Raw genomic sequence first — 124,933 nt, 5'->3', positions numbered from 1 at the left:
ATTTCTGTACAAATTAATGGCAAATCACTCCAAATCTCAATGTGCATTCACACATTTTCTCATAAGCACTTACTCGTAAAAAGCTTTCCTTAATAGGTTTGATCTTTCATCCAATTGATTCCTGTTAACAGTGACCCCGACTATTATTGTAATAATTTTTAAATATTTTTACTGTATGGTTTTGGAGAAAATTAAAGGCAAATTCACCACAACCATCTAATTGCATAAGCACTTTTACATCATGTCTCACTGTCAAACACTCATACAAATCTTTCCTTTATAGGTTTGCTTGTTTTACCAACTGATTCCTGTTCACAGTGACCCTGACTATTACTGTAATAATTGTCAAAGATTTTTACTGTATAGTTTTGGAGAAGATTAATGTCAAATTCACCACAACCATCTAAGTGTATCCTTGCACTTTTACATCACGTCCCATTTTCAAACACTCATAACAATCTTTTCCTTATAGGTTTGCTCGTTCTTCCAGTTGATTCCTGTTCACAGTCAGCATGACTATTACTGAAATAGTTTTCAAATATTTTTACTGTATAGTTTTGGAGAAAATTAAAGGCAAATTCACCCCAAGTATTTAAGTGCATAAGCACTTTTACACCATGTCCCATTTTCAAACACTCATAATTTTTTTTTTCCTTTATAGGTTTGCTCATTCTTCCAGTTGATTCCTGTTCACAGTCACCCTGACTATTACTGAAATAGTTTTCAAATATTTTTACTGTATAGTTTTGGAGAAAATGCAAGGCAAGTTCACCACAACCATCTAATTGCACACTTTTACACCATGTCTCATTTTCAAACTCTCATAAAAATCTTTCCTTTATAGGTTTGCTTGTTTTATCAACTGATTCCTGTTCACAGTGACCCCGACTATTACTGTAATAATTGTCAAATAATTTTTACTGTATAGTTTTGGAGAAAATTAAAGGCAAATGGGACATGGTGTAAAAGTGCTTATGCACTTAGATGCTTGGGGTGAATTTGCCTTTCATTTTCTCCAAATCTATACAGTAAAAATATTTGAAACTTCATACAGTAATAGACAGGATCACTGTGAACAGGAATCAATTGGAAGAACCAGCAAACCTATAAAATAAATATTTTTATGAGTGTTTAAAAATGGGACATGGTGTAAAAGTGCTTATGCAATTAGATGGTTGTGGTGAATTTGCCTTTAATTTTCTGCAACACCATACAGTAAAAATCTTTGCCAATTATTACAGTAATAGTCAGGGTCACTGTGAACAGGAATCAGTTGATAAAACAAGCAAACCTATAAAGCAAAGGTTTTTATGAGTGTTTGAAAATGGGACGTGATTGAAAAGTGCTAGGATACACAGATGCTTGGGGTGACTTTGCCATACATTTTCTCAATAACTATACAGTAAAAATCTTTGACAACTACTACAGTAATAGTCAGGGTCACTGTGAACAGGAATAAGTTGATAAAACATGCAAACCTATAAAGCAAAGATTTTTATGAGTGTTTGAAAATGGGACATGGTGTAAAAGTACTTATGCAATTAGATGGTTGTGGTGAATTTGCCTTGCATTTTCTCTAAAACTATACAGTAAAAATCTTTGACAATTATTACAGTAATAGTCAGAGTCACTTTGAACAGGAATCAGTTGATAAAATAAGCAAACCTATAAAAGAAAGACTTTTATAAGTGTTTGAAAATGGGAAATGGTGCATGTGCTTGAAAGCACTTGAATGCTTGGGGTGAATTTGCCATAAATGTTCTCAATAACTATACAGTAAAAATCTTTGACAACTATTACAGTAATAATCAGGGTCACCGTGAACAGGAATAAGTTGATAAAACAAGAAAACCTATAAAGCAAAGATTTTTCTGAGTGTTTGAAAATGGGACATGGTGTAAAAGTACTTATGCAATTAGATGGTTGTGGTGAATTTGCCTTGAATTTTCTCTAAAACTATACAGTAAAAATATTTGACAATTATTACAGTAATAGTCAGGGTCACTGTGAACAGGAATAAATTGATAAAACAAGCAAACCTATAAAGGAAAGGTGTTTATGAGTGTTTGAAAATAAGATGTGATTGAAAAGTGCCAGGATACACATTCTTGGGGTGACTTTGCCATTAATTTTCTCCAAAACTATACAGTAAAAATATTTGAAAATTATTACAGTAATAGTCAGGGTCACTGTTAACAGGAATCAATTGGAAGAAAGATCAAACCTATTAAGGAAAGCTTTTTACGAGTAAGTGCTTATGAGAAAATGTGTGAATGCACATTGAGATTTGGAGTGATTTGCCATTAATTTGTACAGAAATTTTACTGTAGACTTAACTTGAAAATTAATACAGTAATAGTCACTCTAAACAAGTATCAGTTGAAAGGCACACACACACACACACATATATATATATATATATATATATATATATATATATAGTAACATTGATAAATGATGTATATTAATAAATGTACAATACAAATGTTAATGTACAAAAAAAAAATATTTACAAACATTAATTCAGTTTTCAAGTCATTAAAAAATCCTGAAATTGTATTATTTATGTAATTATATAAAATTATAAAATAGCAATAAATACATATTCTGATGTCGCTTTATGGTCTTTTTAGGGTTAAATTATGGTTAATGTAGATATATTTTGGGTCACTGTGAACGGCAAGCTATTGAAAATATCAGCAAGGAAATGCCGTTATGACAGCTTCTTTACATCCATTATGATCGCTCCCAGCACCCATACCGTAAGTGCGCGATTAGACGCGCAAACCAAAAATAAAAGTGGCTGGCTTGACCGTGTATTTTCAAACCGCGGCTGGCTTGACCGCAGTGCCGTAGTCATTACAACTTGACAGCTTATGTAGTTAAATGTTGCGTTTTATGGTGTATATACCATTTAATTCCATCGGTATACGATTCTACCATTAGTCTTTCTTTTAATCTGTGTTGATTCTGTTTTAAACTTAAGCTAATTTTAACAATTGGTTTCGTTTAAGATATGTCTGCTGTTAGCAACAGCACCTCAAGTAGCACTGAGACTAAAGATATGTGAAGAGAACAATGTAATTATTGCCTAAACATCCTCCTCATAATCCATCATTTGTATTTAAATAAATGACTGAATGCCACGTTGCTTAATGATTTTTATGTTCTCGGCTACGGCGGTGTAAAAGCTTACTTCCGGTCAACGTAACCATTCGATTCGTAACTGTTGTTTACTATTGTGGTGCCTTACACAAAAAATAAAAACATTTGAAGAGTCAGGACTGATGTTTACTATTATTGTTAGGCCAGAGCTACTAAAATATCAGTTTCATCAATGCATCTTAGATTTTGTATTCTCCTGGGTGCACAAACTGCAGATTATATGAAAATGATAATATAAAAATGTGATCTTATCAGTTATCGGTATCGTATTTGGCCATAAGAAGGGCTTAATTATCGGTTATCGGTATCGGTTAAAATTTTTCATATCATGCATCCCTAGATCAAAGTCTTAAAACCTTTCAATCATATATGTCTTTGGGCAGTAATTATTATCAAATCAAAAATGTTATATAGCTGCTTTGCCTTTAACCCATATTACATGAACTGTGTTCACTCTTTTGTCTTCCCACCAGCCTTTCTTTATGTGAGGGTGCTCTCTGGATATTTTGGTTAGTGACTTAGCCAATGGGTCACTGTTTCTCTGCTGTCATGTCTAAAATATTTACCATACCATTTACCTTTACCATTCGAATAACAAAGTGTTAACTTGTTTAAATTTAGACCCTCAGTTGAATTTAGGCATGGATTTTTAACCCATTACAGACGGCAATCTTAAATTTCACAAATCCAAATCATAAACACTCTTAAACATATTAATCCAGAGAGTGATTCAAATCAACATTATTAAGGCCAAAAGAAGTCGTTATTACCAGTAGCAGACAGAGCTGGATAACCAATCCAGTTAAAGCTCGACCCGTTCTGTATCCTCTTTTCATCAGATTCTATAAGAATTATCAACTTCTGTAAAGTTTGCCATTTCACTTAACCCATCTGTAATGATAAAACACTCATTCCTCACACCAATCTTTAACTTAGACTATAATATCAAATTCATTACAACACATAATCCTTAATCATTCAAATAGGTTAAAAATGTAAAAGTTTCTATATCTCAAATCTCAATTTAGACTGTTTAAAATACATAATGCTAGGAGCATTTCTTAAAATTATTTTTATCTTAAATGCTTAATTCCCTTAACCTTTGTTATCCAAACCATCTCTTGAATCAGCAAAAGCAGTCTTCATTTTAGCCACCACCATGTCTTGTAATCATCTTATGCCATGCATGAGTAAAAACTATGATATAGACATATTAGTTCAATATCATCTCAGCCTCATAAAAATTTTTGTCTCAAAATAATGGCTGTCATCACATGGTCTCAGATGGTTCTTGAAAGCCCATTGCCGTTAACTCTTTATTAAATAAGCTCCTTTTCCTCAGGGTGTGATCCCCTGGCATAGTTGCATCAAGTTGTGGACGCTTGTCACAATTAAAAACAAGCCATGAAGGAATGCGGTTGTTGGTGATCAGGTCTGGAGGAGCTCACATTTTTGATGCAGATTGCTGTAACTTCTTACAGTTCCCCTCTTATCGATGCTCTAGGCCTATCAAGCATCCGCTCAACTCCACTACCATCTCACATATAACACCTCCCTTCTGGGCAGGTGCCCAGTGGCGGTGACCCCCTTCCTTAGGTTGTCCCCTATTGGCCAGAAGAGGATCTTACCCCTCATTGAGAAATCACCTCATGCACACTGGTAACCGCTCTTTCCCATTGCAACATCCTCGACAGTTTTCTTCCAGAATCCGGTATTTTCTGCAGCTTAGGAAAGGTGCACTCAAGAACCATGAGAGCCATTGACAGCACCTACTAGTATTAAAACATTGAGACAGGTTAATCATACTAATATTTAATCACTAAAATCAATTGAATATCTTCAACCCATCATGCTGAGATTACTCAGTGAATTTATTTTTCACACCCGTCCATTCAGTGTAATTTTCTGTTACTTCTATAACTGCAGCCATCGGGCCCTGTATGATGGTGGAGACTAAAAATAAGACAGATAAGTTACTGGTCATAGAACAAGCAGCAATGTAACTGTTTAATTATTCAAAATCATTACTTCTATAGCTCAGGGTATAATATGATTTTAGAGGCTTCATGTCTCTTCAACAATAGCCCCTAGATTGTTATTAAGTCTTTTTACAATCTTTTATTTCTTAAAATGCATTGGGCAGTTGAAACACTGCCCTCTTAATGCATAAAATCTGAATTTCTTGTAGCATGTCCTTTAACATCTCAGGGTCTATGATTTTCAACTGAAACACTGTGCTTTACTAGCTTGTTATCACTTATGACACATGCTCAGATAACAGCATTTAGCTGACTTTGAATGAGAGAGAGAAAACTGAGGGATTCAGGTCTGGTAGCAATGCATTTTCATTCACTTTTAACATAATTTCATTGTACTATCATTTTACTCTAGCCCAGCTTAAAACTTGTCAGAAATGACATGCATTTTCAAATAAACATCTTTCTTTTTACTTTATTTTTGCAACTCAAAGGTTTCTTCAAAGTTAGTTCTTTTGCAGGCCTTATCAGTACATTGTACATCAACATGTATTTATTCATTCACTTAATTCTGGCCATGGCTTTGGAATTTCAACAATGATTTAAAATCTATCAGCGGCTATCTGACCCATGTTACTTCGGGTCATGCTAGCATGCTTTCTTCAAAGTTAATTTGAAACCCCCGTTTGTGTTACTTGTTTACAACATTATCAGCTCATATATAAACAATCATTTTTTCACTGGAAATGGGCATTTGACTATGATGCTGAGTGGCTAAATTTTTACAATCTGAAAGTAAAATTACTCTTTCACCCAAACATCAGTAAATATAGAAATTACAAATTTTCCACTCAAAACATGTCTCTGTTACTTTTCTTGTTTATGATGAGAGAACTTGCAAAAATCTGCTGAAGCTGGTTGGCTTAAAAATTTTAAGTTGTCTCAACGATTTTTTTTTTGTTTTTACAGTGTAACAAGTCTGCCACGTTTGTTCCCAGCAAACACAGAATGTTCCCCTAATGTTAGTTTTTGGTTCCCGTTTGGTTATTTTTTGGGAACCAAATACTAACTTTAGGGAAACTTTCTTTTTTAGGTAATTTTTTTTTTGTAACCATAAAATAACGTTCCCAGAACGTTGCAGGGTGGTTATTTTTAAAATAACCTAAAAATAACATATAGAGAACATTCCCTAATGGTTAGTTTTAGGTTGTTTTTTTTTTTCAACCATAAAATAACATCCCCAGAACATTGCTGTCACATTTCTCAGGAACACGGAACGAGGAGATATGGAGATATTTAAATAACAGTTATTAATGACTCAATAGGCAAGGAACAAGTGTAGACTCACACAGAAGACATCTAAGAACCGACAAAGACTAACTGAAAGGACTAGGGCTTTTAAACTCAGGATAACGAGGGAACTAAGGAGACACACCTGGAATCAAATTAACAATCAGACTGGGAGACAGAACACATGGGGAGCAAAAACACAACAAATCAGTCCAGAGGCGTGACATTACTCCCCCCTCCCGGAAGGTACGTCCTCGCACCGTGGAACAAAAGCTGACAGAGACCAGGGAGGTGACGAAGGAGGGAGGAGCCAGGGGAGGTACAGGAGGGACCCGGAGCAGGAGGAGTCCAGCTGGACCCAGGCCACAACTATGATGATGGCCCACGGTGGAGCCGACGGAGGGAGGAGCCATGGAGGAGGGATAGCCGCCGACTCCAGGGGGCCGACCAATGGCGGCGGAGCAGGTGGTGGAGGAGCCCGAGGCGAAGACGGAGAGCCAATGAGGCAGGGGGATGCCGAGGATCCGGGGGGCAGGGTGGAGCCAAGGGCTCTGGCGACCAAGGCGGAGATCCAGCAATCCACGGTGGAGCCGGAGCGACTGAGGACCAAGGTGGAGCTGGCGGGAGGAAGGAGCCCAACGGAGCCAGTGGGACGGAACAACGAGGTGCAGCCAGAGGAGCAGAGTCCTGAGGCGATGGCGATGGCGATGGCGGGTTGACGCCTGACCAAGGTGGAGCCGGAGGGACGAGGGAGCCTGGTGGAGCTGATGGATAGACGGGTGACGGTGGAGGCGAAGGAGCTAGGAGCCGAGGTGGAGTCGTTGGGTCAACGGGCCGAGGCGGAGTCTGGGCTTCGGAGGCTGGAGGCGGAGGTGAGGGATACTCCAGCCCCGGCGACGCTGGAGGATGGCCGTCCAATGGGGCTCGCACCGCATAGATGGTGGGCTGAGGGCGAGCGGAGGGGCTGCCAGACGACAGCGGTGGAGGAGGCAGGAGCGAGTGGGTGAGCGGGCATTTGTGAGCCTCCGGGCTTCCAGGGCGGAACTCAGGAACGGAAGCCGACACTGGGGGGGCGCTCTAGAGGCGCGGGCACTAGAGGGCGCTCTGGAGGAGCGGAGCTGGACAGGACCGGTGGAGATGAAGGAGGTCTGGATGGGATCAGCCAGGACGAAGGAGAGAGGAGAGGGGGAATGTCGGCCTCCAGATCCATCTCCCAATCAATTAGATCCCCCTCCAAGTCCAGCAGACCCAGATGCACGATCAGCTCACCCTCAGCAGTGATGCAGGGGGCGGAGCTCCACTCCGCGCTCACACCCTCCACGGTATACTCTCTCGCGATGGGCACTGTCGCCGGCTCTCGCACCTGGTCTGACGTGTTGGGCTTTGATCGCAGCGGGAAATGGCTCTCCATCATCGGTGAGCTCGGGTTGATGCTCCGCACTGCATGGAGTTGGTGGGCTGGGCTCTGGGTCTGGAGTGGATCTGGTGAGATCATCCTCGGGGCAGATGGTGAGTGGCGATCCGTTTCTCGCCACTGTCCACTCCATGAAGGCGGCGAAATCGTCTCGAGGACCATCTTCGGACGACAGCGCTCTGCTCACGGTGTTCAGGCTTGCATCATAGAAAGAGCAGAACGTGTCGTCCGGGTAGCTGATGGCGTTAGCTAGCAAGAGGAACAGTCTAGTATGGTCCTCGAGATATTGGTCCCCCCTGCTCTAGCAAGAGGAGGAGGAGGAATTCGGGCCGGACGAGGGGATCCATAGGAACAACGGGGGAAAAAAATACAACGAGCAAAACACAGAAACAAAATCGGAGGGAACACACGGAGGTAACTGTTTTGGTCAGTTCTTCTGTCACTTTTCTCAGGAACACGGAACGAGGAGACTCGGAGATATTCAAATAACAGTTTTTAATGACTCAACAGGCAAGGAACAGGTGTAGACTCACACAGAAGACATCTAAGAGCCAACAAAGACTTACTGAAAGGACTGGGGCTTTTAAACTCAGGATAACGAGGGAACTAAGGATACACACCTGGAATCAAATTAACAATCAGACTGGGGGACAGAAACTGGGTCACACGGAACACATGGGGAGCAAAAACACAACAAAACAGTCCAGGGGCGTGACAGTTGCAGGGTGGTTATTTTTAAAACAACTTAAAAAAAAAAAAAAAACTATAGAGAACAATGGTTTTAGGTTATTTTTATAACCCTGTAAAACTACCTTTCCAATGTAAACGTTGCAGATGTTTTTTGTGTAATGACCTATACAGAGCCCTGAAATTCGTTTAATGCAGCATTTATTAAGTCAGTAATTAAGTAAAGTAATTTTTTATTCTTTTTTAATATCTGTGAATAAATGTCATATTTTATAAACCATACATTGTGTGAAGTAATTTTTATTTGGTGCTGAAGAAATAAAATCGTTACGCTGTAATGGATGGATTTAATCTTATTTAATTTTACATGTGATAGTTGATGCGCTCAGATTATTTTTATGAATTAAACAATAGATAAAAACAAGATATGGTTTTTATAATACTGATTAGGCATCCATACAGATCATTTCCATGCCACATTATACTATACTGGGTCGTGTGCTGGATGATTACTGACCTACAGTGGAGTGATCATACTGGAGTAAATAGGTTAGGGAAACGGTAGAATAACGTTCTACAAACCAAAAACTAACGTTCTATTTCCGTTAAGAAAACTTTCCTGGCTAACCAAAAACAAACCATAAACATAACGTTCTAGGAACCAAAAACTAGGAACCAAAAATATGTTCCCAGAACGTGGGAACCAAGAATTGTTAGTAGGGTTCTGCCCAACTGAGGAAAAAAGAATTACAATAAATCGCGCTACCAATGGTAATTAAATCTAACGATCGGTTAGCTCATATCACATCTAACCGTGCAAATTATTATTATTGTTATACTTTATTCTCAAATTATTAATGTTAACAACATCAGCATTGCGTGACAATGAGTAGCCTATAGTGTGTATTAGCGTGTAGATTTTAATTTCTGTACAATCTAATATCTAATTGTCTTACCATTCGAATTTCATGTTAAGAAATTCTTTTAACCCAAAAAGCAAACTATGCTCCCTTCGAACTGGTTCTCTTTAAAATACAAATCCTGCGTAATTCCAGGCTATCTGTAATCAGAAGCACATTTAAAACTGGAATATAATTTAATTTAATTCACATGTGTTTCATAAACACACAATCCTTTCTGGCTTACAATCCGCCATCAAAATGATACATTTAATTATTCTAGCTGCTGTGAAAAAAGGCTAAACGATCCGCCCCCCGGAAGGATCCTCACATGCCATAGCCTAGTAACCGGGACAACTTCTTTATGTTTACAGACATGACGTAATGACGCAGTGCCATGCATGCTCGAATTTCCCGCAAAAACCGACCCGTACACTCTTAAGAAAAATAGTTCTAAACAGTACCAGAAAAGGGTTCTTCAGCTTGTAACAATAACAGAACCCTTTTTGGTGCTAAATAGAACCCTTTTATAGGGTTCCATAAAGAACCATGCTTTGAAAATGCTATATAGGACCTTAATGGTCTTTTTAATGATAGTTTATTTTCACTAATATTAGTACATTAGTATATTTATATCTTTAATAGTATTATTAATATTATTTATATATATGATTTATTAATATTTTTTTTTTACCCCTCTATCTGCTTGGTCTTATATTACCTTGTAGCCTCTATTAGGGTTTTTACATAATGAAACAACAACAATAGCATGTCAATTAGGTACTTTTATTTATTTTTTTATTTTTAATGACATGCAAAATTGTAACATAAATGACAGTGCTCTAACAACAGTTATTAGCAGAATACATTAATAAATGACAATTGACATTGAACATAAATACTTAAAGTAAAACAAAATAGAAACAGAAAATGGTGTGATGAAGACCAAGTTCCAGTGAAATACTGTATTTTCATAATCCCCTATGATGCCTGAAAGTCCATCATTATGCATATTTTGGTGTGATTGAGTAGCAGTTTCCCTCTGTAGATGACAAGGTTGTAGGATGTGACAGCATCTGAAATGCACAATTGAGTTTATAGTTACAATGTGTCTCCTTCCATTTGTTTAAAACAATTGTTTATGAAGGTCAAAAGTAGCATGTTAAAAGGAAAAAGTGATACAAAGTCATGGGATAGCTGTGACTGGGTATGTTTATGCATAAACCCAAGTAATAATAATAGTAATAATAATCATCATCTCACATAAATTCTATCTTTGTTACTTGGTGTTGAAGAGGAGATAAGTATCTTTAACTGAACAGGGCTGGTCACACTTACATTCTATTAAACTAAAAAGAGACAAAAAGACATTGGTAGGAAACCAGTTACAATTTGAAAGTTAAATTATTGACATTTTAAGAAAGAAATGATTTACCTGTTGAATGTGTTGACGGTCTGTGCTGAGCTCCAGAAAAGCAGTATTGAGCCTTTTTATATACAGTGGGTACGGAAAGTATTCAGACCCCCTTAAATTTTTCACTCTTTGTTATATTGCAGCCATTTGCTAAAATCATTTAAGTTCATTTTTTTTCCTCATTAATGAACACACAGCACCCCATATTGACAGAAAAACACAGAATTGTTGACATTTTTGCAGATTTATTAAAAAAGAAAAACTGAAATATCACATGGTCCTAAGTATTCAGACCCTTTGCTGTGACACTCATATATTTAACTCAGATGCTGTCCATTTCTTCTGATTATCCTTGAGATGGTTCTACACCTTCATTTGAGTCCAGCTGTGTTTGATTATACTGATTGGACTTGATTAGGAAAGCCACACACCTGTCTATATAAGACCTTACAGCTCACAGTGCATGTCAGAGCAAATGAGAATCATGAGGTCAAAGGAACTGCCTGAAGAGCTCAGAGACAGAATTGTGGCAAGGCACAGATCTGGCCAAGGTTACAAAAAAATTTCTGCTGCACTTAAGGTTCCTAAGAGCACAGTGGCCTCCATAATCCTTAAATGGAAGACGTTTGGGACGACCAGAACCCTTCCTAGAGCTGGCCGTCCGGCCAAACTGAGCTATCGGGGGAGAAGAGCCTTGGTGAGAGAGGTAAAGAAGAACCCAAAGATCACTGTGGCTGAGCTCCAGAGATGCAGTCGGGAGATGGGAGAAAGTTGTAGAAAGTCAACCATCACTGCAGCCCTCCACCAGTCGGGGCTTTATGGCAGAGTGGCCCGAAGGAAGCCTCTCCTCAGTGCAAGACACATGAAAGCCCGCATGGAGTTTGCTAAAAAACACCTGAAGGAATCCAAGATGCTGATGAGACCAACATAGAACTTTTTGGCCTTAATTCTAAGCGGTATGTGTGGAGAAAACCAGGCACTGCTCACCGCCTGTCCAATACAGTCCCAACAGTGAAGCATGGTGGTGGCAGCATCATGCTGTGGGGGTGTTTTTCAGCTGCAGGGACAGGACGACTGGTTGCAATCGAGGGAAAGATGAATGCGGCCAAGTACAGGGATATCCTGGACGAAAACCTTCTCCAGAGTGCTCAGGACCTCAGACTGGGCCGAAGGTTTACCTTCCAACAAGACAATGACCCTAAGCACACAGCTAAAATAACGAAGGAGTGCTTTCACAACAACTCCGTGACTGTTCTTGAATGGCCCAGCCAGAGCCCTGACTTAAACCCAATTGAGCATCTCTGGAGAGACCTAAAAATGGCTGTCCACCAACGTTTACCATCCAACCTGACAGAACTGGAGAGGATCTGCAAGGAGGAATGGCAGAGGATCCCCAAATCCAGGTGTGAAAAACTTGTTGCATCTTTCTCAAAAAGACTCATGGCTGTATTAGATCAAAAGGGTGCTTCTACTAAATACTGAGCAAAGGGTCTGAATACTTAGGACCATGTGATATTTCAGTTTTTCTTTTTTAATAAATCTGCAAAAATGTCAACAATTCTGTGTTTTTCTGTCAATATGGGGTGCTGTGTGTACATTAATGAGGGAAAAATGAACTTAAATGATTTTAGTAAATGGCTGCAATATAACAAAGAGTGAAAAATTTAAGGGGGTCTGAATACTTTCCATACCCACTGTATAAGTGTAGACTATTAGGGTTTTACATTAAAACAACAAGAACAATGTTGTGTGGATTGGGTACTTTTTTATTGACATGTAATATTGTAGCAAAAATGTCAGTGCTCTTAACAAGTTATTAGCTGAATACATTAAAAAATGACAATTGACAATAAACATGAATAAATACACGAAGTAAAACAAAATAAAAACAAAAAAATAGATGTGATGAAGACCAAGTTCCAGTGAAATATCTTCATATGCCTTAAATTCCATCATTATGGTGTGACCGAGTGACAGTTTATCTGCAGATAATGAGGTTGTGGGATGTGATGCATCTGAAATACAGAGTTTAAAATTACAGTGTGTCCATTTGTTTATGTAAAAACAATTATGTTCACGAAGGCCAAAAGTAGCAAAAAATGGACAGTATGTGAGCCCTTCACAATCTTAAAAGAAAAAAAGTGATATAAAGTCATGGGATAGCTTTATAAAACCAAGTAATAATTAAAAAAATTCTAACGGTATGGATTATAAATTCAATATCTCTGTTACCTACTTAGTGGAGAAGAGGAGAGAAGTATCCTCAGTTTAAAAGAGCTGCTCATTTACATGTGACCAAAAAACTAAAAAGAGAAAAGAACGTTTGTTTGGAAACCAGTTAAAATTTTAAACTTAAATTTGTATTTAAATTTAAGAATGAAATCATTTACCTGTTGAGAGTGTGTTGATGTGTAGTTGTATCACTGAACTCCAGAAAATCAGTAATGAGGTGCTTTGACAGTTTGACAGAAAAAACAAAAGGGAGGGAATAAAGAACCCTAAACTCTAACACAAAGAACCATTTCAGCATAAAAGGGTTGTTCAGGATGCTATGGTTCTAAATATAACCGTTAATATATGCAGTGAGGGGCAGTAGCGTCGCTACAAGTAGTGACGCTACATTTCTCAATAGCGTGGTGGTAGCGTCGCTGTTTTCTGAATCAAATAGCTTTTCAGTAGCTAAGCTCTTTTTTTGATCAAGTAGCGTGGTAGCGTCAACAAAAGCTAACGTTACATTATCCAAAGAAAGCATTTTGAAACTCAAGCTCAAAACGGAAATATAACTGCTACGGATCACTGATCCTGGATCAGTAAGTGATGCCACACTAAGGGTGAATCCCATTTCACTGTCTTACCCCTTCCCCTACCCCTTCGTCTTACCCCTAGCCCTTGTCCCTCGAAACCGAGTGGTAAGCGCTAGGGGTGAACACATACCCCTATGAAATGAGACACCACTTGGTTACGGTTACGTCATCATACACCGTTGCTAGCTGGCTGCTACGTCACCAGAGCCGACAAGTGTTGACCACAAACTTTGGATCGTTTTACAAATTGTTAAAACTGTAGACATGCATGGAGTCCATTCAAGGCTAGTCTGCGGGACTGTTGTGCAACTCAGCAATGTAACGTTAGTGTAGCAAACTAGCGATTTTTTTAAACATTTCAATTAAGAACATGGTTGCAAATATATATGTACAGGACTGTCTAGAGCACAAAACAAGACTGTCGTAATTTTTAAATAAATTATTTAAGCCGAAAATACTTGAATACTTGATGATCTGGCCGCCATTGTTGCCGGTTGCGCAGTGTGTTCTGGGTACCCCTTGGTTTCAAGAACAGGTGCTGGTCATATAATTAGAATATCATCAAAAAGTTGATTTATTTCACTAATTCCATTCAAAAATTGAAACTTGTATATTATATTCATTCATTACACAGACTGATATATTTCAAATGTTTATTTCTTTTAATTTTGATGATTAGAGCTTACAGCTCATGAAAGTCAAAAATCAGTATCTCAAAATATTAGAATATTACTTAAGACCAATACAAAGAAAGGATTTTTAGAAATCTTGGCCAACTGAAAAGTATGAAAATGAAAAGTATGAGCATGTGCAGCACTCAATACTTAGTTGGGGCTCCTTTTGCCTGAATTACTGCAGCAATGCGGCGTGGCATGGAGTCGATCAGTCTGTGGCACTGCTCAGGTGTTATGAGAGCCCAGGTTGCTCTGATAGTGGCCTTCAGCTCATCTGCATTGTTGGGTCTGGTGTCTCTCATCTTCCTCTTGACAATACCCCACAGATTCTCTATTTGGTTCAGGTCAGGCGAGTTTGCTGGCCAATCAAGCACAGTAACACTATGGTCATTTAACCAGCTTTTGGTACCTTTGGCAGTGTGGGCAGGTGCCAAGTCCTGCTGGAAAATGAAATCAGCATCTCCATAAAGCTTGTCAACAGAAGGAAGCATGAAGTGCTCTAAAATTTCCTGGTAGATGGCTGCGTTGACTGTGGACTTCAGAAAACACAGTGGACCAACACCAGCAGATGGCATGGCAGCCCAAATCATCACTGACTGTGGAAACTTCACACTGGACTTCAAGCAACATGGATTCTGTGCCTCTCCACTCTTCCTTCAGACTCTGGGACCTTATTTCCAAATGAAATGTAAAATTTACTTTCATCTGAAAAGAGGACTTTGGACCACTGAGCAACAGTCCAGTTCTTTTTCTCCACAGCCCAGGTAAGATGCTTCTGACGTTGTCTCTGGTTCAGAAGTGGCTTGGTAGCCCTTTTCCTGAAGACGTCTGAGCGTGGTGACTCTTGATGCACTGACTCCAGCTTCAGTTCTCTCCTTGTGAAGCTCTCCCAAGTGTTTGAATCGGCTTTGCTTGACTGTATTCTCAAGCTTGCGGTCATCCTTGTTGCTTGTGCACCTTTTCCTACCCAAATTCTTCCTTCCAGTCAACTTTGCATTTAATATGCTTTGATACAGCACTTTGTATACAGCCACACCTTTCAGTAATGACCTTCTGTGACTTACCCTCTTTGTGGAGGGCATCAATGTTCGTCTTCTGGATCATTGCCAAGTCAGCAGTCTTCCCCATTATTGTGGTTTCAAAGAACAAGAGAGACCCAGAATTTATACTGTAGGGATGGTCATTTATTCAAACTCAAATGTAAATATTCTAATATTTTGAGATACTGATTTTTGACTTTCATGAGCTGTAAGCTCTAATCATCAAAATTAAAAGAAATAAACATTTGAAATATATCAGTCTGTGTGTAATTGTAACAGGGCTGACGAGACGAGAGGCGTGCGGATCCATGTGCAGGCTTTTATTTACAGGCATGGTCAAAGATACAGGCAGGGTCGAAACAATGGCAAACAGGTATGGCAGAGACAAGACAAAGAGTAAACTTAGGGCAAGCGTGGGTCGACGATCAGCGAACAGTATCCAAAGGGCAAGACAGGAGAGGGAAACCAAAACGTCAGCGATAGTCCATTTCATTTATTCATTTATAAAGCACTATTAAAACAACGGATTGTTGACCAAAGTGCTGTACAGTAATAAAGATAATTCCACAAAATAAAAAAACAACAGTAACAAAATATCAAAATAAAACATCAAGGTACAGTACCAGAAACCAATGCCTCAACACGCTGCCGACTCAAAAGCTACACATAAAAATGAGCCTTCAGACGTTTTTTAAAAATATTCAGAGTGGGAGCAACTCTAATATTGGAGGAAGACTGTTCCATCGTTTTGGAGCTGCCACCCCAAAAGCCCGATCACCCTTCGCTTGTACTTTGTCCTTGGAACAATTAAAATGGAATGGTCATAAGACCTCAAAACCTAACAGGTTTGTGTACCAGTAAAAGCTCCGACAGGTAGGAGGGAGCTAACCCATTTAAAGACTTATAAACAAAAACTAGTAGCTTAAAATCTATCCTATACTGGACTGGCAACCAGCCCAGAGAGGACAAAATGGGGAAATATGATCCCACTTACGAGTCCCTGTCAAAGCCTGGCGGCAGCATTAACTAATAGTTGCAACCGGTGTAAAGTAGTTTGACAAACACCTACATACAGTGAATTGCAGTAGTCAAGCCTCGAAAACACAAAGGCATGGATCACCTTCTCACAGTCTTTAAACGACAGAAATGGTTTAACCTTCGCCACCAGTCGTAAATGGAAAACCCGATTTAACGATCATGCTTATCTGTTTATCAAATTTGAGGGTATTATCAAATAATACCCCCAAATTTTTGACCATAGGTTTAAAGAAAGGGGTCAACTCACCTAAATTTGACAGTTCAGGTGAATTAGGACCTCCAAACCAAATGAGTTCTGTCTTACTCTCATTAAAATTCAAGAAGTTTGCTGACATCCAGGCTTTAACCTCCTTCAAACAATTCACAAGAGAGTCCAGAGCATTACCGTGATTTTTCCTCAATGGCAAATAAATTTGCGTATCATCTGCATAAAAATGATAGGAAATCCCATACTTTCGAAAAATTGCCCCTAAAGGTAAAATATATAGGGAAAATAAAATAGGGGCAAGAATGGATCCTTGCGGGACACCACACATCAATGGGGCAGAAGAAGAAAATGCCTGACCTAAATTGACAGAGAAACTTCTATTTGATAGGAATGATCTAAACCACTTGAGAGCAGTACCCTGAATACCTGCCACTTCCTCAAGACGTGAAGCAAGGATCCCATGATCAATCGTATCGAAAGCTGCAGTGAGGTCTAATAGCATAAGGACCACTGAATGGCCAGAATCACTTAATAATAGAATATCATTAAGTACTTTTAACAACGCAGACTCAGTACTGTGGTAAGCTTTAAAGCCAGACTGGAAAGACTCTAACACAGCATTTTGATCCAAAAAACTCTGTAATTGACCAAGAGCAATTTTCTCTAAAACCTTAGATAAAAACGGGAGTTTTGAGATCGGTCTAAAATTGGACAGAACAGAACGATCCAAATTTTGCTTTTTAAGAAGTGGTTGCACCACAGCATGTTTCAGTGACAACGGCATCAAACCAGTGAGGAGGCTACCATTAATAATAGACAAAGTGCTCGGGCCAATAATATCAAAAACTTTTTTAAACAGCCATGATGGAATACTATTCAGGGGACAGTTGGTGGGTTTCATCCGACCTACAATCTCAGTCAGTGTCACCAAAGATACCGGCTCAAAATGGGTAAAAGTAGCAGAGCATGGAGTAGGAACGGAAGGGTCCAAATTACAATTAACAATCTCCGATCTGATTGTCATAATCTTAGATACAAAAAAAATTTAAGAAATCTTCACACAACAAAGACTCATCAACTCTCTCACTTGGATTGATCACAGAATTTATAGTGCTAAAAAGAGCTCTAGGATTATGATAGTTATTGGCAATTAACTCTGAAAGGTATGTCTTTTTAGCTTCTTTTACAAAACTTTGATAAGTGGAAAGAGATTCACGAAAAATATCATAAGACACCTGGAGTTTATCCCTCTTCCACTTGCGCTCAGCTTTTCTACAAGCTTGTCTGAGAGCCCGAGTGGCCTCATCAAGCCAGGGCTCAGTTTTCGACTTAGCAGATTTAACAGTTAAAGGAGCAACAAAATTTAAAATAGAAGAGCAAGAAGAGTTAAACTCATTTAATAACATCTCCACATCCACATGGGAGGGGGGATTCTCTAAGGTTGTTGTTAGAGGAGCTCGAATAAACAGACTTTCAAAGTGTTCAACAGCTGTAGAGTCTAATTTCCGAACAAAACGAGTAGAGACAGCAGACCTACTTGTCTCATGACTGAAAGACATCTCAAAAGTGACAGCTTTATGATCTGAAAAGGCCACATCCTCTAGTACAATATTACAAATTGACAAACCATAAGATAGAACAAGATCTAAGGTATGTCCACGATCATGTGTAGGCCCCTGAACATGTTGCAGTAGATTAAAAGAATCCACCAAATTTAAAAAATCTTTCGCTAAAGTATCAGATGGGCAGTCTACATGAATGTTAAAATCACCCAAAATTAATAGTCTGTCATACATGGGTAAAAGACCACTCACAAAGACAGCAAATTGTTGAATAAAGTCCTTATTCAGTTTGGGTGGCCGATAGATTAGTGCACATACTACAGGACCAGAGTGTGTCATTATTTGAAACAACTGCAGTTCAAAGCTGGAAAAAACTTCAGCGCGCAGAGTCCTGCAGTTAAAACAGTTCTTATATATAGATGCAAGACCTCCTCCACGTCCCGACAGTCTAGGAGTGTTAAAATAATTACAGTTCAATGGGACAAGTTCGGAAAAAGGACTAAGATCTCCTATGGTAGCCCAAGTTTCAGTCATGAATAAAAAGTCCAAGTCCCTGGCGCTAAAAAAATCGTGCACAATGAGCGATTTATTCAAAAAGGATCTAGTGTTAATCAAGGTTAGCCTTTTCACCATATAATCATCATTTACCAGTGAAGCAAGGCGTAGATGGCTAAGATTGTGCAAATTCACACCATGTCTCCGAAACGATGAGTCCGATGCCGTAGACCCTCGACGCCAAAGCCCGGAACAGCAGGCGTAACGCATTGAAATCGAGGTGCGAAAGAGCAGCGTGAGATACCTCTGTGGTCGTCCGACAGTAAATCCGTAGGTAGGCAGCGAAGATAGACCAACTCGGGTGACACCAAGCGCGATCTCACCCCAACCCGCAGTCCACCTCGCCTTCCTCGCCTTCTGCGACGCCTCCTCCGGCGCAGGACACACGACAACCGGCACAGGTGAGCTGGACATAGCAACGAGCCAGGATGATGATTAACACCTGGCTCGCTAAGCTCAACATTTAGCCGGTCTTCCATATGATTTTTAATGTCCAAAAGCATTTGGCGGTCATAGATCAACGGAGCCGCAAAGTGTTGAATCAAAGATACTGATGCAAACATAGATAACAACAATATACAGACGGAGAGCAGACGGCTTGCCGCACACACTGGCGCCATCTTGGACTGGCAGGGGAAAACACAATCCAACAAAGGCAAGGCTAGGCTAGGCTAGGCAAGGCAAGGCAAGGCAAGGCTAGGAAAACTAACGGGCTCTGTAGGGCAGCGATAGTGCATACGATACTCGGCAACGAGGGAGAGAATGTCCAGGGTTGAAATAGTGTGTGATTAGTGATGCTGTGTGATCAGGTGTGCGTGTGATTAGTGCAATGAGTGATTGGTGACAGCTGTGTGCGTGTGATTGGTGAGATGGCTGATGGGAAATGCAGTCCATGTGATGTGTGGTGTGAAAGTCCATGTGGTGAGCGGGTGACCTCTAGTGGTGAATGAACGGGAGTGCAGACCAGATTCGTGACAGAGCCCCCCCCCCAAAGAGCAGCTTCCAGATGCTCCACACAGTCTATAATCAGGAGGGAGGTGGAGCGGAGGCGGAACAGGGGAGGGATGGAGGGCCAGGTCCTTGTGGCAGCGGAGTGATCTGGGACCGAGGTAGAGCCGGCAGAGCAGGAAGCCAGGGCAGAGTGGACGGGACTGGAGCCCACCAGGGTGGAGCGGACGGGACTGGAGCCCACCAGGGCGGAGCAAGAGCCCACCAGGGCGGGCCAGACGGGACTTGAGCCCACTAGGGCGGACCAGACGGGACAGAAGATCTCCACGGCGGAGCAGACGGGACAGAAGATCTCCACGGCGGTGCAGAAGACCACCAGAGCCAGACAGCAGACCACCACGGCAGCGCAGATAGAACAGGTGGAGCAGATAGAGCAGGAGCCCACCACGACGGGTCAGGAACCCACAGCAGAGCCTGGGACCTATGGAGAACAAAGACACAAGGAGGAGACAGAACATGCACAGACACAAGGACTGGGGTAGGGAACACAGGAAGTTCATAGTTTGTTTCCATAGCAGGGACAGGACAGAACGAGAGTTCATTAACGGCCTCCATAGCCGTGACAGGACAGAACGAGAGTTCATTGGCGGCCTCCATAGCCGTGACAGGACAGAACGAGAGTTCATTGGCTGATACCGCTGACACCTCTGGAGGTTCTGCGGCGGTTGCCGCCACCTCTGGAGGTTCTACAGTGGTAAACACAGGACACAGGGAGAGTTCAGTAATGGTTTCTTCGACCGTAACACAACAGGCTGAGAGTTCATTGCTGGGCGCCACCACCATACGAGGAGCTGAAGTGAGCACCGCCGCTTCGGGAGGTTCTGCAGCATGTACCGCCACCTCTGGAGAAACTGCAGCGGGCACCATCACTTCAGGGAACACGGCAGTGAGCGCCACTACCTCAGGAGGTTCTGCAGCGTCAACCGCCACCTCTAGAGACATCATAGTGGACGCCGCCACCTCTGGGAGTTCTGTGGTGGTGTATGCAGCCCAAACACACCAAAATGCGATCCCCATCAGGGGAAGCGTTTCAGACAGGGGAATCAGTTCAGGAACAGGAGGGTTAGAGTGAGTGAGTTTGGGGATACCAGCTGTGCGTGCAGACACCAGCGGTGAATCCTTCACACTGGATATCAGACTGGGATAATGAAAGACTGACCTTGATGATCTGGGTGTGTCAGCCCGGACGTGACCCAACTCTGGAAGGTCAGTGGAGACGTGCTGCGGTGACTCTGGACGGTCAGCGGAGACGTGCTGCGGTGACTCTGGACGGTCAGCGGAGACGGAACGTGACTCTGGACGGTCAGCGGAGGTCTGGCGAGACTCTGGACGAGCAACTGTGATGTGACTTGACTTTAGGAGATCAGCCGTGACGTGCTGCTGTGACTTTAGGAGATCAGCTGAGACGTGCTGCTGTGACTCTGGATGAGCAGCCGTGACGTGCTGCTGTGACTCTGGACGAGCAGCCGTGACGTGCTGCTGTGACTCTGGACGAGCAGCCGTGACGTGCTGCTGTGACTCTGGACGAGCAGCTGTGACGTGCTGCTGTGACTCTGGACGAGCAGCTGAGACAGGGCAAGATTCTGGGAGATCAGTTGAGACTCGGTTGATGACGACCAACTGTGACTTGACTGGGCTCTTTAACAGCAACTGTGACTTGACTTAGCTTGTGAAGATCAGCTGTGACTTGGCCTGATTCGTGACGATCAACGGTGACTTGACTTAGCTCATGAAGATCAACTCTGACTTGGCTTGATTCGTGAAGATCAGCTTTGACTTGGCTTGATTCGTGACGATCAACGGTGACTTGACTTAGCTTGTGAAGATCAGCTTTGACTTGTCTCGACTGGTGAAGATCAGCTTTGACTTGGCTTGATTCGTGAAGATCCGCTGTGTCCTGGCTTGATTCGTGGCGATCAACGGTGACTTGACTTAGCTTGGGAAGATCAGCTGTGACTTGGCCTGATTCGTGACGATCAACGGTGACTTGACTTAGCTCATGAAGATCAACTCTGACTTGGCTTGATTCGTGAAGATCAGCTTTGACTTGGCTTGATTCGTGACGATCAACGGTGACTTGACTTAGCTTGTGAAGATCAGCTGTGACTTGTCTCGACTGGTGAAGATCAGCTTTGACTTGATTTGATTCGTGAAGATCAGCTGTGTCTTGGCTTGATTCGTGGCGATCAACGGTTACTTGACTTAGCTTGGGAAGATCAGCTGTGTCTTGGCTTGATACATGAAGATCAGCTTTGACTTGGCTTGACTCTCTGACATCAACCGTGACTTGACTTAGTTTGTGAAGACCAGCTGTGACTTGTCCTGACTCATGAAAATCAGCTTTGACTTGACTTAATTCATGATGATCAACAGTGACTTGACTTAGTTTTTTAAGATCAACTGTGACTTGACTTGACTCGTGAAGAGAAGCTGTGACTTGATTTGGCTCATGAATGGCAGCAATGACATGACGGGGTGTTGTTGTGGCCGCCATTTTGTGAACGGGCTCTGGTGCGTCCGCCATTACTGTCATAGACTCGGTGTCGCGTTCCTCTTCCACGACACCCACAGTAAACAGAGAGTTAGAACACAGTAAAGCATAGTCCATACAGTCTCTCAATCGGACATTAACTTCCGCTCCGGGTAACCGTGATTTAATTGGTTCATTGAGTCCAAAACGGAATAAATCTATAAACAAAGTTTCATCATATAGAGGAACTTGGTATATTAACTCTCAGAATTGCTGAACATAATCCTCAATTGATTGATCTCCTTGCCGTAGACCTAGTAGCTGGTCAACAGGGTCCATACCTGGCCAGGGTTCCCTAAAAAAGCTGCTGGATCCTCGTGTGGCCGAGTATTCTGTAACGGGGCTGACGAGACGAGAGGCGTGCGGATCCATGTGCAGGCTTTTATTCACAGGCATGGTCAAAGATACAGGCAGGGTCGAAACAATGGCAAACAGGTATGGCAGAGACAAGACAAAGAGTAAACTTAGGGCAAGCGTGGGTCGACGATCAACGAACAGTATCCAAAGGGCAAGACAGGAGAGGGAAACCAAAACGTCAGCGATAGTCCAGGCAGGAGAAAACACAATCCAACAAAGGCAAGGCAAGGCAAGGCAAACTAACGGGCACTGTAGGGCAGCGATAGTGCATACGATACTCAGCAACGAGGGAGAGAATGTCCAGGGTTGAAATAGTGTGTGTGATTAGTGATGCTGTGTGATCAGGTGTGCGTGTGATTAGTGCAATGAGTGATTGGTGACAGCTATGTGCGTGTGATTGGTGAGATGGCTGATGGGAAATGCAGTCCATGTGATGTGTGGTGTGAAAGTCCATGTGGTGAGCGGGTGACCTCTAGTGGTGGATGAACGGGAGTGCAGACCAGATTCGTGACAGTAATGAATGAATATAATATACAAGTTTCACTTTTTGAATGGAATTAGTGAAATAAATTTTTGATGATATTCTAATTATATGACCAGCACCTGTAAGCTCGCGAAAATGCTTGGTTTTAAGGGGTATCTACCACTTCCCCTTAGCCCTACCCCTATGTAAATGAAAAACGAAGTCGAGATGGATATGAAGCTTGAGTCTTAGACCTTTTTAATGATGTACAGTTTGTGAAGTTAATTGCATTCTTTTACATTAAAACTAGCAGTAACTCTGAACTAATGTAAACAAAGAGCGCTGTGCACAGGTTAAGAGATTTTAAACAAGCACTATTAATGCACATTTAGTTAACCAGATGAAACAATACACATTTTAATGCTATAAAAGTGTGCACACATTGAGAGAAATAAACAGCAGATGTTCATATTAACAACTTCTTTAACTTGAGCAAACGCTGCTAATACACATATACATTTGTTAATAAAATGAAAACATGCATGTTTTAAAGCTAGTGAATAAAAGGAAACGATCCACCCGCATGCCTCTGCTCAATGACGGTGCCTGGATCAGCTGTGATCTGCGTCTCGGGCCGATGACGTCACTTCCAGGGAGGCATGCCCAGGCCTGTTAGACACGCCCCCGTCCCCTGACTCCACCCCCATGTCAAAACAGCGCCACAAAGTGAGACGCGCAGAAACGTGAAGCGCAAAGGGAAAACAGTATGGCAAGCTCAAACTTGACTGAAACGCAAAATAAAAGCTGCATTGCAAATAAATTAGTAGATATGGCCATGGAAAATATGTATTGCAAAATCATTGCTTTTGCTCTGTTTTATTTATCTATTTTGCAATTCTTTATTTTTATTTGCAAAACTTATTTTCTTTTTGCAATACTTCATTTTCTTTTGCAATTCTTTATTTTTCTTTGCAAAACTTATTTTCTTTTGCATATATATGCGGCATTAAATTGACTCCATACAATCGGTTTCCAATCTACTGTAAAGTTTTCGCTGCATTCACCACTCATCACACCACAGCTGTTTCCTTCAGCGAAAGCCCTTAACACATATGAACACATACTTCATAAAACGATCACGTTATTGCTATTTTCGTTTGAAAATTTAGCTTTCAATATAGAACATAATATTACAGTGCATGTGGCGTTAACTACCATACAGTTATGCATAGAAATGATTAAAGACAGTGACAGACAGCACTCAGTCAGTGTACTCATTTTAATTGCATATCAGAGTGATTGACAGAGATTGAAACATTGTGTGTGTGTGTGTGTGTTTTGTATTAATTTAAAAAATATATTTTTTATTGTTTGAATTGAATTTATGTAGAACGGTTCTACAGTTTTTTGTACAAATTTTCAGTCAATTTGTTTGTAAATATTTATTTATTTTTTATTATTATACCCTCATTGGTCCCTGATTATTATCTTGTATCCATTTACTAAAACACTACGGAACATCTTTTTTATGATTGTAAATTTGCCTGTGCCTTTTGGGAAGATCTGCATTACTGGTTATTTCCTAAATTTGAAGATTTACATGTTTTAACAAAGGAAAATGTATTATTCGGTTTATTTTTGAAAGATGCAACGCATGATTCAGCAGTTAGCAATTATCGTTCTTGGGAAGTTCTTTTTGCATAAGAACCGATTCTTGAAAATTCTTATGTATTTCACAAGGAACCGTCATTACTTTTTGTCACTGAAACGAATGAAGATAAAGAATGCCTTACATTTTAGTAATTTAATAGAAAATCTTAAGCTGGCTGAAAACCCCTAGTAGGCTTATTTATTTATTTATTTATTTTATTTTTTCTTTCTTCCTCTTCTCCCTATGTTATGATGCTTGTCGGTTATCTGATTAAGAAGTTTTGTATTTTGTACCAGGCCATTTATGGTTGTAAAGGTTACATTGTTCAATAAAGTAAAAAAAAAGAAAAAGTGATCTCTACTATAAAAAAAAAAAAAAGAAGAAAAAAAAGACTCCGGCTGCTCTCGCAACGCTATCGCGGTACTTTGATATGGAAGGCCGTATTGTTGATGCCACAAGTGACAGTGACGTGGTGTCGGCGCCGGTTCAAGTCGGACAAAGTTGCTACATGCACTGCTTCGAGTCAGCAGCCGATCGTCTGCGCAGCGCTGCTTCAAGTCTTAGAAACACCGCCCACGAATTTAAAAAAGCCCACTTTTGTTTTGCAGAAACTATATACTGTCATCAACCCAAAACCAACCGTCATTTTTGTTTCCTTACTGCGAATCGGTTTGAAATTTGAAGGATGGATATATTGTTGGTGCTGAAGACGAATGTAGTGTCTATTGTCATGGCTGTCTTGGCTCTGTTATTGCTGTGGAAGATTCGAGGAAAGCAGAGCAGTTTTGAGCGTCTGCCTCCAGGACCTGCGACCTATCCACTGCTGGGAAATTTATTTCAATTTAATATCAAGGAAGCCTACAAATATTATTTAGAGGTGAGTAGGTCTATTTAATACTATAATTCAATCATTTAAATCCGAGCATCGGCCGTTTGTGACTATTGCATGTGCATGTCAACCAGTTTATAATTATCCAATAGCCTAATGTTAAAGTAACATTAAAGTTAATGAGGAACGTTTATGTTTAAGAGTGTACCATAGGCTTTGAAAAATAAGCGGTCAAAGCATTTTCTCTGTTCTCACTTGGTTTGGACTGCATATGTTCTATTATGGGTTTTTTTTTAACACATGCGTTTTTTTATATTATATCACTGCCCCACCGTTACTAGGTGAGGGTCACCATTCTGGGATTTCTGAAATCTCTAGAGAAGTTTAAGGATGCAGTTACCCTCAAAGGGCTGACAGAAGTATCAAAGATGATTTGTTTTTACTACCGCAGTAAAGATAGTTTGCGGTTCGATATTCAGATTTCTTTTGGCTATTAATACGCAGTGCGCTGTCATAGACACGCAAATAATACTGAATGACATTCTCCATGATTTGTGAATTCAGTTTACAGTGTCCTCCGGGCCGAAATCGTTTTTTTTTTTTCGTAGGGATCCTTAATTTTATAATGGCTATAGCTCCAAAAATTGGACAATTGGAAGACTGAAAACGGTGTCATCTTCACCAGCTTGATCTGTGAATTTTTTCACAGAAAAGCTTTTGTCCACAGACCCCTTGGTAAGTCCGCTATAAGGAAAGTGAAAGATAGGCGTTCTTCATGTTTAAACGTCTACTGCCAAATAAACACGCAGATGGCTGGAATAAAAATTATTGTTTTAGCTCGAGTTCCATTTGTGAAAACTTTCACAATCGCATTTTATCGCGTGGCAGTGTTTCTCTTTGCTCTGGCCCTTTTCTTGTATAACAATGTTATATGGCGCTATTGAATAAAGGGTCATAAGTCTAAAAATATAGTCTAAATGTTTTTAGCCAAAAACATATATGAAATATATGTTGCAAACAAGGAAGCTGAATGAAAATATTTTGTTAATAAAATAAATATATTTAGTTTCAACTTTTACATACCAAAGCATATTTCTAAATGGGTTTTTCAGGGGCAAGAAAATGCATTTTGATGGACTGTCAAATGCTTTTAAACATATATATTTCTGTATTTAAAATACATTTTCAAAAATATATAAAAAAAAATAAAATAAATGGCCCAAGACGTATTGGTAGAAAATATATTTAAGTAAATATATTTTTTAATTAAAAAATATATTTTTAAATAATATATTATATATTTAATATATATTTATTATTGTATATTTGCTGTATGTATTTACCATATAGGTAAATATATGTTATTTAAGGCAATATAGCAATTTTTGTTTTTACATTTTTTTGTATGCTTTTTATTTAAATGTATTTAAAATGTAAAAATATATTTTCAAAGATATACAAATTTGGGTCAGCTGACCCTCCTCTGAGTCATGTACATCACTATTCTGATCAGTGAAAACTTTCTGAGGTAAGTACGGGTCAGCTGACCCTTCCCTGGGTCACTAACATCACTATTCTGATCTGTGAAAACTGTGAAAACTTTCTGAGATAAGTACGGGTCAGCTGACCCTTCTCTGGGTCACTAACATCACTATTCTGATCTGTGAAAACTGTGAAAACTTTCTGAGATCAGTACGGGTCAGCTGACCCTTCTCTGGGTCACTAACATCACTATTCTGATCTGTGAAAACTGTGAAAACTTTCTGAGATAAGTACGGGTCAGCTGACCCTTCTCTGGGTCACTAACATCACTATTCTGATCTGTGAAAACTTTCTGAGGTAAGTACATGTCAGCTGACCCTTCTCTGGGACACTAACATCACTATTCTGACCTGTGAAAACTTTCACAGTTCAGTATGGGTCAGCTGAGTTTCCCTGCGTCAGAAAGTTTTCACAGTTTTCACAGATCTGAATAGTGATGTTAGTGACCCAGGAAGGGTCAGCTGACCCATACTGAACTGTGAAAGTTTTCATAGATCAGAATAGTGATGTTAGTGACCCAGGAAGGGTCAGCTGACCCGTACTGAACTGTGAAAGTTTTCACAGGTCAGAATAGTGATGTTAGTGACCCAGGAAGGGTCAGCTGACCCGTGCTTACCTCAGAAAGTTTTCACAGATCAGAATAGTGATGTTAGTGACCCAGGAAGGGTCAGCTGACCCGCATTACCTCAGAAAGTTTTCACAGATCAGAATAGTGATGTTAGTGACCCAGGAAGGGTCAGCTGACCGTACTGAACTGTGAAAGTTTTCACAGGTCAGAATAGTGATGTTAGTGACCCAGGAAGGGTCAGCTGACCCGTACTTACCTCAGAAAGTTTTCACAGATCAGAATAGTGATGTTAGTGACCCAGGAAGGGTCAGTTGACCCGTACTGAACTGTGAAAGTTTTCACAGGTCAGAATAGTGATGTTAGTGACCCAGGAAGGGTCAGCTGACCCGTACTGAACTGTGAAAGTTTTCACAGATCAGAATAGTGATGTTAGTGACCCAGGAAGGGTCAGCTGACCCGTACTTACCTCAGAAAGTTTTCACAGATCAGAATAGTGATGTTAGTGACCCAGGAAGGGTCAGCTGACCCGTACTTACCTCAGAAAGTTTTCACAGATCAGAATAGTGATGGTAGTGACCCAGGGTAGGGTCAGCTGACCCGTACTTACCTCAGAAAGTTTTCACAGATCAGAATAGTGATGTTAGTGACCCAGGAAGGGTCAGTTGACCCGTACTGAACTGTGAAAGTTTTCACAGGTCAGAATAGTGATGTTAGTGACCCAGGAAGGGTCAGCTGACCCGTACTGAACTGTGAAAGTTTTCACAGATCAGAATAGTGATGTTAGTGACCCAGGGAAGGGTCAGCTGACCCGTACTTACCTCAGAAAGTTTTCACAGATCAGAATAGTGATGTTAGTGACCCAGGAAGGGTCAGCTGACCCGTACTTACCTCAGAAAGTTTTCACAGATCAGAATAGTGATGGTAGTGACCCAGGGTAGGGTCAGCTGACCCGTGCTTACCTCAGAAAGTTTTCACAGATCAGAATAGTGATGTTAGTGACCCAGGAAGGGTCAGCTGACCATTACTTACCTCAGAAAGTTTTCACAGATCAGAATAGTGATGTTAGTGACCCAGGGAAGGGTCAGCTGACCCGTACTGAACTGTGAAAGTTTTCACAGGTCAGAATAGTGATGTTAGTGACCCAGGGAAGGGTCAGCTGACCCGTACTGAACTGTGAAAGTTTTCACAGATCAGAATAGTGATGTTAGTGACCCAGGGAAGGGTCAGCTGACCCGTACTTACCTCAGAAAGTTTTCACAGGTCAGAATAGTGATGTTAGTGACCCAAGGAAGGGTCAGCTGACCCGTACTGAACTGTGAAAGTTTTCACAGATCAGAATAGTGATGTTAGTGACCCAGGAAGGGTCAGCTGACCCGTACTTACCTCAGAAGGTTTTCACAGATCAGAATAGTGATGTTAGTGACCCAGGTAGGGTCAGCTGACCCGTACTGAATTGTGAAAGTTTTCACAGATCAGAATAGTGATGTTAGTGACCCAGGGAAGGGTCAGCTGACCCGTACTTACCTCAGAAAGTTTTCACAGATCAGAATAGTGATGTTAGTGACCCAGGGTAGGGTCAGCTGACCCGTACTTACCTCAGAAAGTTTTCACAGATCAGAATAGTGATGTTAGTGACCCAGGGAAGGGTCAGCTGACCCGTACTGAACTGTGAAAGTTTTCACAGATCAGAATAGTTATGTTAGTGACCCAGGAAGGGTCAGCTGACCCGTACTTACCTCAGAAAGTTTTCACAGTTTTCACAGATCAGAATAGTGATGTTAGTGACCCAGGGTAGGGTCAGCTGACCCGTACTGAATTGTGAAAGTTTTCACAGATCAGAATAGTGATGTTAGTGACCCAGGGTAGGGTCAGCTGACCCGTACTTACCTCAGAAAGTTTTCACAGATCAGAATAGTGATGTTAGTGACCCAGGGAAGGGTCAGCTGACCCGTACTTACCTCAGAAAGTTTTCACAGATCAGAATAGTGATGTTAGTGACCCAAGGAAGGGTCAGCTGACCCGTACTGAACTGTGAAAGTTTTCACAGATCAGAATAGTGATGTTAGTGACCCAGGGTAGGGTCAGCTGACCCGTACTTACCTCAGAAAGTTTTCACAGATCAGAATAGTGATGTTAGTGACCCAGGAAGGGTCAGCTGACCCGCACTTACCTCAGAAGGTTTTCACAGATCAGAATAGTGATGTTAGTGACCCAGGGTAGGGTCAGCTGACCCGTACTGAATTGTGAAAGTTTTCACAGATCAGAATAGTGATGTTAGTGACCCAGGGTAGGGTCAGCTGACCCGTACTTACCTCAGAAAGTTTTCACAGATCAGAATAGTGATGTTAGTGACCCAGGGAAGGGTCAGCTGACCCGCACTTACCTCAGAATTTTTTCACAGGTCAGAATAGTGATGTTAGTGACCCAGGGAAGGGTCAGCTGACCCGTACTGAACTGTGAAAGTTGTCACAGATCACAATAGTGATGCACATGACTCAGAGCAGGGTCAGCTGACCCAAATTTGTTTATCTTTGAAAAAATATTTTTACATTTTAAATACATTTAAATAAAAAAACATACAAAAAATGTAAAAAGAAAAAATGCTATATTGCCTTAAATAACATATATTTACCTATATTTAGGTAAATAATACATACATCAAATATATAATAATAAATATATTAATATATAATATGTAATTAATATATTTTTTAAATTTAAAAAAAAATATTTACTTAAATATATTTTCTACCAATACGTCTTGGGCCATTTATTTTATTTTTTGTATATTTTTGAAAATGTATTTTAAATACAGAAATATATATTTTAAAAGCATTTGACAGTCCAACAAAATGCATTTTCTTGCCCTGAAAACCCAATTTAGAAATATGCTTTGGTATGTAAAGGTTGAAACTAAATATATGTATTTTATTAACAAAATATTTTTCATTCAGCTTCCTTGTTTGCAACATATATTTCATATATGTTTTTGGCTAAAAAACATTTAGACTATATTTTTAGAATTATGACCCGTTATTCAATAGCGCCATATAACATTGTTATACAAGAAAAGGGGCCAGAGCAAAGAGAAACACTGCCACGCGATAAAATGCGATTGTGAAAGTTTTCACAAATGGAACTCGAGCTAAAACAATATTTTTTTATTCCAGCCATCTGCGTGTTTATTTGGCAGTAGACGTTTAAACATGAAGAACGCCTATCTTTCACTTTCCTTATAGCGGACTTACCAAGGGGTCTGTGGACAAAAGCTTTTCTGTGAAAAAATTCACAGATCAAGCTGGTGAAGATGACACCGTTTTCAGTCTTCCAAGTGTCCAATTTTTGGAGCTATAGCCATTATAAAATTAAGGATCCCTACGAAAAAAAACCCCGATTTCGGCCCGGAGGACACTGTAAACTGAATTCACAAATCATGGAGAATGTCATTCAGTATTATTTGCGTGTCTATGACAGCGCACTGCGTATTAATAGCCAAAAGAAATCTGAATATCGAACCGCAAACTATCTTTACTGCGGTGTTTTACCTTTACTTTTTCACACGCTGAATCGCTGTCGTTAACGTTAAATAACTTTAAGCAATAGCCTTTTAAGTATACAGTGATATATTTGCATAAAGAGTGCTGTCCTATTCGAACATGCACTACAAAATAAAAACACCTTCAAACAACAATGCTCTAATTAGTCACCAATTTCTGAGATGATTTGAAGTACATGTAATTTTAATAGTACACATACAGTATAACATTGAAATGTCCCATATCAAACCCATAAAACTCTTCTTACTTTAGCTGAGTAATAGGTATGGCTCTGTTGTCACCATCTGGTTGGCAAACACTCCTGTGGTGATCATTTCTGGATATCAAGCCCTAAAGGATACTATGATTGGTCTTGGTGAAGAATTTAGTGGCAGGGCCATCTATCCCCTGTTGATGAAGTCCACTTATGGATATGGTGAGGTCGCTTGATGCCTGATGTTTTACATGCTTTATGCAGTTGTTTTTGTTTTTTTTAAATCTAAGAAGCTCTAAAGTGCATTGTATCTGTGTGTAGGGGTTTTGTCCACAAGTGGACACCGATGGAAGGAGATGCGCAGGTTCACACTTACGACACTGAAGAACTTTGGAATGGGCCGCAGGAGCATCGAAGAGCGAGTCAGGGAGGAGGCTGAGATTCTTGTTGAAATGTTTAAGAATTGTGAAGGTAAAATCACTTGTATATGATCTTTCATTTAGATTATCAGATGAAACAAACTGCATGCATAAACTACAAGAGGATCTGGTGCAGGATGCATCAGTAAAACACTAAAATCAAACACTCAGTGGTTGCATTGTTGAGAAAAACAAACATTTGGAACAAGTTCTTGCAATTTGTACAATAGGTTCACGAAGCAAAAGTGCCGTGTGTAATTTAATATACTGTACAGTACATTCAACTAAGTGAATGATTGATTAAAAGACCAGAACATGGTGTGAGTTTTTACAACAGTATAAATGTAGGAAACTTGAGCTCTTTGCTGTTCTTTTCTCCTCAAAGGCTCTGCATTCAGCCCTGCAAAAATGCTTATGATTGCTGTAAGCAATGTGATCTGCAGCATTGTCTTCGGGCATAGGTTTGAACTTGAGGATCCACAGTTTAAGTCTCTCCTTCAAACTGTAAATACTTACTTCAGTATTCTCAGTAGCCCTCTTGGACAGGTATTGTACTCTAAATATATATTTTTTAATCTATAGGCCTATATTCAAGCATTACCATTCAGAAGTATCTTATGCTTAGCAAGGCTGCATGTATTTAATTTAAAAATACAGAAAAAACAGTAATATTATTACAATTGTTTTAATGTGTTTTTAATTATATTTAATTATTTATGTGATGGTAACGCTGAATTTTCAGCGGCCATTACTCCAGTTTGCAGTGTCACACGATCCTTCAGAAATCATTCTAATATGCTGATTTGGTGCATTTCTTATTATAAATGAAACCATTTTCCACGAACAGAACAGGGTTTATTTAAAATAGAAATCTTTTGTAACATTCTAAATGTCTTTACTGTCACTTTTGATTGATTTAATGCATCCTTGCTAAATAAAAGTAGGCCTATTAGAAAATAGAAGACGACATCCATTGATGTTTCTTTTTTTTTTTTCTCAGATCTATAATATATTCCCTAGGCTAGTCGGTCTTTTTCCCGGTAAACACAAACAGCTGTTTAAAGGACTAGACGAGGCCAGAGAGTATTGCAAGCGTGAGGCACAGGCTCGGATGAATATGCAGGATTCCTCCTGCCCACAGGACTTCATTGAAGCCTTTGTGTTAAAAATGAAAGAGGTAAATAATTCAGAGAAATTACATTTAAAGGTGGGGTATGCATTTTTTCAAAAACGCTTTAGAAAACGATTCGGGGCCGAGTACCAAAACAACATGTGCATCAGTGCACATGATGGACATTAGCCGAGCCGAGCGACGACAGAAGGATAGAGATGGCGGATAAAAAAAAAACAAGGAAAACGTCTGCGGAACAAAAGAAGGCTTACACCGTGTCTACACCGATCATGGCAGTTGTCCTGTCTCGGTCTGTCTACACTGCGACAAAGCGACCGTTGAAAATCATTTGAAATTTGTGTCTATATGTTATAAATAGAAGGTGGCAGCAGTTTACTGTCGGGGATTGGCGCGGTATCCCGTGTAGACAGCATCACTGATTATAATGAGTTCTATAGTATTTGGTCGCGCCGTGCCGCTCTCGTCCGGTGTAGACACGGTGTTACGATAAGGCAAGAAGTAGGACCCGTGTAAATATCGGATCAGCTTTCCAGCGCTGGAGAGAACTCAAGGAGCGGGAAGGCCTGCGATCGGATGCCGAGGTTGCTTTGTTTCTTCTCGATAGGTGAGTAACATTGGTTTTGCTACCAGAAATTGCTTACCCCACCTTTAAAACAGTTCATATATAGCTATGGTCCTCAATACATTTACTTACACCCTCTGGTGGTGAAACTATGACATGATGTTAATTCCAGATAACTTCCTTCATTTACAAGTTTTAGAATTGGTACATTTAGAATTGGTCAGTTTTATTATGCATAATATTCATTTTCATATTCACCTTCATTTTCTTTTGCAGGAGAAAGACAAACCTAACACAGAATATCATTTGAGCAACTTGGTTTCTGTAATATGGAACATGTTCAGTGCCGGAACAGAAACCACTTCATCCACCCTCAGACACGCTCTGCTTCTGATGATGAAGAACCCAGACATTCAAGGTGAGATCTTCTCTTCTCAAGCATCAAACAGAATCCAGAGTGTTTTTACTTTGACTTGTTCTGTGCAGAGCGTGTTCAGAGGGAACTTGATGAGGTTATAGGACAGGACCGTTGGCCCTCAGTAGAGGACAGACAAAACCTGCCGTATACAGATGCTGTAATCCACGAGGTTCAACGCAGTATGGATCTCGCACCCATCAGTGTCCCGCACAAGATGATGTGTGACACTGAATACAATGGTTATGTCGTTCCTAAGGTATTCTTCTCATGTACAGCATTGATCTTTATTGATTAGCTATGTATTATTATTTATGTCTGTCTATTTGTTATATAAACTTTTTTTTTTTTCTAGGGGGTCATGGTTTTCCCACTGCTATCCTCTGTGCTTATAGACCCGAAACTGTGGAAGAACCCAAACTGCTTTGATCCAGAGAACTTCCTGGATGCAGATGGCCGATTTCAGAAAAACGATGCATTTGTTGTATTTGGCATAGGTGCGTTTAGAACTTCATTGTGCATATTAGACCATGAAAATGTTGTGCTTTATATGCAAACTAATCCTTAGGGGTGGGCGATATACCGATACACAATTAACCGGTAGAAATTTGTCAACCAGTAGAGATTTGACTATCATCTCTATCGCCGTTACATGCCCACGTGACTTTGCTGTACTATTTGGTCATGAAAACTTTTTAAGCTTTGCAGCTTAAAAACAAGTGAAATTAAGGAAATTAAAACGCAATCAGCTGCAAAAGGTAACTCATTTCACTATATGTGTGCACTGTCAGAGAGGTGCGTGCACGTGAGCGCGGGAGTATTAAACAGAGTTATTTTTGCCACTTAATAGGACTTTCTATGTGTCCAAATGCCAGTATTTGCAAGTATCCTCTTAAACATAGTAATGTAGATCTTAAGTGAAAGCAAACAGTATACTGGATATGGGCAGCTCTGAAAGGGACAGCAGTCTAATATTCCTACTGTCTGTCATTAATCAAACAACAAAAGACAGAAAATCTCACTGCTTTTGACTAAATCACTTTTTTAACTTTAAGAAATATATTTAATTTACACAGTGAAGAACATGCAGTGTTTTTATACATTAAATTACTTTATACAATATATGTAGCATTTCTTATTTTTACTGTAGTTTTTTTGTCCTATTGCTTGTAATTAGTTTCTTATTCTCATTTAATTGCTGACTACTTGTCTTCAGTGAGCTTGTTTTTTTTGTTGTTTTTGTTTTTTAAATTTAGGCTAGTATTAGTTTTTTGTGATTTTGACACTGGTGACAAGAATTATGAAATTTCTATGGTATCAAAAATTTTGATATAATAAAGACCTTATTTAAAGCAAAAAATATCTATATTGTGATATATATATATCATTACCTTGAAATAAGTATAAGATTATTGATATAAGATTTTGGCCATATTGCCCACCCCTAGAAGCCCATTTCAGCCATGGAATTAAAAAGGTAATTGCAACTTTTTTCTTGTAATTCTGAGATAAAATTCAGAATTGCAGAATATAAACACAGAATTTTGTTAATTCTGACTAATTCTTGCAATTCCAAGTTTACATCTCACAATTGTTTTTGTTTCCAACACAGAATGAAAAAAGCAAAGTAATTGCGACTTTTTGTCCCAGAATTTTAATTTTTAATTTTGTTATTCAGTGGCAGAATGGGTACTTCATAGAAAACTGAGGTCAACACATACTCACTATGTTAACACTAGGACAAAAATAACCATGTTAAATAAGTGATTCCTTTAAAGGGCAAAATCACAGACAATAAAATGGCTGATACAAGGAGAATAATTTCTTCAAAAGATTTTTAAACCGAATTCTTTCTGTTCTCTTGACAGGCAAGCGTGCGTGTCTTGGAGAGGCTTTGGCTCGTACAGAGCTCTTTATCTTCTTTACTTCCCTCCTTCAGCACTTCACCTTCAAAGCCACAGTGCCACCAGAGGAGCTCGACACAACACCAACAAATTGCAGTTTTGGCCGTATGCCACTCACCTATGAATGCTATGCCATTCCCAGGAAATAGAGGAACATGTCCACAAAATGAACAAAGAAAACATTAATCTTAGTCTCGTTTCAGTTTGATGCTTTAATGGAAATAAATATGTCCAAAATTAAATTATTGCACAAGTGTTTTTTTTTTTTTTTTGGCAAATACAACATTGATATTTAGCATACACATTCCTGTCCTCAAGGAGTCTAGCCGGTTAATCCACATTTAGCGGTGTGCATGGATCTGAAACACAATATTAGGTGTCCTAACATGAAAGCTTACCAAGTTTGTGGAATGTATTGAATGACATAAATGACTATTTTAAAAGCTAAACAATATTGGCACATTTAAGTCAGCACAGTGCTTTTATTTTTTCACACTTAGGTGCCATTCACACAGAATTCATATTTGCATTTAAAAACACAAGATGCAGGGTAGTACAATGAGAAAAAAGCCCACTAGTCTAGAGATGCACTTACATTTTAAAATAATGTATTTTTTTCCCATTTCACTGCCCTGCATCTCACGTTTTAAACTCTGTTCTATGTGAACAGTACCTTATTCTGTAATATGTAGATGATTACTGGACAAAACATAAGAGAAAGATGTGTGATAAATAACTATGTACTGTATGTTTTAACAACAGTGTCTTCATCAGAACTAGACAAACCTTACCACATTACAACAAAGACATCCTACTAGTATTTTTGACAAATTCATGCATGACCACAAACTCTTAGCACCCGGTTAATGCCATTCAGCACTACAAATGTGATAAAAGATTTCTTCAGGAGACTTCAGGAGTACAACACGTCTGTGCAGTTCTCACTACATCCACTAGATGGCTTTAGTTGGCAACGGAGCCGTGGAATAACCTCAACACTTTGTGAAACCACCTCCACTTGATGAATACAATTTAGATACAATATAATATATCGTCTAAATCACAGTGAAAGCTCAGGTACAATATAAATATCACTATTATCACTGCACTCTTTCATCCATGTTGACAGAAAAAGAATGTCCAGGTGAAGTAACGAATAAAGAAGGCGTACAGTGTAAGAATTGATCTCAGTCCTTAGTGAGTGGTTCAAAAATGAGGGTATACTCTGAATTAAACCTTCATAAATTTTGGAAACAAACAGTTTCTATGTTTAATAGTGTTGTTACTGTTAATTAAAATACCTAGTAATCCTCTTTAAACTCTATTGTCGACATACAGTTCACAGTTGGGTTCTGTCATGGCACTAAATGAAAGGGGATTAGGCCATCGAGTGGAATGCAGAAGCATAAAAAAGGAATTATATTTCCTGCTGTTTAAGAGATCACCCAGAGCATGCCGTCCTGGTTGAGCGGGTTACATAAGAGCCATATAAACCTTCATATTAGATATTTAACACCTCCAGAGGCACAATATCAAATCAGGGTGAGGATGTGACATAATGTCAGGGGAACTTAAGTCGAGCACTGATTTGCTGTTCGTGGACCAAAAAATAAATAAAATAAAAAGTTAATTATTGGTGCTTATACTGCGTGTACATACAGTCTCCCCAAAAAGTATCTGGGCTCTTAAACTGCACACAAAAAAAATGAAACACTTTACATTAAATAACTAAATATAATGCAAAATATAATATGATATACTACCATTATATTAGGCTCACAGAGGCTGAATTTTTTTATTCATAAAAACAGTAAAAGCATTCAATTTGTAAAATATTATCACAATTAAAATACCTGTTTCATATTTGAATATATTCTAAAAAAGTTATTTATTCCTGTGATGGCAAAGCTGAATATTCAGCATCATTCAGTGTCACATTATCCTTCAGAAATCATTCTAATATCCTAAATTTGGTGCTCATTTCTTATCTATGTTGAAAACTGTAGTTCTGCGTAATATTAGAAACTGTTCATGCTATGATGAACAGAAACTTCAAAAGATAAGTATTTAGTTGAAACAGCAATCTTTTGTAACTATGTAAAAGTCTTTACTGTCACTTTTGATCAATTTAATATATTCTTGCTGAATAAAAGTAGTAATTTCTTACAAATCTTACTGACCTCAAATTCTTAAATGGAAGTGGATATGTGGCTTAAGGGTCCAAAAACTTTTGTGGCGTTAACATACTGATGGCTATATTTGGTGATTTTTCAGGCTAGGTGATGTTTGTGTGTCTTACCTGTAGACTTTATACAAATAATCCTCATGCAATCAAAAATATAAATGACTTTGTGGTAAAGTAGGCAGTCTTTGAGTTGATCCACAATGTTGGCACATAACAGAATGAATCTAGTGTCCAAAATGAGGTATAGTGGTAAACACGAAAAACACAAATTGCCAGGCGTAATGTGAGAAACGTGATGTAGTAATATCCTTTTGATAGTTAAAAACAATGAGAGACTCCATGATATCTGGCTTTGTTTGTCCAGTCCACATGGTTCAACAGTAGCTCTCAGAAAACATCACTGCTCCCTCTCCGGTGCACTGGGGTAACGCTGGCACATCCAGCCCGTTCAGAACCTGCTTTCGGGCGGAGATGTAGCAGTACGCCTTGCCTTTCTTTGCTCCGGGATGGTAATGATGCTGAACAGCCGGTTGGGTGGCTGTTGGCGTTGGGTCTGAGGACAGTTGGCTGCCACTGTCCAGAGGGCAGTCTGGAGAGCAGGCTGGGTCGTGGTGACACCGAGGACCTGCACCTCCCTGCTGTGTGTTGCTACCTGTATTACGTTGGTCCTCCAAAATGCTTATTCCCAATTTCCATCGCTGCCATTTCTTTTTGATTTCTGACTGTACCTAGAATCAAAGACAGGATATATACAACAGGGTTATTATAAACTAAAATCATAAAAAAAAAAAAAAAAAACACATTCAATGCTTAAAATAAACATTAACTAAAATAAAATATTCAAACATTTTTCATTTAGTTTGTTGAAGTACTAAAATAACTAAAGCTAAAAACTACAGACAGATAGATTATTGCAATTTAAAATAACAGTTTTCTATATTTAATATACTTTAAAATATAATTTATTTCTGTGATTCAAATTTGACTTTTCATCAGTCATCGCTACAGCCATTTTTCTCCAGTCTTCAGTGTCACATGATCCTTCAGAAATTATTTATTATTGAAAACGCTTAATATTTTTTGGAACCTATCATACTTTTTCAGGATACTTTGATGGGTAAAAAGTATACAGCATTCATTTCAAAGTAGAAATATTTTCTAACAATAAAAGTCTTCGCTATTACTTTTCATCAATTCAACACATCCTTGCTGAAGAAAAGTATTAATATATTTCTATCATCGATAATAAATCAGCATATTAGAATGACTTCTGAAGGATCATGTGACACTGAAGACTGGAGTAATGGCAGTGTGTATATGCATAATTTTATATATATAAAATTTAAATTATGTTTAAAATTATATATTTGAAAATAATTTAAATATACAAATATATACAATAGATTCCGCTTACCTCTTTATTGACAAAGCAGTATAATATGGCCACCAGAAAACCCTGTGGGGCAACATGAACTGTTGTGTCAAAATGCACTAATTGTAAGGACATTCACTACATTCTAATAGTGCACGGTAAACAAAAAAGTAAGTACACTGTATGAACTAGGCCATGTTGTGACATGGTCTGTCTCTCTTGATTCCCTTAGTTGTACCTGAAAAGAATTGAAGAAGAGTTCAAAGAACAGGTTGACATTGCGAAGCACGCCCTCAGTCTGTTCCTCTGTCATCACAGCAAACACCACCTCATGAATCCCTAACAGCGGGATGAGGGTCAGCGTGGACTTGGCTAACCTGAGGGACCAAGAATATTAAAGACTCAGATTATTCAAAACACAATCCAGCCCATTTCACCTCAAAATGCCATCAGCTTTTCTTTAAATACCAATTTAATGTCAGGTGAAGGGTTCATTTCTTTTTTTAGAAAGAATGTATTTTTTATATTAATTCATTCTTTCAGCAAAAAAAAAAAAACAATCTAAATCTTTTAGGGTTTTTAAAAGTTTTAAGGGAGATTTCACAGGCAGATTAAATGACAACAGTGAGGCACTGTGGTGAAATCAAGAATCTAACTGGCCTCTATCATTGTTACCAACGTATTGTCAGATTTCAATCCACATTTTATGCCATTACGCATAAACAGGATATAAGCTTGAAGGCTAGAAATATAGTCTCTGGTGAGAAAAAAAAATTGCTTCTTAAAATGCATGCTACCCTCAAGGCTGACATTTGAAGAAAAGGATGAAAGATTTCCTTTAAAAATGGTTGAAACATCAAAAGCTTGTTAGGGCACTTTATGTGATACATTTCCATTTTATGTAACATGGATGAATTCAGACAGACATTTTGCAAACACCAACAGATTAAGTAAATCTGAAAAATAAACAGACTGATGATACTGATGAAAGTAATATAAATTCATTTGTTGAAAACAGTCAAATTCTTACCTAAATTTATAATCTGTATATCTCATCTGATGTGCTCTTAATTTGGAGACGAGGATCTGAATAATCCTTATAAATATGAAAAAGTTCACCTGCAAAACATGATCATAATTCTTTTTAAATATAGTTACACATAGAAAGTTCAGTGTAAAGACACACAAGACTTCTCATCCTGTGTAATGAAGGAAAATGCATAAATCATTCCAACTGAGTGTGACGGATCGGCGGCCACAATCATTTCAGAGTGCACTAAAACAGTTCCTCAACACAATCCTCAAGAATGCTCCAGACTAATGATTCATCCATGTATAATACATGAACGAGGGTATATTTAACTGGTTATTCATACGCTTCGTTCCAGACGACTCAGAACTTGGAATTCTCCAATCTCTCACTCAAAAACATCCACTGGAACAAAGTCGGGGCAGATCCACATTTTCGTTCAATTGGTTGCTTTCAAGTGGAAGTGGGAGAATTCCACGTTCTGAGTTATCTGTAAGCATATGTGAGTGACTATCAATACAATCAGAGAACAAATTCAAATTTAAGACAAATTGAGGTAATAACTCACTAAAATCGCCAAAAGGATTGGCGTTCGGATGATCCACCAATATGCCATATTTTCGTTGATCTCCCAGCACCTTGAGAAATGTGTAGGCACATTTGTAATGCTTAAGCAAAGCTGCTCTTAATCTTTAACCAAATGAAAGAAAGCTGTTGCATCAAGACTTTTGACACGTCTTACCTTGTGTTCTCATATAGGTAACGAACAACTATCCAAGGCACCACAAACAGCACAGGTGTTCCTGTTAGAAAAAAAAATAATAGATGAAATACAAAACAGCACAGCTAGATGAAAATATCTGTATGTATGTAAATATTTTACATGCTAGTATTTTAAATTTTAATATTTTAATTAAGTCATTTTCATGACAATTTTTCCAAAAAAAAAGGGAGTATGCAAATTACACACCCCAGCCAATGAAGAGGTATACACAGAAGTAGCTGTTCTCTGAGAAGACCATCAGCACCAGCAGGTTGTGAAGATATAGACCTTCTACCAGTAGCCAATAGTAGTTTGCCCCAACACAGTACTGCATCAGGACCTGAGCCACACGGCAGCCTGACATCACCTGTGGGAGTTTAATGGAGGTTTACTCATATCTGGGGAGTAACTGATTACATGTAATCTTGATTGTGTAATCAGCTTCCAAAAATCAAGTACTTGAAATTAGAGTACATTACATTTTATAATGCTCATAATCAGATTAGTTACTTTTTATGGATTACATGATTACATATTATTCACACAAAGAAAGCACCTCTCAAGCAATTAGATCATTTATGAAACAAAGGGATTCCCAAATGTTTTTTGACATGTAATATTTACTTGAAATATATCTAATATTAAAATAATTTAAAAAGTGTATTTTACATTTTTATGATTGAATTGATTATTAGCTTTTTATTAGCACAACCCCCATGCATTTCTTACATTAAGCCCAGTTTGGGAAACCCTGGTATAATGTAATGTTTATTCAATTCATTATGCATTTTAGTGGGTATGACATTTTTTTTTTTTTTTTACTGTATATCAATATGGTATGTTTAATGGTAAGTTTAAAACAAGTTAGATAAAAAGTAATATAAAAGTAACTCCTTTTTTTTACTAACTTAATTTTCATCACGTAATCTGTAATCAGTAACAGACTACAATTTGGACGTAATCTACCCAGCTCTGGGTTTACTGTACCAAACCATGTAGTTTAATAGTTTTGTAGCAAGAGCGTTTCCTCCGAGGAGGCAAAATTGGAAAATAATCCACAGTACAAAGATAAAACAACACAAATATTATGATATGACATTAAAAAGTGTATAAATCACTTGTTTTTTAAAATGACACTGTCCAACAATGATACCAGTGTAAAAAGGTAAGACAAGGGGCAGTGTCTCTCTTGCCTCCCCTGAGCCCCATTTATTAAAACTGCAAAATGTTTTCAACATTAAGTGTAACTGCACTGTAAAACCTGATAAGTTAACAATACTCAAAACATTTGAGGAAATGTATTGCTTCAAAACATTTGAGTAAACAAAAGTTAGCAGAGCTTAAAATTTTTATGACAAGTGGGGCGGGGCTAAGAGCAATGGGAGCCGGGCCAAGCCTCATTTCCACGATCCCACCCCACTTATCACAATGATAACTATATACAACTTGCTTCCATAAAAAACACATTCATTCAGATCTTTATAGTTGGGTGCTAATTAGCAACAGCACACTAGCACATGCTAATGTAGTTATCTAAAAGACTCACAACATTTGCATGTTAAAAGTCAAACAATATGCAGTATATATAGTCTTTAAGTTTTACTGTCCATCCTCAACCTAACCACAGGCTCCACTCTTCACCACAATGGTAACACTACAAAACCAACATAACAGAAACCTATGTAAATCCTAACATAACACAACATTTAAGTACTAACTTATGTCTCTATGTTAATCTTGTGCAAAAATTCACAAAATAACACTTAATTCCTACATTTATTTTCCTTGTTGTCTGATGCAAAGCATGCTGGGAACTAGAAAACGCAATCATTTTAAGTTTGCCTTACTACAATGACATTTTGAGTTTACAGAACTTATTTTAATTAAGTCCAATGAACTTTCATTATTATTTGAGTGAAATTCATTTCACTGTTCGTTTTTACAGTGTGGAACATGAATTTACATTTGATTAAAAAAATACTTTTGACTTTGCCTCACTTCAGAAAATCACGCCATTGTGTTTTTTGAGAAGTTTTGCAGAATACGCTCAAGTAAGTGTGTGGAGGAGTCGTCACTGTATTTCTGCTTACCTGGTCACTCAGAACGATCGAAACATCTTTGTTGTCCCTGAACTCAGGAGCGTCTTTCATGAGAAGCGCATCTCTCGTGAGGATGGACACAGCTCGCAGGATGAAAGAGGCAAACAGATTGGTGTGGATGTAATTACGTGTGCAGCGGAGCTTCCTGCAATATTACAAAGACCACATTGAAACTATAATTTTATTCATGGAGAGTTGAAACTGCAATTCACCTGCTAAACTAAATGATTTCATGTTAAAGTGTTAAAGCACAAAATTGTATACATCCTTAAGGAAATCATACATTCATTACTGCATGCTGCATACTTAGGGCTGCACAATTAATTGAGATGAAATCTTAATTATGATATGGACTTGTGTGATCTTCATACCTTAAGGTTCAGTGAACTAATTAGGCTTGGTATATTATGATATAATATGATTTTTGGCCAAATCATTTAGATCTACTGTGAGGGCTGTTTCATTTTCCCTTCTGCATGCCATTTTCTACTAATCTTTATGAAGAAAAGCTGCCACTCACCTGAATATGAGAAGTATAACAAGGGCTAAAGACAGGCTGGCCAGGGATAGAGAGTAACCAACTGTGTACATCACCCTGAAATAGGCCAAGATCATCATCTGATTCTCCTGTGAAGACAGAGAGCAAAAGAATAGCACTATACAGACATGAGTCATTTTAATTCATGTGACTGCGCTGAAAGAAGAACCTTCTCTGACATCTTGCGTGGGACATGTAGGCAAAGCTTCAGAGCCCCGAGTAATTCATTCTTAGAGACTTTCAGACATTTTTTTAACTCTGCCATACTGACAGCCATTGAAAGACTCAGGCCAAGAGTAATGACAGCTTTAAATTCATGGATCACACTATCGAGTAATAGCCTATAACTCTGGAAAATAACTCTGCGAGCAGGAGATAAAGTCTGCTGTGCCAAAAATAAATGAGTGCAGAGCTCTGCAAACGGCACTAGTGTGACTGCTTTCCAAGTGCTTTGGTTCATGAAATTACAGAACTGCATAAAATTCATGCAGCTCGTTCCATATTATACATAAATTCTCTATACATCACAATCTAAATTGTTAACGTCATTTCTTGGTTTCTTTCAGTGAACATTTTTTTTGTCATTTTGAACAATGGCATGAACTTGTGCCTGACAGGGCGCTGAAGAATTCAGATTTTAAGAAATGAGAATTTACTTTATTTAATAATCTAGAAGGGCAGGAAGTTAAAACTGGAATTTTAATTTGAACTTAAACAACAGGAAGTGGAAATTACTGAATTGCAACTTGAATTCAACAAAGCCAAACAACTAATTTCAATGTTTTGAAATGTACAGCTTGTATAACAGTGTAAATTTGCTGTCCCCTCAAAATAACTCAACACACTTAATGCCATTAATGTCTAAACCTCTGGCCACAAAATGAGTATACCCCTAAGGCTGGCCGCACACTAGAGGATTTTAAGGCCGATTTTAAGCACGATTTGCACCCTGAACGATTGGAGGGTGTGGCCTGATTTGCGGCTTGTCGCAAGTGATTTTTTTGTCCAAAAATCCTCTATTGTGTGATGTCATTACGATTATTTATCTGTTCCCGACTGAGACGGAGCGGCGCAGAACTCAAATTGTAAATATCAAACATGTTTGATATTTACAACTCTTCATCGGGCTGCCTCTGACGTGATACCCACGATAGCCAATGAGAGCGAGCATGTGTCACCTACCGGATGTTGCATGGTTCTATAGCTGAAACTTGGCAGCCACAAACATGTCATGAAAGCAGAGAATATCACCCATATTCTTTTCTATACTTTGTTTTTCACTGTGAAACAGAACGCGCGCCAGGAGAGCCAGCTGACAATGTTGATTGTCCTCTATTTGTTTTTCTTCTCTAGTCACGTTTGATCTCACGAGTGTCAGTGAGATTTCGTGTGACTGTGAAATCGTTCCTACAATCTTCAAGTGTGTGGTCTCGCGGTCTGGTTGAATTGTCTGGTGTGTGCGTTCAGAGGATTATAAGGCTAAAAATCAGTTGAACTGTCTTCATGTCTGTGGTCTCCCATGGTTTTAAAATCGTTTAAGATTTGAAAAACGTCTAGTGTGCAGCCAGCTTAAGTGAAAATGTCCAAATTGGGCCCAATTAGCCATTTTCTCTCCCAGGTGTCATGTGACTCGTTAGTGTTACATGGTCTCAGGTGTGAATGGGGAGCAGGTGTGTTAAATTTGGTGTTATTGCTCTCACTCTCTCATACTGGTCACTGGAAGTTCAACATGGCACCTCATGGCAAAGAACTCTGAGGATCTGAAAAAAAGAATTGTTGCTCTACATAAAGATGGCGTAGGCCAGCGTTTCCTAATCCCAGTCCTCGCGCCCCCCCCCGCTCTGCATATTTCGTATGCATCTCTTATCACGTACAACGTTTGTTCTATCCGACCATAAGTGCCCTGCGAAGTGGACATCATCGGATACTCCGCCATGATTCCAGTTTAAAACGAGTGTATACGTTCCATTCAAAGGGCATTAAAGTGTGCGAGACGTGAATTTAAATTGTATTTATTTACAGAGGTATATGATGTCCACTCCTCTGTGTGCGCTGCACAGCGCAAATCCATGAATGAATGTTCCGAAGTGAAGTAAACTTCAACGGATTTCCCCTGCTCAGGGAGTAGGAAGCAATGAACACGGTGTAGGGATCATATCAATCGGTACACAGTTCATGCACGTAGCTCTATACAAAGATTGCCAAGACCCTGAAACTGAGCTGCAGCACGGTGGCCAAGACCATACAGCGGTTTAACAGGACAGGTTCCACTCAGAACAGGCCTCGCCATGGTCGACCAAAGAAGTTGAGTGCACGTGCTCAGCGTCATATCCAGAGGTTGTTTTCGAAATAGACGTATGAGTGCTGCCAGCATTGCTGCAGAGGTTGAAGGGGTGGGGGGTCAGCCTGTCAGTGCTCAGACCATACGCCGCACGCTGCATCAAATTGGTCTGCATGGCTGTCGTCCCAGAAGGAAGCCTCTTCTAAAGATGATGCACAAGAAAGCCCGCAAGCAGTTTGCTGAAGACAAGCAGACTAAGGATATGGATTACTGAAACCATGTCCTGTGGTCTGATGAGACCAAGATAAACTTATTTGGTTCAGATGTTGTCAAGCTGGTGTGGCGGCAACCAGGTGAGGAGTACAAAGACAAGTGTGTCTTGCCTACAGTCAAGCATGGTGGTGGGAGTGTCATGGTCTGGGGCTGCATGAGTGCTGCCGGCACTGGGGAGCTACAGTTCATTGAGGGAACCATGAATGCCAACGTGTACTGTGACATACTGAAGCAGAGCATGATCCCCTCCCTTCGGAGACTGGGCTGCAGGGCAGTATTCCAACATGATAACGACCCCAAACACACCTCCAAGACGACCACTGCCTTGCTAAAGAAGCTGAGGGTAAAGGTGATGAACTGGCCAAGCATGTCTCCAGACCTAAACCCTATTGAGAATCTGTGGGTCATCCTCAAACAGAAGGTGGAGGAGCGCAAGGTCTCTAACATCCACCAGCTCTGTGATGTCCTCATGGAGGAGTGGAAGAGGACTCCAGTGGCAACCTGTGAAGCTCTGGTGAACTCCATGCCCAAGAGGGTTAAGGCAGTGCTGGAAAATAATGGTGGCCACACAAAATATTGACACTTTGGGCCCAATTTGGACATTTTCACTTAGGGGTGTACTCACTTTTGTGGCCAGCGGTTTAGACATTAATGGCTGTGTGTTGAGTTATTTTGAGGGGACAACAAATTTACACTGTTATACAAGCTGTACACTGACTACTTTACATTGTAGCAAAGTGTCATTTCTTCAGTGTTGTCACATGAAAATAAATAAAATATTTACAAAAATGTGAGGGGTGTACTCACTTCTGTGAGATACTGTATATTTCACAATATTACTGTTTTTGGTAAACAGAAAAAAAATGTTTTGAAAACACAAACCATATACACTCTCATTTTAGGTTTATTTCTCATTTTACACACCATATAACGCTCTGTTTGGGGTCTCTTTACCTGATTCTCATGGTTTTCATCTGCATTGCATTGTGAGTGGTCTCTCCATGTGCGGCTGTCGTTGACGGTGAGCCACTGTCCATCTGGACCACATTCCCGTGACACAAACCCATTGCGCACTACAGAGGACAGTAACAGACAAGACATCTTTGAGTTACTGCTTTCAAACATGTCTAATATTTGAGAGTCCACTATGAACCTTTTTATTAATTCATTGCTGACTGAACACAGTCACATAAATTATAACCAACAGCATAATTCATAATGTGCTAACAAAAACACCATTATTGCTCATTCTTATGGTTAGCATATTCTAAAAGAATGCAACACTCTCTGAAAAAAGGTTCAAAACTGTCACTGAAGCAGTACCCTTTCAAAATACTAATACTAAAAGTACTGTATTTAGTACTACTAATGCTAATACCAAAATACTACTACGTATGGCTTTTACCTGGCAGAAAATAAAATGCCAATAAGTCAGAACAGCTTAGAAACTGTATATAAATGTCCTGAGATCCACTTACAACACACTAGGATTATACCTACAGGTTTTTTAATGACTCATACAGAAAATCCCATAATTGGAATTAGCATAAACATTATTTTAAGATAAACAAAGGTTTGAAAATTCTGTCATCATTTATTCACCTTCAAGTTCGGCTCCCATTGACTTCCACTGCATTTTTTGTCATACAATGAAAGTAAAGGGAAACCAAAACTGTTTAGTTACAACATTCTTCAAAATATCATCTTTTACGTTTCACATAAGTAAATCTAAGTTTGGAATGGCACAAGAGTGATTGATGCCAAAGTTTTTGGGTAGACTATTTCTTTAAGCTTTAAGATGAAATTGGTGAACTGCATGAAATTTGTAAAACATATTTATATTTTCCCATGCCAATAGGCACTATTATTGGCAGCCATACCTTGATCATACCAAGGCAAATACCAGGGACACGGCACTTTCACAGTTGTGTTGGGAACTCCATCTGTCCAACAAGCGTACATATCAAACATGCTTTTGCAAAACAAACCTAATGGAGAAAATAGACTTAATGTGAATATGACACTGATCCACACAGGTTCAATACTTCTATATACTCCTGTCAGTGCTTACATTATAAATGAAATTGTATATCTAATTGTCAAATTCCATGTTAGAAGTGTAACATTATCATTATTGACACTCTTTAGGCAAGTAAGATTTATATTGCGAGAAAGATTCATGACAAACATTTAGAGTCGGTAGCGAAACATTCCTCTCTGTGTGTTTACGTCTCTTTATAGACATAGTAAATCTCAACTAGCTGTTTTCCGATGTTGATATAGACACACACACACACACACACACACACACACACACACAGATGGGATGAACTAAAGCCTACCCGAGGGGGTGGGTTGTGAGCTTATCTTCATGATGCACTCGTTCCGATACCTGTTCCATTCCTGCACTGTGTCCTTCACCGTCTTCCCACTCACACTCTGAAAGACACATATTTACTGCTTTGATACATGTTTCTGGTCTTATTGTCCAAAATTCATCACCCTACATGCAAAAAATTCTTACTAAGAAAAAATGTTTTTTTTTAAAGAACTGTTCACTGAAAGTTTCTTTGATGAACCCAAAAACGGTTGTTAAGGCATCGCTGCAAAAACACTCTTCTGCAACCTTTTTTGTTTATTACAATGAAAGACTGAAACCTTCAAGTTCAAAAATTAACTTTGAAAAAAAAAGCACACACACAGAGACTTGTTGTCTTTTGCTGTAAAATGTATATGTTGATCAATACCTCAGCTCTGCACAGGACAGCTAGAGTGAGGAAGAAGATGGTGGAGGTGCTCTTCATCACTGAGACAGGTACCAGGAGTCATACATCTTAAAGCTGGGCCATCGTCCAACCAGAACCAGGGTAGGCCATTCTTTCAAACCTACGTGCCACCAGCTGCACCCTTCAGGATCAAAACACAGCAGAGAATACTAAGGGAAACACAGATCTGACCGCTCGAAAAGAATTAACAACCAGATGACTCCAAGCTCTTGAACCTCCAGTCTCTGTCTGCCTATACGTTATGTGGCCTTATTAAAACTTCTGCAATAAAACATTACCATGAAAGTTGCTGTCCATCTGACCCACACCTGCATTAACTTGACATAAAGGTTTGTCACTTTTTCCTTAGACATGTACATATGTAGTTCATTCGTTCATTACATAATCCAAACAAGCATTATGTCAGCCACTTCAGAAACACCAGACCTGCCAGTAAAGAGTCAAGGTCCTTGCACACTGAGTCTGAAATTTTCATAAGTGTCTTTTCGGGGTTTTTCGGGGTTTTTCGTATTCGTCATCCTTTCCCATCAAAATGCTTGCTAAGGATGCGAAAACACAGGAAATCTAAGCTGATACGATTTTTTTAATGACGGACGAAAGTTTTGGAGGCATTATGTAAACGTGATTGTTTCAATGCAAGGTCGTATTTATTTTTTAATGTGCGAAAATTTCAGACGAGCAAAGACCTTAATTCAACTCAATATTTAAAAACATTAGTTATTTAATAACACTGATAAATGCAATCTTGAACAATATCGTTTTCATACGTTTTTTTGTTATTTTTGCATTTTAAGCTTATATAATTAATGTAGAATTAAAAAATATCATAGAATATCAGACATTTATGGGCAATAACATGTTTTAATAATATTAATTATCAGACCATGCCTAAAATCAGTGAAACGTGACAGAAAGACTTGAAATTCACAAAATACAGTGGATTAGAACATGAATTATGGATGAGAAAACCACATAAAAGATTAGAAGTTACTCTAAAAATAAACTTTGCCTTCGTCAAAATTGGGTGACTGAGCCCTTCAGCAGACGACAAAATCCAGACACTGCCGCTAAATCTCAGCTCAATCGATCATGGTTCAAGGAGGAAGGTCATTTGAAATCCTTTCCTGAGAAACAGTTGACTGAAGTCTCTTCAAGCGTGCTCAAAAGGAGGAAACAGTATGCTTAATCGAGATGATGTAAATAAAGGAGTGTCCTGCTAAATCATGTATGATCAGGTTGGTGTTGAATAATTTAGTTGGTTTTGTGTTAAACAGGCTGGAAAGTGCTGAGGGTATAAACAAACCCACAATGTGGACTTAAAGAATGAAATTCAGGAAGAGGACACCCATGTAATCACTGTAATCACATTGTTAAGGGAATATAAACAGAGTTTACGTCTTCTTCCTTTTAAAATTCACCTGTAATTTCAATAATTCAATAAAAAGGGAAAAACTTTGACCTTGAGCACAGTCTGTAAAGTCTTAACGCTAGAGTTGATAATTATGATTATATATTTACTTATGTAGCTGGTTATATAAACATGAAAACTGGTAATATTTCCTTCAAATGTTTCCCTAAATAGTGGTACAATGAAGTAGTTTTGAACTGGCTTTGTTTCAGTTCCCAAATGTTTAGATGCTGACCCAATTTAGTACTAAAATTATTAAAAAGCAAAATCAAATACTGAAATTTATTACGTCTTTATACAAAACTATTTGCATCACATTAACAGAATAGATCAAAACAGACAATTTTAGTATTTAAATGTCTCTAAAATTTCAATAGTGTGATGCTTTTTGCATAATGCGTTTGGCACAATTCATGATTAACCATGGTTTTGATTTGATGATGATGATTAGGGCCAAGTGAGAGATGCATTTGTGCCAAAATACAGTAATATCAACAACAAAACTTAAGGGAAGTGTTTTCTCCACCCTACTAAATTTGTCATATTTTGCTTTATTGTTGCATTTTTATTTAATTTAATTGCACTTAGCATTATTTCCCCCAGTCATCCCTAGGACTAGATGTTTGAGACAGCATTCTGAGCATATGTCATCAGCCTTTATTTATGATTGTGTTGTCATGCCATCATTAAAGTTCTGGGCACATTTTTAAACAAATAATTTTGGGGAGTGCTGCATGACTCTTAGAGTTACACAACAAATTAGCCATGAAGGCCAGAAACCAATTCTACAATGTTTATATTGCATCACCTTAAAAGTTCTTTTGATTAATTCATCGAGTATACTTAACCCAGGATATCCATTTGTGCCCCAGCCAAAAATATAATTACACCAAACCCTGGACACAGTCAAATTACTTTAAATCACATCGGTTTGCCAACCCTTATGGCACACCAACCGACATTTCACAAGCAACCATTTAAGGATAAGAAGAGCATTCGCCTGCCAGTTAAGCTGGCAAGTATGTTTTATTCCAGGCATATCAGTTTCCATACAATCAATAGAGCAACACTGCTTAGGCACAACATCACAGAGCTGCAGGAAAACAGTCATCATTTTGGTCAGACAAATCAACTAGGCCCACTGATTAACTGCACATCACAATATGAAAAGAATAACAGAGAATGTAAGTAGACAGAGTAGTCATTTAGCACATAAAAAGTCTTTTAGTTCATTATTAATTTACTTACAGTGCACTTAATACAGGCACAATCCTCCTGGAGTAACCTGGAGTAAAGTTTCTTAGTCAAAGTCTCAATAACCGTCTTTCGGATGAGACGTTAAACCGAGGTCCTGACTCTCTGTGGTCATTAAAAATCCCATGGCACTTCTCTTAAAGAGTAGGGGTATAACCCCGGTGTCCTGGCCAGATTCCCTCCACTGGCCTTTATCAGTCATGGCCTCCTAATAATCCCCATCCACTTGATTGGCTCTATGACACTCTCTCCTCTCCACCTGTAGCTGGTGTGTGGTGAGCGCACTGGCGCCGTTGTCCTGTGGCTGCCGTCGCATCATCCTAGTGGATGCTGCACACTGGTGGTGGTTGAGGAGAGACCCCGCCCCACATGATTGTAAAGTGCTTTGGGTGTACAGCAATACACAATAAAGCGCTATATAAATGCATCATTCAATAATGATATCTCATGACTCCTTGTGGGATTTAAATCAGCAACCATCAGGTTACCAGCCCTGAATCATATTCCACCACACTTACATTACCGTTCAAAAGTTTGATTGTCTGTTTTTTGCTTTTGAAAATCTCTTACGCTCACCACGGATGCATTTATTTGATCAATATAAATAAAAAAGGTGATATTGTGAAATATTATTACAGTTTAAAATAACCGTTTTCTATTTGAGCATATTTTAAAAAGTTTATTTCTGTAATGGAAAAACTGAATTTTCAGCAGTCATTACTTCAGTCTTACATGTGTTACATGATCCTTCAGAAATCATTCAATATGAACAGTTCAGATGCAAAAGCCTCTAAGTACCATTTGAAATTTTCTTCTAAAATGAGCATTTTTCTCAGGCTCCTATGTTTATGTTCAGCTATTTCACTTTAACAGCAATGAAAATAACCTATTCACTGCCATTAATGTGAAAGTGACTTAATTTTGTCTGTAAAATGACTTTTGGACAGACAAAAATTCCACCATGAAGTTGTGACATCACGTATTTCATATCAAGTAAAAAATAATCTGCAATAAGGACCAGACTTTGTCTAATTATGCAAAAGTATCATTAATGTAACCATAGGAAAAAAACTTTTTTTAAAACTCAATTCTCGTGTGTTTCTGCAAACAATCAATGCAAGTTAGGGAAAGCATCTTGATTTTTCACATTCCTTGAAATTCAACCCAAACTGAATTTGGGATTGGCGATTTATAAGAGTGCCCTTCACTTAAAGCTCTGGCATAAATAGAAAGTGAAAAGAGAGTAATAGCGTATGTCTTAGGCGGTCCTGCACTCAGAGGCCTTCACAGTGTGTCTGATAAGTGCAACACCAACTAAACCTTAAAAGCAGCAACAACATTAGTGAACCAGATTAGCTACGGCTATATACTTGTTTACACAGCTCACAGGCTGCCTGCAGTCTGACCTCAAATGCACCATCATTTATTACCCATGTAAGTAGACAACGTATCCTACAGTCGTGTGGCATCTATGCACTTTTTAAAGGAGCAGTTCACCCAAAAAAAATAATTTGCTGAAAATATACTCACCCTTAGGCCCTCCGAGATGTAGATAAGTTTGTTTCTTCATCAGAACAGATTTGAAAAAATTTAGCATTACATCACTTGCTCACCAATGGATCATCTGCAGTGAATGGGTGCCGTCAGAATGAGAGATACATTTCTTCAAATCTGTTCTGATGAAGAAACAAACTGATCTACATCTTGGATGGCCTGAGAGTGAGTTCAGCAAATTTTATTTTTGGGTGAACTATTACTTTAATGAATTTTAAAAAGGTTACATCAGGCTTGCACCATCAATTGTCCAGCATCATATTCCTGTCTTTTTCTAATGTGAATAAATACAGAATACGTCAAAGTTCACAGGGGTTTGAAAAAAGTCATTTTTGCCAGAACTGTAGCTCACCTGGCACAGAATAGACAGCCATTGCTTTAAACCCCTGGATAGTTTGATTTAGATGTTGCTTTGTTAGGTTGACAAGCCAAATATAATTCATATAAATCATCAAAGGTCTGTATTGTGTTTGATGGGTGAGTGTTGTTCTCCGCTCAGAGAACTGGAATGCAGAATGGGCATGTTTGGAGATCTATTAAAGCACTGAAACCCAGGACCTCCTTGTACTAAATTTAATGGCATACACTCTCTGTTCAAAGCAGCTTGTTTAACATTCCTCTACTACATCTTTCATAGTGATCTATGAACATTAAAAATGATTTCCCAAAAGCAGTCCCAAAGTTCAAAGGATCAAAAAGTAAAAACGTGGATATTCCATTAGCCGTATCTGATTATTTATATTTAGAGGACTGTAATGCATTCTCTGTGAGCTTATATGCAGTCCAGCCTTTGTTTGGAGAGTGATTCAGAAATATTCAAAATCAAATCAGTTATTTTTAAAGCTGGTACTGACAGTAAGTTCCACAAGAATATAATAGTTTGGTGACAGTTCTGTAGGGACCAGTTCTCACTATTAACTTTGCTTATTAGCATGCCGATTAATAACATATTGGCTGTTTATTAGCACTTATAAAGCACATATTCTCCATGACCATATTCTACATCCCTAAATTTAATAACTACCTTACTGACTATTAATAAGCGGAAAATTAGGAGTTTATTAAGTCTTATGCCATGGTCCGTCTGAATACTCGATTCTGATTGGCTGGCAGGTGTTGATTAAATTCATTTAACTGCACAGGTAGTTCCAGGTCAGTTTAATCACGTTCTATATTAATGCGCTTCCTATAAACATTGGTAACCATAGTAACATACAGTTACAGTTGAATAGTAATACAGATTAAAATAACCGTCATTTTTATCATTCCGGTCAAATATTGCAGCACAAATATTATTAACATCTTTAATATGTGAATGCTGGGAAATGACCATGGCATAAACGGGATAATCCACGGCTAGCTGTGCATTAAACGATTTGAATGCATGACGTGGAGGCGAAGAACCGCCCAACGCACAGCGGAGGCCATTGATTATCCCTTACATAATGGTTTGTTAATAGCAAAAACTGGGCCTTAGAATAAAGTGTGACCAGTTTAGAATATCAACTGTTTTTAGGAAGCCAAAAACATGTAGAAGAATTCTGTGAGGTCAAAATAAGCATATAATGAAACCATATTTTGCCAGAAAACAGAGTACGTACCTGTTCTAATCTCATGGGAAAACATAACCCATTTTACATTTCATATGAATGCGTACAATTTTAGAATAAAGGTACATTCTCAAACCTAACTTTTAGTGGAGAGTATGAATATTGCATGAAAACGTATGACTGCAATTATACAAATTCATAAGAAGTAGTCACCATCAATTTGCCAAAAATGTAAAATAGTTACGAACGGCCATGAGAGTGTGTTGGTAAGAACATAACAGTACCTCCCAAATGTCCAAGTCCTCTATCTAAGATCTTACGTGCCTCCTTTTATTAATTTGATTCATGCTCCTAAAATTTGTAAACAATAGATTTTCTATTCCAATTCAGACAGTAACACTGCCTTACAAAGTCAAAACACTGACACCGAGAAATTTTTTTGTTTTTTTTGTTTTTTTAAATGTGCACTCTGAATCTGCATTTTGCCTTAGTTGAGCAGAAAACTCCATCTCACAAAATGTCAATGTCACTTTTAACTAGAAAAACTACACCTTTATTTTCAAGACTCTCATTTTTAATGAGAAAATCATGAGTTGAATTCCTTTCTGGTACATTTCTCCAAATCTAGTATTTGGTGGACATTCAGTGAACCGTGAAACCCTGCTATATTCACCCAACATTCAACCCACCACACTGCACATCCACTCTCTGACAACATGTGTTTCAAAACAATCATTAACACATCATCTGAAAATAGACAGTCTAGTTAGTTTCTATTTCTGGTAAAAGCAATTGCAAGATACTCCTGAGACCCACAGCTGTAGGAACATTATAGTTGTTGTGGTCAGAATCAGCCTGGCATATCCCAAAGTGGTGAAATACAAAACAAGATGATCAAAATAGCACCATTGTACAATCCAGGAATAAATCAAACACTGATGCCGGTATACAACGAGAAGGCCGTGAACATAAATATTTAAAGACAACCAAAAAAAGTAAGGGGTGTAAAATCCTTTGGCACTTGAAAACAGGGTGCATAATCAAATAGGACAGTGCTTTCTTCAGGTCTTATGGCATATTTCTGTCTTTCCGGGAACTGCAACAGACAATTCTGCAAGCCAAATCACGGCTACAGTTTCTTTCATAGCGTCTGTAAGCGTTTCAAATCAAGCATGTAAAGCAGGCAGACAAAACTACTGTATGCACACCCAACAACCAGTGATGATTTGAGAGACTAAACTCATAAAAGGACTCAAGGATTTTATTAGCTGCTTTCACTTTACAGCAGAAAGCGTTCACATAAACACACACACACAGTCCTATTAACTATAATGATTATGATGAAGCGATGAAGTGTATTTTTCTGCCCCTGCTGTGATGCCAAGGTCATCTCTTTTTAACACTCAGCTCATATAAATGAGTTCATTTTTGAATTACTTCAGTAGGAGAGGGGAATATATTATTAATATGAAGCATAAAAAAAGTTTCAAATCAATAAGGCTGGGTTACCTTGTTTATAAACATCTCAGACTTTCAACAAATCATAATTTCCCACCTCAGTATTGCAATTAGTGCACTGTGTTTATATATTACTTCTTGTTACTAACCCTAATCATAAAGTGCCACATTATATCACAATTTATTTTCAGTCACTCATATAAACTTGTTCAATATTATGTTATAATTCACACATAATTTTAAATTCATATTTGGAAAATATTGTAAAATTTTTAAGTGCAAGCATAATATTTAAATACCAATTGTTTTCTATATAACACTGTGAACTTAAATGTATGGTGATGAATTCTGTACATATTTTGTACAATAAAACAGAGTGTTTAAGTTCAGTATCTCTGATTTTTCAATGAATTACATAGGCTATAAATAGTTAGTCAAAAAGATAGCAGCATTTTCTGAGAAACAGTCTAGAATAAGAATAACTGTCATGCATGAGCCCAAAATGCCAGTAATAATGTAATTAAATACTAAAGAGGATGAAGGTCATCTGATTCCTTTGTCCTTTTTTTTTTTTTTTAATTTAGTGACTGCCTATCACATTACAATTTAGATCAATTCTAACCCTGGTCAAGCTCCTCAACATAACTTTAAAAATAGTCTCACAAACATCAACAACAATAAGTTTCACTTTAAAAGATTTCAGATGTTATAAAATGGTAAGTTGTGTAGGTCATTTATAATGTTGACATTTTAATAGCATATTTTACTGTAATAACACAAGTCTGTCTTCCTCAGCTTTTCAGGGTTATCAAAAGCCACTGTGCTGTGCAGGTTGAGATTGCACTAAATGTTACCATGGTGAAAATTTGAGAAGATGATTATATTTCTATTTAGGCTACCACACACTGTGGTCCATCGTTTCCTTGACATATTACACGCGTATTAAAATACTCTTTAAATATTCTGTCTAAGGTTAGAACCGGCCAGACAGTACAAGAGAAGTCTTGAGCTCCGCTGTTGAGACATGTTAAGTTTTCTCAAGACTATCCCACGTGCTTTCTTTTCATTGGCACGCCGTTAATGAATTTCAAGCTCTGTGAAAAAACGAGTTCAATCAGACTTTAATGCGCGCAACGGTTAATTTACATAAAGCTATAAAAATGAATATGTTAATAACAAATGTAGCCTAAACACCATTTAAAAGGCTGCGCGTGACTAACTCCCTTCAACCGCGATTTAGCACATCATCTCGTACCTATTAGGCTATATAAACATCTTTGATTATGGATATAACAATTTCAAACTTACTTGCACAGTAAGTCTGTTTCTATTAGCGGAGATGTTATTTACTGGTTCCCATCGAGATCAAGAGCACATTTAGTCAAAACCTCAACCAACGGAAGTTCTTCTGAGATTATTAATAATTCATACTAAAATACCACAACACAGACAGAATTAGACTGTTACAAACTTGTCACGTCAAGCATATGGACAACCTACATTAATTTGCAAGTGAACCGCATGTCGGTTATGAACCATATGCATAACAGCATGAGAAATTAAATTTACCCATATGAAGAGATTATCATATTTTGTCACTTAGGTGAAAATCAGAATCGCATTAAATAGCAACAAGCATATAACAGGTATAGTGTATAGACACACAGAACACAAATCAGAATTTCCCTAATATAGGCTATTAAATATTCACCATCCTACCGTTCAGAGTAACATGTTCTTGAGTAGCAACAAATGTTCTGTGAATTCCTTTGGTCGTGTTGAAAGGTGCTGTAAGCCAGTCTAATTTCCTTAGTAAATGAGAAAAGTTGTTTCGCTCGGCTTCTCGGCAAAATGAATCATTCTGTAAATCCAAAGTCAGAAGAAATGAGTCTGCGCTTCCACGCGTCCATCACATAGACAGCCTGTGAGCGCGCACAACGCAGCGTGGACGCGCGTCACCTATAAAACAGTGTGAGACAGAGTTCTTGTCCTTTAAAGGGGCAGGAGCCAAAATTGCGTCACACTTAGTGAGAAATGACCTAGAACCTATATTTTACACCATAAACTAAATCGATAACTACTGGGAAATGAAACCGAATCAATGAAATGAAAAAATAAATGAAACAAAGATATGGATAAAAAATAAAAAAAAATGCGTGGGATGGAAAATGTTGTTGGTGTTGAAATGTTTGTTTGTATTGTTATAAAACTTTCCTCACATGGGCTGAGCCCATTTTTGTTCATCATACCAAAAATAGGTCATCATCTGTCATCAGCTATCAATAGCAGCATTACCTTTCTGCCATTTGCGAAACCTACAAAGCAGCAACAACATTATTCAGGCTATTGAACATTTAGCCTTCCAGAATAGCAATTATGATAAACAAATCCGCACCCAACATTTATTTTTTCACATATCTGGAACTAACTTTCCATGTAAAAGCTGCACTTGCATGGCTTGCATCCAAAAACAACATTAAACATTACTGTATGTTTGAAATACATCTGTAATCATAAGCATTAAAACAAAACCATAGATGTATAAAACATTTATTTAGTCAGGCAGAAATTGATCACAAGTCTTGTAGTAATCCAGTTTTATTTATGGCAGGCATTAGTTTGATGTCAATAATTGATATCAATTAACAATTAACAAAATGTTAGCCCAGTGTTAATATTTAGCCTTTGTATTCATGTAAATCATGAATGACCCACTTTCCACCAGGCTAAACGCGTTTTATACATCTGCAACTGAAAATCTGCAGTGGGATTAATGCGTAGTGCAATTACTGGCAAATTTTGGGATGAATGTGTCATCTAATTTGACTTTCTACTTTTAAACTGTATCAGTTGAGTCACTGTTGGTAGAGACGGTTTGGCATTCCAACCTGTATCCCTGCCTTAAATACAAGGGATTTTGTCTGCTTTTCACACCCAAATCAATGGCAGCAGTAAAGATGGGAGATTAAAACACATTAGTAAGCATGAACCAAACCCAGAATGACTCAAATGAATATTTGCCAAGAGATGGAATGTACATCGGTATTAATAGTCCCTAATATAATTCATGCTAGTTGCCTTTTGAGATATACAACCATTGTTTAAATACTCTCTCTGATGACACATTCACAGAGTATATAAACACAGTTTCATAGAATTCCTCCAGGTCAAGCTGAAGAATATAATTCACTGATTAGTTCAATCTAAGAAATTTTTATACTGCAATTATTTATTATTTTATTCTAGGACAAAGGTGAAACTACCACTCCAATTAAGGAAAATGTATAAGATGATTGTTCAAATCTACACAGACATAAGGAATAATTTGCTGCATGTGCCAGAGAAATCAACATCATGGACACAAAAATGCCTCTTCCTGACAGAGATTGGGGTGCACACTTCCAAAATATTATGTAATCTACAAAGGGCCGTAGGTTGCATAATATTCTGGATAAATTAAAAAGGGTATAAATAACTTGTGCACTAAAATCACTAAAATCAGAATGTGTTAGTTTTGCCTACAGTCAAAGACATCACATTAGAATAATAATCAGATACTCCATTAACTTCAAAGCAAAGGCTAAAGTCATTAATCAAAGACAGGAGAGAAACCCTGTCAAGAGTTTTAGCCTCAATAATTAAAGTAATTTTAAATACAAAATATAATTCATGCTCTGAAATGGTTGTTTCAACTGTTTCTAATTGTACCTGTCAGATGGAGACAATTTCCACCACGAAGTATTACAGTTAAATCTACTTTGAAAACAGCTGATTATCTAACATAAAAAGTATAGTAAGTGACCTTGACATTCAGTATCACAGTCCCACTTTGATGGTTTTATCTGTTAATATTCGATGAGTTTAGAGCACAAATATATACTGTACTTCATGGAGGATTTCCATCATAGCTTTCATAAAAATTACAGCACCAACCTGAGTATAGCCGCCTAAAAGCTGCAATTATCAATAGGTTTCATTACTTGTTCCATTTCAGTGACCACTTAATATGCAGAGAAATAGATTTCATTTAAATAAGCTGAATCGTCAACTTGAGTTAGCCAATTAGCTTAAAATCAATTCAGATAAGGGATAGTTTTTTTTACACTCTTAAAAATAAATGTTCCAAAAGGGGGTTTTCACAGTAATGGCATAGAAGAAACAAGGTTTCATGAATGTTAAAGATTCTTTATGGAACCATCAATGCCAATAAAGAACCTTTATTTCCATACAACAATATGTGCTGTGAAAAGTTACACAGCAACATTCAGTTTAAGTGAGATTCATTTTGCATATATTATTTTGTATAGTGTGCTAAGACTCAAAGGGGACACACGGTTGAGTTTTTGTACTTCAGGTAAAGTTAGAATGTGAACATAAATATGACAAAGATGACTAAATCAATTTTAAAGTCACAGGTACAAGAACACAAAGGTTAATGAGTAATCCAGGATCTCAGAATCTTCAAATTATTTACTTTGTTTAATGTTAATCATGTTAAATAAAGAGTAAGAGTTGACACTTCTGGACAGCTCTAATGTGCATTTCTTTAAACATCTGCTATTACTTCCTTAAACGAATAGTTAGAAGAACACACCAAAGAAGGTCAGACAAGTTTAAAGTGGCATGAGGTGACCGAATTTTCATTATTGAGTGAACAATTAACTTAGTAGTGTCCTAGAAATGTCAGAAGCAGCAAAGTGTAGGGTAAATAGACAGAATTCCCTGGGATAGGAGCGGACCAATTATTTATTGCTATCCATAAAACAGTGTATCGGCCTGGAGCAATTATTCACACAGCTCTATGGTGGTGAAGCTCTGTGAAATGCACAAGGGCATGAGAACGATTAACTGTTCCTGGCTGATTTAAGATGAGATGCCAGCTGTAGGCTATGTCATATACCTGTAAATCTGTCACATTCAACGAGAATGTGTGCATATCGCTTGTACAGAATGCAGGCTAAATGATGACAATAACCTCATTGGCAGGGAGTTTTTCCTCATTCATATCCATTATTAAAATGAGAGACATTAGTGGATCATATTTATGCAGTGAACATCGAGAGCAAGAGGGCTGATGTGCTATTCTTTATCTGTATAGAAACAAACAACAGTCTTCTGGATAAATGTTATTTGGAGTTCTTATCAGTCCACACTGGAAAGAGCAAAGGCAATACAGCAATAGCCCAGAATTTTATCCTTGTCCAAAGGGAATGACAGGCATTGGCATATTTACAACATGTTTAGGAGCTGTAAATGAAGACGAAACGCCATTCTCAACAACTTAAGCATATTGATTTCAAAGTAGGTGCGACACCAAGAAAAGAACCTTGCTTTCGGAGGAAAAACACCATAAATCTGCATTTTAAAGGACGAAGAAATGGACAATGCATGACTTGTGGCCTACTTATCATCAAATGGAGTTTAGACAGCTACAAACACACGGACATAATATTATGTTGCTTCAGTAAAACTAGATAAAAAATATCATTAACAAAAATAACTTTAGGGTTGGTTGATGGTTACATATTTCATACACTGTACTGTTCCAATTTTGCTTAGAGACATTTGTATAGCGATAGCTCATAATGGTAATTGCCTGCTTTTTAGTGGTCTTGGTTCTGGAAGTATATTTCCATTCATTTTTTTCATTGGGATTTCAAAATATTCTTCAATACAGTTAAATCAAATTTCTTAATCGACGTTAATGCAGTTAGTTCCAAGTCCAACTAAAACAAGCAGCTCCAAGATAAACATCTTTTATGAATGAATGAACTACAATCCCATGAAGCTTTGCAAACACGATAAATCAAATCAAACAAACTGAGTTTTAATAATTAGTTAAACGCATAAAAACAATATAAAGTTGATCACCTAAAACATGACAATTAAATATGATTTAAAAAATCTAACAAAGTAATGCTGGCTAATGGTTTTAACAAAAGCATATCAGACCGATACTTTCTGAGCTCACAGTACATCGGTTTTAAAGGTTTATATACAGAATCATTCAAATCTATTTCTCAGTGCAGAAAATGAATGGGCTTTTTAGCTCTGGAACCCATCTGTTGTGCTCTACAGACACAATCCATCAGAAAATAAACATGAGAAAAAGCTTTATATTTCCAAATATATGTTTGAGAGTGTAGAAGTCGGTGATGTTGGCAAAAGTCATGAGCTCCAGAGTGCTTGTCTCCAAAAGTTGAAGTCTACTTTCCACAAGCTGACACTTTCTACTGAGGCTGCCAATAGCTGCAGAGCTTTGAGAGGAAATGAACTAACAAGATGAAAAAAATCTCTTCACAATAGGTGACAGTTGGTCTCAACAGCGGTAGCTTAATGATAAATATTCTAGCTTATGAACACATTCCAGAGAGGTCTGCGATGACGGTGGCGATGTCTGTTGAGCACTGTTGATGAACCTTTTTCTAGTATTAAAAAAAAGAGATAAGAATTGCAGAAAGCAAAGTACCAGAACTGTCTGTTCTCAGGCAATCACTTTGTCAGATATTTTTTGTGTAGAGTTTACTCATTAAAAAAAACGGCCTGAACTATGACCACAAGAATTATGAAATTTTGGCATCTTGAGAGTTGTCATTTATTTCATTCAGACCAATTAAAGAACAAAGCAGACTGAAAGCGAAAAGATGAACGAGATGTTAAGAAAGAACATTATTCCCCTTCACTTACTTATATAATAAAAGTGATTCATAAATATTTTATTTATAATAAAAAGTGACTGCCCACTAATTTGTATAGACAGACAGACAGATGTGCACTGCGGTCATCAAAGGTTCAAATATTGTCTCTTGTATTATACATATATTAAAAAAAAAATACATTAAAAGACCTTGTTCTACCTCCAGTATGTTGTATAATCAGCATGTCTAGAGTGGCATTAGTTTAGCAGTTGAAAGCTTTAAGCCTGCTTAACATTAGTAAATCTTTACAAATACGCAACATTCCTCTTTTAGTCTTTGTAACTTTGAATTGCACTATAATATCTTCCACTTATCCTCAGTATTCCTCTCTGAACCTACAACCGATAAGAACAATGAGATTTGTCAATGTCCTGCAGTTAACATCGGGAGTAAATTTTGCATTTTCATTTCTCTTATGCTCTGAATAACTATGAATGTTTGTATGTTAGTCAGATGAACATGATTGGAAAATAAATGAAGGCCATCTGAGTGTCTGGCCTTGTAGGTAATCCCAGAAAAATGCCGGAGGGAGAAATTTCATGACCGTTTAATTCCCCAAAGGTCGGCGGGTCAACCTGTAATAGTGTTTGTTTACCACACTTGAGCTCTTTATTGTATTACTGCTGGATTAAAATGAAATGAGCTTTTAGAACTGCTCACATGACTCTACATAATGATGGGTTTAGTGACAAAATGAGAGATTCTAAACACAGTGCACATTATCCAAGCATGAAGTTGTGGTCTGCACTGGAGCACATCTAAGGAGAACCATTAAAAAAAAGAAATATTTTTAAGGCAAAGCACAAAATAAAAATTGATTTGAATACATACAGTACAAGCTGAAACATTTATTAAACATTCTCCGATTAAATGAATCAGGTCTGTGTGCACACATTCCTCTCATGTGACTGGCACCAGGTTTGATTAAAAAAGGTAAAACATTACTTTTGAACGTGCTAGACAGGTGATTTCTAAGCTTATGTAACCCACGTCACACCAAAGGTGTATTCCAGTAAACAAGACTAATTTACCGGCACCTATACCCAAAACGCCCAGTTAATTAACCCTAAACTTGCTTACCCAAGGTATGCCGGTTCCGAAACCGTGACTGTGAGTAAGTTGCAAACACCAAAGTATGTTCACAGTGAACTCAACAGATATTCATAACAGAGCACTGAATCCATGAGTCACTACAAATGTATGCTAAGAAGCAGTTTGCATTCTTTTTTTGCTAAATGGCAAATTACACTCTTAATGGATATCGCTACCTGATTGGCAGTTGTGCATTTTTAAAACCTTATAGTTTAATCTTTAATCAGTTTCATTAATGTCAACAAGAATTTTGTTGTATTGTTTGTTTGAAGCTAATTCTGAACTAAAAAGAAAGATTATAACGCAGCTTTGCATGTACAAAACATAAGATCAGCAAGTTAGCTACAATAGTAAAGAGTTATTTTGATGTTTTTGTTCATTAATAGCTGAACGATTAATTTGAAATAAAATAAATCACCATATGGCCTTGTGTAATTATTAAACTACAAAAGTCTGTAATAAAATGAAATCACAATATGAACAAAAATTGCTTTGATCAAAGACTTTGATTTTACTCAGTTAAACTAATAAAAACACTAAATAAAACAGGTTTTTAGAAATTAGCCCTTTCATTTGACTAGCCATTTTCATAATATTCTTAAGCAAACAAAACAAGTTAATTAAACTGGGTGGTAACTGTTGTTTTGATTATAAGGATAAAATGTAATTTTAGTAGTGAATCATCATAAGAGGAAACTTCTTCAAGCAAAAACTGACATTCAGGAATCGCGCTCTCAGTGGAGTGTCCTCTCCATTTTGCGATTCCTACATATATTCCACAACATTCGTGCCACTGCCACAAAAGAATCTTTCATGGGTATAATTATTACAAACCACATTCTCCAATCTTATGTCTAGCACTTTAGTGCTCGTGAGGAATTAGATGTTCAGAAACACGTGAACAAGTGTCAGAGTGAGTGATAAATCAGAAACACAAAGCTCTGTGTGTGCATCAAATGAAATTGACAAATTACTATCCGGAGGTTTATCTCACTAATCAATAAAAAGATTATACTCTTCATCTGGGATTCCTCCAGGCAGGTATGCTGACCAAAAAGAGAGCCCCATAGACACTCAAAAAGACAAAGAGTGACTGTTTGTAGCAGAGAATTTACATCCTGTGTTGGCATACTGGTAAAACATAATAATTGTTTGACATTTAACATGGGATGGAAAATAACAAGATGCGATGCACTGTTGTATGCAACTGAAATTATTCAGTTGTAAACAAAATGATTTACCTAAACTTCCCAAAAATTGTCTGACATCATACCAAATAAATAAAATTAAGTATAACAACAGAAAATAGTACTTTTGCAAACCATTAAAAGGAATTTTGCGGTCAATTGAAGCAAAACCCCAAAATCATCCAGGAACATGTCAGTGAGCTGATCTGACGAGTCTAGTTTGCCAGCACAGATTTACTGCATTCTTAATTCCCATTACCTCAGTATCTGGCACCATTATACCTACAGTCCACGCTAATCACCAGAACTGACAGAAATGGGATTAAGTATAAATGACCTAAATATAAAATCAAAATTGAAAATGTAGTTTCAGTCAGAGTCTCTAAAAACATTCCTTCTAGTGATCGTGGCAACGGCTTTCATAACTCCAAATCTTTGTTTTCTTTTATCAGCATTTTTTGACATCAACACATGGCTGTTAACATCTGTTGGCCAGCATGGATATACAGCTTCTTCTTTTTTATTTTTATCAATCTAATAATTTTTAAAAGCCCCATTTCTTTTGAATGCTGCCACTTATGATTTCTATGGGCCTTTTTTTTTTTTGCAGCCTTGCTTTGAAAATCCAAGCACTGAATTTTCTTTTAAGGGGTTTTAAGGGGATATTGTAATTAGAATAAGATGGCATAGATACAAATATTGGTCACACTTAATTTTAAGGTCCAATTCTCACTATTAACAAACCATTAACTACACATTTTGCCTCAATAACCTCCTCATTTGCTGCTTATTAATAGTTAGTAAGGTAGTTGTTAAGTTCAGGTATTGATTAGGGATGTAGAGTATGGTCATGCAGAATATGTGCTTTATAAGTACTAATAAACAGCCAATACATTAATAATAGGCATGCTCATAAGCAATTTAGTAAGAATTGGTCCCTATATTAAAGCATTACCCAAATATTTTGTGAAACGACATCATTGTTCACAATAATGTGAATAATCACAGGATGACAGGTCTTTTGAAAATCAGAAGAGGACAAAAATCTTACCAGACACCATCAACGTGTCTACTCTTCACATGTAAATGCAAAAAAAGGACCTTTTTCAGAGCCAAAGAAACCAGCATTTCACTCATGGGCCATCAGCTGGAGTGGTTCTGTGATGAATACAAGGTCCAACAAGTAAGAGCAAAGGTACTTGATTGCCAAGACATTCTTATCAATAGATACAGGACATTTCTTGGTAGGGGCACAGCTTTTAGATGCTCTTTCTTCCTCCGAAAGTGCAGCCCTCTGACAATCACTTTGTCCTCTATATTCATCCATACCTTTTTTACTCATCCTCACGCTGTTCCAAAGCTATATTCTTATTTTCTTCTCTATAATATAATATAATATATATATATATATATATATATATATAATTTTTTTTTTTTTTCCCAATGTCCTTTGAAATATCTTCTTTAGTGGTTGTGGAAGAAGGAAATGCATAGAGCTCTAGAATGAAATAAGGGTGAGTAAATGATGACAGAATTATCCATTTAAAGAAAAACATATCTACTGTATAATAGCTCAATCATTTTCTTGGAGATCGAAATTTCTTCAACCTTGGTCCATGCAGGTTAAAAGGGTGAACCTTGCATAATGAGGATGGAAACTGAAAGCCTAAATTGAGTTAAAGAGGGGTTACTAACTATCACAGGGACATACTCAATAGTCTTGTTCTGGCAGAGTTATGTCATGCTGCTAGTCATAAGAAAACACATTGGCAGACTGAGAATTTTTGGGGCATTTCTTTTTGAGAGCAGGACAGCCGAACCTTCAGGCCTACCCCAGCCGGGACCTCCACGTGAAGTAACCCAACATTTGTGTCAAATGAAAATGGCTTCCAGGCTTGACAGGTCATGCGTCAAATTAATGGAATGTGACCCTGCCAAGATGTCAAAAATCTAGAGTTAGTAATGGGAATTAAGATGCAAAGGTGTTCAGGTGTATCCATTGTTTAGTAGGTCTATTTGTTTACTATTATCATAGCAACAGTGCTATGCTCACAAAGAACTTGTCCTGACAGGTGTGTAGAAGCAGAAATTCTAAATAAAAAAAGGATTTTTCAACTGTAATTCCTCATCAGCATTTACTCATGCATCAAGAGTATTACTCATGAATTAAGATATTTTTTACAGTATATGCGTATGCAGTGTCTTTGACATGACAAAACAAGTTTCTGTCATGACAACTCTCGGAGGGATTGGCATGGTAATGTACATGACAATGTTAATGTATTTGGTCTTGGCGGACTAGATCTGCTACGCTGCTGCTGCTGTGGCAGAGCAAGTACCGAGACTTGCTACTGCCAATTAGGGCTGTGCAAATAATCGAATGCGATGATCATGCGCATCTAGTCAGTAAAGCCGGTTCTGTGATTAGTAGTTAATCTCCTTCACGTGCTTTCAGATGGAGCGGCATTTAATAGACAGAGCCGTAGTTTGCTGACAAGCTACACAATATCGCGTTCAAAATTGACTGCGATTCATCTGTGAATGTCATTGAATTTGTCAAAGTTTGGATGAATAAATCAAAAGTAGGTCATTACACTTGAATCAAATCGCAATATGGACTATCTGTAATATTAAGCTGCAAAAATACCATTTAAATATGAATCCTGCATGTCTTGTTATGAATGAATGCACAGATGCGCAGTTTCATTTACTACACACATACTGAAGCCCACAGTGTTTTCAGCCTCTGCCATCTCACCAAATGAGGACATAAATACATGAACAACAGTCAGTGCCTGCTCTATTACAAATAATTTATATTTAAAAAATACCCAAAACAGCGGAATTACAAGATGGAAATATAGACTAGAAAGATAATTAAACTTGATCTGCCCTTACGTCCATGACATTGACTCACTGTTTTGGCAATCTTTCCAGCTCTTAACGCCGAATGTGCTCTTGGATGGTTAGATACATGATGGGCTAATGTAGAAGCAAATAACTTTTAAAAATAACCCCCTTTGTATTGCACTGCATATTGTATGTTCAAGGATGACAGATGGACATGCTATTTATGACTGGATGTAACTTTTGATACTTTGCGGTAAAAGTGTCTCTCCTATTGACTTTGTCCTATAAGTGCGGCTCTCATGAAAAAAATAGTGAGGACCACTGGCGTAGACCATCCCGCAGCGTTGCAGATGTCCTGTATTGGGACACCTGCAAGGAAAGTCTTGGAGGCCGCCACACTCCTAGTGGAATGAGCCTTGACTCCCATCGGCGAGGGGAGATCAGAGGACTCATAGGCAGTGTTGATGGCATCCACCGACTGAGAGTATGCTTTGTAGAAGGCAGACCCCTCTTAGCGGGACCATAGCAAATCAGCAGTTGGTCTGCCCTTCTCCACAGGGCAGTTCTGTGGACGGATGCATCCAGTGCTCGCCCTGGTCACATACAGTCAAGCCTTTGCTGGTCAGGCTCCCGAAAGGGAGGAGGACTGAAGGCCTGCAGTACGACAGGCTGTGGTGTAACAGAAGGAAATTTGGGGCTGCAGATCCCCAACTCTCTTCAGAGAAGAGATCGCCAGAAGAAACACAGTCTTCAGGGTGAGATGGCAATCAGAGATCTCCTCAATAGGCTCAAAGGGAGGCCTACAGAGAGCATCCAACACCACAGCCAGGTCCCAAGGAGGAATCCGGGACCGTACTGGGGGCCTTAGCCTCAGTGCACCATGTAGGAAACGTGTAACTAGGGGGTGACTACACACCGACTGTCCACCAGGAGAGGCGTGGTAGGCCAAAATCGCCGCCACATAAACCTTCAAGGTGGAGTGGGTTAACCCTGCGGAGAGTCGAGCCTGCAAGAACTCCAATACTGTACCAAGCAGGCAGTTAACTGGGTCGAGCTGGCAATCTCCGCACCATGAAATGAAGAGTCTCCACTTCAGGGCGTACAGTTTCCTTGTTGAGGGAGCTCTGGATTCGAGGATGGTCCCAACAACCTTGGTTGAGAGACCGGAAGCTATGAGCTGTGCCGCCTCAGGGCACATAACCCCTCAGCTTCCAGGCGGGGGTGCACAAGGGTGCCTCCTGACGGGAATCTCCCATGGAGAGCCGTCGAGGAGAGAAATCAGGTCTGAGAACCATACTCGGCCCCGCCAGAACGGGGCTACTCCAGAACTCCGGGAAGCAGAGCAATCAGGGGAAAGGCGTACAGACGAAGCCTCGGCCATGCCTGTACCATGGCATCCAGCCCCAGTGGGGACATTGCGCTGTCTCCTGAGTAGCGAAGAGGTCCACCTGTGCCTGGCCAAACACTCTCCAGATCTGCTTCACCACCTCGGGGTGAAGCATCCATTCCCCGGGTCACGGCCCCTGTCTCGACAGGATGTTTGATCCCACATTGAGATGCCCAGGGATGTAAACTGCTTTCAGTGAGAGGAGTTTGCCCTGGGACCACACAAGGATCTGGTGCACCATCCTGTACAGGGGGCACGACCGCAGACCTCCTTGGTGGTTAATATAAGAGACCGCTGTGTTGTCGGTGCGCGTCCGTCGCTAGTGTTACGCGGCGACACGGAGCTCCCAGCACCGGGCCCTGAGACAAGAACCAAGGTTGTCTCCACATGTCTAAGGCACGTAGGCACCGCCACGTGACCTTGATCATGCGAAGCAGTTTTCCCCTCGGAGAGAACCCTTTGGTCTTGAGCCACCACTGTAGGTGTCTCATGTACAGCAGGCCAAGAGGTATCACATTGGACGCAGCTGCCATCAGACCCAGCAGTCTCTGAAACTGACAGTGAGTGACTGGCCCTCATTGATCCAAGCAGGGGACATACGTGCCTGCATCGTAGTTGAATCCCACACCACACCAAGATAAGTGGTTCTCTGTAATGGAGAAAGCACACTCTTCTTGGCGTTCAGTCTTAACCCCAACACTTTCATGTGAGCGAGAACAACATCTCGATGTTGAGCCGCCATCCGCTCTGAATGAGCGAGAATCAACCAATCATCGATGTAATTGAGTATGCGGATGCCTCGTAGCCGCAGTGGAGCTAATGCAGCGTCCACACACTTCGTAAAAGTGCGGGGTGAGAGTGCTAGGCTGAAGGGAAGAACCTGATACTGGTAAGCTTTGCCCCCAAAAGCAAACCTCAGGAACTTGGGAGTGGGAAGGATGGAGACATGGAAGTATGCGTCTTTTAGATTGATTGCAACAAACCAGACCTGTTTGAGTGTAAGCATCTTGAACTTCAGTCTGCTGACTGAACGGTTCAATTGACGCAGATCTAAAATGGGACGCAAACCTCCATCCTTCTTTGGAACAATGAAGTACCGGCTGTAGAACCCGGACTCTCTTTCGTGAGGAGGAACCACCTCGATGGCCCCCTTCCCTAAGAGAGTATCTATTTCTCGTTCCATTACCAGAGCCTGCTTGGGGCCCACCAGAGTGGAATTCACCCCGTTGAATCGAGGCAGAAGAGAACCAAACTGGATTCTGTAGCCTCTCTCTACAGTGCGCAGGACCCACTGAGACACATTTAGCAGTAGTTTCCATGCTGCAAAATAGTCTACTGAGGGAACCAGTCTCTCGAGACTGGCCCCTGAAGGGGTGGAGAGGATCTCAGCTCCGCTACGCTTCCAGGCGGAAGAAACTGAGATGTGTGCTCGCTGGAGATCGCTGTGCCCTGGAACACCGTACGTGGCAGGGTTAGCAGATCGATCTCCTGAGGGCGCTGAGACAAGCTCATCTCCGATCCCTCCATCAGATCCCACTGCGAACCCCATGAGCTCCGCCAGCGCCGCGGGGAGTGCTGACGAAAGAACCCTCGCTTGCGAAGAGGGCCTTTCGGGAGCGAAGCGTACGCAGGGGGAGGCTCTCACAGTGCGGGCAATCAGCCCCCTCGAGAGCCGCCTCCGTATGCCTCGTTCCCAGGCAAACCACACACAAGCTGTGTGCATCACCTGCACACATATGACGTTTGCAGGGAGGAACACACTGCTTGTATAGTTTGCTCTCGCCCTCATGCTTCGCCTTATATTGGCTCTTAGACATGATTTACAGACAGACAACACGAAATAAGACTCATAGAACGCTAGCTGAATGACAGAAAGTTGATGCCGGTTTCACCGCACGTGCTTTTGTACCAGCTGTTCATTACGTCACCTCGCCCGTGACGTCTCGCCCATCCATTGGACAGATTTCACTTGTATTCAGAACCGGTTACGCTGAAGGCGTTCCCCTAGCGTTCCTGAAGAGGAACTTCCAGACAGGTGTGCTGAGACAAGTTGGAGCAAAACTCTGCAGGACAGTGGCCCTCCAGGATCGAGTTTGGACACCCCTTTTTTAAACCATATAATCAAACACAGTTGCTGGAAAAGTATGGCATACAGGTAAAACATTACTGATTGGTTTGTAATTTTCAGCCCATTCTTACTGATGCTACCAATCACAAGACATTACTTAAATTTTTACAGAACCTTTATGTTAGCCAGGCAGGTCATTTTATCACTTTATCTGCCTATAAATTATTATAGACACTGTAAGACATGGAGAGTGATGTCAGTCTGAGCTTGAAGACAGACAGTGAACCATTAATAATTGAGGCGGTGTACACTTTACTATGGCTCACATACAGTGTGGTAAAACTGACTCGGAACCACTGATTCACTTACACACCTTTTAATGTACAGTAATTCCTGGATGATACACTGAAAAAATATCCTCTAATGTGTAATGTCAGACAAACCTAACCAAACCACTTCTATTGAAAGTGTGATCAATTCATTAGTGACTCATAAGCATAGAGTTTCAAACTTAAAGTATGCATATAATGTACTACTGGACTTGAACATTCTCTACTCATAATACCAACCAACTGATAAGATTCAATGTGTAAGTTCAAATCATTTGCATATTTGCTCTTTCACACATGGACCAATTACATTTTAAAGTTACACACTTGGGAAGTGTATGACAAACAAAAGTAACTTCTATTGAAATATGACAAGACAACAAATGTGGAAATCTAAATGGGAGGATGTTTACAAGGACAAAAGGTGTCGTCTGGTTAATATCAAGTATATAAATAAATAAATACATACATAAATAAATAAAATAAAATAAAAATCACCAGCCAAGCAACTGCCATTAAGTTATAATTTCAAATGGATGCCAACAGAGAACTGATTCCATGGGATGAAATATTAATTATTTAAATATCTTTACAACTGCTAAGCCATATCATGGCATTTAAAAAAAAATCAAAGCACTCTAGTTTTGTGTAAATAGAGTTTAATTATCTCTTTAAAGAAAATTATCCCTCTTAAAATTTAATTACAAACAAGTTTCCCAAGCCTTTCAAGTGCACATCAAATTATTAAGTATATCAAAGTGTAATTTGTGCTTTTTATTTCACTTTGTCAAGAAAATGTAGTACTTTCAGGCTTAAATTACCATTTTTTTAATCCTTCAAATGCTGCAGTGTCTGCAGAGTGGGGCCTTTTAGTAGAATGAAGGAAAAAAATCAATAAAAAATTCACAATTGTCTACAACCCAATTAAAATTCTTTCTGCTCCATTCAACCATCCAATTGTGTATAATCAGAAAAACTCTGACCTTACACAGCGGCACACATAGAACATTTGTTATTTGACATCCATATGAGAGTTCTATTCTTTCTCCCCCTGCCAGTGAAGGATAAAATGAGAAGTGAATTGAGCAATGGTGCACATGCAAATAAACCAAATAAAAGTCAATTTGCCTGAACTGCCAACCATAATGACCTTGCATAATCACGACCCATGAAGCCATTAACAAGCCACTGGTGACAATAACCACTCTTAATTCATGAATGAGGGGTGTGGTACAGCTGCTCAAAAATGGTGTGAGAATCAGTTGACTTAAGTGGTAAAATGAACATGTGAGCCTCACTCACTGCAGAGATGCTCTTGTTTTGGCTTAATGAAAGGGAAAATTATAAACAAACACAAAGATGGCTGTTGAGGCCTCAGTGTCAATTGAATTCACAACTCACTGATGCAAAAATAAATAGTTGTTCAGTGATCAGGCAAAATAAGACTGGCCAACAAGTGCAAAAACATGAAGGTACAGAATGTGCTAGACTGCAATGATTTAGGCTTGTTTACTCTCTGCAGCTCTGTAAATAAAAATAATCACAAACAAACAAATAAGGATTTACTTTCCAAAGCCTGCAGTATTGTTACTAAAGCTATGGATTCATACCAGAAACACACTGTTTCTACACAGAATATATGAAAAATACAAGCAACCCAAACAAAATTTAGAAATATGCCATACATATTGATCGACATTTAACTATGTAGGCTATATTAAAAATACACATAGAGGTGATTCTATAATTGGAGATACATTTGGCATTTCAGAAAGTTATGAAAAAAAAACTGTTCACTAACAGAAATTCTTTCCAGTATCTTATTGAAAACATATTAAATTTTAATAATTTATTGCTTGCCAAACACAAATTACTTGTATTGTACTTTTAATGAAAAAAAAACAGATGCCTTTATGGTATTGTTTGTCAACTCTGTTACAGACAAATTAGGCAATAAATAACAATAAATCATAACCGGAAAAATCCTTCCGGTTTCATTAGACAAACAGTCCTTACATTCCAACACTCAAAACTGAGATAATATTTCACTTATGCATACCTTAAAAAAAAAAAAAAAAACCTAAGTCTTCACAGAACTGTCCACTTGGAGCAAGTATTTTTCATCTGAAAATGTATTATATACAATATCCAGTAAAAAAAAGAAAATAAATGTTTTTGAAATATTATAAAGGTGCAACAATATCTCAATAATGTTTATGAGATTTTAAACAACAGTTTTATTGTTTTAATTTTTGTGAAAATAGTTCATAAACAGAGTTGACCCTATAAGTAACAGAATTGTAAAATAACAGAATTGACAGAATTATCCGGTGGACTGTCAATTCTGTTACACTATTGTCAGCATTGTTATTATTATCTATTACCGTCAAACTCTTGGTAACAGAGTTTGACGGTAACAGAATTTGACAATTTTGCCGAAAACTCTACTTGCTGGCATAAATGTTAAGAGCATGTGACACTAATGAAAACATGTTTAAAAGACCTTTAAATAACCCAATGTGTGATCAGTAATAAATTCAGTTTTCCTTTTGATATTGTGGTAACAGAGTTGACATTCTACAAAATAACTCTTGGTGTAAGAACTTTTTAGATTAAAATATTTTCTCAGAGAGACAACACATACTTTTCAGTGCTTCAGATCTTATCAGTGAGGGAAAGTGACATCATTTCCTGTGTCTTACACAGTTGTGGGAGATAATTCCACCAATTTAAAGGAAAAATATGGTACAGTAACAGAGTTGATGCAAGATTTATGGACACACATTTTTTTAAGAAAAAAAGTTAATTTTAAATAATTTAATGTTGTAGAATTAAGTAAGTGACTATTTAGGGCTTTTATAAATAAAATTAACAAAATGTTACCAAAAGAAAAGTACTATAAAATATTTTGATTACACATTGAAAAAAAAATTCGGACAACAAGAAATTGTGATTTTCTATGGAAGCCCGTTTCCGCCACTGAATAAAAAAATAAAAAAGGTTATTGCGACTTTATATCTCAGAATTGCGACTTTATATCTCAGAATTCTGAGAAAAAAGTCAGAATTGCGAGTTTATATCTCAGAATTGCGACTTTATATCTCAGAATTGCGACTTTATATCTCAGAATTGCGACTTTATATCTCAGAATTGCGACTTTATATCTCAGAATTCTGAGAAAAAAAGTCAGAATTGCGAGATAAAAAGTCGCAATTGCGAGTTTATATCTCAGAATTGCGAGTTTATATCTCAGAATTGCGAGTTTATATCTCAGAATTCTGAGAAAAAAAGTCAGAATTGCGAGTTTATATCTCAGAATTGCGACTTTATATCTCACAATTCTGAGAAAAGAAGTCAGAATTCTGAGAAAAAAAAGTCAGAATTCTGAGATAAAAAGTCGCAATAACCTTTTTTATTTTTTTATTCAGTGGCGGAAACGGGCTTCCATAGAAAATCACAATTTCTTGTTGTCCGAATTTTTTTTTCAATGTGTAATCAAAATATTTTATAGTACTTTTCTTTTGGTAACATTTTGTTAATTTTATTTATAAAAGCCCTAAATAGTCACTTACTTAATTCTACAACATTAAATTATTTAAAATTAACTTTTTTTCTTAAAAAATGTGTGTCCATAAATCTTGCATCAAGATATAATATCTGCATTCTGAGATATAAACTGCAATTCTGACTTTTTCTCAGAATTCTGAGATATAAAGTCGCAATTCTGAGATATAAACCGCAATTCTGAGATATAAACCGCAATTCTGAGATATAAACCGCAATTCTGACTTTTTCTCAGAATTCTGAGATATAAACCGCAATTCTGAGATATAAACTACGCAATTCTGACTTTTTCTCAGAATTCTGAGATATAAACCGCAATTCTGAGATATAAAGTCGCAATTCTGAGATATAAACTGCAATTCTGACTTTTTCTCAGAATTCTGAGATATAAACCGCAATTCTGAGATATAAACCGCAATTGCGACTTTTTATCTCGCAATTCTGACTTTTTCTCGCAATTGCGAGTTTATATCTCACAACTCTGACTTTCTCTTACAATAGGAAACTCCGTGTAAGGCTTTGCAGTGCTTTGTTCAATTTGCACTATCAAAATGAACTAGATAAATGCTGCGTCCGAATATGATTGTTGAACAAACATACAAATGACTAATTATTCTCCATTTCTGTGTTCTGCGCTCGCGGTTAGACAGTACCATTACCGCCGGGCAGGGTGCGGGAGGGGGGACGGCACGCACAGCTTTCAGACACAATATTCTTCATTTCTTTATATTTCTGAGTTTGAGGCAGCTTCTATCGCGTTATTTTAACAACAGCTGTCAAGTAAAGAGCGTATTATTGTAACATCAGTGTGAATGAATGCACGCAGGTGGATTTCCTTCACTCTCGCATAAAACGCGCTTTCATCTCTGTTCTTGCTCTAGCATTATCTTATCTCCTGTATTTAATGTTGTAAGATATCGACCAAGCAAGGCATCTCCGATGAAAATTGTAAATAAATTAAGGATTCATTATTTATTAGTTAGTAGCCTATTAGTTATAATTTTAAGTTTTTTATTTTTTTTTTATTTTATTATTTTTATTTAGTCAATTATATATGAAGGGTTCAGATGCAAAAGCCTCTAAGTGCTATCTGAAATTTTCTTCTAAAATGAGAGCATTTTTCTCAGGTACAGCTTCTTTTCATTGTCATTAAAGTGAAATAACTGAACATAAACATAGGAGCCTGAGAAAAATGCTCATTTTAGAAGAAAAATTCAGATAGCACTTAGATGCTTTTGCATCTTCATATATAATTGACTAAATAATTTAAAAAAATACTTAAAATAATAACTAATAAAGAATCCTTAATTTATTTACAATTTTCATCGGGGATGTCTTGCTTGGTCGATATCTTACAACATTAAATACAGGAGATAAGATAATGCTAGAGCAAGATCATAGAGATGAAAGCGCGTTTTATGCGAGAGTGAAGGAAATCCACCTGCGTGCATTCATTCACACTCATGTTACAATAATACGCTCTTTACTTGACAGCTGTTGTTAAAATAACGCGATAGAAGCTGCCTCAAACTCAGAAATATAAAGAAATGAAGAATATTGTGTCTGAAAGCTGTGCGTGCCGTCCCCCCTCCCGCACCCTGCCCGGCGGTAATGGTACTGTCCAACCGCGAGCGCAGAACACAGAAATGGAGAATAATTAGTCATTTGTATGTTTGTTCAACAATCATATTCGGACGCAGCATTTATCTAGTTCATTTTGATAGTGCAAATTGAACAAAGCACTGCAAAGCCTTACACGGAGTTTCCTATTGTGAGAGAAAGTCAGAGTTGTGAGATATAAACTCGCAATTGCGAGAAAAAAAGTCAGAATTGCGAGATAAAAAGTCGCAATTGCGAGTTTATATCTCAGAATTGCGAGTTTATATCTCAGAATTCTGAGAAAAAAAGTCAGAATTGCGAGTTTATATCTCAGAATTGCGAGTTTATATCTCAGAATTGCGACTTTATATCTCAGAATTCTGAGAAAAAAAGTCAGAATTAGTTTATATCTCAGAATTGCGACTTTATATCTCAGAATTGCGACTTTATATCTCAGAATTGCGAGTTTATATCTCAGAATTGAGTTTATATCTCAGAATTGCGACTATATCTCAGAATTCTGAGAAAAAAGTCAGAATTGCGAGTTTATATCTCAGAATTATGCAGTTTATATCTCAGAATTGCGACTATATCTCAGAATTCTGAGAAAAAAGTCAGAATTGCGAGTTTATATCTCAGAATTGCGACTTTATATCTCAGAATTGCGACTTTATATCTCAGAATTCTGAGAAAAAAGTCAGAATTATGCGAGTTTATATCTCAGAATTGCGAGTTTATATCTCAGAATTGCGGTTTATATCTCAGAATTCTGAGAAAAAAAGTCAGAATTGCGAGTTTATATCTCAGAATTGCGACTTTATATCTCAGAATTCTGAGAAAAAAAGTCAGAATTGCGAGTTTATATCTCAGAATTGCGAGTTTATATCTCAGAATTGCGAGTTTATATCTCAGAATTGCGAGTTTATATCTCAGAATTCTGAGAAAAAAGTCAGAATTATGCGAGTTTATATCTCAGAATTGCGAGTTTATATCTCAGAATTCTGAGAAAAAAGTCAGAATTGCGAGTTTATATCTCAGAATTGCGAGTTTATATCTCAGAATTGCGACTTTATATCTCAGAATTGCGAGTTTATATCTCAGAATTGCGACTTTATATCTCAGAATTGCGACTTTATATCTCAGAATTCTGAGAAAAAAAGTCAGAATTGCGAGTTTATATCTCAGAATTGCGACTTTATATCTCAGAATTGCGACTTTATATCTCAGAATTCTGAGAAAAAAAGTCAGAATTGCGAGTTTATATCTCAGAATTCTGAGAAAAGTAGTCACAATTCTGAGAAAAGAAGTCAGAATTCTGAGATAAAAAGTCGCAATAACCTTTTTTATTTTTTTATTCAGTGGCGGAAACGGGCTTCCATAATTTTCAGCTATTTAAGACACTTTTTTAATAAATTATTATATTGTTATGGACTGTAACATCTTGTAATTCATAACAATGAGTAACAAATTATTAAAATAATAAAAAATATAACCATTTGAAAAAGAGCTGAAAAAATAATGACTTCGGACACCAAATGTACCCGCAATTATAGAATCACCCATAGGCCTACCTGGGGCGTTTGTAGTCCACTGGTGCACTGACTCAAGTAAAAAGGTTCACCCTTATTTTGTATTACGTGCTTGATATTTACGTGTTTTGAGCATACCTGAAGTAGGAAGGGAGTCGTTCACAGCACCTCCACGTGTTCAGCTTAAAGGCTTTTCATTATTCGCTGGCAGCAAACGATAGTATTGCAGGTTTGATTTCAGTGGATTGTGGTGGGTGTTCAAATTGCATTAAGCGGTCAATTTGTTTTGTATTTTAAAGTTTGTATTTTTGTTTCAAACGATGCCGTGTCAAACTGAATCGCGATCCGATTCTAGGGCTGCACCCGAAAACTTAGGCAGCTGACTTGCTGCCTCATGAGGAAACGACTTTGCAGGCAGGCAGCGTTTTTGCATGAAGGCACCTCACGAAACTGATTTCGGACAGGCTTCTGAAGCAGCGTAACGGTTTAATGATCTACAACAAAGTAGAACGAGTTTTGGTGATAACTAGGGTGAAGTCAGCTAAAATGGGCCACGTTTTGGTAAATGACTTATAATACCATCAGATAAGCTATGCATGAGATCTAATGATATTTTTATAAATTAGCACGTGTCTCTTAAATATATAAATATTTTTTAAATGTGAAAAAAGTATAATTGTTTTAAAATGATAAGAGTTAGAGTATCAGCAGGTACCTTCTTGAGCCACGGCACAACATTCAGGTAAAATGGGCCAGGTAATTTCAGCTGAAATCATTTTATTTTTTAACAGTAAATTGACACTATTGTCTTTAGTGTGCCATACCAACAACACCATAAATGTATTTCATTAAATAGAAAGCTGAAGGAATATTTAATTAAACAATGCAATTAAAAATAAACTGATTGTGTTACTATAGGTGTGTGTTTCTGTGCATTAGTGTCTTTTGTGTGCATGTATGTTTGTATTCTTGTCAAACGTTTTGTTAAAGATTAGGACATCTTTGACAAAAAAACAAAACACAAAAACACTTTAACATTTCCTGTATAACCTACTGTCGGTCTTTACATTGCACCTAGTAAGGCCAGTTAGATCTTCTGCTGCATTCCCTTCAAAGGCAGTCGTTGCAGATATTATTTATATATATTTTATATATATTTTAAGATTTTGTATGGATACATATCTAGGCCTATAAACCTATTTTCACCCTCAATTGACCTTATGCATGGTAACTTCCTGGTTGTAGATAAGCCAGCTCAGTCATTTCCGGTCAAGTGTACTGTGCAGTAAGAAGAGCGTCCTTTACTCGGTTTCTCTACATAATCCATTCACATTTAGGAGAAAAGTTTTGTTTGTCTAAGATGACCAAACTTCTACATATTCCGTTTCAGGAATGACAAAATGCGAATGTTAAACTTACGCGAGGGAATCCGTTAAATCATGCTGCCAGTCATTGTTATGTTTGACAGCGGCTACGGAATGAATCACCTGACGAGCCGATGTCAAAATAAAGCTGTGCATTAAGTGATTCAGACTAAATTCAGACTAACAAAACTACAGGTCTGTGTTAGATAAAACTTAAACGATGTAGCCTAGTTATTTAAATTAAATCTAAACATTTCAAAATACTGAATGCATTATTTATTTGTTATACCAACTTATTTAATTTGTATTTGACTGTGAATTTGTGACTTCCTGCACTTGCTATAGCCTACTTTATACTTCAGTGCGACAAAGTACTAAATTTGTTATAATATTTATTTTATAATAAATCAAAAGACGTGAAAAACTAAGTTGAAATGGCAGCTGCAGCCAATGAGTGATCCTCTATATTGTCATCTCTTGGTTATAAAGGTAATTTCATTTTCATCTTAAAAAATCTATTTTTCGCCGAGACACGTTTTTAGCATATTTCTTCATGTCATCTTCATGAATGAAAGCTGAACCTTTAATAATGGGAATTTTACCACACAGAAATGAGAAACCATAAATGGCTTAAAATTTTATAAGATTTTAAAAATGTGTTCATGGCTTTGAAGGTAAGATATTGATTAATCGAGAACACCATTACGTCGTTTAAGAGATTAATCTAACTGCCTATGATAGTGTTTATTTGTCAGCATTTAAATGCACAGTTATACTGACGTGGGTACTTTCCTGGACTCTGCATATAAAATTATATGTTCTTTAATAACATGAAACTGTATGTTAATTCCACAATCATTATTTACAATGTTGCAATTATTTTGTTTCTCAGTTTCTGGTAAGAATGAGGCAGGAGATGTTTCTGTGAGAGTCTCTACCTATATATAGCACATATAAAATGAGCTTCACCGGAAGATTACGAGCTGGCTTATCTTTATCCGGAAGCTCTAAATTGCGCTCCGTGCATATGGTCAATTTCTGTGTAAAAGTGTGTCAACAAGTGTTGAAGCAACAATGCAAGATCAGTCATTGTGATTGTGTGTAACAATTTAAAGAGATATGACGCTACAACCTTATTTGGCCCATTTTACCTGATAGCCCATTTTAACTGACTTCACCCTAAACGAATATTTAATTACTGTAATAGAAATAACATCAAAAGTGCAAAAAGTTAATCAGAAATATATATTTACACACAAACTGACAACCAACGCAAAGACGCTATCTTTATTTTTTAGCTCAACCGTCACGGAATGGAACGCACAGGATTGTGGGATATCAAAGGCAGCTAAGGAATAAGGATACATCTATGCTGCCTTCAAAAATCGACCAGATGAAGGTATCTCATGAGACAGGAAGTGAAGCTAATTTTGGATTCGGACGTGCCTTGATGCCTTCCTACCTTGGAATGTGTCCTGGCTCCGAAGACAGCATTTTTAAGTTCTCGGATGTAGACAAGCTACCACGCAGAACACATTTCGTAAAATTGATCAGAATCAATAGAGTGGTTCATTCGTGCTAGTTCTGAATCTAAACACTCGACATAAACTCTGGATAGAATACGCGAGATGTTTGCTTAACTTTTTTGAGGGCAGGGTTCAAGACAAGTCGACATATGGTAATATTAGTCAGACAATGATTTATCGATGAGATTTTACTGGTGTTACTGCAGGGCAGGCAGTCCAAAATCTGGGGGCCTGAAAGGATTTGGAGAATAATATTTATCAATATGAGAAAACATATATAATAATGCTTTTTAATTTTCTTGCAAATGTTTTGCGTTCCCCTAATAATTGAAAATATGTTTTCCTGGTATCTAATTTTTATCATCACCACCTTGTAAGAGACTCATTAGAAAACAAAATATACGTTATTTTAAATATTTATTTTTGTTATTATTATTTTTTTAGATAATAGTTGGTGCTTTAAACGAAAACAAAAACATTTGGAGCCTATGTTTAAATCATACGTACACCGCCATCTGCTGTTAGAAAGTAGAAAAACAGTTGTTTGACTGTCAAGGACATGGCACTTTATGACACCACCACCATTTATTAGCAAGTAAATTCCCAAGATAAATATCTCTATTCCGGCTAAACGCGACAATAATGATCTATTCATCTATTTCATACCTGTGCACAATAGTCAGATATCTTTGTAGCCTTTGCCCTCAGGCCTTGCTAATTTGACTAACCTATCTAAATATATTCACATCATGCTCATGAAAGTGGTGACTGCATATTATGGGACTCCAAGAGTAAACATGCTCTCTTGTTCCCTCTGGGTAGCAGATCAGCGGTGAGGCTGTTGCTATAGAAACGCAGGCAGCACAGGTTGTCGTCGGTTGTTCGGTGGAAAGGTAGTGAAGGTTCACTCGTATGTCAGGAAAGTAGGCAGGTGGATTTGAGGAACGGTGTTTTAAAAGAAATAATAAAGGAATTGGTCAGAAGAAGGACATGTCGGAGCGAGTAGCTTCATGTGGGAACCTGTATGACACGAACACGCTTCTGCTTCGGTATTGCAACGGTAAGTTTGGCAGCGACTTGACTGGCCATTCATAATGAATGCGCTAGAGAGCCTCACGAGATGGTTTGTTTTCATTATGCAGGTCGATAACGTAAGCGAATTTTGTCATTGATATTAATCCGTTTTTACATTAACATTTGAGCAATGTAATGTTATTGACGTGTCGGTGCGTCACTGCCTGCGAGGGCACAACAAAAGATACTGTCTCGGTGTTGTCAGTGATTAATATATTTGTTTAATTTATGATCAGTTTTATATAGCCTACATGCAAATTTTATTTTCCCCCAAGGCTTTTTCTTATCGCATACGTGCGGTTGGATCAGTGTCAGGCTACAAGAATGAACATCTAACGTTACTCAGAAATTAAGGTTCGTGTTATATATTACAGAATTTCAGTCGGAGCTTCATGATTTCTCGTGTGTTTACATTTTTCATTAATTTTTTCCTCATCTGGTGATACGCTTTGAGCCTCCTATCCTGATTCAGTTTGTTTCTCTGGGCCTTTGTTATTTGATTTGAGCTATGCTTAATGTTTTGGTGGAAAGAATGTACTGAGTTACTTATTTATTGTGACCCAGTAATCTAGAGTATAACATTATGCACCTATTAAGATGGATTTACCTGGGTTACAGTGTATCTGTAGTGATAAAGCTCGGTAGTAAACATCTTGTCTGTCGTCAGCATTATATTGACTATTAATGCATTTGAAATAGAATTGCAGTAAGATTTAATCATTAACAAACATTAACCAAAAGATTTTTAATTACAAAGCAGTTGTTCTCAGATAGCTTCACAATAGGAGCCAGATTTTACCCTGTCAAGTTGTGAACTAGCAGAGCACCAAATTTGATTATGATAAAAGTTTTATCATGAAAGCATTACATTTACATTCATGCATTTATCTTACACTTTTATCCAAAGCAAAAGTAATTTCTCAAAGAGCAAACAATATTCATTATATACAATGGCAGTTTTATTAAACACCTAGATTAGGAAGCAAGCTCAAGAAGAGGAGAAATGCAGAGAAGAAGAAAAAATATTTATTTATTTATTGCATAGGCAAAACGATATGCATCATGTCTGACAATTTTGTAAATGCTTACTGTAAACAACATCAGAAATGTGATTTACCTGTCTAAAACATTGTTCTGAATATTGCATTAGTATTAGCCAGTCTACCAGCTGATGAATGTGGATCAAAATATCAAAAAGTCTGGTTGGACACATGGCCTTTGAGCTCAACATCAAAAGAAATGGATAAGATAAGATGTTTCTCTTCCCGTTTAGCAACAATAAGCCTATTGACTTTGCTATCCTAGTTTATTGATTATATGGTTCGTTGCATTTTATTGTTGTAGAACAGACTTGTAACTCATTTTTGGGTTGTGGTCCATTATTTGAGAACCACTGATATAAAATACATTTCAATATCTTCAAATATGTTATAAATATGTATCTTTATTTATACAGTATATATACAGCTGGTGCAAATATATAAGAAAATATTTAACAAACACATAAAACTATATATATATATATATATATATATATATATGACTGTTAAAATGCTTGAAGAAAATTTAGAATTTAATATCATACAATCAATCACTGAAGGTCTTTTTAGCAAATTCAATATTATTGCTATGGCATCCTCATGCTAACACCCATTGTGCACAGCTTGTTGATGTTGTCACTTAGAAACGACTATTTCATCTTCGTTCTTGTGAATTACAGGTTCTCTCAAGGATAGGTATCAGTGTACATAGTGGTCATTGTTTGGGTTTTCCAGTAGGTCAATTTCTGCGACAGATGGTTTGGCTGGACGACAGATGGATGGGTAGACGGTATAGATGAGCCTGGGTCAGAGAGAGTGTCTGTCTATGTTGTACAGTTGGATGGTTTCGACTGATATTAAACACTGGGTCTGCATATCTGAGGTCAGGCTATGATTTTAGAAATTCAATTTGTACAGTAAAAATCCCTAATGTGAATTGTATTGATTAAGAAAATGAGCATGCGCCCTAGGGGTATAAAACAACAAGACATAAATTGTCAAATGCATGTACACACTTCAGCGTCCCATTGGTGGAGAGGCTGGTCAGTGCACTTCCTGGTAGTGCCTGGCCGATGCATCAGACAGGTCTGGAGTCGAGCCAAAGCTCTCTCTCTTTGCCAACAGCACCACCAGCAGTTTTCTACCGCATAGGAGACGGGAATCAGCGTCCTGTTACAAACATCACCCTTCTCCTCTTTACACACAGCACTGAGTGGTAAAGGGGTGGGGGAGGGTGAGGAAGGGAGGTCCAGACACGGGATCAGCCATCCAGCAAGCCAAGGGGAAGGTGGGAGAAAGAAACCTTGGCCAGGGAGGCGTTTGGCACCTTTAGGAACCCCCTAGAGAGCTGCAGAGGATCAGGCTGTCCGAGCGGGTGACTGACAGGCGGACATAGTACTGACTGGAATGGCAGGTAGGAGGGGAGTACAAGCAGACCGGGATGATGAATATTTCAACACGCTCGGTTACTGAGCATCCGGTTTCCTCCAGACTGCTTTTGTCTTCCAGCATCACTATTCAGCTTTATCCTGCTTTCTTCTCACCTTCCACTTTTGCCTCCAATTTTTTCTCTCACTTTTATTATTGCAGTTGACGTGCTCACCACCTGCTGATGCTGCTTTACAGCTGTGATCTCCATGTGTTAGCGTTGCAGGCACTAAAAGAGGTTTATTATATATGCACACTTAGCGTGGAGCCCGTTGCATTGCCCTTGAGATTGAAACAGAGACAAGGAGCCACTGTTTTATGTGAAATATTGAGGAGTTTTGTTTATTGTGTATATAAGTTGTATATTTAAATGAAACACATTTGATGGCTTCCACAGTGAATCAGCATTGTTAGCATTTGAAACTTTCTCAATTGTTCGCTCCGGCTTTCAGTTTTTGTTTTCAAGTGATTTTAATGGATTTTTTGTGGTAAGAACAAATTTTGATGGATGAATGTATTTAATCACAGATGTTTTGACACTTAAAAATGCCCAAATTTTATTCGTGCAAACAAGGTTTTCTTTGAACTACCATTTTTTTCAGTTACTTACAACCAACTAGATCCCAGTGTTGTTATAGTGGATGTATGAAGTGACAGGTGTCCTAGCAGAGTTAATGACTTAAATGTTGAAATATTGTCAATTAAAATGGACTTAATTCCAAATTCTAAAATGGACCAAATTCTTTCCGCAGTCTCTATCCAAATTGTATTAAATCAAAAAAACCTTAAAGTAGTATTTCTCAACCAGGGGGCCAAGGCCCACTAGGGGGCCCCAGCAAACTTTCAAGGGACAGGAGGATGATTTAATGTAATATATTATTTTTAATAAAAATTTACATATATTAAGTGTAATAATAATATTGTAAATATTCTAACTTAACTAAAAATGCTAAAAACAAGATGTAAACAGATTTTTTTTTCTTTTTTCTTTTTACCCCACTCCTAATAACTATTGCTTGTTATTTACTTATTTATTTATTTAAAACATACAGTTTTTACAATAGCTGGAATCACAAAATTAATTGTAGGTAATAAATATATCAAAGATTCAAGTTTCTGATAAAAAAAAGTTTGAAAACAAGCAGCTTTGTCATAATAACAGAGGTACCAAAGGAAACATCATAATATCATACCTTATATACCTTATTTTGAGTGGCCTTTAAATATCGTGTTGGACTATGGGGGGCCTTTAGGGGATAGTCATCATTTACTCACCCTCGTGTCATTCCAAACCTGTATGACTTTTGTCTTTGGAGCACAAGAATATATTTTTTTTTATTCCAGAGAAGAAAGAAAGTTGTACAGATTTGAGTAAACTACAAATTCAATTTTCTAACTATCTGGCTGTCTCTTTCAGATGATAATGTGTCAGCTGGGAGTGGGATGGAGACGGATGACCGTCTCTCTCACCTGGAGCAGAGGGTGCAGCTGCAGGAGGATGAGATTCAGCTGCTGAAGGCGGCGCTGGCGGATGCTTTGAGAAGGCTGGGCTGCTGTGAGGAGATCACACAGACCAGCAGCAAGAAAGGTGGACCTACTAAAGGTCATTGCTTCATCATGACCCTCTGCTTATTGTCATTACATCTTTAGAGCCTAGAAAACTGCCAAATGGAAGATACGTTTTTCATCTAAAGCAACTTGTAATATTCTGATGGTAACCTTGCCCAGGGGTGCATTACTGATTGAAAACTATAAGATGTAACCTTTGTGTTAGCATCCTAGGTTCTTAACTATTAAGATAATTCAACCCTAAGAGCTACAGGGATGTATTTTAAATGCATAATATAGTGGTTACATAAAAAGTTTCCATGTGGGAGGTGAAGATAATTTGCATGTGATCTCACTTGTGTTCCTCTGTTTTTTCCTTCCTGATTTAGTTCGGCAGATATTGCAAGCTCTGCCATCCAAGCCTCTGACAAATGGCTATGTGCAAACAAAACGCTTGAGTGGCTATCCTTCCTCTCCCTCCTCTCCGAAAAAGGAGGTGCTGATGTCTATCAAAAGGTGGGAGTTATAAGCAAGACATATATCATTTTTATTGCTCATTATTTTTCAAAAGCCAATTTATTAGAAGACATGTTGGTATCACATATATTTTTTCCATACCAACAATATTAGTGCAGTATTACTTCTCTACCTCAAGGTGGTGATATTGAGTAAAAGAAAAAAGTACTTGGACCTTTTCGTTTACAGGATCGCTACATATAATGAAGTATCTGTATACTTTTGCAGAAGAGAGCTGGTTTCTTATGCATGTATGGAGTTAATATAATAATTCATAATTAATATTAATCATTTGTAATGTGATGTCTGTTGTCTTAAATAGCATACCATCATACTCCATATTTACTACAATATCAGTATATACTGCAATACTACTTGGTGAAATAGTATAAAATTATTATGAAATATTGTGAAAAAGTATTACAATTTTAAATAAAAGCTTTGCATTTGAATATATTTTAAAATGTAATTTATTCCTGTGAAGGCAAAGCTGAATTTTCAACAACCACTCTAGTCTTCAGTGTCACATGATCCTTCAGAAATCATTCTGATGTCCTGATTTGATGTTCAAGAAACATTTCTTATTATTTTCAATGTGGAAAACAGTCATGCAGTTTTGTTGTTTTCTTTGATGTCTTTCTTTCCTGCCCTCTGCATTGTGCTTCACTCATTCTTCTCCACCTCACGCTCTTGTCTCTGTGTGTCAGGAAGAGCATGTCCACAGAACGCCTGTCCACAGTGAAGAAGGAGATGGCAGACTCCCGCAGCAGAACCACCTCATCCAGCAGCTCAACATGTGGAAAGAGAGACAGGTACCTTTTTCTAAATCTAAATAAAGTGCATTAAACACAATAAGATTTTTATCCACAGTGATGAAAGTTCAGTTCCTCTCCTTCCCTCCGAACCTTAAGGCTAGTACAAGACATCAAAAGAGCTAAAAATAGATGCTACCTCAGTGTCTAATTAGATGACAGATCCAGACCTGTGGTCAGCAAGACTCCAGAGACAGTGTAGGGGGGAAGCGGTGGACCATCCATAGAAAACTGTTTATAAAATACCATTTTATACCATGATTTGAGCTAAATCAGCACCATGTATGATATTTGATCATTTTACTGCTGATTTGAAATGTTATGAAATACATGTGGAGTATACAAAATGTCAGGGAGCACCTTACTCAGAATTTGAAAACATTCAGCAATTGTTAGGTTACCATTGTGTGTTCTGGTTCAAACATAGCTCTGGGCATGTTTTACTGTTACAATACTGGTCAAAAGTATGGAGTCGGTTAAAAAAAACTTTTATTCAGCAAGGATACATTAAATTGCTCAAAAGTGACAGTAAAGACATGTCTAATATTACAAAATATTTCTATTTCAAATATCTCAGTATTAAATTTTTCTATTCATCAATTCATCCTTAAAAAAATGCATCATGTTTCCACAAAAATATTAAGCAGCAACATTTTCAACATTGATAATATAAAGATTTATTTATTTATTTATTTATTTATTTTTTGAGCAGCAAATCAGTATATTAGAATGATTTATGAAGGATCATGTGACACTGAAGACTGGAGAAATGGCTGCTGATAATTCATCTTTGCAATCACAGAAATAAATTACATTTTTAAATATATTAAATAGAAAACAGTTCTTTTAAATTGTGAAAATATTTAATAATATTGCTTTTTACGTTTTTTTAATCAAATAAATTCAGCCATGGTCAGCATTTAAGACTCAAAAGCATTAACAATCAAATAAAATCATATCAACCCCAAACTTTTCAGTGTTTCTTAGTAGGAAAGATATTTCAGCTAATAAGTGCACTTGTGCATACAGCACGAAAGCTTAGGAAGAATTTGATCAAATAGTGATAAATAATTTATGGTGTGTATACATGGATTTCCAGGAAGGAGGGTAAACACTGATGTTCAGGTTATACATCTGTCAATAGAAGTGTTATTGACTGAGATCCTATCAGAGCTGTATAGCAACCACTGGAAAATTCTCATTACATTTTCATAAACAGAAATCCATTAACCATGTTACCACTTAATATAGTGTTAAATTAATTTCAATATTTTTAAATATATTTTCATGTTTGAAAGGAATTATGTAAAATTCCATTTGAGTAGAAAAAAATTCCAATAAGCCTTTGTTGTAAGCCAAAGTACTACTTAAGGAAAGCTTCAGTCTACTTAAGGGTTAAGTATCAGTTCCAACAAATTTCCCACCATGCACCTGCAGGATGTTTGTATGGCAGATTAGACACGTTATGGTGTTTTATTTATGGCGTGATGATTGTTTGAGATTAAACTTTGTATGGTGCATGGCAACCGTGCACCGTCACTTGGTTGACACACTCACCACTGAAACAGTCTCTTGACCACAAAGTGCTTCATATTACTGCATTGAAGCACAGGGGGTGTGGTCAGCCAGAAAGGGGCTGTCATGCACACTGAGGAAGTGTCCTGCCATTGGTTAGCGAGGTCCATGTTCCTGCAGAGCTGAAGTTAACTCAAACAAGGAACTCAGTCTTTTGCCTGACGCTTCTGCAAATTCCAGCTAGCACTTAAACGGAATAACAGGACAAACAACATGAAGAGGTCAACCAGGTAAAGCTGAAGTTCTTGTTGAGCGCTTTCAGGTCTCCAAAAGGAAAACTTTTGGTAGTTTTAGGGTGAGGCTGATAATGGAATTGCTTTCAGCTTCACAACAAAGCAAACATAGGTAGGCAAACAGGAATATTCTGTCGATAAACAAAGCGAGCACACCTGGGCTGAGTTTGTGTTTTAACTTCCCAAATGGGAACAATAGACTTTAAAAGCACAGATGTCTAGAATCGAACAGCATTTTGCATATGGATTTTACTTTGCTGTTGCAAGGCTTCACTTTTGTATATTTTGTGCAACAATTTGTGAGTCACTTAACAAAAATGTGCATGTTTTCCATCTGGCTTTGATTATCATGAACATGAAAGCTATCCATTCAACTTCCATTCAAGTTGAAGATGTGTTACATATAATGCATGGGTTTACTAATTGCTTTAGTGCAATTTGAGACAGATATTGATCGTTTTTGCTGCTAGGTTGCATGTATTAAACATGGAACCCACCCACTGCCACACACACACAGCTTTAAAGGCAAATTAGAGTGAGTGCTTTACTGCGGGAAAGAAAATGGTTTTAAGGACATCATGTCCAGGGAATTTAGTAATTCAATATAATCCATAGAGATACTTTGCGTGCATATCTTGTGCAGTGTTTTTAATGTATAAAAGACATGAAATGTCAAATTGGAACACGTCATCAATGCTGAGTGTGGTATGGATGGGTGTGTGCATAGTCTGTGCATTAGTATAAGGCTTCTTTGAGGTCAAGCACATTAATGGCACATGCTTACAGCATCATATTGCGTTATGGTTGCTACAGGGCCTAGAGTGATTACTGGTAAAATAGATTTTTCCAGTTTGTGCTAATGAGAAATGGCTTTGTTGCCAGGTCAGCTGCCATTTTGTGTGTCATCACCTTAAATCAGGTGTGTGGAGTCCTGAAATGTTCCTAAAATTCCATTTACAAATGGAAATAAATTTCTTTTTACAATAAGCATGATGTTGGTTGTAAACATGGTTCAAAATGAACACCCACTAAGTCCAAATGAGAGTAAAAAGTGACATAATTCATGGTTTAAATTGTGAAGGCACATGCACAATTCGAATCAAACCATTAAGAATTTTTTTGTTTGTTTGTTTTACCTGTTTTGTGTAATATTTGAATATTTACCTAAACTTCTTGTTTCCAGAACTCAATGTGGTAACACTTATGAAAACTGTTCTTCACATTTAGCCATCTACATATAGATGGAAAAAATGACGAACAAAATGCAAAGTCTCAATGTTTTTGTTACGGATGCCATTTAACAGAGAGATGGACAACTCATTTGATACAAGATGCTGCAAATAACACAGATTGTGCAATAAAAACGCTAGGAAAAGCAGCTTAGTAATATTAAAAAGGGGGCTTGCTTTGGTGTGGCCTGCTTTGGTTCAAGCTTTTCTTTAATGAAGTGTTTGGATGGTTTCTGCAGGACCGCATGGACACAAACAGATCATCGTGGGAGCATTTCTATTCATCTGCACCCACGATCCTTCTGTCTTCCCCTTACATAACATGTCATATTGCCCTGTAGAAAGGTCCAGCCAGAGACACTGATGGCTGTCAATTCTAATCCCCATGTGGATAGTTGAGTCCTAGAAAACTATTCCAGCAAATAGTACTGGATTGATGGGTGTAATTTATTGCGTTTCGCTGCCTGAGACAGGCTGTCAATCATGACAGTCATGCATCAGCAAACAGGAAGTGGAAAACTGTGTGGTTAGGAAAGGCAGTTACAAAATGCACGCACGCACAGTCAGTCACAAACAGAACATTCTTTCTTTTTCCTTTTTTTTATTTTTAATTGAAGCCTCCCGTGTATAGCAGTTTTGTCGATGTTTGTTTTCAATGCAAAATCCCCTCCAGTGCTGGAACCTCCCCAAAATCTGTTTAGTCATGTAAACAGGCTCTGAAACTGTCTGTACTAAAGTTGAAAGCAGTTTTGGGTAACCCTCTGATCCTGTCACTTTAACTCTGTGTTCTCTCCATTACACAGAGCTCTGTGAGAGTCCACATAAAAGCTGGGTCAGGATTAATGGATGAGCTCAATGAATTAGTCATCCTCTCACAAAGCACAGATCAAAGACAGCAAACAAAACTTTTCAGAAATGGTTTTTAGAAAGTTTTTGTTCAACTTATGGGGGCTTTTTGTCTGGCTTGTAGTCTTTGAAGGAATGAATAAATGACAGACATCTCTCTCTTTGTTCTTTCAGCAAAACCAAAGAGTGCACCCTCAATGCTGGTAAGTTTTTGTCTATTATTTTAAAATAATACCATTTAATTAAAACAAGCTCAGAGCTCAGTATCATTAGATGTTTGGTTTTTGGTCTTTTGCCTTTAGTGCTTTATGAGAGCACCAAGAACAAACGATCAACTACTTAATACACTAGCAAGTGCATACCAGTGCTGTTAATAAAATGCTGCTATATAAATATCAGATGAAAAACTTTAAACTGAAATGCTGCCTTTGCAACTAACTAATGTAAAAAGTTCAAGTTGAAATACACTTACTAAAACTAAAAAAGCACTTTAAATTATATTCAAAACATTGATTAACATTAATTCAAAACATTAATAGATACTATACTAGTATATAAATAAAATTAAAATAACACTTGTACATATTAACCATGGCAGTAAGTTTTGCAATAAACATATGATTGTTTAGTTTATTCAATTGCAGTTTCCTTTTCCATTTGAGGAAATGCATTTTTTTTTTTTTTTATGTCTGTATGTATGTAACATTTGTTAATCTGTGTTTAACTAGAGACACTGAGCCCTATGTTATGGGAGATGACCCTTATAAATTAGCCTGACTGGATCGCATTATCCTCTGCATTACAGCTAAAAACCATTTTGGATGGCCATAATGCCTCCAGTCAGTCTCGTGTTGTAATGGGTATCTAAATGAACACAGTTCTGTCAGTAGGACCTGGATAATTTGACAAATCATCCCTAACAATACTTTACAGCACATTAATGCTCGTTTCTGTCTGGCCACTCACGTTTTGCTCCTCTTGAACAGATGATGGTTACGTGAGGATGTTCATACGTGGACGTCCAATCACCATGCATGTTCCAGACCAGCTGAGGGAAAGCTACAGCCTTGACCACAAGGTGGCGCTGCCAGAGCGCAAGCTAAAACTTCAGTGGGTGTATCCTTGTGATGTTTTTTTTAAAGGTGACATATCATGAAAATCTGACTTTTTCTGTATTTAAGTGCTATAATCGGGTCCCTGGTGCATTTACCAACCTAGAAAACTTTTTGTAACTTGTGTGTTTTTATCATAAACTTGTATTTGACAGTTTAAGTGCAAAAAGACATGAAAGAACTTAGTTTAGTACTCACATGCCATGTGACAGCCACTTTCTGTGCGAGTGCTTCAGATGTGTGCGCTCAAAAAAAAACGTATATCAGAAGTTTAAACTAATATGATTTAAAGCGCATGATTTCAGCGAGATAGACATAATAATCCAAACCAAACAGATGTTTTTTAGCAGAGTATCTGAGATTCGAGTGGAAAAGTCACAGCCCTATTCTGCAAAAGGGGTCAGGGAGCAGCAGCTCATCTGCATTTAAAGAGACATGCACCAAAACAGCATGTTTCTGCTTCCACTCATTTTCAAAATGATATAATAAATGATCTGTGGGGAATTTTGAGCTGAAACTTCACAGACACGTGACACAAAATAGTGTCAATTTAATAGCACACAAATTTGGTCATTTTCTGCAGTCCATGGAAATGTTATTTTGTTTCTTAACACACTCCATTAGTTATGGCTATAGGGGAAGAGACTGCCGTTCCAACCTCTACCTGCTCCCGACCGGAGAGATTGTGTACTTCAATGCTTCCGTAGTGGTGCTCTACAATGTAGAAGAGCAGCAACAAAGACACTATCTGGGCCATAATGATGATGTCAAGTGGTAAATATACATGATATTGATTTTTAAGAGAGTTTTCACATGCTTTTGGTCATTTAGTGTACTGTTAATGAATATTAACAGCACTGGTTGAACTACTGCAGGAGCGAAATCAGTCCAACACTGATATCATACAGGGGGGAAAAAAGCACTTCCGATTTCATATGCAGATTATTCTTAAACTAGGTCATTGTTCAGAGGTCCCTAAGATGTTATCATTATGCTATCATCTTCATGAACAAATATTTTGCACTATCATTCAGCAAAAAGAGCCAACGTACTCAGGAAGTGTTGCTAGTTTCTGAGACAATTTGCATTTTTAGGGCCAGATCTTGCTTCGCTTAACAGACTCTTATCTACAAGATAAGTGAATCCCGCAGTATATTCAAATACATCAGCAATCAAACCAGATCTTTTCTGCCATCTGCTTTTTTCCTCTTCTGTTTGGCTGCAAGGCAATGCTTGTACTATTAACCGTTCAGAGAATATTACAGCATCAACATGCTATTTGTTGTAAAATTTTAGTTAATTAGCTTTTGTCACTAATTAAAATAACACTGGAATGCTCTCTCTGTGACTGTCAGAATCCCTGCTGATTTGCAAAACAGTTGCAGCCTGTTTAAAGCATTTTCTGGGATCAGTCTGCATTCATTTACTGTTCCCTGGTGAGAGGGGGGAGAGAGATGGGAAATCTTTTCTGACAAGCACTGATTCTGACGATGTTCTCTTTGCAGTTTGGCCATCCATCCAGACATGGTCACCATAGCAACAGGACAAGTTGCCGGAACATCCAAAGATGGCAAAGTTAGTTCACATTTACATTCTGTAGCAGTATATTGATTTGTTGATCTTGCGGCTTGAACCAGTCCTCGGTGTGCTCAGAAACAAAACCACTGTGCTCATGATCACTATTTACATCAATGTTTTAGCATTTTACAAAGTGTGTTAGAATTATAGCCTTAAGAATTTTCTTTTAATCAGCAAGGATGCGTTAAATTGATCAAAAGTGACTGTACAGAAATGTGTAATGTTACAAAATATTTATCTTTCAATTAAATGCTGTTCCTTTTAAGTTTTTATTCTTTAAACAATTCTTTAAAAAAAGCTTCATGGTATTTAAAAAATATTAAGCAGCAAAACATTGATGTTTTAAACATTGATAATAATTAGAAATTTTCAGCTGCTGAAAATTCAGTTTTGCATCACAGAAATAAATAAATATATATATATATATATATATATATATAAAAGCCGTTATTTTAAATTGTAATAATATTTCACAATGTTACTGTTTTTACTTTATCTTTATTGCCTTGGTGAGCAACAACCAAAACATTAAAAAAAATAAATAAATCTTACTGTCCCAATCTTTTGAACTGTAGTGCATGTAAAATATTGTAAATATGAGTAAATGATGAATAATAATAACTATTCCCTGAATCTGTTTTAGAGATGCTCCAATCATATGCATAGAACTCAATATTTATTTTCCCATCAGGCCTTGCAGCCTCATGTCCGTGTGTGGGACTCTGTCAGTTTAAACACTCTTCATGTGATCGGAGCAGGTGTGTTTGACCGAGCTGTCACCTGCGTTGCCTTCTCAAAGTCGGTAAGGTTTTTAACAAATTCTTTTTTTTTTTTTAAGTTCTAGATAAATAATCTATGTGCCTTGATACCATACGGCATATGAGAAATCTGCACAATGGGTGTAGAAGATAATGAATATTTGAACAATGATAAATGGCTGAATGAACAATGGTATTTTACATGGATATAATACCTCTCCTCTTCACAGAATGGTGGTGCTCATTTGTGTGCGGTTGACGATGCAAATGACCACATTTTGTCTGTTTGGGACTGGCAGAAAGAAAAGCAACTGGCAGAGGTTAAGGTGAGACGAGGCAACATGCTGTATAAAGAGTGTGTGTGTGTGTGAGCTGGGAAGAAATTAATACAATGCAGCAAGACCTGCAATAGACCTAACAGTTTCCTGGCATAGTGTGTCTTGTGTTATTTGTCTTTCAATAACAGAAAGCTGAGTGTTCACAGATCAAATTGTTTAAAACCCTGCACTGACGTTTTTTTGACATCTGCATTTTCATCTGGAAGATGTCACGTTTGTTCTTTTAATCTTATAATGTAATGACTTGCACTATCTATGATATTACTTTAACATCACCAATCTCTCTTATTTTTTTAACCCCTTCTATTCCAACTGCCAGGCTCTATCCTATTATGCAACACCCACTTTTCACAATCCATTCAATTCTCAGTGGATCAAATCAATCATTTTTTTTTAATGGAATATTACATTTCAGGCTGTTTCCGGTAGAAAGTATTTAAATTTGTTTAAAATGCTAAAATGATCATGTTTGCACACAAATATGATAGTTTTATTAGTGTGCAATTTTCACAGATGTCTTGATGTATATGTGCTTACTGGGAAGTAGTCAAAAAATTGCTACTTCATCAAATGAAGAAAGCATCATATTTTGTGTAAAATATTCACTCAACGATTTTGCAGTGTTCCAATGAGTCAGTTCTGGGTGCTGTCTTCCACCCCATGGAGGCCAACCTTATTTTCACCTGTGGGAAGTCCCACATCAACTTTTGGACAATGGAAGGGAATACTCTTACAAAACGCCAGGGACTGTTTGAGGTTTGCAACATTTATTTTCTTGTATTCCGACTAAAATACAAAGACAACACAGAGTGATCTTTGAGTTGATTGCCTGTATCTGAAATTATTTTATTTTACTTTTTTTTTTTTTTTTTTTTTTTTATATTATTTTTATTAACTTTTCTTGAAACACTTACAAGACATGTACATATGGTGTCTGTTACAACACTTACAATGTACAGAAAAGAAAACGAAACAAACAAACACACACTAGGGGCTCATATTACATAAAAAGTGTGATGGCACACACCAACATAAGGGTTAATACAGTCTGTACTTTGGAAGTTAGATTTAATAATCCATTGCAAACAATAACAACCGCAGTTGTAAGGGGTTAATATAATGCACATTAAAATATATTTTAATACCCAATCAAGCATTTTGAAACTCTGTAATATTATTATTATTATTATTATTATTATCCCTACATTCAATAAATAATAAAAAAAGACTCCAGATTTTCTTAAATTTAGCTTCTTTAACCTTAAGCATATAGGTTATCTTTTTTATTTTATTTTTTATTTAATATTATATTGTATTTTATTTTTCATTTGAGAGCTAGATTCTAAATGTCTCTTTATTTTATTTTAAATCCTTTTTTTATTTTATTATAAATCCCTTATTTTATTTTATTTTGGAAGTTCTTTTTTTATTTTAGTGTAATTTAATTTAACTTTTAATAAAAAAGTCAGCATAGAATGATGCCCTTGAGTGCATATTTTATTTGATTTTAAATAAATTTAAGTTGCATTCTAAATCCCCATGGCACAAATTTTTTATAATAATTTTATTAAATGTATTCCTATTTTTGGTGTGCTTTCAGAAACATGAAAAACCCAAGTATGTACTCTGTGTCGCTTTTGCTGAGAATGGAGATGCAATCACTGGAGATTCTAGCGGAAACATCTACATCTGGGCAAAAGGTCAGGAAATAATTGTTTTTGTTTCTGCCAAAATACTTATGCAGATGACACATTTTTCAGAAATAAATTACATTTAATCCATGCTTTTATCTACTGGCAATCAGAAAAACAGTACATCCATCTGTTTGACTGCTGTTGGAGATACTCTCTCAGTGCAGCCTATGATTTGATGATGAACTCTGATTTAAAGGTGGAAACCGGATCAGCCAGGTGGTTTCGGGAGCCCATGAGGGTGGGATCTTCTCTCTGTGTGTGCTGAAGGATGGAACGCTGGTGTCAGGTGGAGGAAAAGACCGCAGGGTGCTGCTGTGGGACCATGATTACCGCAAAAAGAGTGAAATTGAGGTGAAGTGGTGCTCTTGTTCTTACAAAACAAATGAAAGATTTACTGACATTCATAATGAAATCCAGACACTCATTTTTAATGATTGCCATTTACTCTCCAATATGACTCTTATTGTTTTGATGTTGTCATATTTCTAGTACTGAAATGTAATCTAGGCATTCATTTGTCTTATTTATTAGATCCAGCTACATCAGCAGTGAATTCACTTAATTCAGAACAATTTGTGCTAATCATGTTTTAGTTGAGATGTACAGATTACATGTTCCTTAATATATTTCTCTCTGTGTAATCAGGTTCCCGAGGCCTTTGGGCCCGTCCGCACTCTAGCTGAAGGAAAACAGGACGAGCTGTTTGTGGGAACAACCCGAAATGCTGTTCTCCGGGGCTCTTTCTCTGGGTCCCTCACTCCCATCGTTCAGGTATGTTGTCAGATGATATTACAGAGTGCTTAGATGCCTTTTGGCCTAATATCTATGCCAAAAGTCAACAAGATCCCCAAGTTTCCTCAGTCTTTTGTAGCCAGACCTTTGATTATAAACAACATATGCCCTGGACCATATTGCAGCTTATAGTGTCCAAAAAGCGTGCACTTAAACAGGACGAGACCAGATGTAGCATAGCCAGTTATGTGTGTTTACATGCCTGATGTGGTTTTTCTGACCTAGGTTATACCACAGTAATCAATTTTACCTGTCCAGAAGTAATTAGTACAGGACATGGCCTCCTGGACTGAGACTAGTTATTCAGATGAAAATCTCCATTCTTACCCTGGTCTCTATGTTTTCTCTCTGTGAAAGGGTCACACTGATGAGTTGTGGGGCTTGGATGTGCATCCCAGTACTGAGCAGTTTGTGACATGTGGTCAAGACAAGCAGGTCTATCTCTGGGACACCTCTTCCCATCTGCCCCTGTGGAGCAAGGCCATTGAGGTTTGAATGAACTGTATTTACTTATACATTCCTGTAATATGTAAACATCAAAAACGATCCCATCTGCTTTGAACGTTTTATTTTGCATACTGTATGTTCACTTTGAGGACAAATGACCATTTTAGACGTTTTTTTAAATGTTCTTTTATATATATATATATATATATATATATATATATATATATATATATATATATATATATATATATATATATATATATATATATATATATATAATAATTATTATTTTTTTTTTTTAAATATTTGTATTAAAAACTAAATGCATATTATAATGTAATATAACATGAAATATATTTTATTATATTTGTATTTACTTTTTTACATTTTTATTGTTTAATATTAAAATATAAAAAATTAAATGCATATATTTTACAATGTTTCATAATGTTATGTATTATAAAATGTTGCACTGTGTTAAACATACTAGAGATTTTTTTTATATTTTTACATTGTATTTTTATTTTATTCTAGGACCCTGGACGTTCTGTTGGATTTCATCCCAGTGGCACTGTGCTTGCTGTGGGCACCATGACAGGAAGGTATGATTGCACATGGGAACTTTTAAGTTTTGACTTGGCATGTCAAACAGCCGATTTTCATAAAAAATAAATCAGAAACATTTACAACTTTAAAACTGTTAATTTCTTTACCTTATATAGTTAATGAAAATATTTGACTAATTTGATACCTCAATATTGAAAACTTTTTTTTTTTTTTTTTTCTCTCTTTCTTCTGTCTTATAGGTGGTTGGTGCTGGACACTGACACCCGTGATCTTGTCTCTATGCATACAGATGGCAATGAAATCATCTCCGTTGTTAAATATTCACCAGGTGTGTTTAGTGTTCTTTTGTGCTTTTAGCCATTAGTCACAGCTATTCCTAATATTTTAAAATATAATTTATTCCTGTGATGGTAAAACTAAGGTTTCAGCAGCCATTACTATCTTTACTGTTACTTTCCATTTATTTAAAACATACTTAATAATAATGTGCCTTGCAAAAGTATTCATTTTTTTTCACATTTTATGTTTCTGCCTTATGTTAAACTGCTTTAAATTACTTTTTTTTCAATCTATACACCATAATAAAGCAAAAAAAAAGATGTTTTTAACATCTTTGCAAATTTATTAAAAATAAAAAACATGCAATGGAATCATTTACAAGTATTCATACCCTTATCTGGGACAGTTGAAATTTAGCTCAGGAGCATTTATATTGCTTGTAGATGTTACTACACTTTGAGTGAAGTTAACCTGTGGCAAATTCAATTGAATGGGTATGATTTGGAAATGCACACACGTCTTAATAAAAGATCTAACAGCTGAAAATGCATATTAGAGCAAAGACCGAGCCCTGAGGTAAAAAAAAAAACTGCCTATAGAGCAGAGCTCAGAAACAGGTTTATGTCAAACCACACATCAGCTCCATGATTATATGTGGAGATAGGAGAAATCTACAGAAGGACAAACATCACTGCAAAACTCCACCAATGTGGGCTTTATGGTGGTGTGGCCAAACTCAATCCTCTCCTCAGTGAAGACATATGAAAACACACTTGGAATTGGCAAAAAAAGCACCTAAAGGACCCTCAGACTCTGAGAAACAAGATTCTCTGGTCTGATGAACCTTAAAGGTGCTTTATGTAGGATTTTGACTCTACTAAAGCATAAAAATACCATAATATGTTTGCAGATATTTAGGAAACATGCTAAGTTAACATACTTGTTTATCTGAAAAACAATACTACAGTCAGTTATTCTCCTTTGAAAATGTGCATTCAGGCCCGGAATGTCTGTGTTTGTTTGTGAAATGGCCCACTGCCAGTTTACCCAATTGTATTCCGGCATCCCGGGTTGCCAGTTGGCGGAAAACACAGCGTATTTAATGTCATCTCGTGGCAACCTGCATGTGCGTCAAGTCTGAGGAGGAGGGGCCGGGTGAAAAAAAACAGTCTCCAATGTTTTGAATTTGGACTGCAATAACTAGTTCAACCGCTAGGTGTCAATCCTACATACAGCACCTTTAATACCAAGCATCATGTTTGAAGGAAACCAGGCATTGTTCATCACCTGCAGAGTACCAACCCAAAAGTAAAGTGTGCTGGTAGCAGCCAGGTTTTCAGCGGCAGGGAGTGAGGGACTCGTCAGAGTAGAAGAAAAGCTCAATGCACCAAAATATTGAGATAGCCTTAATGAAAACCCAGTCCAGAGCATTCAGAACCTCAGACTGGGCAGAAGGTTTACCTTCCAACAGGACAATGACCCTAAGCACACAGCAAGAGTGGCTTATAGACGACTCTGTGAATGTCCTTGAGTGGCCCAGCCACAGCCTGGGCTTGAACCCAATCAAATATTTCTGGAGAAACCTGAAAATGTGCATCTGCCCCCATCCAACCTGACAGAACTTGAGAGGTGAAGAGGTGGTGTGTAGAATGGCAGATAATTGCCAAATGCTGATGTGCAAAGATTGTCACATCAAACAAAAAAAGACTTGAGGCTATAAAGGTGCTTCAGCTAAATTTTTAGTTAATGGTATGAATACTTATGCAATGTACTTATTTCAGTTTTTTATTTTTAACAAATTTACAAAGTTGGGACAATTCTGTTTTTGCTTTGTCAATATGGTGTATGGAGTGTAGATTGATGTGGGGAAAAAAGTAATTTAAAGCAGTTTAACATAAGGCAGCAACATAAAATGTGAAAAAATGCTTTTGCAAGGCAATGTGTTTTATATTTATATATATATATATATATATATATATATATATATATATATATATATATATATATATATATATATATATATATAAAAATAAATAAATGACCCCATACGTGTGATTGATAGTGTATGTGTCCAAAATTGCCACTCACATCCTCTCTGTCTCATAGATGGGGCGTACCTGGCCGTAGCTTCCCATGACAACTTTGTTTACATCTACTCTGTTACTGAGAATGGCAGGAAATACAACCGAGTTGGCAAATGCACTGTGAGTTTTGCAAGAAAATAAATCCCAAATATGTTTTGATTCATTATAATTAATTAAAGACCATTAGCACTCCTTTAATACTGTCTTGCATCCATAGGGACACTCCAGTTTTGTCACTCATCTCGACTGGTCTACCGACAGCCAGTTTATTGTAACCAACTCAGGCGACTATGAGATCTTATTCTGTGAGTTGTTTTTTCACCTCCTTTGTCAGTGAATGGAGCTCAGATGTCATTGTATTAATGGCTGGTTATATGTTTTCTGTTAAAAAGGGGAAGCATCCAGTGGGAAGCATATAACTAGTGCTGATGCAGTGCGCAATCTAGATTGGGCCACTTCCACCTGTGTGCTGGGTTTCAGTGTGTTTGGTAAGTCCCCTTATACATAATATGAAAAAAAAGCAATTTCTTAGGTATACATTTAATTGTTTTTCTGGAAATGGCTATGATGTATTGAAATAATGTGTTCTGGGTTAATTTTTTTTCAAGGAATCTGGCCAGAAGGTGCTGATGGCACAGACATTAATGCTGTATGCAGATCACATGACAACAACCTTCTTGCCTCAGCTGATGATTTTGGCAAAGTGCACTTGTTCTCTAACCCCTGTTCCCAGCCAAGGGTGAGATTTGTTTGCATTTTATTTTCAATATTGACCATTCAGCCAAATCGTACTTTATAAAACTTTTTTTTTTTCTCACTTCATCCACAGGCTCCCAGCCATATCTATGGTGGGCATAGCAGCCATGTGACCAACGTTGCCTTTCTCCATGACGACAGTCATCTTATTTCTACTGGTGGGAAGGACACCAGCATTCTTCAATGGGTGCTCGCTTAGTCACCTCTAAGCCTTCCAGCTGCAACCTCACTGTAGACTCCTGCCCACTAGAGGGCAGCACTGCTGTGCCTAATTCCCTTCTCTGCTGTGCTGTTTGCCTATATTGTGTACTATGTTATTAGGTTTTCCATTACATGCTGGTACTTAGTCAGTTTTGTCTCTGGTCCAGATGTAATTACTGTGATTGTTTGAGGGGTAGAGGCTGAGCTTAAATCAGTGCTAATTGGCAAACTCTAGTCCAAAGTGAATTGTACACTTTGCTGAATCGCCACCAGAAGGAGCTCTGGCGCAGGAGAAGAAGCATGTTGTCTACACTATTTAAGCCTATTTAAAGAGTTTTAGCTGCTGTTTGTGTTGCGGAAGCCTATAGAAATATATAATGCTGTCACTTAGTGGAGGTTGTATTTTAATACTGGAAGTACATCATAATGTTGTGGCACTTGGCTTTTGATGCATATCTAGGGGTGAACTTAAGCTGTGCTTTGCCTTTTATTTGTTAATAAAGTTTCTCATATAGCAATGAATTTCCTTGAAATCCTTAAAGGGTTGAGATATTCTATCTATAATTGGAATATACTGACTTAAATATTCAAATTAAATAATTTAGAATCCATTATTTAAATACTGTAATTTTACTATAGAGAAATGTGTGTACATGTGCATACATTCGCGTATGTGTGTGCATGTGTGTGTGTGCAATTAAATGATTAAAATTAATATACATTTAAAATTCATAATTTAAATATTAAATTTAAATTGTATTATTTCGTATCAATATAATTAAAATATTCAATTTACTTTTAATATCTAACTTTAAAATATGTAATGTGTATATATATATATATATATATATATATATATATATATATATATATATATATATATATATATATAATTTCAAAATAAATAGATTCAAAATGATTTAATTTAAGTTTTTAATGTAATCATGTATACTAAATATATAGTAGCTTACATAGAGTAAAGCTCTGTTGCTGTTTTCTTCAGTACATTCTATTCTCCTAGTAGAGGTTTATTTAGGAATATGAACTGTATTTACAGCCAACATTTACATGGAGACTGTCAGAAAGGTCATCGGCTAAAACCTTTAAACATAAACAGCCACCTGCATCATCTACAGTTTCAAGTGTTGACATTCTGGCCAGAACATAAACTCTGCAGTGTGTGTATCTGGCCCTGTTTGGGGCTAATAATAGTTATTTGTTCATAGTTATTTGGTGTTAAATGAAGTACTTAGTACTTTCACCTCGTTCCAAGTATGTGTGTGGGTACATAAATAGACTGTCCTAGGCCTAGTTCCTGGAGGCATGAATCGCTTTCTGCTGTGGCAAATGATGAAATTGCAGAACATCTGGCCTTCTATTTCTTTCTTCCCTCTCTCTAATCATACTGTAAGTGTCTTTGGAATTGAATGGGGAAAGTGTCAGCAATATTCTTTACACCCCTCCACTCTTCTACGTTGTTACAGCTGAGCACAGCATGGAGGCAGAGTGAGCTCTGGCATCAGTTTACACCAGAAAATGCCTCTGTCTTTTAATTTCTGATTTTATCTGACTATTAATAATTAATTGTGCATGGCTGCAATCTAATTCTCTGATGTCTGCTGTGCAACAAGCTGGCATGCCTGTATATTGACATGCTTCACACACTACAGTGTTCTAGAATGAAAAGAAAAAAATTATTCCTAACATTAATAGCATACAGCATTCAAAGAGGAAGTGCAAATCTTGGATAATTGGTTGCTCAGCAACGACACAGTAGATATTGGCTTTTAAAACCCTCGTGTGTGGGAGCACTAATCTACAGCTCTCCAGCTCCTGAATGGAGGGGGAAATAATATCTGCTTCTTAGTAAAATGAAAAGCTTTTCCCTCTTCTTTTTAGACAAACACTTCTTGAGAAGAATTAGCCGGATGGAGCTTGCTCTACCGCTGTAATGAGCAGCTCCGTCAAGTGTGAGATTAAAGCCAATGGAAGCTCAAAATAGACTTGCTTTTAAATCATAAAAAGTGGAGGCATTTGTCCAATAAATGTGTTGTGCCTAGATTTATCCCCTTTGCTTTTTATATTAAAAGAAGAAAATTCTTGCCAAGATGTCAAAAATTCATCAGTAAAAACAGGATTTTATTATTATTACTAATTGGCTCTCTAGAATGCTTGATTTTAATTGGTCAGTCGCACCACCCAGAGATCTGATATTTCCTAATGTTTCCCGTTGCTCATTGCAATGCGGTGTATAACTGAAACTGGTGCTACATTAAACAACGCTACAATCGATTTACCTCAGAAGTCGGATTTCGGAGCTGGTAATGGCGTCACACCCAATTAGACCATGTTCCAGTAGAGAAGTCAGAAAACCAAGTCCATTGTTAGCGATGCTAGTCGATTAAAACACATAAAAAGTGGTATTTTGCACAGATAACGCCATATCATGTCCTCAGGTTGGATAGTGTGCACCACTGAGTTTATTGAGACACAGCCAAACATAAGGGCTAAGAAACAATATATTACCAATCTTACTCTTCTGTTGATGAACTGAGCCAGTTAAAAGTTAATTATTGTGAATTTGGAATTTCCAACTTCAGAGTATAAGTCGAATGCAGCACAAGTCATACGAACGCACTGGTGCCATCTTTTATTTCAGTTATCCAGTGCAGTATTTTTAGAGGAAGCTCTAAAATAAAATACAGATAAAGATTATAAAATAGGCCTAATTTAAACTCAAATCAATGTTATCTTCACATTTATTTGAGTAGCCACCTAATTCGCGGGACACAGTACAGTAGCCCTGTCAGTATGGCAAAAGAAACCCTGACAGCAGTATACTGATGCAGAGCCCGGTCTCATGAAAATGCGTATAAATGGTACGCCAAATAAAAACGAAAACTCGTGGTATTGATACGCAAAAATGGACTTTGGCGTATACAGTATATGATACGAACGTGTTTGGCGTGCATATAAAATGCAGTTTTCGCGTGCATATGATAGCAAATTTGTTGGCGTACATATGATACGCATCTACCCCACAACCCTAATCCTATCCATCGCGTAGCATATACACGCCAAAGTCCATTATTGCGTATAAATACCACTAGTTTTCGTTTTTATTTGGCGTACTATTTACACGCACTTGGATGCAGACGCTTGCTTTGTTTTTCCCTTTTAACAGCTGATTTGTGGCCCTGTGTGACCACCTTGATTTGGCAGTACTCATACTAAAGGGGCCATTCACACAGGATGTATTTTTGCACTGAAAAGTGTGAGAGGAAGGCAACTTTTACAAAGTTGAATTTATGCTGCATTCCAAACAAATTAGAATTTTCGATGTCTCAAACTCTGTTCCAAGTTGGACATCAGACCTTAATGCCTTTTATTTAAACCTGAGGCAGATCAACCCGACTTCAACATGAAGCATCATTTGATGTAATTTCCAATTTCGATTTTACAGATAGTGTTGAATAACAAGTGACAATATGCTGATTTTAGAACTGTCTGAACATTGCTTAAATTTATAATTTTGCTACAGTTGGCAGAACATGAAATGTTCTTTCTGAGTCATAGGGCCATCTCGTGGTGTGATTGACTGGCTTTTCACAAATCCTCTTCCATGGCCTCATGGGATAGTAAAGTGTCCATCTGATACGCATAGAACAACTCCAGACTGTTTGCTTACTGTTTTATGAATACTGTGAATTCAGGCATACTTCTCTATTCACATACTTTTTTTCGCCTATTCTATAAAGTAAGAAAGCAAGCCTTGTCTCAAGCGCCGCAATTTTAGAACACCATGTCATGCGCGAAATGCGAGTGAATGGTCACACATCTAGTGCATGTTTACATAGAAGAACAATGGAAATGCAGTGGAATGCAAATCTGCGGTCTGTGTAAAAGCAATCCAATCCAATAATATGATAATGGACTTATCTGGAATCCAGTAATTTTACACTATTTATTTATTTATACTAGAGCATTAACAGCAGTAATGGTGTCCATTAGAATTTTTATGACTATTGAGCCAAAAAATGTTTTCCATGTCAGCTTTCTGCCTCACTGTTCATGTTGTTTACATTATTGATGCAGAGAAAAGCAGCATTCAGTCTTTGTTCATCACCAGAGAGTGGGGCAGAGGGCAAAGGAAGTAATTTTCTTTGAATTTTCATATAACCTTTTATATCACAACTGTCTACTTGATATATCTAAAACATTTGGATTACTTCACCACACTGTTATCTTGCGGTTAACAAAGTAGTAAACAGATATTTCAAAATCTATTGTCTTTTTGGCACAACATATACAAAATATAATCACTGTATAATATAGACATATTCAGTTTCTAGAATATTGGCCTGTGTTATGGAATTTTTTAGACATCCAGACGTTGTAGCCACCCAGACTCCAGTGTGTGACCTGACATTCCAGCCTTGTCGCATCCTGAACCCACAGTTTTCAGTCTGCTCCTTGGAGACGAGGTGACAGAACAGAAAATAAGCAACGCTGTCATCTGGGATTGCAAGTCAGCGTCAGGGAGGAAGGGAATTCATCCAAGATGTCCCTAAACACACAGCAGAAAAGTGTCCTAATGCAAGTGTGTAATGGCTTCTGACCACTTCACAGATATGAATTCTCCTTCCCCACTGCGTATTCCCAGTGCACAGGGAAACTGATTTATATGTGCTGTGAAAGATATGCTGACACTGCAGTTATTTCTCCCTGACTTTAAGATTGCATCAACTCAAAGCTGAAAACGCAAATCCATCCCACGCTGTTTTTGACCACCATTCTGAAATGCACTTTTACTCTCACTCTTTGCCTGCATGAACACACTACAGATACTTTATGGATGTGACACTGGCAGCTGATAATAGTGTAATTGGATTTCTCCACGGCATGCCCTGGGACAGAACATCAGTGCTGATTGATGTTACACTAGATTCAAGTCAGAAAACTGAAATTGTTACTAATATTACAGAAATATTGATGGACTGGGTGAAAACAATACTATGGCTTACAACAGAGTATATGCTGTTTCAATATTATGCACCAGACAACAAGGATGTTTGCCATTCAGAATTGAATTGCGAATGCATTTTCAAGTTCAGTATAATTTCTGAATTTAAATTAAGGATGCAAAATTGCTATTTAAATTTGAGAGTAAAAAAAGAAGAATTAAAATGAATTTAAAATCATGAAACGGTAACGAATTATAATAAGTTTGGTAACCAATTCTCACCATTAACTAGTTGCTTATTAACATGCCTATTATTAACATATTGGCTGGTTAATTAGTACTTATGAAGCACATATTCTGCATGACCATATTCTACATCCCTAATCCTACCCAATACCAAAAATAACAACTACTGTATCTTACTAACTAATAATAAGCATCAAATTAGGAGTTTATTGAGGCAAAAGTCATAACTGGTGACTACTGGTTTGTCAGTAGCGAGAACTGGACCTTAAAATAAAGTGTGACCATAAGTTTTTATTTGTTAGCATTACTTAGCTAACATAAACTAAAAAAGAAACTTTTATTAATACATTATTAAAATCAGTTATTGTATCTGTTATTTTGTATTTAATGAACCTGTGCTAACAAGAACTAACAATAAACAGTTGTGTTTTTATAAACTACACTAAAAAAGTGCTTGGAAAACACTTTCAATTTCCCAGAATGTATTAGCTTTGTAGTATTTATTTGAACAGCAATTCAGTGAATTCGTCTTGTTGTTGTTCCTTCTGAGAACTAACCTTGCAGTAGACATTACTCATAGACATTCAGATTTTAACCTGCCATAGAAGACACAAGCAAGGACCTTGAGTAAACTGAATGAAAAATGTACATTTAATTGCTATTTTCATAAACGTGAAGTTTACGCTATAATGTAAAGTTAGAAGCAGTGTTGGTGTATGGTGCATGTTTTGTGATCAAGATAGCCAAACAGCCTATAGGCATATTCAGGCAATGTAGGGAATTAACATATGGAACATTTCAGGGAACAGACTTGCATTTTTAAGAGTCACAAGCAGGCTATTTCTGTGTCAAGGTTGGAGCACTAAGAGGCTATGATTTGGAAACTATCTCTGCCACAACAAATTTAATTCTGCAGGTGAATTTAGCTCCTTCTAATATGATACGGTCATATTGAGCAGGAAGGTCCACTGCATGTCCAGATGTTTTTGAGTTGAATCCAGGCCATTGCAATGAATCCATCTCCTCTTTCAAGCTGTCAAATACTAATTCTGTTGCTCTTATCTCCTAGGAGATTTTACCGGCTTTGTTTATCAGGCTTGTTTGTGCAATGCATTTGACACACCATTTGTCACAGCTGCAGGTTTGCTTGATGTAGCACTGCTTCATTACAGAGTTATTGTGACCTTATGTGACCGTGGATTATGGAGCACAGATGTAGAGATTGTCCACTTGCAAGACTTTCAAACGCCTATGAGCAAGTCCTTATTTAATAAGTGTAAAAATATTATTACTCATCTTTAAATAATTTACAAATTGCTTTATGAACTTACAAATGGATGTAACCCAAAAGTTTTATGATAAAACAAAACAACTGTCAGGATTATTTCAAAACAAGTGATTGGACAGTAAATTTTCATTGGGTGTTTCCAAGACTGACCTGGAACTCCCTGAGAGGGATGCATTCTTTGTTTGTTCATCAAACAATCAAACTGCTTTTATACTCAGGCGCATGACGTTTTTTTGAAGCCTGGCGCTATCTCTAATCATGTTTTCTAAAAGAGAGTGCAGTTAAGGAGGCCTAGGCATGAGTTTTAATGGACTCTAATGGGCTTGTTAGACCTTGGGGAAAACCATTGTGATGTACAGTACATGGAGGTGATTCAATCCTGTTTGCAGGTAAGTTCAGTTTTAAGTGGCTGTCTGCTATAAGTAGTTGAAGACCGTTGTCACCACTGCATTATTGGCAAAAGAAAGATTGTTACAAATTCCATATTAGTTATTAGTCTTAGCTCAAGTAGATAATACAGACAAAAAATAAATAAATAAATAAAAAATGTTTACTAGATTGTTGTGGTGTTTATGGTTTTTAACTTTAAAACTTTCAGTAGGACTAGCTAATGTTTATCTTTCCCCTAAAGATGTTTTTGTTTGTGGTGAGGTCCCTTTTGCTCTCTTCCCAGCATGCATTGGGGCATACATAGGCTACTTAATAGGGTAGCACTGCTTGACCTTTTGCTGGTTTTATTTACAATGAAGTCTTCTGGATTTGGTCACATTTAGAAATCTGCTGTCTTGCAATGTCTGGAATGAGTTTATTCCTCTAGGGTACATTGATTGTCAGATTTATTTATTTACTTATTTATTTATTTTTTATTTGTCTTGTTAGCGTAGGTTGGATCTTGTCAGTATCATAAGCATTATGCTTACAGACAGTACATTTATATTTGATAAGAGAATTTAACAATTTGCATCTACTTGAGTTTTGTTAAAATGTACATGTTTTCAAGCATTTGTAAATGCTACTAAAACACAATCGTAATAAAATCGCGTTGGCCTGAGGAGGTAACCATAGCAATAGCGCACTGCTCAAGCGTTTTACGTAAAGGATCCGTATCGAATAGCGCTAATGTGACAAAACGTATATATTTACGTTGTGGGTATATCACGGTTTCGGACACAACTACCGTTTAAAAAGTATTGAGTTAACATCTGACATTTGGTTAAACGTGCTAGTTTCGACGAATTCCTGTAAATATTCAAATTTCTTCTCCCTGAAACCAGTGTCCAGGTATTTCATATAGCCTAACGTTAGATAGTTAACCAAATTTTACATTATCATATTTAGTGAAGCTACAATTTAGTGTGGACTCTGCAAAGAAGTGACGTCTTGGCAGGAACTGATTTGGCTCCATAAAACAAACGATAAACGAAAAAATGAAAATGTTTTGAAACAAAGTTTCATCATATCCAGATGTCAGTCTTGGCAATCCCATCTCGAGCAGCCAGCCAATATTTCAATGGGACGGTCAGTGTTGGATAACGCGCGTCACACTTCTCCTCAACCTCCGTGAGCTGCTCACTTTCAGTTTGCGCTTTGCAACTTCGCGAGTGTCTCTCCGCTTGTCCGCTGGTGTGATGAGAAATACACTCTTTCACGGACTGCTTTCATGTAGGTTAAATTGTGGTCGATGTTCGCCCGGATCCTCATTCAAATGAGGGAAACGAGAGTTTTGTTTGGTTTGTCGCTGCGTGTGCGGTTTGGAGATACAGAGAACATCACCTCTATCACAGGCAGTATGAATGTCGCTATTACTAAATGACCTGCGGGCACACTATCATGTAAGTGTCTTCATTTAGTTTTTTTTTTTTTTTTCTGTTATGTAAGTCTTATGATAAATGTTGATGCTATAGTCCATTAAATCTCGTTTTCTCACATCAGTGCTTTCATTACTTCTAAAACTAGTGTCTCAATACAATTGAACAATTTTGCAACACAGTTGTACTTTTGTCTTATTGCCACGTCTTAATATGCTTTCCAGACATAATATTATGTAATTTAGGCGTGTGATAACAAGACATTAGGCTGATAATGCATAGACATAAAAGTTATTGGGGTCATTCTATGAGATGCCTTTTTAAGATATGTTGGGGAAATAGCTATGAAACTTGGTAAAAGGTTTGATGGTTTCAGTGTTGACAGTTTTAGCATTGTGAGGTTATGACGCTACAGGGAGTATTAGAAAGAGAACTTAACACTGCTATTTTTCGACAAATTTTGGTAAGCACATTTTTACCATACAAAATCATCATAATGGTGTTGATTGTACCTCACTGACAAACCTAACAAAATATACAATAAAGCAATAAGAAGTACCACAAAAGACACATCTGTCTTTTTAATAGAAATGATGTCCATATGAATCTAAATCATATATAGTATATCTTTCATTGCAGTTTTTCAGTGTGCAGTGCAGCATATAGGATTTGGAAACTGTGACAGGCAAAAAAGCATCAAGTGTCTAAAATAACACAGTGAAAGTAGGTTTCAGCTTTTCATTGTTAAATGTCATTATTTACACATGCATTCATGACAGACACAAAATACACCCTTTTGTGAAATTACTCATTTACTTTGGCTACATAGAACATACTGCTCACCTAGGAAACTGCATTTCAAATGTTTTTAATAAGACATAATGTTAACCTTTTCAATTAGGCATAATGGTAAAGGACAACAGTCCGTCTGTAGTTATAATAGCTTATGTATTAATGCATTTAGTTTGATGCTCGAGTGTTTTTTCCACTGAATTCCTCTGTTGAACACGTGGGTTATAGTGGGTGCAACTTGATTTAACAAGCAATTTAACAAGGGCCTTTGGCAGTGTTTACAGCATGTTACTTACATTGTGTACAAAACAATATATTTTCTCTCACATTTATCATATAAAGGATCACTGCATATCCATTTTTGGCAGCGAATGGCAAAAATATATGAAAACCGATATCACAGTAGTTGCGTTTCATATTTCATTTTAGCTCAGTAGCTGTTATATGTAACACAATATGAATTCAATACAGTGGCTCTACATGCAAACCTGCCACTTGAGATGTGTGTATTCTCCTCTCCTCCTTGCTGTAATTTGTGGCTGATTTGTTTCTTGCAGCATCTCCAGCATGTGGTTGATCTTTTAGAGCCAAAGGGCAGTGTGGCACGTGAAACGCTTTTCTGGAATGTTCCCTTGTGCCTTGGCCGATATGGCGTCTCCCTCTTGGTTTTGTTAGAAAACAAGTGCAACATTTAATCATTCCTTTTGAGCAAACAGTAATTGCCCTCTTGGGGATGCGAGATAAGAACTAACATTAAAAGCATGACTAGAAGAGAAGAGTAATCTTCCCGTGAACCAATGAGGTGTCTGCTCCAGTGCCACCCGCCTGAGCTAATAAGGGTGTTTTGTGTGGGTAATGTCTGGTTTGAGCACCAGATTGTGTGAGAGAAACTATAACCCAGTGGCATGGTGGCCTCACAAGTGGCTGTTTTCAAACTTACTAATGAACTCATAGCATTTAAGTGTATAATTAAATATGTGGAGTAATTTGTAGTTTGAAACACCTACAGTAGGAGCAGATTTTATTGTGCCAACGGTTCACAGCAAAGGTTGAATTTAATGGCTACTGAAGCTATTTGCATAAGGCTTTTTGCGGTCGGTCTTTTTACCTTAAATGCAATGGAGTTTTAGGGAAACAACACAGGCCTAAATGTACCAGTGAGTTCTATTGAATGGTTTGATCTGGTCAACAACCTGACACTGACTTCAGCATACCATAAATCAAGCTATATCATATTACGCCATCAGACATATGCTTATCTTGCATACCCATCTCACGCAATGGAGGCTCGAACAGGATCGTGATTAACACGGCTGAGTTTTGAATGGCTGGATCAGTAGAACCCTGTGTAAACATTCCCACCATGTCGAGTGTGTTATGTAAAAAGCAAAAACACCAGCAGTCCACCAGGTCTCTGATGAAGCACATTGTTGTTTGTCTCTCTCCACTTTAGATGGTGTAACTCAACACGTTCTGTATTGGCTGGTAATCTTCAGCCCCTTGTGGTCCTCTGGACAAAAGTAGAAGCTTTTAGTGAAGCTATTGGTGTAGTCACTTGTGACGTGCGAGAATAAAATACGGAGGTTAGGTCATTGTCGACAATTTAGATGGCACAACGTAAAGCAAAACGTTTTAAACCTTTCCTTAGGCTCTTACATCTACAGCTTTTAAAAGGCTTTCATCGATAGCAGAAAAGAAAATGTTGAGGAATGCAGTAGGTGATTGAAGATATCTGATAAGCCTCTAAAACTATGTGTTGTTCACAATTTTGAAACAAGCATGCATTTTGCATGTGTCTTTTCGTGTAGTGTGGGCTCAGAAGTTGTTTGGACCATTTTTCCTTGACAGCCAAAGGTCCTGTTAATTATTGTCAAGTTAATGTTTATTATCAGCATTGTTATCAACAAGGACTATTGAAGGACCTATTAAGCTTTATTAGTAGACTTTTATTAGAAGATAAAGGATAAAGTGTGTCATTATGTTTTGATGTGACTACAAGCTGTCTATCAATATTAAGCTGCACTCTTAAAAATTAAAGTTCTTGATTGGCATCTATGGTTCCATAAAGAATCTTTAACATCCACGGAAGCTTCCATTCCACAAAAGGTTCTTTATAGTGGAAGAAGTTTCTTCAGATCATTAATATGTTCTTCACACTAATGGTGTGGTCACATTAGCAAAATTTTGTGGGCAAAAAAGCTACATTATCAATATTGCGACGAATTTTGAGCGGTTCGTCAGACAAAGCAACTTTCAAAGCTTTCTGTTGTTCAACACTGCAAATTCAGGAACACGAAACCTTACATAAAATAACTCCTGCTTAAGTGGATTCCCATTAAAATTACTGGATTTCATTCACAAAATTTCACAGAGGAACAGTAAATGTGAACGCACCTTACAAATGGTTGTTTTAGGAACGGTTCACAGATAGGTTCTTTGGAGAAACCAGAATGGTTCTTATACAGAATCACTGCAAAACCCTTGAACCTCACCTATTTAGAGTGTAGAAAAGCAGAAAGTACACAAACAAGCAATCACAAACATTTCTGGTTATGCACAAATTACCTTTTTGCTTGAGGACTTAATGACAGTAAACATTCTATCAGTTATGGGCTTCATTTGAATACACATTTGTGAGAATGTTGTGAGTCATCTTGTGGTGCTTCTTTCTTTCGTAATGGTTTTCAACTCTTTACCCTGTCCTGACCCTGCTAAACTATTTGGCCACTTCAATGTCACATAAACTAATCCTTATGTGCTTTGAAGTTTTTCTCAGCATGACACCGCATCTAGTTTCCTTTTAAACATCGCTCTGGTTTTTTGCTAAGCAGGTGCCAGCAATTTCCCCTTCTGTGCTACATTGCTGCCAAGTTACAGCCTGTCAACACAATCGCAGATGAAACAGAACAATAGCAGAAGTGGACCAGATGCACCAGATGAGATGTGGAGGTGTTTCCTCTGAGCTTTATCAAAAAACTGCATGAAGCCGGCCGAGTGAGCTTGAAGTGAAATTAGTGTTAGACTCTGTCTCGCTCTGTTTCTGTCTACAGAAAACATATCGTCATGCTGATACCTGTTCTAATTGCGATTCGGGGTAAAGGTGATTAGCATTTGTGACCGTGCCTAAAGCAGCCGGTTGGTTTAAGCCAAATTAAACCTCACCAATAAAACCCTTGACTGGGGACTTGAGTGGAAAATGTGGCACTTTTATTGAAGTCATTAATTCGCCTTGCAGGATGCCTGCCCTGGTCTCTGTAGAGACAAACGGCCGCCTCTCCATTGGAGCATAAAACACAGTTAGGAAAGGATTAAATACCTGCCCTGAATCAATACCAAGGGCGACAGGCAATTCTTACTCAGCTCACCTGCCATGGTCAGTCTGCTATGTGAACGTGGTGTACTGATATAATGGACCGTTCCTTGTAAAGCACATTGCTCCTCTCAGAAACTTTATCTGAGAATAAATAAAAGGTGCAATGCTTAGAAGTAGCGCTTACTGTTAAGTAGCGCTTCATTTAACAGATTTACTAGTGATTCAATTTGACAAATTAAGATTTTATGCCAGTTTAAATAATACAGATGAAGCCCATAACTGAAGTTCATTATCATTGTGACCTCAAGCACAGAGGTTCATTTGTGTGTAATGCAGTTTGCATTTGCTTTTGTGCATGTGTGTGCGTAAGTGTGTGTCTGCATAAGAAATAGACATATCAGGACGTCAGTTGTTTTTTTTTCTTCTTCGCTTATGTAATGTATAGCTTACACAATGATATATGGAGTTATAAATAAGTGAAAGTGTTTAACCACAAAAAGAGATATTCAATATACAATATCCAGACTTATCTTTTACACACACTGCTGTTAAAATTTTAGGTTCAGTTAATGTTTTTAGCAAAGACGCATTAAACTAATCAAAAGTGACAGTAAACAGTTTTAATAACTGTAGCACAACTGTTTTCAACATTGATAATTATATGCATCAATTCAGCATATTAAAATGATTTCTGAAGTATCATAATAATAGCTGCTAAAAATCAGCTGTCATGAATTACATTTTCATGCATTACTTTAAATTGTAATAATATTTCACAATCTTACTGCATTTTTGATCAAACAATCTTAAAATCTTACAGACCCCAATCTTTTGTGTACAACAGAAACTTGAAAACATCATAAAACTACCATAAAAGTAACCCATATGTCCTGTGTTGTATGTTTTAAGTATCTTTGAAGCTACTTTGCATAAGGAAAAGTCATGAGCATAAAGGAAATGTTGTTTGCTGATAATCTTACCCTCTACAGCAGCACTAAAATCTCACTCTCGTTTGCACGTTTTCAAACGTGATGAGACACATGAGATCTATTTATGTTGGAATACATGCAAACACAAGTGACATTTGAGAGCTATGGCGGAAAGAAAGCTGATTTTTTATGTTTCTCTCATAATGCATATAAATCATAATGGCTTCAGAAGAGCTAAATAGTGCATGACTACTATAAACCACTTTTATGGTGTCCTTTTCAGAGCTTGACAGTTCCTGGTCAGTGCATGCTTTCCGCTTTTGTTTCATTGTTGTAGGCAAACTGTGCCTTTAATAGCGGTTACAGTAACATGCTTACAATGGATATATAGCGAGCCAACATTCCAGACAGTTTAAAAGTTGAAGTGGGACTATATTTTTCTAGGTGCATGAACTCTGAGTTTCTTTTAAGAATTTAAGTTGATGAGCTTGATTTGTCTGTCTAGTTGTGCATCTGTAAACAATAAACACCATGGCTGAATTCAAAACATTTTCAATCTGTCTAATGCAGAATGGTATCATCAGTGGGCACCAACATGGTGCGGTGAATGATCTGCTTACACTCTTTGTGGAACCAAAAACGGTTCTTCTATGGCATCGCTGTGAAGAACCTTTTAAGCGCCTTTATTTTTAAGAGTGTATGCCGTCAGGTAGACGGCATGGGTTTGTGTCCTGCTTAGCTACCTGCTTATTCATCATGCTGAGCAGTTTGGAGCCCAATTGAATTAGTTCCCTTTCAGTTGCCCAATGTTCTCATGTTAAAAGCCTCTGCTATTTGAACAGCCAGGTGTGTCCTGGCAGTAAAAAAAAAAGTTTAGTTAGGCTTCTTGCACCACTACCATCATACTGAATTCGACATGTCACACTTAAAGGAGCCAGGATTCAAAGACCATAATATTCATCATTGGTGATGACACATTCATCAGCTCTTTTGTACTGTTGGTTAACGTAAACCTCAAGACCAGAATGCTGTAAGTCTGTAATTACATTTAACATTGAATGATTGTGTTTTTTTCCACTAAACGTCACTCTAGGGCAGGAAAGACTGCTGGAGGAAGAATATGTCTTGATAGCATCACGAATATATTCATGTGTTCTATTCTGTATTAATCGTTAAATATAATTCTGACATGTTGATCTGTTTTGCAATAGCTGATTGTGCGTGTGTGTGTGTGTGTGTTATTCGATTAAAGTGGACTGACAGACCAGCACAAACAGTCCCTGTTTCTTTTGTTATTCGTGTCATAACATGAACAACGGTTATGGCTTTTGTAGTTTCATAGTATCTTAAGAAATACATAACAGGTGCCAAACCAGATCTGCATGGTGTTACATCATTTCAGAATTATTTCGAAAGCTTGAACGAGAAACAATTACATGACAGAAAACCTGCTGACATCTTGTAATGTATCATAAAAATGGCATCTTTTCATCAGCGTTTTAGATTAAAATAGATGAATATATAAGAGAAAGCTCATGCTTTTTAAAGTGTATATGCAACTGGCCATTTCTTTAAATGAGTTTCATTTTTTAATCACCTTTATGCCTTCACTTAAATCATTTTGATTTGACAAATGTAATAGTAAAAATAGTAAAAATATTCCATTTAGGTCATAAGTATTAACTGCATAATAATCAATCTAATCAAATTGATCAAAATACTGTTTAAAATGAAGTTTTAGATTGAATATAGTATGTCAATTCTATCAAATCATATACAAATACAGAGAGTGTAGATACAGTATTCAAATGACATGAGAGTTACTAAATGGTTAACTGGTTCTTAGAAGTTACATGGTTGCTGTTTCTTTGAAATGTATCAGTGTTAAAAAGGCTGAAGAAATTGGTTGGATATCAGCAGGGAAAGGTGTCAAATCTCACCAGTCAACAATCTAGAAAAAGCAGTTAACCACAGGACTTGACCTCCCCTTTACCATATTCTCCAGGGCTAGGCATGAACCTGATATGAGAGCGGTGAATGCAGTAGCCTTAGTATAGAACAGGACAAATGTGCTTCTTCTTCTGAATTTTCCACATATTTATTATATATTTGATCAAAATAGGGGTTTTAATGGTTGACACCAATACAGTATCAAGAACGTTGTAAATACGCTGCTGAATGTCATACAGTCTAATGGCAGCAAATGAGATGCACACATATTGGAGAAATTAACACTTACTCATTCAAATTTCCCCAAAAAGTTGAAAACATGGTAAATGGTAAAACAACCTGTTAGGCTTCTGTGTGTAGCTTTTGTGTGTCACAACTGGAGAGGACTTTTAAGATTTAATAGGATGACTTTTCGTGGAAAGAAATGGTTTCTAATGGCTACGCAATTATTTCCGTTTCCACTGTCAGAAGTTGTGAATGGTACAAATTTAGCGAACCATACCGTACCACTTTTTTGGTACCCTTCCGTTGGGGTACCTAGCACAGCAAAGTGTACCAAAAGGGTGGAGCTAAACTCACTGCAGAACGTTGATGGGTTGACTAGAATCGTCACTTTTGCGTGATACAAGGGATAAAGCTTCTCCTTCACTCGTTCTGCTCTGCTGTCCGTGAGTGTTGGGCTTATTTACATCAGAGTGCGCAAACACAAAAAAATATAACAGTGTATTTTATAATTTTATATTTTCACACAGACAATAGCCATTTCTCAATATGTGTTCTTGTCTGTTCTTGTGGACTTGTGAAACGTCAATGCCCAAAAACCCGCGTAATTTTCTAAATATACTGTTATTGTGTCATGAAATGTAGTTTTAAGAGTTTCTCAGGTGAGAACGTAATTGTGTGATTTATTTATAAAGATGGCGCCTATTTGAAAATTTGCTATGCCGATTTCGGAGCTCCATGCGATCACCGGGCGCTCAGTGCTCATGTATCCGCTATCCGGCTAGTCCTTGAGATACAATTCGTTTTGGGTAGGCTATATTTAACAGGCATTCGTGGTCTCATGAATCTATTATTTGTTCCTGGTCATATCGTTTTGGCTGAGCACAAAGTTATGTTTAACTTTATATATTTATTTTGAACTTTACAACAGCGCTGACCTGTAGCATATGTTTGACTGAATTGTTTGCTTTTGTCTTTATTTCCTCTTAGATAAGCCTACTTATTGTACTTATACTTTTATAATAGCTATTATTGTTCATTAAAACTGATATTTAACAAAAAGAGGCAGAGTTGTGCTTATTGTCGCGCTTTATCGTCGATCGCTACTTTTCGGCATACACCACCTAAGGGTACTATTGGCAGTGGAAACGCAAGCCTGATCAGGGTTACCCATACCGAATCGTACTGTACTAAACTGTACTGTACCGTACCGCTCAGTGGAAATGAGCCATAAGAGCTGCTCTCGACGGAGCTCTTGCTGTTGGTGATTTCAGGAACAATTTTGAATCACTGAAATTTTCCACTTTCCTATAAAGAGAACAGGTTATTTTCAGGCATATCTTTGTGCCACAGCCGTAAAAACCTTATCAAACAGGAATTATTGGAAATGATGAAATATATATATATATATATATATATATATATATAGATTGGGTGTTTATAAACGTGTCTACGTCTGTTGTCGCCTTTGATATGGGCTTCATATAGTAAGGTTTTATCTAGTTTTAGATCTAGCTGTCCTTTTGTCCTTCCCGTGGACATTTTAATAAACCTTGATTGACCCCGGTGTCTGTTGCACGTCCAGGAGTTTTGCCAGGCCTGGCTGTTGTGTTTCCTTGATCTGATCTCACTAATGAGTGAATAAATGAATAATCAGATGTTTCTATTTTAGATTCAGCCTTTTTTCTGGATGCATCCCTCTCGCTCTGTCTTTCTCTTCCTCTCTCTTCCCGTCTCTTCATTAAGAAATAGCGGAAAGACTTGTCTCTCTGCACCTCCTGATTGGAAATCTGCCGGCTCCTCTTTTCAAATACTAACTGTAATTGTTATTGTGAGGGTGCTGTAATAACATTGGGGTCCTTCCTATCAGACCAGAAAGGAGGTTCAAGGCAGAGAGTGTCTTGTTAAGGCCATCACGTTTACACTCATTATTTAGCATGACCCCACTGAACCACAGGGACGACTGTCACAAAACATAAAGCTGATATAGCTCTGATAAAATCCATCTGGCAGGGTCTGGGCTTAAAGAATCAGTCTTAGCTAAAAAATGCAAGTCATTACCTCATTATGTATGCAACAGTTTGTTTTAGATGGTATTTCCGCATTTGCATTGTTGTACCCATGCATGTAACTTTGCAGAAACCTTAAGTTCGTTCTTAAAACTGGACAATAACAACATTTGTCATTTCATGACAGAGCCAGTGCCTTGGGAGATCAGGTCATTCAGGGGTCAAGTGTCCAGCCTTCCTTTTCCTATTAATTTTCCCTGCACGTACCATGTCTGTCACACAAGAAAGTGTGTTTCACACAACAAATCGAAAACTACATTCACAGGAGAGGGTAACAAAATTGACATTTGAGCCTTAGGAATAAGGCTGATTTGATTGAGATAATTACCGTATTCAGACGCACTTGAAATTGAACCTAATTAAACAGGCTTCCTCGGAACGTGATAACATTTCGCAGGAGTCGATTATCATTTATTTGTATGTACGTAGCAAAACCACGTTATCCTGTCTGGCCTCTATGATAGATTTTTTGAAATAGCAATAGTTATTGAATGCCCGCCACTAAACGTTGCTTACGCAACATGCTGTACCCTTGGGCAGTTTGTCCTAATAGATCAGAACCTGTTGTCAGTAAATAAGTTCTGTATGTTCTCTATCTTTGACATTATTGCTTAATCTTAAGCTTTTGGGTACTTTGAGCTAATATTAGGACTATATTCTGGTCTTGAAATCAGGCAAATGTTCATTACTTAAGAGCACCACATATCTCTCTGTGTCTGTTTTTCAGTCTGTTTGGAACTTTTGTGTTTCGTTGAAAAAAGAAACAGGTTTTCAGAACAACATGAGGTTAGTAAATGATGACAGAATTTCCATATTTTGTGAAATAATGATTATTGCATAAGCGTGTAGTCACGTATGCTGACAGTTGGCAAAAGTAGCATACATTTTTTACTAGCATTAGAGGAACAGATCCCATGTTAAACACATGTCCTTTAAGTCTGAGTTTGTTAAACTTAAACCAACCGTTACAGCCATAAACACATGTAACTAATAAGATCTTTGAAAACTGAGTACCAGAAACGACCCATAAATTGTGTGTGAGCTTTAGCTGCAAGCCATGGCCATTGTGTTATGACAGGAGCTTATTTACTCTGGTGGTCTGTCAAACATGCAACAGGTTTCAGGTTAATGTGCTATTAGAATGCTTCCATTTCGTTAATTAAGAATGCAGAGTTTCATGACTGTTTTTGTGCCACCACAAATCAAAGAGTTAAACAAAATGCTTGTTAGTACTGGTTGTCATTACTGATAAGGTGTAGGCTCATTTTAACACCTCTAATTGGCCATTACACATTGACAAACTAAAATGGAATGCTGTAATCAACACTTTTTCCCGGTAACTTAATTGTGGCAGCTGTAATTGCAATCTTGATATTCAGTTATTTTTGCAGCTGTAACTTTACTATTATTACTGTTATAAGTTTGTTTCAGTTCTGTTGAGCAGTCCTGTTCTGAGATGTTTTTGAGGACTTCATGACACATTGCTATTTCTAGTCTCATTATAGAGACTCATTTCTTTGTACTCCAGAGTGACAATATTGGAGATGAGCGTGATGGTATCACTGACCACTGCAGGTGTTCCTGATTATTCATAGCCTCACTTACAGGGTTATGGGAAATACGGTCTGACGTCCAAGTGCTTTGTTTATCATTTCCACCTGTCTATAGAGGGAAAATGAGAGTAACCGGTCTTTATTTTGTGCTTTATGTTTGCACAGTGATCATGGACAAAGGCCAGCTATATTTGTTTACACTGCATTAAAAGATCTTCTCCTTTTGTGTAATGCAAACTTTGATATGATCAAAAGTTGTAAATGCACACAAACTCCGTATTTTAATCTGAGATATCTTACATCGTCACTGCCAGTTATTTCTCTGCACACTTATCGCCCAACCCGAATGAAAATGAAGTCGGGTTGACAACTTTCCAGTGGTTGACATTCCATCATCTTTAAGTCTTTCTTACCCTGTGGTGCTTTGCACTTTTCTCTATTAAAGGATACATTGTTATCTGCCACTATGAGATATTGATATTGGAGCAGAATGACAGATTGGATTAGGCCAGTGATTTTTAGGCCTCTGTTGGCATATCAGTCACTGTTACTGGCCCCAGGCAGGGCAGCGGACCTCTGCTGTTATCTCATGTTTCCTACTGATTGAAAAGCATCGAGCTCACAAGCAATATCTTAAGACTGGTGACACACTAGGGAAGTTCTCTGTCATCCCAATAACTGATCTGTTTGGTTCAGTCTTAGACCTTTCATAGTGATCAAAATAGAGTGTAGGCCATTCAAAGAAGAGCTTGTTGTTGTTTTTATTCGTGCAAGTGACACCCCCAAGTAATCTAGAGCGTGTAAATTGATGAAAATATGCTCTTCACAAATTGTCATCATGGCCCAGCCCTGCTAAAAAAATAAAAAAAAAATAAAAAAGCTGTTTGGCTGGTTTTAGCTGGTTTAAGAGTAGCTGGTTTTAGCTGGTCTTCCAGCCTGGCCAAGCTGGTTTTAGCTGGTTGGTCAGCTGGTCTCCCAGCCTGACCAGCTAAAGAAGTGGTCAAAACCCCTCTAGAATCAGCCTGCTGACCAGCTATGACCAGGCTGGACGATCAGCTAAAACCAGCCAACTAGCTTAAGCTGGTTTTAACTTTTTTTTTCCAGCAGAGAGTCTGTACATTCAAAATGTACAATTTCTAAAGAAGTCTGAAGTTATTCTGAAATGTAAAAGGTTCCAGTTGGATAGGTTTCAGAGCAAACGTATTTTAGTTCAGAGAACTGATCTGGTTTATGGTTTTGGGATGTTGTCCATTATCCCCAGAGTCTGAATCACATTGAGTCATTTCTCCACATTGTTCAGCTATTTCCTTTGAGTCTGAAGTTTAAATTACACTGACTTGCTTTGAAGTTATAAAATTAGATCCTACATTTAATTCAGGAGAAAAATAAAATAAAATTACACAAGAAGTAAAATTATGATTCTTTAATCTTTACTAAGTGCATGTTTGAAATAATATTGTGCTGTATTTTTTTGTGATTGTGATTTTACATATGGATGCTAAGGTTTGCACATGCACTGCCACCCAATTGGTTTGCACACTAGCATATCCCATTTATCTCTTCTGCACAGTCACAGTTTCTCTATGAATGTATAAACAATCTGAAGCAAACAGCAAGCTTGGTGTCACTCCAGACACTGTGATCTGCCACATCACTATGGTTAAATAACAACACCATTTACAAAAAGGCTCCTTTTTTTCCATAATGAGTGCACTGAAACTGCGTGTGACAAATGATGGAAGTAAAAGCGGAAAGAATTAGTATCGTTATTGCTTTGTTTAATTAAAAATTATTTTCAATAATAATAAAAAAATAACCATAAAAGTATACAGTTCAAATGAGATGTTTAAATAGCTAAATTATTAAATAAATATAAATTAAATTAATAAAATAATACATTTTTGTGTTCCCTATTGTTTAAGGAACACTGTATGAATCTGAAAGGTTTTATAAGTGGCTTGCATGTGCAAGGAGCATGTAGGTCACCTGTCAAGTCATAATGTTCTGCTCTGTTTATTTTAAATCGTATTTCCTCATTCTAGAAGGTACATGATCTGCTTGATCTAAGGAGAAAAAATACCTCCTTCATACCAAGATCTGCACAAACGTCTGTTCAGAAACAAACTTCCAACCTAGAGATTCTGTACCAGCAGATGCAAACCTTGGAGAACAAGATGGAGCTTTGTAATAAATGTTAATTCATTTGAACTCCAAACAAACAGATGCTAATGTGAGGATGACCAAGGTTAAGGGTGGGGATAGGAAAACATACACTCAATGTATCAAAGTGCAAATCTAATCTAACAAATACACAGCACTGCTCTGAATAGCACAATTCTATATAAAAATCGCAAAATTGCAGTGATCGTAAATAATGAATCATGCGACTCACATAATTGTTATTTTTTTTTCTATTTTGCAGATGAATATTGTTGGACACACCAAAGAAGATTAGTCATTGGGCGACCTTCAGAGATGGAAGTGACTGTTTCATACTGCTAAATAAAACCTTGACCCACCTGAAACCAGTCCATGGTGATCGTTTTACGAGGATTAATGGCATGTTCTCTTGTGGGCACATCTTTGACCTCTGACCTCTCCTAGACCTCTCCTAGCCATGAAATGTGGTAGAGACATGTGACACATCAGGCCCACCATGCTAGATCGTAGTGGGCAACAGTGTTACAGTCACAATACAATACATGAAAGCTAAAAGGAAACCTCTTGACTTCCTAGTCTTATTTTTAAACATGGCTTGAGTTGGGACCGTAGAAGCCTCAGCCAATTTCAATGATTATAGCAGTTTCTGAGGAAGCGAAGAGATCATGTGTAACATCTCAACCTCGTGCAATGTTGACTCGAACATAGACCAGTTCTTCCAGCCGGCGCTGTATATTATTGTCATCGTCCTTGGCTTCCCAACCAACTGCATGGCCCTGTGGGCCGCATACATGCAGGTCAGACAGAAGAATGAGTTGGGGGTCTACTTGATGAACCTCTCGGTGGCTGACCTCTTGTATATAGCCACTTTGCCACTTTGGATTGACTATTTCGTCCACCATGACAACTGGATCCACGGTCAAGTGTCCTGCAAGCTGTTCGGTTTCATCTTCTACACCAACATCTATGTCAGTATTGCCTTCCTCTGCTGCATATCTGTGGATCGTTACTTGGCAGTGGCTCATCCCCTGAAATTCGCTAAAGTCCGCAGGGTCAAAACAGCCTTGCTGGTTAGCGTTGTTGTGTGGGTAACAGAAATAGTGGCCAACTCTGCACCTCTCTTCCATGATGAG

General features: G+C 37.6%; 4 protein-coding genes across 13 annotated transcripts in view; 3 read left to right on the top strand and 1 right to left on the bottom strand.

The window, feature by feature from the left end:
• The first annotated feature begins 25,210 nt into the window (after window positions 1-25,210).
• On the top strand, window positions 25,211-36,098 carry LOC131554145 (cytochrome P450 2M1-like). The gene is made up of 9 exons (XM_058799322.1): window positions 25,211-25,612; window positions 31,484-31,646; window positions 31,746-31,895; window positions 32,229-32,389; window positions 32,844-33,020; window positions 33,814-33,955; window positions 34,024-34,211; window positions 34,308-34,449; window positions 35,821-36,098. Exons 1-9 carry the CDS (start codon window positions 25,421-25,423, stop codon window positions 36,003-36,005), a joined length of 1,500 nt encoding a protein of 499 aa, XP_058655305.1. The 5' UTR covers window positions 25,211-25,420; the 3' UTR covers window positions 36,006-36,098.
• A 134-nt stretch (window positions 36,099-36,232) lies between these two features.
• Window positions 36,233-79,148, bottom strand: gipr (gastric inhibitory polypeptide receptor). Of its 5 annotated transcripts, none has more exons than XM_058799319.1 (14): window positions 78,849-79,148; window positions 49,145-49,304; window positions 48,740-48,836; window positions 48,278-48,385; window positions 47,352-47,470; window positions 43,826-43,932; window positions 43,297-43,450; window positions 41,414-41,573; window positions 41,186-41,246; window positions 41,012-41,081; window positions 40,444-40,532; window positions 39,652-39,790; window positions 39,456-39,497; window positions 36,233-38,769 (listed from the first exon to the last, which is right to left on the bottom strand). In XM_058799319.1, the coding sequence occupies exons 2-14, from the start codon at window positions 49,199-49,201 to the stop codon at window positions 38,416-38,418; spliced, it is 1,557 nt and encodes a 518-aa protein (XP_058655302.1). In that variant the 5' UTR covers window positions 49,202-49,304; window positions 78,849-79,148; the 3' UTR covers window positions 36,233-38,415. The 5 variants fall into 5 exon arrangements, with proteins under 5 accessions (XP_058655302.1, XP_058655300.1, XP_058655304.1 ...); XM_058799317.1 differs by lacking the exon at window positions 78,849-79,148 and adding an exon at window positions 58,127-58,334; XM_058799321.1 differs by lacking the exon at window positions 78,849-79,148 and adding an exon at window positions 58,127-58,334 and having other exon boundaries at window positions 48,278-48,340.
• A 2,962-nt stretch (window positions 79,149-82,110) lies between these two features.
• eml2 (EMAP like 2) lies at window positions 82,111-103,025 on the top strand. Of its 4 annotated transcripts, none has more exons than XM_058799313.1 (22): window positions 82,111-82,660; window positions 86,560-86,730; window positions 87,080-87,206; window positions 87,914-88,018; window positions 92,076-92,104; window positions 92,888-93,017; window positions 93,638-93,787; window positions 94,519-94,588; window positions 95,283-95,393; window positions 95,580-95,675; window positions 96,309-96,443; window positions 97,288-97,387; window positions 97,578-97,732; window positions 98,027-98,152; window positions 98,531-98,662; window positions 99,155-99,222; window positions 99,427-99,515; window positions 101,573-101,670; window positions 101,768-101,855; window positions 101,943-102,038; window positions 102,159-102,289; window positions 102,380-103,025. In XM_058799313.1, exons 1-22 carry the CDS (start codon window positions 82,591-82,593, stop codon window positions 102,503-102,505), a joined length of 2,403 nt encoding a protein of 800 aa, XP_058655296.1. In that variant the 5' UTR covers window positions 82,111-82,590; the 3' UTR covers window positions 102,506-103,025. The 4 variants fall into 4 exon arrangements, with proteins under 4 accessions (XP_058655296.1, XP_058655295.1, XP_058655298.1 ...); XM_058799312.1 differs by having other exon boundaries at window positions 86,560-86,745; XM_058799315.1 differs by lacking the exon at window positions 82,111-82,660 and adding an exon at window positions 84,335-85,128 and having other exon boundaries at window positions 86,560-86,745.
• Window positions 103,026-110,278: 7,253 nt separating this feature from the next.
• Window positions 110,279-124,933, top strand: part of gpr4 (G protein-coupled receptor 4) — a 17,347-nt gene continuing 2,692 nt past the window's right edge. Inside the window, exons 1-2 of one of the 3 annotated variants that reach the window (XM_058744677.1) lie at window positions 110,279-110,836; window positions 124,063-124,933. The exon at window positions 124,063-124,933 is cut by the window's right edge and continues 2,692 nt beyond it. In XM_058744677.1, coding sequence (XP_058600660.1) covers window positions 124,466-124,933 — 468 coding nt within the window. In that variant the 5' untranslated portion in view covers window positions 110,279-110,836; window positions 124,063-124,465. Of the gene's footprint in view, window positions 110,837-118,382; window positions 118,465-123,757; window positions 123,871-124,062 lie in introns of those variants that run through there. The other 2 variants (XM_058744678.1, XM_058744679.1) reach the window with 2 other exon arrangements.

The sequence above is a fragment of the Onychostoma macrolepis genome, chromosome 15 (assembly GCF_012432095.1).
Source record: "Onychostoma macrolepis isolate SWU-2019 chromosome 15, ASM1243209v1, whole genome shotgun sequence".
NCBI classification, from domain to species: domain Eukaryota; kingdom Metazoa; phylum Chordata; class Actinopteri; order Cypriniformes; family Cyprinidae; genus Onychostoma; species Onychostoma macrolepis.
The sequence above is the reverse complement of the archived record's forward strand: the minus strand, read 5'-3'. Positions and strand labels throughout refer to the sequence as shown.

Bases quoted from the DNA above. Each gene is read 5' to 3' on its own strand.
- eml2 (XM_058799312.1), top strand. From the start codon at position 82,591: ATGTCGGAGCGAGTAGCTTCATGTGGGAACCTGTATGACACGAACACG. The intron at 92,105-92,887 runs GTAAGTTTTTGT...CCTCTTGAACAG, and splicing joins AGAGTGCACCCTCAATGCTG to ATGATGGTTACGTGAGGATG. The intron at 101,856-101,942 runs GTGAGTTGTTTT...TCTGTTAAAAAG, and splicing joins CGACTATGAGATCTTATTCT to GGGAAGCATCCAGTGGGAAG.
- gipr (XM_058799319.1), bottom strand. From the start codon at position 49,201: ATGAAGAGCACCTCCACCATCTTCTTCCTCACTCTAGCTGTCCTGTGC. The intron at 41,574-43,296 runs GTAAGCAGAAAT...AAACTCCCACAG, and splicing joins CGATCGTTCTGAGTGACCAG to GTGATGTCAGGCTGCCGTGT. The intron at 39,498-39,651 runs GTACAACTAAGG...GTTGCCCCACAG, and splicing joins TCTTCTTCAATTCTTTTCAG to GGTTTTCTGGTGGCCATATT.
- LOC131554145 (XM_058799322.1), top strand. From the start codon at position 25,421: ATGGATATATTGTTGGTGCTGAAGACGAATGTAGTGTCTATTGTCATG. The intron at 25,613-31,483 runs GTGAGTAGGTCT...TTCTTACTTTAG, and splicing joins CCTACAAATATTATTTAGAG to CTGAGTAATAGGTATGGCTC. The intron at 31,896-32,228 runs GTAAAATCACTT...TTCTCCTCAAAG, and splicing joins AATGTTTAAGAATTGTGAAG to GCTCTGCATTCAGCCCTGCA.